This window comes from Haemaphysalis longicornis, unplaced genomic scaffold (genome assembly GCF_048455015.1).
Source record: "Haemaphysalis longicornis isolate Haplotype H1 unplaced genomic scaffold, Haemaphysalis longicornis Haplotype H1 scaffold_37, whole genome shotgun sequence".
Taxonomy (NCBI): Eukaryota; Metazoa; Arthropoda; class Arachnida; order Ixodida; family Ixodidae; genus Haemaphysalis; species Haemaphysalis longicornis.
Genome location: NW_027526355.1, coordinates 1,161,747 through 1,305,925, shown reverse-complemented (window position 1 = coordinate 1,305,925; position 144,179 = coordinate 1,161,747). Strand labels below are relative to the sequence as shown.

Sequence of the window (144,179 nt, the reverse complement as noted above, 5' to 3'; positions counted from 1 at the left end):
GTCCGAGGATTCCCCGAAGCCATAAGGATACACAAGAAAATCGAATGACTGACTGCTTTCAGGGAATCTGCGGTGAGTACGGGACTGTAAATCGAACAGCCCTACTGTTGCTATTCCCCCGGTTGAAAGGCTGATCTACATAACCCTCAAAATCAGTCGCTGTCAAAAAACATTAGGGCTAAGCGGCGACACACACGTCTAACACGAAACGGAACAGCCCTGCCCTGTTAAATACACAAGTAAAGTGCGAAACGTAGACTAGTCACTTAACTTAAATCACAGGCGGCATATCTTCGTCGAAGCAATAATCCAATGTAGTCAAAACAACCACAACAAAGCACTCGACAAGCGTGAACAACGCCCCCAACTCCACCGACTCGGCGGCCAGGAGGAGAGAAAGGCGATTGCGTGATGGCATGGAGGAAACTATAGTGAACTAGAATGATCTAGTGGCGCGAACAGTGAGGAAGGGGCGTGCTCTTCTGTGTAGAAAGCACCAGGTGGCGCTACCGCACCCTCTTCGAGAGGTACCGCCGAGGCAGTCGCTGTACTTCAGGCGATCGGCAGTGGTTATGGCTGTCGTTGTTTCAATGTTTGGCAGTAATTAACCTTTACAAAAAAAGGCTGCCCTCATCTGGCATCCCCGTACTATGCATAGGAACTTTTGTTGCAAATCCGCCCGTTTGAGGTGTAGGGAAACGGCTATAAATCGAGTTTTTTGGTGTCGTCTGCTACCTGCGCAGACGATCGATACGAGTGTACGCGTTCGATGTGCTTCCGGTGGACAACTGCCGTGTTTAATTCTTTGCGAATGGGTTTCCTTTTTTTATTTACTGTAATAAAGTCCCGGCATGAGCCTACTTGTGGCTTTGCCTCTACGGAAGCAAATTTTACCGAGCATCCACGCGTCCAGTAGCACCCGTGAGTGAAGGAATTTTTAATTTAGGCGGCCTATTCTGTTCCCTATATTTTGCACCCCAAATATTTTGGAGCCTCACTTGCAGAATGTGCATGACATTGCCAGGACGATAAGTAATACAAGAAAGGTGAGCTTTTTTTTTTGGAAGTTCAAGAAAGTTTTGGAAAATAAAAATGAAAACGCATTTTCCATAGGCGGGAGTCACGGCAATGGCTTAGCCAGGTGAAGTTATATCGCATAAAAGTGTTTAAAACAAAGCAACACACCTGCGAGTTTACGTTCTGCGTCTCAGTTTCAAGTACTTCGAAGCCTGGCGCTTTCGAGTGTTGCTGCTGTTAATGCTCTTGTGAAAAAAGCGTGTTGTTATTTTAAAAGCAGTGAGCTCGGCTGCCACATTTTTGCAGTGGTCAGGGCAGCCAAGCTGGAGCTCCCTTTTTGCCTTTACCACCTCCACAATATCAAGGCTCAGACACGTAGTGAAGGCATCTTCCAAACCAGCCACAAACTGGTATAAAGCGCAGAGGGGTATAAGAGCTAGAAAGCACTCGCAATAACTATTTTTCTGACGATTGCATATCCCTTGCTGCTCTAGGGGAGCATCACGGAAACGCAAAACACGCAGAAAATGCAAGGCCTCGACCAGAAACAGACGGACAGTCTCTCTGATCGCGCGCCGCCAACGCATCGCACATAGGCTTATCGTCTGCGCCGCTAGCAGACGGTACAGCGCAACGTTGTTATTGTTTGTAGCCGTTGCCCGATGGCTCAAACGGGTCTAATAAGCGGCAAAACGTCCCTAGAAAGGTACAGAGAGAACAAAAGCGAGTATATTTCTTACATAAAGGTTAATTACTGTGCCACACTAAAAAAACGGCAGCGGCAATACCTGGCGAGTGCCCCAAGCATGGAGGCCCCAAGCAATGGCCCGTTCAACCAACGTTGCGTTCAACGGCGGCACCGTTCGAAGAAGGCGCAGTGGCGCCCCTGGCGGCGGTAGACGCGTTTTGCTTCAGCCGAGCGCTGCGGAGCGGCCCCCGTTCGCGCCACTGGATCAAGTTATTCTAGTTCACTGGGGCCTCGTGCACTGCAGTTTCAAATAAACATGTGGCGCCACCTGAGAGCGGCGGCGGAATTTTTTCTGAAGAACAAAATAAACAAATACAGCAGTTCGCTACGCGGCTTAATTTAAACAACAAGCGTAAAATAAGTGTACAACAATTACCGCGTTTTTTTTTATTCACAATTGTTATATTAATAGAAATATTACGCTGTCGAGTTGTGCGGGAATACAAGCTGAAATAATTTAGAAAGCGCCCCTTCTCCAATAAAAGCAGACGACACTACACCGATCAGTTGCCTGCGACGCCGACGTTCACGAAGCACATAGTACCCGAAAAGAAACAAAATGAACAGATCTATAGGTGCATTTGCGTGTGTGCACGCTACTTGGCGTAAGACCGCTGAAAAAAAATGCCGTGTATCCAGTGCATATTTTTGTAGCGCCTCAATAGCCTTTGGTGTCGTATAATCCGTGCACGCATCAGAAAATACATGGAACAACCCACGGATATGCATGCTCGAATTGTACGTAGTCATACCAGCAAAATATGAAGCTTTAAAATGAAAACAGAAACGTAAATGTTTACGCTACACAGCGACACAACAGTAAACAGATGGACACACACCAGCCACAATTCTGAGACTGGCATCTACACTTTTATTGAAAGGACTCTCAAATATCTCAAACATGTGTTCCTGTACAACTTGTAGTTTGCGTTTCTGCGACAGTCGGCGAAAAACGAGTTCAAGCGGGGCTTGTTGCGCAAAATATTTTTGCTGACAAAGATAACTTGCACCAGCACAACTATTCACGCTGGCATGTAGTCATGCCAGCGTAGTCACACAAACATCACGTACAACACTGTCAGCTTTGAAACTATCGCCATTATTCGAAATGGTCTTATTTTATCAAGGCCATATGCGAGAGGAATCATTCGTGCACAATTAAAGCTCCTGTTGTACGATCTACCATATCTGTGCCCTTGTCTATGTCGAGCGATAAGCAAGGTAAATAAACGTTCAGAGGCTTTCCTGAAAGCCTCGTCTCGCGCATCTACGTCCAAAATTATTCGCATATTAAGTACGCATTTATAAACCTATGAAAGCACTTCAAAAAGCATTGCGATATTTTTATGAGCCCATCCAACGAACTAATCGTAGTTTCAGCAGTTTGAGGTAGAGTTTACTCAAGCAGTTGTCATTTTCAAATACCTGCCTCTACAAACCTGAATCTTCGGGTTCTTGAAGCCGCTTATCCTTGGTGTCGCAATATACACACAAACCTTTCGCCGCGATTTCGCGCACACAACACATCAAATCACTTCCTGACATGTACAAGGCACAGTGGAGTGTATACACGGGAGAAATTTGCTTCTGCAAGCACCATGAAGTCGCGTAGTCGGTCTTCTCCTCACAATAAGCTGTCCGCCGACTGCTTGGTTATGCCAGCAGTTCTAACCCAGCCGTTCTGATCTAAAGCTCAACAAATCAAATCCACCAAAGCGACCACACCAACCAAGGCGTTGCTGGCGTCGTTGGGAGTTCGTTATGCCGTTGATGCCGTTATTTCATGCTCTTCGGGGATCGGCGGCCGGCGGCCCCACAAAAAATTTTCCACTGGTGGAGCGATCACACCTTCTCTCACACATACATTATCGCTTCCGGGAAGCGCTGCACACACAGACGCACACTCCTGCACTCCTCTCGTCCTCTTGGTAGCATCGCGGGCTTCCGTATTTTTATTTTAATCTTTTATTTGGGCGGCGCTGCTGGTGTTCAGTGGAAGCCGTTGCGAAATGACAGCGTGACCGCGCGCTGCGCGGAGACAATCCCGCGCTGGTATAAAACTGGTTTTAGTGTGATGAATCGCTCTCCTGTCGCCTTTGCGAACCATATTCTATTTAATAAAGTACCGTTTGGCTGTTCGTATCGCATGGCAACAGAATAGCGGTCATTTCTTCTTTCTCTTCTAATAATCGTACTGCGCGGAATACTATGCTCTGGACGTCGTTTGCTCACGGACTTCAGAAGTTATGCCTCTGTTGTCCGCAAGAAGGCGCTGATCACAGCACATCAGTGGCGCCACCATACAAGCGCACGAGACCCGTAGAGTATGGTCCCTAGAAATTGTGCTAGTCTGCCGTCCGCGCGCTTTCTCTATGGGAAGGCGTGTCCGCGCCGCTGATGCACGCACAGCGCTGCGCAGAGGGCGCTGGGAGCAATCGGAGCGCCCGAGCGGCCGGAGTGAGAGCGGCCGCAGTGGCCGCAGGCCGGCCTGTGCCGCGCGCTACTGCTGCGGAGAGCGAGCGCGCATCGGGGTGAAATCGAATGGTACGAGGTACATCAGCTCCCAATCAGCTCACTATAAGACCTTTTAGTTTCACGCCCCGAGTTTTTCGCGAATTGGGCTACGGAGCCTCTTTGCGGCCGCTGAATTTCGCGAGTGCATGAGACCGAAGGATGAAACCGCAGCAAACAGCGTAGCCGTTTCACTACCACCGCTTGAACCATTATTAAAGCGGAGCTTTCTATGTATCACTGATGGCCTATGTCGCCTCGAAAAAGCACTGCAAGAGAGCCAACTGTCTCTGACGACGGTGATGTTTGTGAGTAAAGTGAGAGGGAAAAAAACCCTTCCCGTGGTCAGAATCGAAGCTGGCTCCATCGCGTTTTGAAGCCGACGTCTATCTCAATGCGCAATTCCAACATGGTCAGAGCAGTTTGGATTTGGAGAGGAGTGCAGTCAGAAAAAGTATCCACTCCTCCACTCCGCAACGATGGTTGCACACGAAGCTTTCTTTGCGTGAAATCAAACGGCAAAGGGCCGATGTCAAGTCCGGCGCGATCATAAGTCCAAAATGCGTGCGACTCAAAGTGAAAGCTCAATGAGTCAAAGTCAAAACTCATGCGACAAGAAATCGCTCACAAGAAAGCTTCACGTTCAACCATCAATGTTCATACAGTGAGATCCCGTTCAAAAAGAGCTCCCTGCGGCACCAGAAGCTGCGTTTGATCCACATCGAAACTACCGGGTCATTCCCGAACGTCGTTGACGGTGACAAGCACGCAGACGGCTGGTAGGCTGACAAAAAGAAAAGCGAAAGTTTGAGTAAAATGTGCCAGCAAAAACTTGTTCCTATATACTTTGGGCAGAGTGCGGGGGGAGGGGGGATAAAGCGAGGTATATATGGTCATGACAGTATAAATAAACCTAAATATTTTTACTCCTTGGTTTCAAACAGCCGCGATTATAATGATTGGCCATAACACAAATATTCTCCCGTTTTGCTTTCCCCGCGTGCGCCTCGCAATTCCCTCCGAGTGTGTGGGTGATCAAAAAGATCCTGTGCAATGAGGAATGTAAGCGAAGTTACTGCATTTGCAGGCGGGTGTTATTAAAAATCAGTTCCACGTACACAATGCTGGCGAATGTTTCAAATCGTGGTATTCACGAAAATTACAGGCAGGCAAAAGAGGTTTGATAGTACCCAATTTTTTGAAATTTTCGAGGTAAGCGGAGTATTGGGTTAAGCGAAATGCGAAAAATGTATGGCCAGATCACTGGAATAAGAGCTAGTGCTGGTAACAAACGCTCCACAGGGACGCGTCAGGAATACAGGCAAAATAATTTGCAGAAAAAAAAAACATTTTTTTCTAGGTATTGCGGAAAAAGAACTGCGTGATGCTCGCCTGTTCCGCCTTCGCATCTGGCCCCAAAAAAGTGTTCTCGAGCTTCTCAATGCGGCATCAACTGTTGGTCGCCAACGCTATATTCTATCTTGCTGTGAAGCAGGCAAACCATATGTTTTTCTTGTTCCTGCCGTTTTTGGCACTTCTTGAGACACGTCGTCGTCCACGTGATCAGAAGCGTCTTCCCCAGCTATATCAACAATGTAGGCGTCGGACAGCACTCCGCTAACAGGACATCGGCCGCGCACAGTGCGTACCCCGCGCAAATTTGCCGTTCGCGACGGTGTTCGGCGGGTAATGGGAGCTAAGCTTTAACCGAGAGCTTATCAGCTGCCTGCAGCGGATGTTGCATTGCGTCCTCTTTGTCAATATTTCCAGATATCCGTGATCCCCGAAAGGTCGTTTCGAGACAAAGGGTGGAAAATGTCGCCTATGGCAGGTATATGCACGGCAAAAAAAGGTTTCGACTTAACCGGTATTTCGAGATATCCGAGTTCGAGTTATGGAGAAATCACTGTATCTGATGACTGAAGGTGATAAAACTTCGTATGCATGTGCACACGTCTTGATTTTTTATTCGGCATTTACATTTAACAGATTCCCAGTTGACTGGACGTAACTGAGGGGGCCGCGAAGACGTGCGCTTAAGGGCCTCCAGATGAACGATGCAAAAGGTCAGAATTAAGGCACCGGTTCGAGCTGTTTTATTTACATACACGTACAGGGGACGTCTTGGGAAACTTGCAAAGAAAGACGGTTCCTAAGAGCCATACAAAAAAGCGGAGCACCGACAAACCACACAAACATTTTCACGGGCTGACTAATCCATCAGTTAACAACGGCGGGGGTATTCACAAAGAACGGTTGTTTTCTTGCTGAAGTCCCGCATGATGTTTCCAAGCTGGAAAACGACGCCGTGCCGGCAGTGTTCCCGAAGCCCCCGAGTATGTGTCGAAATCGAAATAGCGTAGTGACACGATTCCACGGTTTTTAGAAGGCTCGATCCTTCATAATACGCGGGTTAAAACTCTTCGTACTGGTGAGAACCAACTTATTTGGCTAATCTGGTTTGTCGACAGAAACGGATAGGGTCCGAAAAGGGGCAGTTAAAATGGGCTGAACCCGCCCAGAAATAGTGCAGAACTACGAAGGCAGCAGCGGCACGGCAGAGCGCCGTCCGCCGCTGCCCATCGCGCCGGCCGGCCACCGCGCTCCGATTGACTGCAGCGCCGCCGCTGCGTGCATCACGGAGGAGCCCCCTTCGCGGTCGGCGGACGGCAGAGTAGCACATATTTCTAGGGACCATAGTAGAGGAAACCTTTTCTTTCCTCCATGGCGTGATGGCGTGGCGATGCTGCTGGATGGAGCAGTGGAGTACTGAGGCAGGGGTTTCGGTTTCGGTTTCGGCCTTTGTTTTTTCGTAACGTAGTTCATACAAGTCGCGAAGTGAACAAATTGCGTCGAAACAAATTCTGGCTTGAACATAGACACATAAAGCAATGTAAATAGAAAGATCACGTTGCCATACCCAGCAAGAAGTTGCGTTTGTTGGGCTATCCTGTAATATTAATAATAATGTTTATTCACATTTAAAAATACAGAACATTATCCCGCCCGCATAAGCCGCATGGCTTGTGTGCGCTGCTGGGCAGTCACAGGAAGGCGCGAATTGGGACACAACGGGAATAGAAAGTTTAAGGAGCACAACAATCACAAGGAAAATATCTTGAGCAACTGCCATGACCACAAAAAAAGAAAAAAGAAACAAGAACGCCAAGGTATTTGGCGTTTGTATATGAGGAAGTTGTGGAATAAACCTCCGACATCACTTGGGGGGAAATCAGTTTTGGTTAAAAACTACAAAGAACAGGCACATTTTGCGCTTAAAGAAAAATCATGTCGTGCTGTCGGCGAAACAAGAAAAAACAGACCGACTGAGGATCGAACCCCCACCCTTTGCAACAAAAAGCGAGCGCGTTACCACCACACCACCGGCACAAACGGCAAGAGCGCCCGAACAGGCGGCATTTGTTTGGTTTCTCAAACTGAATCGCCAATGACTGCACAAATATTGTGAGTTATGTTTACTGCTTCTCGTATATAACACATTCCGCAAGTCATACCACTTCTTGGGCACGCACCGGTCTCCAAAACGAGGATCGCCTTGAGCCGTGTAGCCAGCTATCTCAACCTAAAAGAGATATCGCACATCCCCGTTCTCCCCGACGAAAGCCAACGTAGCTATGAGTGAAATGGCATGCGCGCCCGGAATGAAAATTATGTTGTGTAATTATACAGTGGTCGGATCTGTCTCAAGGCAGCTGATTACAACTAAGGCGGATCGGCGAAGCGCTAGACCCGTAGTCTGCCACGTACATTTTAAGCCATGACACGGACGGTTCTGTCCGCGGGCTCAGCACAGCGAAAATGAACACGTACTGTTTGACCCTGTCGCAGCGAAAAAAGCTGCCCATGTTTTCAACGTAAGGGTCGGCACTGCCCCCCTTACACCAAGAACGGTGAATAAAGGGCATGCAGTTCATACCAGCCCTTCAAGTTCTGGCTTAAAACCAAGAAGCGCTAATCAAAGTAGTTTTCTCTAATATGCCACGTTTTCAGCAGCACCTTGTCAAAAAGGCTGTTATTATTTTTTTCCTCGAAATTCCCAATGCCACCGCTATGTTTCTATTATTATATCAGTCCTTCGCTATCGAATGAGTTTTGGCTTGCTGCCAGCATTCGTTCGTAAAATTCTTTTCCATCTTCAATACAGCAGTCAAGCTTGCCGTCACGCCAGCATCTGCCGTCATTGTGCAGCGTGCGAGACCTTTTCAAAAAGGCAGCTTTTGTAATTTTCTCGCAACGGTCAATGCCACCGCTATGTTTCTGTTATTACAAGCGCTTCGCGGTCGTATAAATTTTGGCTTTCTGCCATCATTCATTCAGAAAATGCATTTCCACCATCAATTCAGCAGTCAAGCTTGCCGTCACGCCAACATCTGCCGCCATTGCGCCGCAAGCCTGCCAGCCTGGAGGAAGGTGCTGGAAGACGCTGGAAGGTGCTGGCAGGCATGCCAGCATGCCTGCCAGCACCTTTCAGCGTCCCCATCTAGCGGCTTCCATTACAGTTTCTTACGTACATCAAGCTTTCCGAGGCGACCATCAAACGCAATCAATCTTTCCAGCAATGAATCTTGATGGTTGGTTGATGGAATTTTCAACAGAGCATAGTGATGCTACCAAGACCATGTTGGTGATCTGGGCATTCCAAGTTATATTATATAAAATAAAACGCATAGGTATTTGCACTGAGTAAACTGTTGGTTTGGGTTGTCATTTATGTTTTACCGACACTGTAGCGAGTTTTTTTTTACGGGTTATAGTCATTAGAATGCATTTTGAACTATTTAGGGTCATTTCCCAACGTCTACATCAGTTTTCAACCACGAGAAGATACGTATCTACCAGCTGGTGATCCTAAGGTGATCGGACATAATATTAATACGCAGTCGTCCGCAAAAAAAGCGGCATCGCACAGGACATTCAATAGACAAATCATTCAAAAAATAGGAATTAGAAGCGGACCAAGCACACAACCCTACGGCCCGCCCGAGAAGACTGCTGTTAATGGCGAATGGAGTTGCCTATGTTCACAAATTCATGTGGTTTAGAATGATAGCAATCCAGCGACTGGATTATTTTTGTGTTGCGTAATATTTGGCACAGTTTCGTTTTTAGATGAACGTAAGAAATCTGATCGAAGGCCTTGCGGAAATCAAGAAAAATAACGTCAATCTGTCCGCCGTTATCGAGTGAAGTGAAGATTTTATTACTTGCTCCTTATAAGTGCTGATTGTTCCTGATAAGCATTTGCAGAAATCACCATAGTTTAGATATTATGTGTTATAAAAATGTTTTACCCACCAACCTACCGCTTTGTTGTAACTATGACTCGCGGTTTCTGTTTCCATCCTGCGTAGAAGGTGACCTTTGCTAGCTCAAAAATAGTGACCTGATGTCGGACTCCGACTCCTTCTACCACCTGTCCCTATCGTCAAACTGCATTACTAGCTCATTTTTCTTCGCGATCAGCGGAAAGCCGATGAAGCGGGTCTCTATCGCGTGTCCCGAAGCCGTATTTTTGATTACCCAAATTACTGTCGCGACAAAACCATTCCTTCTGTTTAGAATATACATCAGGTGGACTACTTTTACGGTGACCGCACTCCAACAGCTTGTCCTGAGATGTTCGTTTGGAACCGTAGAGCTCTGGCGAAAACGTGCTCCCAAGAGCCTGCTAGACATGAGCGGTATTCAGTTGTTTTCTAGTGTTTAGATAAGGTGGGCCCCTTCAGAAACGGCCTGCGGTCGAAGGTGCTGACAAAGGCAGGGCGTATAATGTACAAATTGATACGTTTCATCCTTATCGCGAGCGTGAAGTCACAAACTCTCCGCAATGCCTCTGCTGAGAACACTCCATGATTGCAGCTCTTCTTACTCTAGCTACACATGATGACGGCATATTCCCCCTTCTGTTTCCTAATTCCTTTTTCGTGACATCTTACCGCCTTTAAAATTACTAATTCTGCAGATATGCTTAAATGGACGCGAAAATCGCGCCATATCAGTTCAATACCAAGCAGATCAGCAACCTGGTTCCACTTCGTTAAGCCTCTCGGCCACCAGTTGCTACCAGCTGCATTTTCCAGTAAGAATCCGAACTCCGATGCTGTATCAGCAAAAAGATATCGTTTAAGATTAGATTTCAAAATTTCGGCCTGTCACGTGTCAGGTCGTCTTTCAGACTGGGTTGATCGCGATAGCTTGCGCCTCGGCTGGTTTTGCGACCGACTTACATTTTCACGGGAGACTATCTAGTTTCTTCTAATAAAATATTAAAATTTGCATTCCTAAAGTATCTAGTTGTTACAGTACTCGTACGTAGCAATATAGTCGCACGTTGTTTGGTAGTTTTCTGCCGCAGCTTAAATTTGGTGCAGCCGTTTGGGCTGTTCAATCTGTCACTCATAGAAATCAGATGCATCTAATAAAAGTGACCGTCACGTAGGCCGAAAGGAAAGTCGGGAGAAAATTTATCACATGCGCTATTTTGTGATGGTGCGTGTTCTTCCCGAGACCACAGCGGAGCATAAGTGGCAGTTTCTGGATCGCCTATTGGTAGTTGGATTGCTTGGCAGTTGTTTATGTTATAACGAATGATGTGGTGCTCTTTCAGGTTTCGCGAGTAGCCAGGTTGAGAACAATTGAAAAAGATGCGTTTCAGTGCTGCAAATTACTGACTTCTTCGGCGATAGATACAGTGCTCACGAAGCTCCATCCCTTTCGATACATTTTACTAAGCGAATGCTTCCTGATAAAAGTCACGCTTGGGTTTACAGCTGACTTCTCATGGTTTAGGCGTAGTTCTGGACTTTTTAAACATTTCTAGTCAAACCGAAGTAGCAGTTAGGCCTGCGTTTTAGTAATGTAATTCCTGAAAAAGATGTGTAAGATGTGTAAAGATTGATTTGTGTTATTTTGAGGTGTGGTATTTTGTGTTGGCAACTCAGTTTGGCAAGCTCAGCCCGAACAGCACTCGCCCCTTCTCTCAGACGGCCTACGACTACGCGGCCCCTTAAAACTGAATGTTGTCAGCAGAGTTTTAGGGCGCAGCGGTGCTGTTGGGGAACCTATATGCTCCATGTTGTCGGCATGACAAGTGAAGTCCACTCAGGTTTATTCGATATGAAAATGGAAACGTCGGAAGCGCGCGCAAAAAGGAACATTCCAGTTCCCAGGTTTTTTGTTCCTCCAACTCACCATACGGCGTCATGTATAGCCCAATACCCTATTCCACCCTTGTTCTATGTAAGCAAATATTGATAAACTTTCCCCAGATAAGTGCCTATTGCACATCTTTCTTTCTGTAGCTAATTATGATGATACATGTTTCTCCACTCATCTTATGTTTCTGGTTATCAGGACTCATTTTAGCAGCCTTCGACTTCGTACGCAGGTGTCGTATCGACCACATTGTTGAATATTGCGGAGCACAGGCTTCGATACAGCGTGCAATATGTGTAAAATAGCAGAATCCTTTAGTGGGCGAGTTGGTGGAACATACTGAAATAAAAAGCGCAAAAAAACAGGACGCAGGAAAACAGCACAATTGAAGGGCGCAGGGGCTCTAATCTCAAAGTTTGTTTTTGTATACACTTTAGTTATCATTGTTATATTAAAAGTACCCGTCGCGGTGACTCATTGGCTGCAGCGTTGTTCTGCTGAGCACATGAACGTGGGTTCGGTTTCCGGCCGCTGCGGCCGCTTTTCTGATGAAGGAAAAAAACAAAAACGCTGGTGGGTTCAAAATTTTGGCCCACTTTAAAGATCCCCACGGGGTCAAAATTAATCAGGAGCCCTCTACTACGGCGCGACTCATCACCCGTGTAGCATCGGCGAGTTCAGCCGTACATTCAATCAATCGATCAATCAATCAATCAGTCAACCTTAAAAGTTCTGGGTACCTTTTTGGAGTGCTGGCCGTGCCTTGACGCCCCTTGTATTAGCTACGACAAAGACATTTTTACAAAAAAAAAAACGATGTTTGTGAGCGAACACAGTAGGCGGCGTATTTTTCCTAAAAATTATTTACTTCATATAAACAAGTTCCTAATACCTAACACTTACAGATCCTTACGTCGGAACGTTGCGGCTTGGATTATTACCCTTTTCTTTCTCGTAGTCGTCATACATCCGGTGGCTGTTGCACTCTCCTTTAAGGGAAACCTCGCAGCATTGTATTGACGATTCATCTGCATCGTTTTTTGACAAATGAATGCAGAGAGGCTTGCTATTTCTTCCTGTTCCTTCTTGTTCTTCGTCACTTCCTTCAACTACATCGTCACCTTGTAGATAAAAAAAGTATAATATTGTTTCAAGTTGTAGTTTATTTGTGCATCAAAAAAACTTTCGCATGCCTAGAAAATGATGAGCTAGCGCATAGAAAAACATTACGTCTCCTGAACTAAACGTGTACAGAGCCGACGAATTCCTGTGATCTTAAGCAATGGTTTTATGTTTTTTTAGAGGTGTAATGATTTAAAATGATGCTAAATACAAAAACAGTTCATAAATGCTCGAATAAAAGGATTGTAGAAATAAATGTCATAACGAAACCTTGCATTCATATACAAGGTGTTTCACCTAAATTTTGCCAGAGTTTAAAAATAATTTGATGCACTCTAAGACAATGCAACCAAATCCATGCTGCTACCTTTTCTGGGTATTTGCTCACGCTACTTTTGTATGTTGCCTAATTAGGTAATTATCTATTTTAATTAGCCCATCTTAATTAGCCAAATTGGAAGAATCCCAATTAGAAAGTGGCAGAGCGTCATATAAAACCTAAGAATGAACACTTTTTCTCATTATATCCAGAAGCTATTAGTGTTTTTCAGCGTATAAAGGATGCCCGCGAAATACAAAAAAATACCACGTGACGTGCTGGCCCGCGCATCTTGATAACAGCGCTTCCAAACGTTGCAGGCACAAACTACCATCGGCGCGCCACAGCCGGGGCGCGCCGCCGAGGGTTCAGCAGTTCAGCGCCAACTCAGATTCGCACTTTTTTGCTTAACAGATGGCATCACGTACCGCCCCCCAAAAGCTGCGTCAGGTAGCAGAAATCTAGCATTCTAAAAACAACCAGGACACCGAAGCACGCTTTATTCGGACACCCGTGCACCCCCAAGTGTGTGATCTGCAATGGACAGCACCTGACCGGGGCAGTAGACTGCCCGCGTAGATTCCAACCCCGACGGAGACTCCCACCATCGTCGCAAGACGGAAGACAACAACAGCGACAAGAACATCAATCGAGGTCAACGCAGAAGTTCAAGTCGATCCTGAAAAACCCACAAGAATGGCCCAGCCTGCCGGAGAGAGAGAGAAGTCGCTCGAAATCTCGATCTCCATCCGGCAATAGGGCCACATCCAAGTCCCCTCCGCGGAGCCAATCGAAATCGCCGTCAGTCAACAACCGCAGGCGACAAACTTCCAAGGGGAGGGACAAGACGCCGCCGTCAGCGTCAACCGTAACCGCCGACAAACAGGTGAGCTGGGGCAGCGGGGCGTCCCACCGTTCCTCGAACACCCCTCCTCCTCAGACTACCCAAATTCCTGCAGAGTTTCGGATGGAACTAGCTAGTCTTAAAGCAGAAGTTAGATCTCTTACGCAGAGCATCGCGAAGCTGTTAAAAGATAATGAAGCCTTGCGGGACGAAAATAAAGCCCTCCGTGAACAACTGACCACCCAGGCAGACCCCTCTGGTACAGATGTTAATTCGCCCCCCACAAAGAAACGCGCTGTCGAAACCTCCCTCCCCCAAGAAGTCGAAGATAAACTTGGCGACATTGCACGCACCCTTCAAGGTATTCTAGAAATTCAAAATAGTATCCAGAAGTCTATGGTAATATTACCACATAGCCAACTGCTAACAGCCCCATCACAGCGATCCTCCGCTCCCCATGTCGAGAGAAACAGAGACAAACCGTACAGTTAAAACCTGGCAGTGGAATTGCCGCGGATTTAAACGGAAGCGGCCAGAACTACAACTACTTGTCCAGTCACTTCAATTTCCTCCCGATGTAATTGCACTGCAAGAAAGCGGAACTAACGTTAAACTACCCGGCTATAAAGCTTTTCAGGACCCCGAAAATACCCGCACAGCCATTCTGGTCAATCGCAACCTACCGGCCACCAGGCAACAATTTGACAGTATAGACGTTCATCATGATCTAATAACAATCTTTCCAAAGAAGCGCGAAGCGACTAAAATCTTCATTCTTAATGTATTAGCCCACCGCGGAACCGCGACCATAGATTTAATCTTCTTTTCGCTCTCACACGCAGGGAAGTAGGACCGCACGCGCTAGTGGTGGTAGGAGATTTTAATGCCCCACATACGGCCTGGGGCTACAGATGCAGTAACAAAAAAGGAAGGGACCTCTGGGAGCAAATACAGCTACACCACTTTAGCATTCTTGCTGACTCCGGAATAGCCACCAGGATAGGTAACAGCGTCCAAGTTGACACTGCCCCAGATCTTACCTTCGCCCTGCACACGAGATGCGAAGAGTGGAACGTTACTGGTCACACCCTCGGCAGCGATCACTTTATTATCGAGACAATAATTAAGCACACGACGAAAATAAAATACACTCCCCGTCAGGCAACACTAGTCGAGTGGGACGAATTCCGATTTCTTTGAAACAGCAATGCAGATGGCGCTCCGATATCAAATATAGACACTTGGACAGAACAACTCCTAATGGACATAAAAACCACCACGAAAAAGCTTGATCAGGACATCCCATCCCTAACCATTGATGCCAGGCTTGCCCACCTCTGGGAGGCCTACAAAAGCATCCAGAAGCGCTGGCGCAGACAAAAACGCAACCGCAAGCTTAAGTTGCGCATGGCCTCACTAGAAAGGGAAATAGCAGCACACGCCAGCGAGCTCGCACGAGACCAATGGGGCCAAATTTGCGACCAGCTTCAAGGAAATCTAGGGATGAAGAAAACATGGCAGCTTCTCAGACACCTCATCGATCCTAACCACAGCAAAGCTGAGCAGAGAAACCGTCTAACACAGGTCATGCATAATTTCCCAGGATCTGATACAGAACTCCTTGACAAAATTCATGACACATATTTGCCCCCGAGTCCTAGCCTTAAGCTCCCAAATTACACCGGCCTCCCAAATTCTGAAATGGACCGAGACATCTCGGAAGCGGAGCTCAGAGCGGCCATAGCAAAACTTCGCACCAGCTCAGCTCCTGGCCCTGATGGCGTAACTAATAAAGCACTCCGCAATCTGGATGACAAATCGATTGCATCCCTAACGCATTACATGAACGAGTGCTGGAGATCAGGCACCCTACCTCGGTCGTGGAAACATGCCAAGGTAGTTTTCATTCCCAAGCCGAACAAACCTCTCGCACTCGAAAATCTACGCCCTATTTCACTTACATCCTGCCTCGGTAAGCTCATGGAGCACATCATACACACCCGGCTGTCAAATCACCTCATAGACACAGAGCAATTCTCCCATACGATGATAGGTTTCCGAGCCGGTTTATCTACACAAGATGTGATGCTCAGACTCCATCATCACGTCATACGACGTTCGCCTGACAGGTTAGATTCATCGGCAGTGCTAGCACTAGATCTGACCAAGGCCTTCGACAACGTTGGCCACGAGGCCATTCTCAAAGGCCTGCAATCGATCAATCCTGGAGTACGCACCTATAATTACATCAAAGACTTTCTCTCAGACAGGACGGCTGTCATGCACGTGGGTGACCTCGCAACCCCCATTTTTTCGGTTGGAGGAAAGGGTACTCCTCAAGGAGCCGTTCTTTCCCCACTCTTGTTTAATCTGGCCATCCTAGAAATCCCGAAGAGACTAGAAAAAATTCCGGGTCTCCATCATAACCTGTACGCGGATGACATCACTCTGTGGGCCAACAGAGGTAGCGATGCCCAAATTGAGGAAATCATGCAGATGGGCATCGACATCGTCATAGAGGAAGCTGGCAGAGCGGGACTCTCTTGCTCCCCATCTAAATCCGAGCTGCTTTTACTTCCGTCGCCGGCTCAAAGACCACCTCAGAAACCGAACATCGAGCTCCGCATAAACGGCAAACCGATCCCAGAGGTCCCGATAATCCGAATCTTAGGACTAAGAATACAAAGCAACCGCAAAAGTGACAGCTTCATAAGCCTAATGAACCGAGCCGCAGACCAGACGGCCCGACTTGTCCGCAGGGTCACCAACCGCCATAAGGGTCTTACCGAAAGCGAAAAAGTTCGCATTCTCCAAGCCTTTGTCATAAGCCGGCTAGTTTACTCCCTCCCTTATCTCCTCCTAACTAAGGCCGACCTAGATAAAATCGACGGGCTGATTAGGCGAACCTATAAATTGGCGCTTCGACTCATTCCCGGCACTTCCACTGCCCGATTGGATGGAATGGGTCTCCACAATACAGCTCAGGAGCTGATAGAAGCCCACTTAACGATTCAGTATGAGCGACTGGCCCGAACCAGCACGGGGAGGCACATCCTTCAAGAACTGGGTATCGGTCATCATACAAACTTTGCGCAACTACATCCCATCCCCGCTTCAATACACTCCCAACTAATAATCAAACCGTTGCCCCGCAATATGCACCCTCAGCACCACGTCGCTAGGAGACTAAAGCGAGCGGAAGCACTCCACAAGATGTACGGCAACAATCCCCGAGTTGTATATGTCGACGCGGCAGAATACCGATTCCACGACGCATACACGATTGTAGCCATGAACAATGCCAAGGAACTTCTCAATTCGGCCACCGTTCGGTCCCCCCGCCCAGAGACAGCGGAAGAGGCGGCCATAGCCCTAGCCCTAACACTCGACCCCACTCCCAGCACGATCATTTCCGATTCTAAAACTGCAATTCAAAATTTTTCCACCGGTCGCATCTCAAAGCCGGCACTCAAAATTTTGACAGGAAACTCTGCCCGACCCCTAAAACAACCAGTTCTTCTGACCTGGACGCCCGCGCATTCGGGCCTCGAATGGAACGAAGCGGCCCACGAACACGCCCGAGGACTCACGATCCGGGCTGGGCCCAGCCTCTATCCCTACCACGGGGCGCGATCTGCGCGGGATCGCCTGGTCTCTTTTCACGACATCACTATGCACTACCGCCTCTCCCGCTTGACCTATCCTCCGGAGGACAAAACTTTAGACAATTGTAAGGCTCACACGTGGCGACTTCTTCAGACAGGCACCTTTCCTAATCCCGCCGTCCTGACGCACATCCACCCAGCTCTGTACCCCACTTCGGCCTGCTGCTTATGTGGCGGTCATGCCACACTATCCCACATCATCTGGGCTTGCCCGAAAAACCCCTTTCCAGAAATACCCTCCGAGGAACGGTGGGAGGCCGCGCTGTGCAGCTCGGACCCGGACCTACAGGCCCGCTTGGTCGCCAGGGCTGCCGAGATCGCTGATCAGTTCACGCTGACAGCCATCAACGCAATCTAACCACCAGCATCGTTTTAATGATGCATAATCACTGATAGTCCTCGAAATAAAGTTTATTCTCTCTCTCTCTCTCTGCCACACGAAAGAAAATATAGCTCCGATGACGTCATGCTTCAGCCGTGCTCGGACACGAGCGTTCTCAGATATGATCGAAGCGAAGATCGTAGCCAAGAATGTCAGATAACAGTACGGAATGAACACTCGCATGACCTGGCCCAGATGTTGATTTATTCTTGCCTATTCGCTTGCTGTCTTTTTTTCTTTCTGGCGAACACGAAGTCGGCGACTTTAAAAGAGAGCGAAGAGGGTGCTTTTCGCGGTCTGAATGAAAAGCTAGATTTATTTCCTGCGTCCCCCAGATGAGGCTCCTGCGTCTAAGAAGGCGAAAAAAAATGTATTTTCCTGTTTCCTAAACCTTTGGTATCACTGCACGTCCAAAGGTAAAAACACAGAAATACGACAGCGCTTATACACAATTCACTTTCGTGCCAGAATTTACAGCGGTGGTTACATGGCTGCGACAGAAGGACATTGCAGCAAGCTGCTGCAGCGGCAAAGAAGCACGAGTGAGCCTACTGGGCTACAGACATCCCTCCGAATACGTTATGAATCCTGCCGATTACGGGACGTTTACGTGATAGAAGCTTGGTTCGCTGCGCTTCTGTCGAAGCCGCACGTAAACATGTGACTTCTCAAAGAAGAATTCACTCCCACCTATGCGTGTTAATTTCCAGCAACAACGATGGCGAGTGTTACGCATCAAGATTATCGCACCAACCACAGACCGTGAACTGGAAAACACATCTGTTGCGGGCGAGCAAATGTGGAGCGTTGTGCTGGCGATAACTACAGCTGTATCAGTGCTTCTATGTGAAGTAGGGTGCTAAAGTTGTCAACCACCCCGCTTTCAATACGCAAACATACTTGTACTCTGAACAAATTTCTTGCTAAATATTTTCCACATTAGAGATAACATTTCTCGAATAGTTAGGCAGCTTCGTTGGATTTTATTACCGCTGTATTGCTTTTGAAAAGTTGTACACTGCTACATGGGATATGAATAACAAGTACCCGATTATACATTGTATCGACCAGATAACATTTCGTCATACAAAATCACCAAACAAAAATAACTGACTTTTCAGATCACACTGTTATGCATGCGGTTGGGCCGGATCAGAGCTTCCATTTTTCCCTACTTTTTCTATGTTCGTACGCATAATCACCTACGCCGCCGTTGCTTTGTACTTAGCTTTATTATGGTCATCGCTTTTTGGTTAAAAGCCCTTGAACACATTGTAATGTTTCTCATGCACTGTGCTTGCGGGCAATCTCCTATTTTCTTTTTGAGAAAATAACTCCTCATTTAGGAATTGCCCTCCCTCTCATATGTGCAGGAGCTGTTTACTATGTTTTTTTTTCTTATTGCTATCAGATTCAGACACGACGCAATGACCGCGCAGCACTCCTCGTACGACGAGCCCCTGTCTGCCTCTCCTCTGACGTTCCCGCAAGCCTCACTTGAGGTCACACGGCGTCACTACCAGACACACTATACCATTCCTCCCATATTCCTCCCAACCCCCGACCCTCAAAGAATCTCGTCCAACCCCTCCCCTTTCGCCTGCGTCGGTCACTTTTAAGAAAGTACAACCCCGTTTCTCTATCACTAATTTGCTCCCTTTAAGCACATTCTTTATGTCAGACCCTGTATCCCCTCCCTTTTTTAGACAAGTAATAAATATTTGAAGATAATGCTGTCAAGAAAAAGCTTTCCCACAATAAAAAAAATTTCAAAGCCAGCACGGATCACAGGCTTCTCGGGGGAATCGTGTGACATTGGATTGATTGATTTACTCATTGATTCATTGATTTATTGATTATGGGGTTTAACGTGCCGACGCTACTCAGGTGATGGGGTGCGCCATAGTGGAGGGCTCCGGATTAATTTTGACCACGTGGCGATCTTTAACGTGTGTCGAAATATCGAACACACGGGAATTTTTGCTTTTCGCCTCCACCAGGAAAGCGGCCGCCGTGGCCGGGAATCAAATCCGCGTCTTTGTGCTCAGTACCACAAGTGAACTTCGAAACCTTTAATTGCTTCTTTAATGAATAAAATATTGCGGCTGTCCCCGAAACCGAAAATAATGTTTGAAAAGCGGTGTAAAATTAGTCGATGGCAAGGCGCTGACCAGGCTTAGTTTCTGCTCCATTCCTAGTGGGTAGGTGGTAAACACATTTATGTGGACAATGCTGAGGCTGCCGATGGGCACTCACGTGCACGTATGTTGAGAGTCAACAACTGGCTAACGAGAAATAAATCGTGATTTCGATGATGCGTCACTAGATACAAACGCACGGAAAATTTTTAGCTTAGAGACAACCAACATAATATTTGGAACTCAAGATGGTCTCGAAATCGCAGCGCTACCAACGGTGTTGTGCCTTTGCGGTTAATTTCCGGTCAAATGTCAACGTAAATTCATACTCTACACAGGACCTCTGAGGTCTTGTCCAGAAAATATTTTTGCCTTCTTTGATCACTCTCAACTTTCGTATACAGGGTGTTTCATGGGAACTTAAGTAATTTTTAAAAAGTAGCTTTTGGGTGTAAAATTGTTTTTCTTGTGCCAAGGGATCAGGGGCCGTTGCGGCCGCTATAAAACGGGTGCCAAGTGCTATTGGGGGGAATAATTATGACTAGAATTCCCTAACTTTTTAAATATATTCTAGTCAGGTGATTCGTTATAATGAGGACATTGTAGATGATCATGAGTACAACCGGTGTCGATTATTACATTTCCGAAATTATAATTGCGTGCAGAGCCACAGCGCTCAAAACCTCAGGTCTACAGATACGCGCAGCGGTCCGGGCAGCTGTTGAGCGCTGCAAAGCCACGTCCACACGCTCATATCACTCAGAGATGTACGTACACGTCACACGCACGCCGCGCTTTATCTTTCGGCCAGAAAAGAGGCAAGCGGCGTCGGGTGCACGGTCGGGTGCATCACCCGCTGAAACCGTACGTCCCGCCGAAATGTGGCTAGTCATCCCGAGAGCGGCCACGACACGTTTATCTTGCTCCGTGGCCACGACCTGCCGCCGTTTGCGCGTGGCGGCCACGGTTCATGCGCAAATAACGTAAAAGGAAATATGTCGGTGTAATCTATACCAATCCGCCTATTAAATGCCTTTCGCCTGTTCAGGTGCGCCTTGCCTCTGTTCGGGCCGAAGATAAAGCGCGGCGCGCGTGGGATGCGTGGTACTTGCACAGCTGCGACTAACATTAGCTTGTGGGCGCGGCTTTGCGGCGCTGAGCTGCCGCCCGCAGCCTTTTGCGCGCAACCTGGGAGCTGATGTTCTGAGCGCTGTACAATCAGAATCAATTTGAAGGTGATCGATCTGGGGCAAGATAAAGCAGCAGCGCCCTGTTACGCGTTGAATTAGGATGGTATCATGAAATAGGCAACGAGAGCAAGAAGGCACTTGTATCTCCAAAGTTCTGGAAACGGCCGCGGTGTAGTTTGGAAGGCCGGCGAATCGATGCTACCATGGTCACCTTCAAATTGATCCCTACTCTACCTCTACACGCAATTAAAATATAGGAAATCTAATAATCGATACCGTATGGACTCATGAATATCTACAATTTCCTCATTATATCCAAACACCTAACTTACAATAAGTAAAAAGGTAATGAATAAAGTATGTAAATATTGCCCTAAATAGCAATTGGAACCGAATTTATCACATCCGCTATGGCCCCTGATCACTGAGTGCAAGAAAAACAATTGAACATCAAAAAACCCATTTTTAAAAATTCACTAGTCTCCCTGAAACACCCTGTATACATACACATTTATATAACCAATTTTCATTTCCTACACATACTTATATGTTGCTCTGTATGCCTTATATTCCTCATTTACGCAGTGCCTCAACCGAAAAGGCGCAGCTTTGTTGGTGAACATTTCCAAAAAATATATAAAATAGTGCGTGGTTGGACGCCTTGGTAGCCGTGAATGTAGCGGCCTTCCTCAATAAACCAAACATTACAGAAAACTGAAAAATCCATCAAAGAAGCTTTTTCACATATGTATGATAATTTATCAATATTTTTTGGCACTTTTTGCGCTGTGAAACCGGAGCTTCAATGTTAAAACGTGCAGAAAAAGTAAATATGAGAAAATACTTAAATGTGCCTTATTCGAAATTTACACGTCAAAAAAACTTTAAAAACTTAATAAAAAAGAACTTCCAGCAATGCCATCAGTAGCTACCAGAAAATAACGCACAAAACAAGACAAGAAAGTTGCGCTGATCTACACATCAGTTTAAAAGAAAACAGCGCATCAGTCGGAACCACGGAGCAAGATAAACAGGAGCGCCGACTTCGCTCTCTCCGGCGGGCTCTTAATGTCCATAACTCGCGGAGCACAATGTAGATGGCGCAGCGAAAGGGGCCTTAGCCGGCGGCGAATAAGCGGCCGGCGTTCCCCGTGCGCCGGCGGGCGAGTTGGCGGAACGCATTCCGTCGGCTCTGTCGTCTGCTACGGCGACGGTAGTTTTGGGCACGGACTGCTTTGGGCCTGCTTTGGCGCCGCTTCGCGTTCATTGCGCGCCTCCTTCGCACAGTTGATTAACTTGTTCGACAGCACCTTCCGGGTAACCCGGACCCGAAGGAATTGAGTGGCCGTACGGCAAAGATACGTTAAGGGTTGGTTTCCATGGCGGGAAAACAAAATATAGAGACCACATACAAACATATGGCTGCTATACAAACACTACCTTTTGCGCGGTGCTTGCCGAAAATGTGGCTCCGTTTTGTAAATTTGGGAATACCAATTTGGCTCTGTTTTAACAGGCTTTACAAAAGGCGAAAGGAGTAACTGGTTCTGATCACTGGCGATTATAAAAGTTCCCTCAGCTTTCTCGCAGTTCTGCAACTTGCGTCCAAAACAGAGTCGGGCCGGGCCAAACACGGGCCAAAACACGGGCCGGCACTTACACGCTCATCGGAAAAGAACAGAAATGCGATAACATCACCCGCGACTGCCCGCGACGTAGCAATCTGGTCAAGATCAAGTCCCTGACAGTGCTGTCTTTTCACAAGCCTTCATTTCGCGACAATATTTTTAGTGGATATTCATAATGTCAGACTAAACGTTCCGGGAATAAGCGATCGCCATGTATGCGGCGGCGTGCGCTTATCTGCGCCGTCTATTGCGGCCGCGCACGGGTGTTTAAATTCCGCGCGTGCACGCATGCCTCCTGCATAGTAGGACAGGCATAAGACAGACGTCGCTGCGCAAGAAAAGATGCCTCTCGGGAGAGCGAAGAAGGGAAGAGCCATGTACAGAGGCACAGCGACGAGAGGGCGAACGGAGGAGGAAGAGAGCAAAGGGAAAGCTGGGCGGCCGGCGGCGCGTGGACATTATCTGCCCGAGCAAAAGATTTTTTCTGGGCCACAGTCGGCGCTCCTCTTTATATCTTGCTCCGTGGTCGGAACCACGGAGCAAGATAAACAGGAGCGCCGACTTCGCTCTCTCCTGCGGGCTCTTAATGTCCACTACTCGCGGAGCACAATGTAGATGGCGCAGCGAATGGTCAAGCGGCCGGCGTTCCCGTGCGCCGGCGGGCGCGTTGGCGGAACGCATTCCGTCGGCTTTTGTCGTCTGCTTCGGCGACGGTAGTTTTGGGCACGGAGTGCTTTGGTCCTGCGCTGGCGCCGCTTCGCGTTTATTGCGCTCCTCCTTCACACGGCTTGATGAACTTGCTCGACAGCACCTTCTGGGTAACCCGGACCCGAAGGAATTGAGTGGTCGTACGGCACGGCAAAGATACGTTAAGGATTGGTTTGCATGGCGGGAAAACAAAATGTAGAGCGCACATATAGACATATGGCTGCTATACAAACACTACCTTTTGCGCAGTGCTTGACGGAAATGTGGCTCCGTTTTGTAAATTTGTGAACACCAATTCGGGTGTGTTTTAACAGGTTTTACAAAAGGCGAAAGGAGCAACTCGTTCTGATCCCTAGCGATTATAAAAGTTGCCTCAGCTTTCTCGCCGTTCTCCAACTTACGTCCAAAACAGAGTGTGCCTAGAACACGGACCGGCACTCCCACGCTCATCAGAAACTAACAGAAACGCGATAACATCAACCGCGGCTGCCCGCGACGTAGCAATCTGCTCAAGATCGACGCCCTGACAGTGCGGTCTTTTCACAAGCCTTCATTTCACGATATTTGAATTCGTCCGGACCCTATATCTCTATGGTGATGACTCGATAAAAGAAAAGGTTTGACGAGCCGGTTGTTTTGCTGGTCAGCCATTTAAAAAAAAAAAAAAAAACGCCGGGAACCCTCGTAGGCCAAAAATTGCAGCCATACAAATCGCAGCATTTTATTTGGAGTCCACGGCGTTATCGACGAGATAACACGACCGTAGAGCGACAGTGAACATCGGGCGGTAAGTTGCGGTATGAGTTACAATGAAGGTTGCGTTTGATATTCTTGGGTGTCTTATAAAGATGACAGTGTTTTTGTATACTTATTACAACAGGGCAGCCGTCCGATTCAGTCATTGGCACAGAAATGTTTGTCTCATTGCCGTTTGCCGATGGAGACTCTGCGCGACCCTTGTAAGCGTTGTTCGTGCGCAGAAACGGCATAAATAATTAAGCAGGCGTCCGGAGAGCGGGCCAACAACAGAGGGTAATTTTTGCGCTGCATCGGTTTGTCGTAAGCAGAATCACGCTAGACTGCATGTTGTGGCGTTTCATATTACTCTTGCTTATTCTTTGGTGCTTCTGAAGTCGTCGTCGTTCAGTTGCGTCTTACATCTGCTGGGTTAGTACAATATATTAAGGGGGTCTCCAAATGTCAGACTAAACGCCCCCTGATAGGGAATAAGCGATCGCCACGTATGCGGTGGCGTGCGATTATCTGCGCCGTCTATTCTGCGCACGGGTGTTTAAATTCCGCGCGTGCAGGCATTCCTCCTGCATAGTAGGAGAGGCATACGACAGACGTCGTTGCGAAAGAAAAGACGCCTCTGGGGAGAGCGAAGAAGCGAAGAGCCATGTACAGAGGCGCAGCGGCGAGAGGGCAAACGAAGGAGGGAGAGAGCAAAGGGAAAGCTGGGCGGCCGGCGGCGCGTGGACATTATCGGTCCGAGCAAAAGATTTTTTCTGGGCCGCAGTCGGCGCTCCTCTTTATATCTTGCTCCGTGGTCGGAACCACGGGTCGGAACACAAGAAGAACTTGACAAACACCTGCGAAAGTGTTTGTATACTTGTCTCTGATGCGCTCTTGCTTTCTTTGGAACCCTGGAAAGACCCATGCAGATGAATTGAATGTCTGCCACGAATGAAAGATTTGAAACTGACTTTGAAACTGACTTTCAACGTTCCGTTGAGAACGTGAAAGAAAAAAATGGTCCTTTTAGTGTAACAGACAATACAAACGGTATAGTCTCACGCATTGCCCAAAACCACATGACCCAGCGTTATTAAGTTTAGGTGGCTGCGAAAGGCGCTCAACGCAGCGAGCTGAGGTAGCGGCGAGATAACGCATCCGAGCCTGCTGAAGCTGTTACCATAGAGTTTCTTAGTAACTATGGCTGCGACTACTTGGCGTCTTCCGCGATGCACCATGTATATGCATGACGTCAACGCGAGCTGCACTGCGCGCTAAGTGCACTTTTAAAAAATAAACTATTGGGACCGTAACACGCTGCAGCTACACCTGGGATATAAGGCGCGCGATAGGGGGGGGGGGGGGCTGCAGAGGGATTACAACGACCTGGAGATCATTACTGTTCTGCGAAATCTCAACACGCGAGCGTTGTTGCTTCTCGCCTCCATCTGAAGAGCGGCCACCGCGACCGGGATAGCACCGGCGTCTTCGCTGCGCTTTTGTTGAAGCCACGCAGTAATGGGTATCTGGGTATATTCGTTTAGGCTGATTGGCTGTGAACGGGTAGTTGTTTCTAAGAGAATCATCACGACTTCTTGCTTTTCGTTTTTTTTATATTGCTCAAGCTTTGCATCATCGTTGTGTAGAGACTATAGTTCTGTTTTTCGCTGCCCGCAACTCTGAAAATCAAGGCGGTCTTACACTGAAAAAGGGACACGCATTTCCTGTCGGTTCTCTACGCACTTTAGCCACACTGTATTCGCAGCTCCCTGGCGTGGGGAGCTGCGAAGTATGAAGTATTTTATGAAGTATTTCCAGATACAGACAAGGCCCAGAATTTTGCTACCAAATTGATCAGGAATTTTTTAGTAGCACTCTGATGTGTTCTGGGCGCGCAACTGTCATTCGTTAGTTATATGGACTTCGTAAAATGATCCCGCAATTCTAAAAGAAAGGAGTCAAGAATGTGCAGGAAATACAATGCGTTTGTGGGTACCTCTGTGTATGTGCGTGGGTGTTCGCCTCTGTGTGTTCCCGTGCGTGCTAGTGTGTGCTTGCGTGTGTCTCTGTCTGTGAGCCCCCTACAATGTAGGCGAATTGATTAAATTCAGATGCCGGCTTCGTGAGAGCGGGAATCATGAAGTATGCCACCGGAATCCAGATGCGTCATCGTTTGCATTATTAGTTACATACTCACCCTGTCCATTAGATGTTCCCAGAATCACATTGGTGTGCTACAGCTAACTCCAGAAATGGTGCGGCTGCACTGAGCCTGTCGGGTAGCAGCCCAAATGTACTTTTTTTTTAGGGGGGGGGGGGGGGGGGAATTATCGAACTGGTCTCACGAATCTGAGTGATTATTGTCAATGAATCTCGCCGTCCCAAGTGCGTTTGAAATGCGGAGGATAAGCCACAAAAAACACACCCAAGAGCTTTGCATGGGGTGCCTACACAGAATAAGAAGCAATGTGTGGTCTCTAGAAGAGAAACAAAAACAAGCGCACACATTTTACTTGAAAGCGAAAACATCTCTCTGAAGAGGAGATGCCTGGCATCCCAAATCCCTCGGTTAACATACAGCGTAAATTACACATCCATGTATGGCACCAGAATAAGATTGAAGTACACGGGAACAGAAGGGAAACACGGATATATAATGAGCAACACCTGCAACCTTTTTCCAACTAAATACAATTTGAGGCTTCCTCTATTAGCAGTGCTAAGACTACAATGACAGTATTTGATGTAGCTGTATAAGGGCAGAAGACATGCTGAGTTAGCCCATGCCATGGCACAAACATCATGGAGGGGCCCAAATCAAACAAGTCACCGTCATGGCATATGCCGGGGGTTGGTCCGTCGTCTGTAACAAAAATACGCCGAGCATGCTCCGAATGGAATATAAATAAGTGAGAATGAACCAAGTACCGGCTAAATAGCATTTTTAACAAATACAAATCAATCAAATCTTTATTTTAACGTTAACAGCAGCAGTTCCTGATGTTACGTGGGGGAATGAAATCGCACAGCCATTGATCCGCTTGACGAGGAAAGGGCCGCGTAAACACGGCAAGTGCTGTTGTAGCGAACGGACCAGACATATAAATGCATACGGGTACAGTAGAGTAGTGGTTTGGGCGGCTTGGTACACAATGATGTGCCGATGAGCAGCACAAGACTAGGGACAAGAACACAGAAGACACACCCGCCGCGGTGGCTCAGTGGCTAAGGCGTTGCGCTGCTGAGCGCGAGGTCGCGGGTTCGATTCCCGGCCGCGGCGGCCGGGAATCGATGGAAGCGAAAAGCAAAAACGCCCGTGTGTACGAGATTTCGGCGCACGTTAAAGATCCCTAGGTGGTCAAAACTAATCCGGAGCCCTCCACTACGGCGCGCCTCATCGCCTGCGTTGCGTCGGCGCATTAAACCCTACAATCAATCAATCAACCAACACAGAAGACACACAGTGCGCTGTGTGTCTTCTGTGTTTTAGGGGCGAAGCTCCTTAAGTCATGGGTCTATCCATCCCTTGTGTCTCGTGGTACGTGACCGCCGCATGCTTTCGGAGATGTCGCAAAGTGGGCCGCGTTGCACGCGCAAGAACCGGCTGCAACCGGCAGCGCAAACTCGGCACCGGGAGCGCGAGCTTGTCTGTGTTCGCCAATGGAGGCGCGAGCGCACGTGCACTGCGAGGAGGAGATCACGCAAGAGATCACGCCACGAACTCAGGCAGTCGTTCTCGGAGATCGAACGAGACGCAAGGACCTTTGCTCGTTTCCTCTCGTCTTGTTCGGGCACAAGTTCGCCCTAAATAAAAGTTCTTTCTTTACCGTTGTGTCCCATCCTACGTGACAAATTGTGGTAGAGGTGCGGGGTAGTCCTCGATGGCGCGGGGTCTTTCACCAGGTCTGGGCCTGGGAACATTGACTCCGAAAATAAAAGTTGACTTGTACAATGTACGCACACCGTCTTACGTCTTAATGATGTAATGGGCGAACTTTCACGGGAGAGTTACGGTTACCGTTGATCTCCCCCTCTCGAGCTTCGCCCCACTTATCATCATTCATTCCGTAGATATGGCGTGATTTTTTAAATGCAGAGCATTTCAGTAGCTCACGATGTCACCCGCGTTGGCATCCGTAGTCCGCACCGTCGTTGTCCCTACTATATAAAAAAAATCACAATCCGTCGCCAGGTTTCGATCCCTCGACCCTGCGGGCGGGACGCAATGTACGTAACGCTTTACCCACTGCGCCACAAAGCCGACACATAATGGAAGGCTACGGACACGCCCTATATCCTTGACTCATTCAAATTACTGCTGACGAGCGCTCTCTCGTCAGCAGTAGCCAAAAGTGCAACAACATTACCGTAACGCAAACTACTTAATGTCGTGCGCCCCCGGAAATGCTCTGCATTTGATCGTGCCCCTCGCGAGGGGGATGTTGACGCTACCTCTTGCAAAGACCGAGTACAACCGCCGAGAACAAGGTCCCACGAGCGGCGCGCGCGCCATGGACTGGTGGCGACATCTGTCAGATGCCACGCGAACTACTTTTTTTTTAAACTTGGGTCGTTGATTTTATAATCTACGCTTTTTAGCATACCGAGTGGAAATACAGCAGGCAACTTTTTGATCTCGGGCTTCGGAATAAAACCCAAAATTAAGCACAAATCATGAAACCGGTTTCGCATCGTTCTCACTGATTTACGACAGCGACTCCGAGATTTCACCTTCGTCCGCTGCCTGCAACTCGGCTCTCTACCCGGGAAGGTTTTAGGCCCATATAGGCGCCTGAACGTGGATGCAATTTAAACACAAAGAGCTCTGAAACGAATAAAAAGAACACTGCAGCGCAAAACAGCTTTGAAGGTTGGAGAGCTGGAGTAGCGTAAACAATTTGTTAGCAGAGGTGCAATCTGCAAAACGAAGCCCACTGAAGTAGGGAAAAAATCTAGCAGACGGGGCAACAACATGGAGAGGAAGGAGAACAAGAAGGAAAGGAAAAAACCCGTAGAAAGTCAGAGGGAGGATCAAGGAAGTTGCACTGCACCGCTTCGGCAAGAGCAATGGGAACTCTAGCAAAACATCGCCGACAGCTCGCCGTGTCGCTTGTTTGTTCCCACTCACAAAGGTCGCAAGAGCGCAAGGAAAGAGGAACTAAGTAAGGACATAAAGGAGCAAGGAAGGAAGAAAGGAAGGGGAGTGAAAAAGAGAGAAATAGGACGAAATGGTTGGAAGAAGAAAAAAGGCAATAAAAAATCAGGCAGTAAAAGAAAAATCACAGCTTGAAGTGGCAAGTGGAAACGAAGGGCTAGGTTTGCGTGCCTTTCTTACGACTTGTATTCTTCATTGCGGCCCCTTGCCATTTATAACTTTCTTTCCTGCAACGGAAACAAGAAAATAAGCTTCCCAGCAATCCCATGGAGCAAAGAGGGGATGTGTTGAGGTTCAAGGAAGCAAATAATGATATTTTTGTCCCTGCTCTTATGCTGTGCTTCGGCACGTCGATACAAGTCACAATTACATACAAGTTACACTTTCGTATAAAAATTCATATTAAGCGCAGATACAAGAAAACACATTGGAACATTCTTGACTCATTTGTACACAAACTGAACAGTCCGCAAAAATATATCAAATATGTATGCGCGTGAATTGGCACAAATAAAATTAAAAAAAATAAGAGGAGAAGGCGAACACCGGTGACCGGTCATGGACGACCAATCGTTCATCCGTGCTTTAAAGGGATCAAAATGAGCGTCGAGCCCTAAACGTAATAAAAAATTGGCTCCAATCCACGCTGTTAAAGTGGTTGGAAAGCAAAGCTTTAAACGACACCCACTACAATTTCCCATGCGACGTCACTTGAATTCACACACGTGGCTCTACAAAGAGTGAAACCAGAGATTCTGCCAGCCGTTACTTGGAATTCTCGGGGGCGGTATCCCAAACGCAGCAGCGTCAGCCACAGCCGGGCTAGAGCGGTGGAAGCGGCCGTCGCAGTAGCCCGGACGTGCGTCGCCAGAAAGAAAACGGAGAGGAGCATCTTTAGAAGGGTGGGAAAGCAGAACCTAGCAATCCTGATGGGCTAGCCCGGGATTACACTACCGCGCGACACAAGCGCAAACACAGAAACAATTCGGCATGTGAGCTTAGTAGTAGTAGTAAACGTTTATTGGAGCAAAAGGGAAAAGGAAAAGGGTGGTGGTGAAGCGTCCCTAGTCCAGGATGCCTCTCGACCGGGCCGACTCAATGGCCCGAGAAACCAAGGCCCTCTGGCGGGCCGGGTCCGGGCTGGTCAGCTTAGTCTCCCACTGCTCCGGGGTAGTGATTCCGACTTATACCGATTTAAACTAGTTAGCTTAGTAAGTTTGAGAAATGCGAGACAGCTGAGGGAACTTTTATAGTCGCTATTTATCAGGACCAGTTGCTCCTGCCGTCTTTTTTGATACCTTCTTAAACACAACCGAATTGGTATTCATCAATTCAGAAAACGGAGGTCCATTCATGGCAAGCAGTATACGCAAAAGGTAGCGTTTCTCCAGCGGCCAGATGTCTGTATGTGGTCATTTTGTTTTTGCCCCTTCAAACTAATTCTTGACGTATCTTTGCCGTACAACCACTTAATTTCGTCGGGTACGGGCAACCCAGGAGGTGCTGCCGAACAAGTTAATCAAGGCGTGCGAAGGAAGCGCGCATTGGAGGCGAAGCTGCGCCAAAACAGTCCAAAAACAACCATTGCTAAAGCAGACGATAAATCCGTGCCACCGACGCACCCGCCGGCCGGCAGGCACCTCGGCATGGGGAATGCTGGGTAAATTCGCCACGCCATCTACAGTGCGCTCCGTGAGTGAACACTACCGCGCGACACTACCCCCTCCCCCCCCCCGCCACTTTCGCCCTCGCCGCGTTGGGTGTTTATTGTCCCGCGCGCCGCGAAGAAACCGCTGGCGGGTAGAGGTAGAAAACTTTTCTTTAAAACAACGGAAATAAAAACAAAGGCACTATAAGGAAAGACCGCCCAAGCAGGGATGTAAATGAAAATGGAGGATAAACAAACAGGAAAAAGTAAAAAAAATCGGATTTCCTTCTTTCAAAGACTAAGCTAAACTTCCGAGCGTGGCGTTCTTACCTCTACGCTGTATCAATGTGTCCTGCAGAACACTGTGTATTTCTTCGTCTTAGGGAATGAGAATTGGACTGTGTGAATGGGAATTGTGGCAGAAATTGTGGAACGGCACATTTAAACTTCAGGAAAATTAAGCTTCATACCGACAGTAAAAATAACTCATTGGTCTGCCCGAAGAACTTTTATTAACTTCAATATACGGAGTGTAAGATTTTTCTTTATTATCCTTAATTTCCATTAAGGTTAACATTCTAGGCGTGCGCACAATTACCTCTGTCTGCCCATTTGAGCGTATTCCGCCTGGAACGGATTCAAGTAATAAAAACGTTATATTTTATGAATACTAGAAAGGCACCCTGACATTTAGGTGGATTGCTAGGCAAAGTGAACAACACAGTGTTGTGGTACACCAGCTTCAAATAAACGCATTAGTCGGCGAGTTTACATTACACATTACTCCGCTAAGGTAGGCGTGTGCAGACGCTAGTGGCTGTGTAAGCTCAGTCTAAGACCGTTCGCACGACTGTTTAAGCTGGAGCTAAAGAAAAAACTGACCCCGTAATCTGAACAAACGGGGGCTCTTGAAATGCCCATTGCTTATGCTACATGAAGGAGAGAGAAAGAGAGAGAGAGAGAGAGAGAGAGAGAGAGAGAGAGAGGGGAGGTAAGGAGAAGGAGGAGGAGCAAGACGAGACAAAACGTTTTAATGATCAAAAAGAAAAAGAAGACGGGTGGCATCCTTATCTTAGGAAGTCGCAAGAAATTATTTAGCGACACAAGTCCCAAACCATCCCCTCCACCACTTCGCCCATTCCAACATCCACGAAAAAAAAAAATTCCTTCAAGGTGACGCCGCCATGCATTGCACGACATGCAACAGGTGCACCAGCAAGATTTGGGGCCGCGTCACTCCGGGCAGGCACTCCGTCTTCGCTAGGGCTCAGAGTTGAATAATAAATAACTAAACAGCATTACTACGGAAGAAAGCAATCGTTCGGTGAAAAAAATTCCCCGCATTTCCCCGAGGGGAAGAATGTGAAAGTGCGAATGCAGTAGTTGAATTTGCGTGGTTCGGTAATGTTCGCGAAAGAGAGATCACACACACACACACACAACTACAAAGAAAGAAAGATGCATTTATTCACAGACACCTATTTGTGTTGTCGTTGCACTTGATTGCTAGAGCGGATCTCAGCTTTGAAATTTCGTGTCAGTACTCCTTTAAGCGGGTGCATTAGCCCTTCTCACGCCCGATTCCTGGCCAATCCCCCACGTGAGTATGTGCCATGCACAGACACCTATTTGTGTTGTCGTTGTACTTGATTGCTAGAGCGGACCTCAGCTTTGAAATTTCGTGTCAGTACTCCTTTAAGCGGGTGCATTAGCCCTTCTCACGCCCGATTCCTGGCCAATCCCCCACGTGGGTATGTGTCCATGTCAGCGGCCAGGCAGCGCGCGCCCGTCTCCCCCCGTTGCCAAGGAATACGAGGAGATTCCTGGCCAATCCCCCACGTGGGTATGTGCCATGTCAGCGGCCAGGCAGCGCGCGCCCATCTCCCCCCGTTGCCAAGGAAGACGAGGAGCGCGCGCACCCGCTGCTGTTGCTATGCGGACGGCGGCGGAATGCGCACGGCGGCGAACGCTTCAGGCTCGCTTATTAAGAAGTGCATTCGCACTTAAAAGCAAAATATGCACCGCTTCGACCCGCGCCATCGGCCTAAACTTATTCCCCGTACGCCGTAAAGCGTGGAACCCGCCTCGCAAGAGATGACGCTGCAATGCATACTTGCTATCAAAGCGGCGGTGGCGTCCGCATGATTGACGGCAATCTTTTAAATGCAGAGCATTTCTTTAACTCACGATCTCACCAGGCGTTGTCGGCGTGCCTCGGCGTCCGCAACAGCCGTTCCAGGTGCGCCCTCTCCCCCATCACGCTACCCTCCTCGCTCTCAACAACAGGTCCGCACCCCTCCCCCTACATTATATAAAAAATAATACTTACCGGCGCCTGGTTTCGATCCCACGACCCTGCGGGCGGAACGCAAGGTACATGGTGCTCTACCCACTGCGCCACAAAGACGACACAGGATGGAAGGCTACGAACGCGCCTTATATCCTTGACTCATTCAAACTACGTCAAGAAGCTGCTGATACAACGCATTCACTACCACCAACTCCCCAAACACTAAACGTTAACGCAATACACCCACCCCCTATGCGACGCATTTACTCGAGTCCCCCTCGCGGGGAGATGGGCCCTTTTCACTTTCACGCGCGCACGCCGCATGAGCCCAAAAGTTCGGCGATCCGCGCAGTAACATAGCAAGACCACAGCGTGTACGCGGTCAGTGGTAGAGCCTAATAATGTTTCCTCCTGATTTCCCAACAATGGTGGGAAATTCGATTGCGGGCGCTGTCAGGCTGCGGAACTTCCAGAAAACCTAGCCCTAAAACTATGAGCATCAGAGGAATTCTACCGGCATGCATGCAATCAGAAGAGCCAGAGGGAGGGAATGTTGGGAACAGAATTTCGATATTGGGCGATTTTTTTCAATGCGGCGCGCAGAAACACAGACACCCCGAAAACCTAGGTTTTTGCTCATATTCCTTACTCGTTTGAAAAAAATCAAGGACCTAGATAAAAAATCTGTCCGTAACATTCCCCCCGTTTTTGAGAGCGGAAAAAGGTGATACTAACCGCATGAGGCTAGGCCAAATATTAGGCGCGCTATGGCTTCTGAAAGAGCCCATATATTGTCTACGGGAGGCCGGCACTGCTGAACCCTCTTAAAAGTGACACCTCAGATGACGAACCTGCTGATTCTGGCTGGACAAGAGATAACCGCTGCGTCTGCTTATCGCTATTGGCGATCTGTCGCGGCAGAAGCACATGGCTGGCGCAAATGGCACAGCCAACGCCTACGTTGCTGCCCTGCCACCTTTCAAGCAACGGCTTGCCTATGATATTTTCTGACCATATCGAACAGGCAGCGCAAGAAGGACGGAACAAAAGAAGAATTAACGACAACACAGTGTTGAACACTCAACTGAATTTTATTATAAAAACTCCCACCTCCCCTCGCGGGAACCCCTGTGTAGATGCGACACATATGCGGAGCGCCGAAGGGACCGCGCTTTATAGCGCGCATAACGTTGAGGGGACTGCGTAAGCCGGTCCCCGTCGATGACGACTTTGGCGTACTTGTAAAGCGGCGTGGACTCTAGGTGTTTGAGCCAAGCGTGGATGTTGCTTCGCTGGAGAACGGCACACCGGTTATATGCGCAGCGCGCCCGAAGGAGAGGAAACCGCGGAAGAGAGAGTACTGCACATGCGCCGGCCCCAGCGCGTCTGCCGCGGCTGACGCAACGTGCCGCGGCTATGACGCAACACAATCCAACGCAATCCACTTTAATCCAATCCAATCCAATCCAATCCCAATTCAATCCAATCCAAGCCAAGCCAAGCCAATCCAAGCCAAGCCAATCCAATCGAATCCAATCCAATGCCCCTCGCGAGAGAGTGTTCGCTATCGGAGAGGAGAGGGGGTGAGCGGCGGAGAGCGCAGCTCGCGCGGCGAGGCGAATGGCGGAGGGGTGGACAACGCCGACGACAACGACGACGACGACGCCGGAGGGACAAGGCGAGTGAATCAGATGCTCTGCATCTAAAACCACGCAAATATATAGGCACGTTGCGCTGATGCTTGCCTCGCGAGCAGCAGCGCCATTTGCTATATCCTGGTGGTTCGGGGGTCATTTCTGTTGTGAAAACGGCCACCCATATCACGGGCTCGGTTCGTAACGTCAGTGTCGGCGCTGTGTCCCAGACACCCACAGCTGGAATTATCCAGAGTCACGCACGGGCGCCCACACACAGAAGGTATCTAAGGTAACATCATGATAACAAGGCTGAGACGAACGAACAACTTAAAAGTGGCGCAGGGGAAAATACGTCAGTCGCTGCTATTGTAGTCGACCAGTCAGACTGCGGATAACACAAATAGAAGGAAGGAACCGATGCGTTCGTGACGGCGGTCTTTTTTTACACCGTTTCTCAGTGTCAACCCCATAGATCGTTGGCACGACATTCTGCAGGCAGTTGGTGATAACTGCTCCATAAATCTCCGCTCCGTTATCGGTTCCCTAGCGTGCGCTGCCGACAACTTTCGTAGGAAAAGTGCTGCACTCACAGCGGCCTCTGTGCGGTGCAACGTGCCTATACACAATTCTGAACAGCACGTCTCTTCCTATCTTCTCATCCGCGATTACACCACAAGTAAAGCGTTGACAGACTGCACATGTCAAAAGCCGCACAATGCGCACTGCACCAGACAATAATGCATACTCACTCTATCACCTTGGCAAACTAGATTACAACCGACAACATGCAAGTGCCAAGGACCACAATTATCCGCTCCGCGACCAGTCAATAACATATATTCAATTTGAGCTAACGACACTGACGCAACGCTGACGCACTTATCTCCGGGTTTTTTCTAATTTGATACGCTCCAATTATTTCTCGTACACGTTGGTCCTTGTGCTTAGCAATTATTACGGTGTCCTGAAAGACAGGGACACACCCACACTTCGCACAGCGCTGAGCAATATGTGAATATTTGTCACCTTGCAACGTGCGCTTGTGCTGCAAGAGTCCCAGGTTTAGACAGCGCCCCGTTTGCCCGATATACTTTTTGGTGGCATAAAAACGGGATCATATACACCACTGCCACGCTTCAAGGAACGAAAGGCGACACGTGTTTGACTTCGCAGCGTGTATGCTTGGCGGCTCCTGATAACTTGTTGCCAACTGCTTTGCACACTCGACTTTATAAATTTGGCGCAGAGAACACAACATTTAGTCAGCACCATCCAGCAACATTTTTTATCCATGTGACGATATGTGTACATAGGGCATGAGAGAGAAGATTTCCTTTTTGGATTCAATATGACGGCTTTCTCGCTTCAGAGACCCACATTTCACTCATTTCTGAACTTTTCCTACCGCGAGACGCATAACTTGCTTGTCATACCAGCCTTCCTGAAACTTTCCATTTGCGCACTAAAACTGTTAAGATACGTATGCGCACAGGACTCTAGAAATTTGTTGCGGAGATAGGAAACAGCTATGCCTGCCTTCACAATTTTAGAATGCCCAGAGAGAAAGTTCAGTACAGGATTTTGTGACCTAGGGTTGTACTCCAAGCATACATGGTTAGCCTGAAGAACCAGCTTAAGATCCAGGAACTGCATTTGGTTTTCTTGTGGAAGTTCAAACGTGAACTTAAGCCCATAGCCACACTCCTTGAAAACTTTCAGGACATCAGGCACCCTACTAACAACGTGGCACGGTTCCGTAACGATAAGAAAATCATCGACGTACCTAAACACCTTAGTGGCCATACCGTGTAGGTTACGTTTAAGAGTCCTGTCCACTTTCGATAGAAAAATGTCACTCAGGACTGGTGCTACCTTGCAACCTATGCTTATTCCGCTTTTCTGTGTACAATTCATTGCGCCACTCGACAAAAGTAAAATTAAGGTGAAAGGAAAGAATCTCCATGAAACTGCTTACTGGGACACCGCTAGCATTGACAAACTTAAACATCATTTTCTTCAGTGATGCATGCTTTTACGGTTGTCAGTATCTCGTTGTGTGGTATGGCATAGTATAAATTCTGCACATCAACACTAAATACTCTGCAAGTGCCAGAATTTTCCTTTTGCAAAAACCCCACTACTTCTTCAGAGCTTGACACCCCGTTCGGATCTTCCGAGCATCGTCGTCGTCGTCATCGTCACCAGCCTATCTACGTCCACTGCAGGGCAAAGGCCTCTCCCATTATTCTCCAATTACCTCGGTGCTGTGCCAACTGTGACCAATTTATCCCCGCAAACTTCATGATCTCATCTGCCCATCTAACTTTCTGCCGCCCCCTGCAACGCTTGCCTTCTCTAGGACTCTTCCGAGCATAAAGACTTTAATTGCCTCTGCAGGTACGCTGACACGCAAGTCTGCCATGCCTTGTCCCTTACACTATAGCACGGAATGGTAACGTCGGCGCGCGCCAGTATTGCGCCATGTCGCTGCGCGCCGCAGCCGCCGAGCATTTTGTTGTCACCCGTGTTTGATTCCACCGCGCAAATAGCACCGGTTCAGGGTAATCCAGGCAACGAAGAGGACGACGAAAGACCGATGTAGTGCAGCACGCTGCGCGTGCTGGGCATCTGTGCTTTTTGGGAAGTTGAAAGAACAAGACGCTTGCTAAAAAGTCATGCTCCAAAACTCGCACTCTAAAACGTCGCGTAGACAAAACGAAATGTTACAGCAGAGCGTACATTCAGATGAATTTTCTGTCTGTATTTTTAAATAATGTAAGTTTCATGTTGAAAACAGCGCATAAAAGACGAAGACAGAGAAGGGAAAACACACACAGCGCTGGTTTGTTTTTCCTTCATGTCTTTGTCTTTTATGCGCTCATGAACATTCACCAACTTGCCCAGTTCGCCGCGCTCGTTAATATAGGTTTACCTAGAACAAAATAGGGCCGAAATAGCCCGGAAGGACTACTGTCCCATTAGCCCGAGTTTTATTTGCTTGCATTAATTATTTAGCTCACAGCTAAGTAATAAACATTACAGAATTCCCGGCAGCTGCCGATCAATGGCCGTCTAAGGAGGAAATGTGGTTAGGGAGAATGGCTGTAACTGCTATTGTACAGATACTGCATCACAACAAAGCGTAGCATCAATTAGCAATGAGATGACTTTAAAGGGACACTGAAGTGATATGTACACATTGCGCGATTACTTGCGCAAATTGTAGTCTGGAGTCCCCAGGCCACTCTGGGCGCGTTTACGCGATTTTATTTAGTAGAAAAATTAATTCGGAAATGCTGTCCTCCTCTCTTTACGCTCGCCCATTTTCTGCGGCGTTTTCGTGTGACGTCGCGAGGAGCCGAGCTCGCAATTGGCTGCGCTACTGCACGTCTCCCCGGCCTTCAGACAGAGTCAGTCGGCCCAGCGTTTCGACCGCCGGCCGCCGACGGGTCGTCGCAATTCGTTCGCTCAGTTGAAACGAAGCCAGGACACGTTTGTGAATGGAAAAATTGGCCTTTCTTTACTTGGTTAGTTTGTACACTGTATCTAGCTCCAAGTCAAGGTCGCTTCACACAAGTGCTGCACAAGCGCACATGCGACGCTTCGCTGATTGGTACGCCAGTAGGAAAATATTAGGCGTCTTGAAGGCGGGAGAAGAGTCAGCGAAGTCAATATAGGTACTAAGGAAATAAAATCAACTGATATTTTTACCGTACAGCGTAAAAATAGGGTGCGGGAAGCACTTTTTTGCGCTGGGCGAACAAGCACAGCGGTCAGCAGCACGACTACGCATCTGCGAAAGCTTTTCCGTCTACGAAATGCAATTGCTAGGCGTGAGCTATTGTGGAAACTCGGGGGACGCTTACTGCACGAGCGCAATACAACAAATAGTCACCTAAGCTGCTCAAAATGCCAAAACTAAATAAAAGTGTAAACTTGTTGTAATATATGTACCTGATATTAGCAAGGCCGGCTGAGGCCGCCTTGTGGCCGGTTGGGCTGGGGCGCTAGGTTTGTCGCCGCAAGTGTTTTGCAAGTCACAAGTTCGAGTCCCCGCGGGTACGTGCTTTTTTTTTTGTAAGTTCACTTTTTCGTTTTCTGCCGATGTTTTCTACATTGAGTTCACCTTTTTTTGGGCCGCAACGTTCATGGCTCCACGAACTAGTTCACAGAACGCGCGCAGGCTGGCACTGGCGCGCTTGCGAGTTCTCGTTGGCGTGCTGTTGTCATAAGCACCGACTGCTTGCGGGCAGTGGGCACAGGGCAGAATGAACAGACCCTTGGCCTGGTGCGAACACGCTTTTTACGGTACAGGCATGAGTGAGGCAAGCTCCAAATATTGGAGAAAAGCGCATGACATTTGGGCGTCTGCGGGTACGCGGAGGGCGTCCATGCACTGCGTAGGCCTCGGGTAGTTAATGCTACGATTCCAAGCCGTCCTGGGAGGCTTATCTTTACGCATTTTTACAGCTGACAACATGGCAGAAGCGCGGTGCGTTGATTACTGAGTTATTGAGAATGCCCATCCAACAACACCACCGGTTGTGTTTTACAGAACCGAAACCGAAACCGAAACTTGTTTGGTTGCTCACCTTGGGCATCGTCCAATCACGGTGCCGCCTCCTCCCAACGTCACAGCTTTAGTTGGTGCGGCCGCCGCAAACCACGCATGGTAGTTTTTCTTCTTTCGCGCTTTGTAAAATAATTACCGATTTGTCAACCGGATAAACGATGAAAAGTGTGCTAATTTGAGCCAGCCTACGCAGTGCAAGCAAAAACGGGAGCTTGACAAATTCACTTCAGTGTCCTTTAACATTACGCCGCCTTTCAATTATTTTGTGTAATTACGCACCTTACCGTGAGGTTAAAAAAACGCGGTATTCCCATGTGTAGTCTACGGATACGCTTCTATTGGAGGAAAACCGACAGCACCATCTTCGCCCATACGAACAAGTTTCAAGTCCCCCAAGTTTCCTTGAGCTAATTAATTCCGGAGTAACCTTTTCACAAATCACAAAAACGGTTTTTATGAAATTCTTTGGCTGATCCCAGTTTCATTGGTCATGCTTCTTCACAGGGTGAACCGGCACATAACTCCGCAAATTTTTAAAATTGAAGTTTCTTTACTGCAGCGTTAAGGAGATCTTTCGTACGTCTGTTTACTTTATTATGGACAGGCTGAAGCACTACCGACTAGTCTTGTTTAAGGGGATGTGAATTAGCTTCGCATGTTGCGTTTGTAAAACGTTCAGAGTTTTTTGCCGGCACAATTTCAGCCTCAAAACTTCTGACGTTGTGTATTTTGTATTTATTCTGATTTTTGAATTTATTTTGGAATAGCACGCTCTTACTTCGTGCTAATTTGCAAATACGTAAATGCAGCCACTTGTGAGAGATCACTTTTTTGGGCTACTGAAATGTTCTCAACTATCTGCTTTCAAGTAAAAAATGTGCAAATGCCCTGCCGGCTGACTGATGCATTCTATTTAAACACCCTTCTTCCAGAATTGGTAGTTTGCTCAATTTATTTCATCATACCATTTCTGTATATTAAACACGACGACACTTACCTAAAAGGCTGTGCCTGTGCAACGTAAGTCATGTCAATTTACTGGATTTCTGTTTCTGCAGGGAACTGAACGTGCAACACAAGTCATCCAGCGCGTTTCTTTGCTTGGCACTCTTCTCTTGAATACACTTCATATGTTTTGGTTGGGCGGCACTTATCATAGAAAGTCTTGTTGCACCTGGGAGATTCTGTCCCAATAGCTTCATCTCTTACCCACACACCACATAGGAGTGTGTCTGTGTCCAACCTTTCAGCAACCACTCCTTTACCTTTAGTCAGCGCTGGAAATGTAAACAGCAATGATTTGTTATACACAATTGAAGAAACATCAGTGCATCATGCATGTAGAACGGCTATCACCTACATCGCTTCCTAGTATATACTGTTTGGGTGAATTTTACGTTGTACCTAGCAACACTTTCTTAGAACACAAGACATATTGTTGTTTTAGGTACGTTACAGTCGCTTGTGTGCTTTTATTTATAAATACACATTTATCAAAAACACGATTTCCAAGCAGAACATGATCTTTGCGGGTGTAAAGGTACAGACCCCGCGAGCTCAACACACGATTCATAAAAACCAAAGTTAGTAGCATCGATACGACATCAAACGCTTTGCTCAGAAGCTATCATGCCGCTTCAGCTTTCATGTTACAAACGTAATTCCCCGAAGTGCATTTGAAAGTTTCTTTAACTGTGTAGGGCAATTAGTCTGGTGGGAGGTCTGCATTAGAAATTCTACTTGCAGCGACGCTCTGGAATAAAGCCAACGCGCCGATTTTTGTTAGTGATGTATGCTTTCCCCTTCCTAAATCAAACACAGCATTGCGGAATATATAGTTAACAGCATTAGTGTAATTCTTCCGTAAAACGCCATTCGTGCGATATAGTGTCAGTTCCTGCATTAAATTTCTGCAGAAAACCTGAAATAATATCTGTATCTTGAAGAAACCATCACCCTCGGTGTATTATAAACATATAAGGCGACAAGCAATCTACCACTGCATACTATGGCGCAAAGAAAGCAGTAAGCTCTTCATCATTTTTTTCCGGTGAGCATTTTCAAAGCTACGTAGATTGAGCTAAACCTTAGGTGCAAGTGATGTACAAAATCTCCGATTGTTCAGGCATTAGCTCTTAACCCGCAAGCTGGACTTCGAATGATTCCGGAACATAATAGTGGACACATACATTACAATAAATGTGCACAAGAAGTGACCACTACTGGGGTTCCTATGGAGCAAAAGTTTTACACGAAACGTTTACCTAGGAACATTTTATTTCCTAGATTTTTATTTCAATGGATTTATTGTGCAGCGTTACCGAGAAATTCACTGACGAATATATATACCTTGATGCATTCACCGACGAATAAAATACCTTGATGCAACGGTTCAGTGCTCCTACATACATTTTTTGCAATACCTTGACGCAAACAATTCGAGTGACACAACGTTACCGTACAGATACAAATTGCCCTAAATTTATAATACAAATAATTATATATTATTTGTTATGAGGACGTACAGTTATTTTTGTGTATCACGGTTTGTAATATCATGAACACGGTCGGCCCCGTCCCTGGCGCAAGCAGTGTTTTCCACCATGTCCCAAGCAGCGACGTGTGCCGCGGCTGCCTGGGTAACTGCCAGAGGCCTTTTAGATTAATTAGTAGTGCACTGTATACCACTCGCCACAAGCACACCCCAACTAAGCGAACAAATAAAGGTGCGCTAATCCGGCGCCATTACCCACCCCTGACCTCCGCTCATTCAGTTGCCTCTTCTGAGGGTCGCTAATCGCCTCCTCAACTTTCCTTATATTTGCTTGCATTGTATTTTTCCTCGCTTTTCTCCTCACACTTTCTTCGCTACCTCCGTCATTCGGCATGTGCTGCACTTCGCGCTAGCTTTCTTATTCTGAAGTAGCAAGGACAGCCGGGCAAGTTCGGTGAGATGCCATTTTGAGCATTGCTATCGAGACAGGGACGCAGGAAGGAGGGCGGCAAGGCGATGACTGTCAATAAAAGTTTAACTCTAAAGAAACGTAAAAGCCTATTCGGCATTTCGTTTAGTCTCAGCTGCTTAAATGGAGTGTTGTTTATTAATCTGCGAAGTCTGGTGGTTGGGAGTCATTGCAAAGCACCGTTTCGCGATTACTAGCGCTTGCTGCTTGAGAACCACAACGTGTACTGCATTTTCAAATCCAGGAGCTCGGTTGCCCGTACCAGATCTTTCCAGGCTCACCATTTTGTTTGTGGCGCTTTGCTGGAGCCTTTGGCTGGCAAAGATGCCTAATTTTGCTCCTTGCTGATATTGCCGACATGATGTGTTCTGAATAATATCTCAATAACGTAGGTATCACCCGGCAACGCAGGTTTTAATGTGCATCATTCACAGTTATACTGAACAAGAATGAACGTGCATCGTTCGATACAACTGCTCTAAAAATTCGTTTCTCAAACCACTGTAGCCGACGTCAGTCTTCTGTATTCTAATCTGGCGCTTCGTTCCCATTCTGCAAGCTCCCGAGCATAAAATAGTCTAGCAAAAACCAAACATTTAAACAGCCTACTTGTTTCGATGGTAAGCTCTTTTGCACAACGACACAAAGCATGTTTTCTTTTGGCACTGTCATCATATTCTCCAGTTACACAAAGCTGTTTTAGTGACAGGCACGGGAAAAACAACAACCACGAACTCTGTTCACAATAGGACATCATGAATGCATCCCCAAAAAGAAGCTATGCAATCAGCACGCAACTGTTGCGAGGGGTTGACGGATTGGCTTGCATGCGCAAGAAACCACGCAGAATAATAAACGCTGTATCGGTGAAAAAAAAAGACCGGTGGCTTAGATCAGCTAACTCTGGATATGCAAAGAGAAAGGTTGGTTAAGCCTGCACCGCTTATGGTGTTATGCGAGCCGAACAGCTCGCTCCTTCTCAATACCCGACGCCTGCATCGAGAACGCGCATTTCCGCACCCTCTCCATGTGAAGCATCTTGCCAGGCGATATCCGCGGTGTGTGCGGACGCCGCTTAAAGACCGCGGCTTAAAGCCTCCCGCTCCCGTGCAGCACTCAGATACAACAGCCCAGCCTCATTTTTATCCATGGCCAAGCTCTCACTGACTGAACGCTCCTCTTAGTCATGCGCGCCGCGAGTCACGTGGTCAGGCGGCTACCCAGCTGCGGAGACGCCATGTGCCCGGCCAGCGGCGGCGGCTAGCGCACGCGGCGGAGGCGCAGCTTGGCGCTGCGAAAGCTGTGCTGCGTCGCCAAGGATACGGCGCAGCTGCGGTCAGATGAAGGTCAAAATGCTGGGGACGCGGAATCGCGGCTCGGCTGTGTGAGTAATCCAAATGGGTGCTATTTTGGGCTAGTTGGTGATGAGATGTAACGGAAGCAACAGCGTATATTTTGACGAAGGACGGTTACAAACACACACCACAAGCGCTGACTGTCAACTCATCACTTTGTTACAAGTTGTGCAACATACGTAGCCCTTAATGGAAAGAAAAACAAGCGCGTACAGAAGAAAGAAGATTGCCTAATCTATCAACCCTTTGTGGCATCACGGGATTTATCGCCACATCAGCTTCTCCCTGGCCTCCAAGAATGCGATTTGCTTTTGGTGACTGCTATGGAAGGCCCGCTGACATCATCATCACCAGCTCTGCAACCCGTGCAGCTTCAACCAGCCCCCTCGTGGTTTTGTTTTTTCTCTTAAAGATTACTGTTGTCCTTACAAACTTGGGAACACGACCAGCACAGAGCATAACACCACACGACTAGCACAAGACCACCAAAGGACAGCACGGCCAGCAGACGACTGCACATACCTGAATGCACGCTCTGTGCAGGTCGTATTCCCGAGTTTCAAACACGACACTAATCTGTAAGAGCAACAACCACACCACGAGGAAACTTCTTTAAGCTGCAAGGATTCCGAGAGCTGGTGATAACTGTGTCAGCGTGCTTTCGATAGCTATCACGCAAAAGGAAATCGCATACTTGGAGGTGAGGGAAAAGCGGATGTCGCGATAAATTCAGTGATGTAATGTGTACAGAGTTCAAGCAATCTTCTCTCTTCTGTACGCGCTCGTTGTACTTTCCATTAGGTGCTATTTATTTTTTGTAACTTGTAATAAACTGATCAGCTAACAGTGAGCATTGCGGTGTGTGTTTCTATCCATCCTTTGTCAAAAATGTGCGCTCTTCTTTCCATCATAGGTGAGAAAAGCTTTGCTTTAATACGCCATCGCAAAGCGTATAATCACGCACGCACAAAACCAACTTTCAGACTTCCGAAGCAAAACAGCTTTTTTTTTCTCCTCAGGCAACACCCTACATCTGAACGGTACAATTTGCCGCTATCAGTGGGTTTCTATTGCAAACGGCGCCACCCTCACCCGTTGCTCAGCCTTCGTGCTCGTCACACTAGCCAGCATTTTAGGCAGCATACCACTCGAGCGCTGCCTGTAGGGTCGTCAATGAAATCCCCCTTGCGGCCCATTTTGAAAGCTGCCGCGGGACGCTCAGGCCCGCTTCCCACTCTCACCGCTGATTTTCCTGCACTTTCACGACGGAGATTTACCGTTTCATTGCGTTCAAAATACATAATAATGTGTAGCCGTCACTCTTTTCGTAAATGCGGTACATTTAAGAGAACGAAAATGTTTCTGACGAGATCTTAGTGTGGTACATTCGGTTTGCATGAGCGCCAGGTGCGTCTCACAGACAGGCATCGTGAAGCCGGCATAGGCATGGAGCTGATTGCAATTCCACATCCCTGAAATTTACTGACAGTGTCTCCGTAAGCAGCATTTCCTCAGATGGTCCTGCTACTGCTATACACTTTGATGTAAATCAGGTTTGTAGGCTTATATAAACTAGGGGAGTCCTCATGCCTGACACCCCCCGTTACACTTGCCAATATCATACCTCGGATAATGATCACTACCCTGGAGAAGTCAATGTGGCAGAAATTCCCCCAGAAATTCTACGAAAGAATTACGGTAGATATTATATCCGGGGATGACCACACCACAAAGCATTCAATGCTGAATCGTGAACGGCTACAAACATGCGAGAGTCTGCAAACATTTATCATCTGCTATACATCCTCGGCGAGGGCGGCGACATGATTAGAGAGTTAGCCGCGTCAGCGGCTAAACGCGTCTCGGAAACATCACCATAAGACACAGGAAGCCTGCAGAAACTATAGGAACCCTGCCACAGTGGCTCAGCAAGGTGAAAACGTCGGCGAGTTGGTGATGCATGTTGAAAAACAACGCAAACCACAAGACAGGACGATAGCAAGAGGAGACACGAAGCGCTGTATGCCCTCTTGCTATCGTCCTGTGTCGTGTCGTTTGCACCGTGGTTCAACGTGGTTCAGTGGCTAAGGCGTTGTGCTGGCGCGGGTTTGATTCCGGGCCACGGCGGCCGCTTTTCAGATGCAGGCGAAAAGTAAAAACGCCCGTGTGTTCGAGATTTCAGAGCACGTTAAACATCCCCACATGGTAAAAATTATTCCGGGGTCCTCCAACGCGGTCCGCCTCATCGCCTGCGTCCCGCCAGCCTGTTGAACCTACAATCAATCAATCAATCAATCAATCAATCAATCAATCAATCAATCAATCAATCAATCAATCAATCAATCAATCAATCAATCAATCAATCAATCAATCAATCAATCAATCAATCAATCAATCAATCAATCAGTCAATCAATCAATCAATCAATCAATCAATCAATCAATCAATCAGTCAGTCAATCAATCAATCAATCAATCAATCAATCAATAAATCAATCAATCAATCAATCAATAATTGAGTCATTTGAGTTTGCAGACCACAGATTCTTGCTCAGTGAATCTGCAGAGCTCAAAAAAATAATTGAAGAACTACAATGAGGGAGTTTTCCTCTGGGATTGAAGGTAAATATGAATAAAACTAAAGTGATTTCAAATAAACCAGTTGAATGCGCCTTTTCCAGCATAGATGACAATATACTGGAACAGGTAGAACAATGGAACTACCGAGGCCAGATGGCAAATGCAGATCAGAACCACGAGAAAGAAATCCGGCACCGAATGGGAAACGTTTGGGGTGCATTTGGCAAGCACTACCAACTAATGAAAAGTAAGCTACCTCAATGCGTAACAAGAAAGGTTTTCAACCAATGCATGCATCCTGTGATGACATACAGAGCGGGAACTTTGCGCCGTACGAAACAACTAGACGGAAAGGTTAGGTCCGCGAAACGTGGCATAGAGCGCATAATGTTAGGTGTAACACTTGAGGACAGAAAAGCAGCGGCCTGGATAAGGGAGCAAGCTCGAATAGAAGATATTATAGTTCCAGTTAAGAAAAATAAATGGACTTCGGCTGGGCATATAGTGCAACGAACTGACCACCGGGGAATCACAAGGGCAAGAGAATGGACACCGAGGGACGGGACCAGAAGAAGAGGAAGGCAATTAAACCGTTGGACAGAAAAAAAGAGAAAAATTTGGAGGCAAAGAATAGACTCGCACAGCACAGGACAGGAGCGGGTGGATTTCAATCGGGGAGGTCTTCGTCCTGCAGTTAACCGAAATAGTCTGTTGTTGTTGATGATGATAGTTTATCAATGTATGTGTGTTTTTCTCGCATACCGATTCAAACCCTTCTCCTCCTACGATTATTATCTTATTGTGAAAACGAACATGTTCACATCGAATATTTAGTTTTGAGCAGACCAGTTTTTTTAAAATACTTTTACATACAGTGCATGTATCGATGAAGACTATCAAAATATGCAAGAAATTGAGAAGTGTAACATGCGACTATACAAATAACACTCAGCCACGTAAGAAAAGCTGACTTAATCGGAAAGGAAACCTTGCTTTTAAAGAACTGCTATTTTCTTCTATTGTTGCACTCGCACATCGTTGGCTATAGTTTCTAAACACTGGGTTTAGTAATGAGCAAGCTAACCTCTAAATCTCACGCATACTGCGGTGACATTAGGTAAATGGGCATGGACGCCCACCGGCACCACCAGAGCAACCAGCTAAAAACGTACGAAAAAAAGACTACAGAGAAAAAGAAGGCCGGGTTTTAAAAAGAAAGCGAAAACGGGAAAAAAGGGGCACAATAATACACAGTGTATGAAGAGTTTGTGAAAAGCATAAAACGCGGATCGGGAAGGGAGGGGTGCGGAAGGAGGAATAGAAGGAAGGAAGAACCTACTACCGCGAAGCCAACAGAACCAGGGAGGGACAGGACAAAATGCGCCATTTATTAACATCTCCAGTTAGAACTGTGCCACTTAATGTTCAACTCAGTCGATTACATTAAAACCTAATGCACTTTACTGCGGGGACGTGGGCACCAAGAATGAGTTTTCTATAGAGATAAGAAGAAATTGTTAGTATAGTTTAGGGAGATCACAGATGTAAATTGTTGCCACACAGCTCCTGTGGGAGATACAATAACAACCACTTACGCTTTAATAATAAAAATTATTCACTGCAATATTAGGAGCGCGTAGGCTCAAAAACGCAAACACATCAATAAAACATCACGGTCTCCGTTACCTGGTTTACTGTAGAGAAGGTTTACTAGTTGTAAGACAGTGCAGTTATCATCGGTGTAAAGGAAACGGTACGCCGCTTTCGGACTTCCTGCAAAGAATTACAGCGCATATTCACACGGCAAGCCGTAAACAAATGGTAAACCCTCTTTACCGGACTAAATCCAGGAAGTAAATGTGGGAATAAAATATACACTGTGATATGAAATTGCAGTGGCGTTCAGGTGAGAATTAGGTTGGTTTGGCTACTTACTACTTAGACATATGCGGAAGTGCTTACGTTGGCTGCTATTTCTGGCTTGCTAAATTCGATCCTTACGTTAACATGCTACGGTCAGCCCAGAGTTTCTGGGTTTAGCAGTGCGGTTATCCTGCCGGTAGAGATTACAGTTTGCACTGCATAACATAGCGTTGAGAAATCCAACGCGTCACAAATGTACCTGTTTTTTTCGGTGAGATCAAACAAAAAACGACCAAGGTGAACAATGCAAATTTGTTATTTCGCCGAGTCATGTATATTATGACACTGGCGCACTGCGCCTGGAAGGCTCGGTGCCTCTACAGTTCAGTGAAATGAAAATGCATCGTCGGCTGCATTGGTATTGCGTCGCGCACCCTGTGTCGTTAAGGGTCCTGTAAAGTGTGTCTACGCATGTGGGCCCATTCGTTGTCAACGCCAGCCGCCATCGAAATGTAGTTACATTTTCTCTAGAATGGAAATAGCTGTGCTCCATTAGTAAATTGACGCATCTGTAGCCTGCAAAGCGTCTTTAAACGGGTAGTGAGTGTGCCAGGGCTTTCAAAGTTTCTTTAAAGCTTTCTTTTGCAGAGCCAAAAACACTTCTGCAATAAGAGTGATTCAAAGTGTTGATTTCGCTTTTTAATTTATTTAATATTACGTAAATGTTTTACAGCTGTAACGAGAGTAAAACCACTTTTTTCTGTTTGTTTCTAAACTGGGACACGCAAAGTAATTAGAATGTTCAAGAGTCCGATCCTTAAATTCGAGCGTGATGCGTCCGCGCCCTAAATGTGTGGCAGCTGTGAGGAAATAATTGGCACTCGCTGTACTCGTGATCCGGCAAAACGCATTTTTGCATAAAACATTATCGTATCGTATAAAGGAATCATCGGCATGACGCAGTTGTAATGAGAAAACTTGTCGCTAAGTTGCACCTCAAAAGGGGGCTGGGAAGATGTTTGAGGTACCACTTAATGATCTTTTTAGGTACCCCGAATAGCCTTGGTCCCTACCTCTTAAATAAAAATTCGGCACTGATGCGACTCCTTGAAAAACTGGCAACAAAACTTGAGACACACCAGTAAACCAAGCGCCAATAAATTCTTACGAGTGTAAACTTTCATAGTTAGGCCGTGTCCTTATTTGCATACGTAAACTGTTCCCCATCTCAAGAATTTGTTTTCGCATGCATGTTCAAAAGACTGCCGTTAGGGTAATGACGGCAGGTCCACTAAAAGTATATGCAACCTGCCATCGATCTTCGTCAGTTGCCCTCACATACTTAACTACCTGCCATTTACATTACGCTCAATATTGAGCACCTCTGTGCATGCATACCACTTCCGGCAGTCTTGTTCATAAAATTGTATCTTGAATGTCCTCGTCTGGTCTCTTCATAAAACTGAAATGTCCAGTTAAAAGACATCCTAGAAAGAAAACGACGCAAAATATTAGCAATGCACTAAATTCCTCAAGCAAACTCAGTATATACAAGTAATGGGCGCTGCTACCAGGAAAACCAAAATTGCCTAGTAATTGAAATACCCACGCTTGATAAATATAACGCTTAATTGCATAGTTGTTTCGCAGTGTAAAAATTTAATTCTATCTTCGCCAAGGTTCCCAGCTATCAAAAGTAATATTTTTACGTTAGCAGCTATCAGATGTACCCAAATAAAAAACCTTTATTTCAAATTATTTTATTCAAAATACGGTAAGAAAACAATGAATAATATGAGGCAACATACCACGTCTTCGATGTACGATTAAAATACTTCATTGCTTCCGTCACCTGGTGGGTCTCGTTGTTTTTGACGATTGTAGTAGCGCTAAGGCAGGGAGTAATCCTTTCGCTGATATCGTAGTTCCGAATTATCTGCCGAATAGTGTTTCCAGCCTGCAAAAACTACAAAATGGAAGTCTTTATATGTTAGCCGTATGTGAAGGGTGTAGTTAGGCAAAACAGGGGTGTTTTATATTACGTGTACAATGGAGGAGAATGAAGTTCAAAGCATTGGTACAAAAACCGAAGGGCATTTTGGGTTGTGTACAAACGAAATAACCCCGTCTTTGTGGAAACACCATTGCCACATGTAGATTTGGTGTAAGACTGCAAATCAAAATACACGTGGCATCTTTGCAGAAACCACTGGATCCTTCCTATATATATGAACGAAAAAACCTGGTACCCGTTACACCAAGACCATTCTGACGTGATCAAAAAATTCTGGATATTTGTTGTGCCATTGTACATTAAGGTAATCATCGGCGAATATGTTCGTGTAAATTTGTGTACTACAACCACGTAGAACCAACGGAAATACACAATGTTTTTTTTTTAATTTGAAATTTTTGCGCTAAAAAGAGCTCTAATAACAGGAAATCGTTCGTTTCTTCCAATAACAATTGAAAATCGCCATGCACACTCCCGGAATATTTGTGACCCTCAAGAGAAAAACAACCGCGTACGTTAGTTCTAAATCAGGTTTAATATTTACTTTACTGTTACATAACACGCATTTCCGGAAGTCTCACCTTCGGTTTTTATTTAGCGTTGTTAGAGGCAGCATTATTAATACACACACATATTTCACCAACACTCATACAACAAAATTCGAGCATGTCTGTACTACGTTTACCGGCAAATTTGTTTTACCTGCTTCTACGAAAATGACCTGTACTGTTCTGAAACGTACTCTCAGGATATTGCTAGCGGTGAAATATGTCGGCCTGCAGCTAAATGCTCTTTCGAAGACTGAATGTGTTCCACTAAGGGCCACAGCCTTTAAACAGCAGAGCTCTTTAAGCTTTCGCTTCCGTCGTGGTGCGCTACCAGAAAAATCAACACATCCGAGCGCACGTGAGCTTGCGCCTCATGAGGAGCTTCCAGCGTAATCCAGGCTTGCGTGGGAGCTTGTACCACGTGAGGAGCTCGAAGAAAAATACCAAGAAAAAATACCGAGTGCACGTGAGCCCGCGCCCTGTGAGAACCACCCCGCGTGGGCGAGCTCGGCCTTCGAGAACACTCTGCACTGTGTTCATGGTGGGATCTGTCGCATTCTGTTCTCTTCACCAGTTTCCGTGCATTCGCGCCTAAAGTGGCGAGCACGGTCGCCGAGTCCGCGCTACTGACGCCGAGTTCGCGAATCCGGTTGCTGTAGATTCTAGCGCGTTCTAACGCGGTCCACCTTCGGAGAGATGTGAAAACCAACACACTAAAATTTCTTACACCCTTTTTGGCCGAAAAGGGTGTAGAAATCTTGGGCCATAGCGCACACCTTTAAAAGGTTTTTTGGCTAAAAAAGGTACAAAGATTAAAAAAGGGTGCTCATGTGAACAACCCTAAAATGGGGCAAGGTTGCTTAACACCTTAAAATAGGGGGTTGGCAGTGCAGCTATGCGTGCGAATGTGGATCGGCGGAGCGCACAGCATGACATACAGATATATTCAACACGAACGAAACACCATTCAAAACACGAATTATTGAGCAAGAAAACCAACGGGAAGCACGGATACAGCAAGTGCATACTTACTATGAAATACATGCAGAGATGCGTCGCTCAGGAGCGATCCGGTTTTTTCGCGGCGCTCATTTTGAAAAGCGGGTGAGCCGTGGCTCAGTAAAAGTGAGCAGCGGTTCTTTTGGAGAGAGGGATCACCTTCTCGATTGCTCAGTGACCCATGTCGAACGGGGCGAGCCAGAGCACAACCCACCATGTAGGAAGCAAAGCCAACTGAACCGAAAAGCCGGGTCAAATAAGCCGGCTCTTTGGAGTTTCGCGCCATCTATTATCGACGCGAGAAAGCAATTGCCCTGCTTGGCTAGTTGGGCCTAATTTTCCAAATTAAGCCCAACGTTATAGCAGACAATCCGAGTCAGGAGACCCGGATCATTTGAACGTTATTCGGCTCTACCGCTTAGTATCTTAGCGGAAGAGCCGAACAGCCGGGTCACGTGAGCCGGGTCTTTTGGGCAAATTTCGCGAAATCTATTATGGGCGCGAGAAAGCAACTGCCCTGCCGGGCCAGGTGGGACTAATTTTTGAAATTCCTCCAGCGCCTCCTGTCGTGTGAGCACACAGACCGAATGACGAGAGCCGGATCTTTTGAGCCGTTCTTCGGATCTCCTGACCCGCTCTTTTCGAGAGCCGCTTTTCTCGTAGCCGGATCTTCTGAGCCACTCTTTGGGAACAGTCGTTGAGAGACCGCAGCGGCGGCGGCGGTAAATGGCAGATTTGGAGGCCACAATAACAGCAGTTAAAGAACCGTGTCTGCATTTTGAAAGTAATAAAAAATTTTGCAGTGGCTTAGCTCGGCTATGCCAGGGTATACGTAGCGTGAGCTAAGGTTCAGCACCCGTACTTCAACTGGATTGGATTGCAATCCAACACAATTCAATTTAATCCAATCCAATGCAATCAAAATCAAATGCAATCTACGCCAATCCAATCCAAGCCAAATCAGATCCGATCCGATCCGATCCAAACCAATCCAATGCTTCTCGCGCTTGCGCAGAACGGCCCTTCACGGCACACGCGAAACCGCTCAACCTCCGCCAGTGTAGCTTACGCTACAAAAATGGACTCCTGTGACCTATATGACTCACCACAGTTACATTTGAGCACTCAGCTATAGTCCGAGTCAGGAACCAACCGGATCTTCTGAGCCGCTCAGTTGTGCGGTGGTTTTCGGCTAGCGGCAGATCTTTGGCAGAGCGGCTCTCCCAAAGAACCGCTGCTCAACGGCTTCTCGCTCGATCAGGGAACCGTTCCGAATCAGGTGGCTGTGGACGAATCGTGCCGGCACGTTCTGGTGGAATTACTAGAGGCGTATCGGCCGACCCATCCCTGGTCTTGTGTGCTACTTTCGCGTCATCTATTATCGGCGCCAAAAAAGCGGACCCGTCTCGCTTTGACTGAACTGAGGTAAGGGTTGTCCACAAACCACAATTTGTCTTTCATATATTACGATTAGATTCTTCTGTCGTGTTTTCACAAGTTCACAAAAAAGTCATTTTAAAGACGATAGTCTTTCTTGGGCTACTTAAACCCAGAAATTTTGGTCTGTGTGTATGTCGGTCTGTCTGCCTGCCTGCAACCCGATTCAGCCACCCTGCCAAAGTAACACTACGCCTGCGCAATAGTCTTGTATAGTCACAGCTAAATCTACCCGTCTAAGTCCGGTTTAATGTTCACACTTGTCAACATTATTGAAGAATAACAAGACATTACGCAAATATAAGACAACAAATTAATACAGAAGTGATATTTGCAATGTTTCTTTATAAAAAGCCATACATGCTTGTTTTTTGCGAAATAAATACTTCATCAACTGCAGGAAAAAAATTCACTCCACCGTCACCTGCTGTCGCCCGCGCCACTATAGCTTCTTCCGCCATTTTAAGAAATCAACTGGCAACAGTTACTAGAGGTTCCTCTAGATAGGTCCCACGTTCTGTTTCCAACGCCTTTGGAATAGGGAAACGCGGTTCTATAAACGTTGAAGTAGGGCGCGTCAATTCACACGCGTCTTCACCGTACGGCAGCGTTGGCATCGAGACAAGCGGCCTGGAGCAGTGGAACGCGTCAAATTTAAAATGATTTAAGCAAACCTTTGGCGCCTCTACCTAGGGAGGAGCGCGACGCAAGAGGAACAACATAAGAGGTGAGCGGGAAAGCGCAGTAAGGTTTTTACTTGGCAAAAGTCGATAAAACTATCGTCTTTTGTCGACATTTGCAACAAAAGGAGCAGGTACGCGGCCATTTTTTTCTTTATATAACGTCCCAGAATGTTCTTGAAATAACGCACACAAAAACTTTGTAATGATGGTGAAGATCATTTTTTCTGTAAAAGTACACCAGATTCTGTGACAAAAGAAGGGTTCCATAACAAGAAAACCGCTCCCGCCCTTCAATTAGACAATCATTTAGATTACGCTTAACACAAGTTAATTAACACAGTAATGAATGAATGGCTAAATCAATGAAACACGATAGCGCTTTATGCCGGGATACACCAAGATTTTACTGACGTCATAGCCGCCGCGGAATTCACGCCAGTACACCTTTGCTGAAGCGACCCGCCAGCAGGACGTCGCTTTCTAAGCACACCCACAAGACAGCCGCCGACCGGCAAATCATGATCAGCTGCAGATTTCGCAGCACATTTCGCTTTCGTGTTTTACCATTCCTTTGACACAGGAATTAACCACATTTTTTTTACAACTGAACACCTATTTCACACCCTTTCAACACCGTAGAGAAAGCCAAGCGTGTTGGAGTTGGTCGACACCCTTTTCGCCACAGAAATATAGTCTTTTTAACTTTAACAGTTGAAATTGATGTTTCACGTGTCAGAGCTAAACTTGGGCAATGAGGCTCACCGTATATGGTACGAGCGATAATTGCCCGCGAACAATGTTTCTTTGCTTTTGACCATTTTTTACAGGGTGGAGAGGAGGGTATGAGCGGAGCTCTGGATCTTCACAGTGCAATTATACATGCATGCATGGCGTTAACCATTCAAAAGTTGAACACTTTTTCTACACTCTTTCAACACCCCACGAAAACCAAGGGTGTTCAAGTTAGTCAGCACCCTTTATTCAACACAAAAAAGGTGTACAGCTATGAAAAGGGTCTTTAGCTTCAAGAAAAAGAGTTTCATGGCCTCCCAACGCCATTTTTCTAGTTATATAACACCCCTTTTGGTCAAAACGGGTGTAAAAAGTTTAGTGTATACGGACAGCGCGGTCCGGGCCTGACAGTCATAGAGGAGTCTCAGCGGCAAGTTCGGAAGTTCATGTGTGGTGCAAAAGCCAGGTCTCCGACGGAGGGACAGGGGCTGCCAGCTCTGCTATTTTGCCAGCCTTGCACCATAAGTAAACCCTGCGCCAAAGTGTTTAAGTGTGTACTTAAACGGAAACGGACTGCAAGACAGTAGCTTCCTTGCATACTGAAAATGTAGGACCATGTAAGCAAATTGATGCAACATTCCTTGTCGAGCAATTATTTTGGGGGAAAGTATAAAAAAGAGGGCGAATCGGCAAAAAGCAATCTTCTTGTGGGTTTTAAAATTTTGGGTTTGAAGAAACCGGCGGGTCGACACTTCGCTTTTTAAAGACTCCTACATTCGGTCGCAGGAATAATCAGTGTTTCATCTCTAACATACCAAACAGTGCAAATTAAAACAGGGGCAAAACGGCTGCTTTATTTCCTCCATATACGTTAAAATGTATACTCACAGGGACAATAAACGCACCCACTACCAATAGTGAAAGAGACACCGAAATTTAACCGGTTCGCCTACCGGCTCTAAGATAGCAAAACTATTTCCGAAGTACTTCGGAAGTTGCTATAGTCGAACCTTAACTGTCCGGAACAAAATGAGTTCTCCTAAACCTGAACCGCAACTGAACCGATAGTTTTACGGTTGTGCGCACTGCACGTATTTCAAGTTTTCAGAGAGCCTCCGTTAGGAAATATACAATATTAAGCTTTCAATGCCTTTGCTCAGCACTAGTTTCTTAGTGGGCCCATTTCCTAAAATAGTCCTGGTACTACTTGTGGAGTACGCCTTTCTTTGTAGGAGGATTGCAGGCACAACATTTCAGGATTGCAGGAGGATTGCAGGATTGGAAGATTTGATAGGGATTGCAGGCACGCCTTCGCGGCATTATCGATATTGCCGTGTGAGCTGTACTCTGCAAGAATTCGTGCCCAGCCTTGACCCACTACCCTAGCCTCGAGGGGGCAGATGTTGATCGGACTATGGGCAAAGAAGAACGGTTAGGAGAAATACCCACGTAAAATTCTTAGCTCATTAACTACACCCTCCATCGTAGCCACGAGATTGCACGTGCGTGCATACTGAGCATCACGTACACGTATGGGGCACGGCGCAGCCACCTCGTGCCATTCAACATCACGGTCACGTGCGCCGCGTTTTTTGACCAGACGAACATTGTTAGATGCCGTCGCTTATCGGCGAGTCACCATGAGAAAGTCCCGAAGAGGGCGTGTAATTTATAGTCTACGTATGGTGTCCCACTTACTCGTGCTCTGAAAATAACTCCGTCTCATTCATTTAGCGTGCCTTGGTTGACCCATGTTTACATACTTTGTATTAGAACTGATTAGAACTTTGTATTAGAACTTTGTATTAGAACTACCTACAAATTGACACATTCAGAGCACCGGTAAGATAACGCTTGCCGTGTCTGCCTTACATTGTTCCTTCTTTAATGGTCATAAGTCGCGAAGCAAACACCGCATCCTGAAGGTCTGTAAGCTCCAAGTCTAGTATGACTTAGACCATTGCATGTTCTAGCGTCAGCCATAAGAATGAGAGTTCCTTGTATACACATGCACTTATGTTAAAATATGGACTGTGCCCAGTTTCTGCAGAGTTATGGACATTTTCATCTCCGAATAAACGTTACGAACATAACGGAAGCCAAGCCACTATGGTTGATGCTACTACAATATTGTTATTGTGGTTCGTGTGGCCGTACACATCAGCTTCAAGTTTTAGCAGCCTTTTTTTGTTGATTCACACCTACAAAGACTAAACGTTGCTGTACACAATTTTCTACGGCTCTGAATAGACAAAAACTTTACGTTTACGAACGCTTCAAGCTACCAACGCTTAGGGTAAGAATAAATCAACTGAAATTCTTTTTCGCTCAATCAAAGAGCAAGATCCTTCTGAGACGTGAATGTTCAGTCACCTACCTTCCAACCATTAGGCACTTCATGGCAAGGCTTGCGAAGTCTCAGAATTATGACCAGACCAATTCCCAGCAAAATGGCCGACAACGCAGCCATAGTGTTACATAGAAGGCTGCAGAACGCTTATGTTGAGGCAAAAACACTCGAAGTGGGCAAGACAATAACGTGACTACGGAGACGTAGGTTCCACTTTCCGAGTGTGTCTGCCAGCGTGTAATATGTATGTGTCATTGTTCATTGAAGGCATTGAGTGTGAAATGTTCTTGCGTATTGTAACAAAAATAGAATATGACACCATACAATTTAAACGGCTGTAACGGGCCGAATTTTTCTTTTTCTTGAACCGAAATAGTTCTCGGTTCTCCTTTAAAGAAGAAAATTTTGTTTATAGTTTGTGTAGTTGATGTTGTTTATTACTTTTGAAAGGCATACTTCCCCTGCTTGAAAAAATGGAAATAGCTCCACGCTTGTGCCTGACATTGTTCTCTCTAAATTTCTCCATGGGAACAGACTTTTTTATTTTCCTTAAATTTTCTTTAATATTTTTTTCTTGAGAGTGTTTGCAGAGAATAACAAATGTCTATTAAATTCTTATGTCTGGAGTGTAGCATAGTTGCACTAACGAGTACCCTAAGATGCATTTATCATAATTGTTGCCGAAGGTATTTCGTTACACCCATGCATACAAAAAGCAATTGTGCGGGATTTATGATTGATGGCAGTCGTGGGTGTATCAAACTTATCTGTCTGTTTGAAAATAACCTAATATCAGGATAACAAAAAGTCCCGGGGGAAATCCCCTGGGAGTTTTGCAAATTACCTTTCTGTTTTTACATAATATACTAACATGATAAAAAAGTCCCGAAGAAACTCTTCTGCGAGTTTTCTACACAACGCGGAAGTATCTGCTCTGGGTGTGCAAGAATGTTTCTGAAGTGAAGTGAACGTCTCGACTGGGAATGTCCCATTCCCTACGGCCCACGATCCTCAACTGTATGTCGTGCCTCATTTGAGGTAAATACTTGAAGAAGATCTAAGGAGAGTCGGTTCATCTTGCTGGAAAAGCACTCAAACCCACAAACGAAGAAAAAAGCTGATAACACGGGGCCTATTTACAGATTGTAATGATATGCGTAAGCCCTCAAAAGCCAAAGCAAAGCAACTAATAAAAAGTGAGGGAGGCGTTTAGGGGCGCAAGAGCAAACAAAATGGGTGTGCATTAAAAAGTCCACGAAAACAAAAACGCAAAAAATACTTGTACTGCGTGTGACTCGAATATTGAGGGAGCGCTAACGCACCCTTAGCTGCTCTTTGTAATTTGTAAGTCGTCTATGAATTTCCCAGTCATTTGAAGTAACAAATGCTTGATGTGGCGAGTTGGTACATTATGCTAAAACGTTTAGCGCCCAGTAATTTTTTTACCTCAGTCATTAGTTTTCGAGGTCTTCACAAAATGGGCCTATACCAAAACAAAGTGGTAAACGGTCACACGTGAAGGAGTGCTGAAATGTAATTCAACTTTCCGTTCTGCTGCAGACCTGATTTGCTCGGCGATTTCGATCAATAAAGGGGTGGGGGGCACGGGGGTGGGGGTGCGCAGGACACCGTGGGTAATGAAACCAGTTGCTGTGAGAGAGGCGAGAAATTGCGCTACCCCCCGGGGAGCCTTTAGACATTGACTATAATCGAAAGTATGTGTCACTGCTTGATCTACCTCTTCTGGGGGGTTTAACTGTGATTTTGCGAAGTCGGATCCAAACAACAATATGTCGCAAGGCTTCCACAATGCTCCACATTCGTCTTCCAAAATCGTGTGCCCAACGTACAAATCGCGAGAATACTCTCACTGCTGTTTCTGATTACGGGCGTCAACGCGCTTGTAAGGACGCAATTCTGCGTCCTTTTCCTCTTTTACCTAAACTTGTTCCTCACAACTAGCTTTTTTAGTGATGATTGCTGTTCCGGGTTTGTAGACTCTCTTCTAAGTCATCGTTCAACTTTGTACCTTGTTGGAAATCGCCCTCAGTACCATGCCTCTGTACTTGTCTGACATATCCTGCCTCATTACTTTCCCTGCCCTACAGCGCCATCGTAGCGTTTCATCAGAACAACACCTCTTCTTTCCGCTTACTCTGTTAGTCTTGGTAGCACAAGCATCTCTTTCTACCTCCAGCAGTTGTTTCGTTCCAAGCCGGTACGCTCTCTTTCCTCCAATGGTAATAATGCCTCTTTGCTCTTAGTCAGTAAGGGAATACGGTGTAGAACAACGAGACGCAGTGGCTCTTTTTCACCCCGTGCTGGCAACTTACAATTCTGGGCACTAGTGCCGCGAGGAACAGAACGGATAAGACGAGTGCGCCCTGCTTCGGCCGGGCTGGCCGCAATAATGGGACGCCCTCGGAAAACACGGGTTATCTTAATGGGTTAGTATCTTCGGACTTTAGGAAACACTGGTTCTGCAATAGCATTCAGGAGTACCACAGTAGAGCTATAGAACCCCCTAGATAGGTTTGTGTTATTAATACTTTACTAAAACGAACAGTTAGTGCAGTGGTCAAGAATCCTGCATACGAACAGTGTTGCCGTAGTAAACACGGTAACATATTCACCCGCAGTGAAATGTTTGAGTTTGTACTCTTTTCGGTAATGTTTATAATTTTCCGTTTTCTCACGCGCCCGAGACGTGATCTCTTAATCACTACACACAAAGCGATGGGTATTCTGGTTTTTTTTTAAATGCAGAGCATTTCTTAAACTCACGATGTCACCCGGCGTTGTCGGCGTTGGCGTGCCTCGGCGTCCGCAAAAGCCGTTCCAGGTGCACCCTTTCCCCCACTCCTCCTCGCCTGCTCTCCGCTGCTCCTCGCGTGTTCTCTTGCGCTCGTCGGCGGTCGCAGTTGATAAGCAATGGAAGCAAGACCTTCAACTAGTACCTCGACGCAATTCAACATCAGCGCCGAAGCACCAGTTCAAGACGTCGTACCATCGTCTTCGTCGACGGCGGCAGAAGACAAGGCGGCGAGGCGGCGGGCTGCCGACGCCGAGTGCAAACGTCGTAAGCGCGCTGCCAACGCCGAACTTCGTGCACGCGAAACCGCGGCCAGGCGTCAACGTCGACAAGCGGATCCCGAGCAGCGTGCACGAGAAGCAGCGGCCAGGCCTCAGCGTCGAGAAGCGGACCCTTCGAGTCGAGAGCAAGACACACCTTCGAAACGTCAGCGTCGGGCCGCGGACCAGGCCGTACGGCAACGAGAGGCGGCGGCGAGCAAGCGTCGTCGTCTGGAGGCCACCGCCGTCCCGGAACCCGCCCTCGCGAAAGCTGTCGGGCAACGTCAACGGGACTTTGGGGGTGCCGACGCGCGCTTCAACCCCACTATGCTCTGCATTTACACGTGTCCCTCGCGCGGGGGCATGCGACGGAGGATTTTCATTTTTTTTCTCTCGCGCTCTCTCTCCCTGTTTCGCTCTCTCCGGCGTGGATACACTTCGTGCGGAAATCCATACGTTCAGTATGAGGAATGAGACAATGAGATTGGTTTGAACAGGGGCCAAATCTGCTTTTGCAAATTTATTTATTTATTTATCTAATACCCACAGCGCCAGGGGCATTACAGTGGGGAGAGAAGATTACAACAAAATAACACAGCAAAATTACAACTATCCTTTCTGTAGGTAGAAAACAGTTTGCAAAAATTCCCCCGCATTTCCCCGAGGGGGAGAATGTGAAAGTGCGAATGCACGGTTGTCGGACCGCTTGCGGAGCTTGCGCTCGGCCCCCGCAGCGCACCGCCTCGCCGCCTTCTCTTCCATCGGGTTTGTAGTATCACGTGTACACCACGCAGTTATCAAGCCGCTATAACGCCGCTGAGTCGCCAACGCACGCCGCTGACGACGTAGTTTGAATGCGTTAAAGATATAAGGCGCGTCACTAACACTGATATCACCGTCGCGTCCGTGGCTTGGTCGGTAGAGCGTCGCGCTGCGGCCGCAAAGTCCTCGGATCGAAACCTGGCGCCGGATGCTGTTTCTTTTTTAAATATAGAGGAGCACTGCGGACGCCGCCGCCGCCGCCGCCGGCGGTGGATGGTTTGGGGTCGCTTATGAAGTGCATTCGCACTTAAAAAGCTTATTTGTTCTCATTTCATAAAGAAAGAAGGTGTATGGTGTATAAGCGTGAACTTAGCAGATTTCAAGGATTTTAAATTTATATTGTTAATCGCTCCACAAATTATTAATTACATAAGTGTGGTGTCGCAGTTTGAAGGCTTGTTATTGTTGGTCACGACATTTGAGGCGTTTTTTTTAAATGAGCCAAATTCACAAACACAAACTAAGTGACATAAAACTGCAGTGACAAGGAAAACTCACCAACTTTCCCCTAAAAAAGAGGTGGCGAGAAAATGCGTGAAACATGTGCCTGCAAATGTGTGCCCAGAGTGTTCTTCGTAACAAAAACGAGCGAGGTCCTGTCGTTATCCGGATCAAAATGAGGCAAATTCTTTTGCCGGTAATTCTTCGCTTTTTGCTTTACTGTTCGGACTGTTTCGTTGATGTTTTGAGAAGTTCTTATTTACTTTTAGACCTGGCTTATCAACAAATGAGACGCCAATTAGGAGATCGGCGAAAGAGCTATCGCCACACGTCGACGACAAACTGAACGGAAGAAGTGAATGCAATAAAACTTAGAGATGTGAAACTAATGTTTCGTTTCGTCTACCCCGTCGATACGGAGTAACACTAACTATATGTATTTTTTACTGCCGTATTTACCATTATTGTACTTGACTAAATAGCATCCGTTTACAAGCCGTGGCAACTCTCCCCCCCCCTCTTGAGGGCTTTGGTTAAGACGTTATGAGCAGCCTTCGTGTGAAGCGTTTTGGAAATTCATGGCAAGGCAATGAAGAGCTTGCATGCTTCGAGAGTGCCTTCAGGCGTGCCGAAGAAAACTATTTTACCAAAGAATTTGAAACGCGCTGCTAGTGGCGCCAAGAAGACTCGCCTTCTCTTCATGTATAGTTATGCCTGTCTTGAAGCCGTGTTGCATAAGATTAATGTTTTTTCGCCAAAAGCCTGTTTAACCATTCTTGAAAGAAAATTTTAATAAAGGGTTCATAAGAATGCCCCGTTAACTTGCGTGTTTCAATTCAATATGAGCCAAACCCAAACTTAGGACCTCAATGTTGCTGAAATTCACCGCATAATTGTTAAATACTTGCTGCCATAAACTTCCCCTAGCTGACACGTGAAACGTCTCATATTACGGCCTTGACAGGGTTGCATTTATGTCCTGTAACGACCCTCCGTCTTTTCTTAAATGCGCTTTACGCGGATTTGGCTCGTTTCGAAAAAAAAAAAAACACGCCTCATTTGTGCATGCGCCAATTTGTTCGTGTTCGTGTTTATCATTTTTTTTAAGTGGGAAGGGGGGAGGAATGGGGTGGTATTTATTAAAGATGATAACCGGGACAAATCGGCATTGTTGATAAAACCATTTAGAAATGTGAGGTTTTCGTGTTTAGGCTAAAGAAGTAAAAATTAATACTCCAAGTTTTATTAATCGGAGGTATTGCGAGCCCTTTAACATTAACACGCTAAAGATGGTGTTTCTTTCAGTTTGGTGATCGGTGCGACAACAAGGTTTTCTATCAAGTACTCTCCAAACTTTGGTTTTTGTTTGAAATGAATCAGTAATGATGGCAATAATGAGCATTCATAACTTCCAAGGAATGTATCACATTCACAGAAAGCTGGTCATCAATTTTTTTCACAGCCTTGTTTTCGCACATTATAGTCTGCATGCGCAATAGGTCCGTCACTTTTACAGTCCTGTCTGGTGGTTGAACATATCTCAGGCGAGAGAGCGATCTCTCTAAATCATAGCTTCCATTAGTTAGGCAGAAAAATCTCACTGCCGCATTTGCCAGCATGCAGTAGCGAGCGCTATAGTCATGCAAATAGTCAATTAGGTCGAAAGCTGTGTTTGTGGGGCTTGCTTCCAGGAAGTACTGATTGATAACGGCGGACCGTTAACGCCTGATCGGTACTTTGAAAAGGTCCGTTTTCGCTACTTGCACACGTAAGGAATATTGTCTGCTGCAAAGTCACAAAGCATTTTTAAATTGTGGTACACCTGCATACCCTATTCTTGGTTCTAAGAAAGGTCGTTTTTATGTCTATCTTAATGCTTTTGTAAATAATACTTAGACGTAGAAACCACACACTCAACAAAGAATTAGAGCAGTTTCATTATGAATTCACGAGCAGCTGCGTAGGGGCAATTTATCTTTTCACACGTTTGCCTCCCTTTTCAGGAAAATAATTTTTATGTTTCGCAGAAAGGTCAGGAAAGCAGGTTCTTTCCACGGCAACATTAGCAGCGTAAAGGCAAAAAAACCATTTCTAGTTCAGCCGGCATTGGATTTCTCATTTTAATTCGGTATTTCACCAACGCGCCATAATAACTGCATCACTTCGGTTTTCTGCGTATTTGGTAAAGTTGGTCTGTCTATTTAGAAAAAGATCTATTGGGCACCACTGCCAGTTGGCTCACCAAGTTTAATAAAAATTGTCCAAATAGGGCAGTTTAAGAAACCTTCACTGTCCAGACATTGAAATGCATGAACGTGGGTGCAATTTGTGAATCGGTTCTGCTTTAATTTTACAGACAAACCTGTAGTCAGCTCTACAAGCATGAAATGAAGTACACAGCAGTCGCAGCTTGTTGTCACCCTCCAGTGTACTCTTCACGCTGTGCCTCACGCGCTTCTGTACTGGAGCAAGGACGGAAACCCTTTGAATACCACTGGGAAAAACCACGAAGTCACCCATACCCGCCGAGAATATGGCGAAGCAAGCGCAAGCCTGATTGTGCGAAATGTAGGCATGGAGAACGTGGGTGTCTACCGCTGCCACGCGGGAAACAGTGTCGGAAGACGAAGTGCTCGATTCGTCATCAGCAAAGACATCATAAACGCAGGTAAATACCGCGTGAATTGTTCCCACTCACCCAGCTTCCCCCATCACAAATGACAAGGACTGGTAAATGATCAATTATAATGGTTTGGTACAAGCGTTGAGCTGGATGATTCAGGTTTTCTCATATACTCGTGTAAATCAATATTGTGCAAAATTGCACAATCGAATGAAAAGTTATCTCGAGGCTTCAAAACGAAATAATGCTTGTAATATTCGCTGCCGTCATGAACACCTTTTATCGCTTTAGAAGTGAAGCTCATGAAAGCCTGGCGGAATTGTAGCATGCACAGTCGGATGATGCTACCATGTGACCGTTCTTAGTGTGTAAACATCGTTTGTAATTTCTATTTTATCTGCGAAGACAGAGAGGCAGGATTTGTAGCTCATTTGCTATGGTGGAGCAGCAGTGGTTTGCGTTACAGGAATAAACAATGATGTGATGATAACATCCGATATATTACTTCATCCAACCCACAGCATTGAAGTTCACAACTATCTTTCACCCAAACGTATTGATCACAATGGAAAAACACGAGTCCCTTTTTGCGATACATGTGCGTTTTCCGACGTGACGGTACTATCGCCACCATTCAGCCGTACCTTTATGGATTAATTTTTTTCTGATAGGAACCTTCCTTGTGTTTCCTCTCAGAAACAGTTAGAAGCAGAACTTTTCGATTTCGATTGAACAATTGCACTAAGACAAATGCTTTAGGGTGGGGCTCATGCTGTCATCTTCATGTCTCCTAACAACCCATAGCGCTGTTGCCACACACAATATGTGGAAGCAAATGAACAGGCTAGTGGAAAGCACATCTCGTTATTGAATATACGGCACTTGAAATCCGTTCTTGATCGTAAGCACAATTGCTTGCCCATGGCCAGGCAATTTTGTTTTGTATGCGGAAAGCTGTACAGAGCACTGAGTGATGTTCAGTTGGACAATAACGTCTTCCATTCACACCTGAGAATTGGTGCTTAGGTGTCGTCATAACTTTTTTAAATAAACAGAACCTTTTTTTCGCTTGTGCGGACCTCTCAATTTCATTTGATAAAGTTCCTTTGCAAAATAAAACAACTCCATTAAATACTTTGTCGCGACTCTGTGCAGTTGTTATTGAGCCGGCTGAAGAAGGCGGGCCAACCAAGATGCCAGACACAAAGAGAAATGTAGGCACGCAAACGGAAGGTGCCCACCCTGCGTCACCTCCAAAAGATACACCTTTGGTTTGCTCCTGTGACTACGAATGTGACCACAAATTAACAATATATTTATAATGTGACCCCATACGCGTTCCCCGTACGAAGACCTAGCTTTTCAGTCTGAAAAGCTTCCGTCTACAAGAACCGTTTCCCGTTATAATTAACGCTTCTTTGGTGGGTTCATTTCTTTCATGGATCTGTAAAGAATTGTGGGCAAGTAATCGAAACTCCATGGTCTCGGAAGTGTTTCGCTAGAGATACACATCAAGCGAAATTGGTCGTCTTGTTCGAATGTACTAGTGCTAGGCATTACACAGTATAAACCTCTATCCTCTCTCTGAAATAATCAAAATATCTATTTCCGAATTTTTTCTCAGGCTTCACAGCTTTACACAATTGCATCCCTAACAAAATGCTTATAGTCCGCAGATAATCCCGTTTATGGTGTCGATAGCCTGTCCATACTAGCCTTACTGGATTCAGTTAGTACGCGTAAACACGAGAGAAGCCGGGAAACGATCTGCATTCTTTCTTTATTGGCTGACAACTGATAGCGCGTTCGCGCTGCGAGGAGGAGATCGTCTTCCTTCCCGCCAGCCAAAATAGCGGTAGGATTGTTTGTGACGCGCTTTTTTGAAGCAGTCCTCGGGCAGTTAAACGAGTTTTGTTGAACTCCGGATCACCTCCTTGTTGCTTCGCCTCAGAACACCCACTCTGGTCACACCTTCACGACCCCAATACATCTTCTCGATTCTGCACATTTCCCAGAATGACCGTGGTCCGGTGCATCTTACAATAACGACATCACCTTCTTCCAACGGTTTGCCGGTGGTTGCCTTTGTGCCTGATGTTGTTCCGACTTCTTTCATGCACTCTCGATGCCATCTTCCCCACCAAGCCCTTGTGATCTGACACCGGCTTGTCCAGGTCTTTTCGATATCACCGAGGATGACATGTTTTTCATCATTGAACTGCAGTCTTCTTCCTATTATGTCCGCAGGCGTAATTGGCATGTGCTATCCCGACTCGCTGTAGCCGCAGGTTGAGGGACGGTTATTTAACGCTCCTTCCAACTCTGTCGCTATGGTTCCCAGCTCTTCTACTGTCGATGTCAGCCTAGCGATGGTTTTCCGCATGGAGGTCTTATTGCTTCCTATAATACGTTCATAAAATCCTCCCCAAATCTCAAACACATTTTTTTTCTTGTTGTAAAAGTTCATGGATTGACAGATTATGGCCGCTTCCAGTATAATGTCGTCGACACAAATTGCCCTCTGTAGATTTATATTCGTCTTCAAAATTCAGAATGTTTCTTTCAGATGATGTTTGTTAGTTAACACCAGTAAAAATGTACTGGAGGCTGTTCCGGATGCTATCCTTGTCGTTCTCCCTGCTTGTATTTGGTCGGTCAGTCTTCCCTGCTCGTCGTGTTTCCACCACAGCAATTTCAGAGTATCGGTCTTCCTCGCTGATGCTTAGCTGCAAAATGCTTTTTCCACAACTCTGGTTAGCGCTACCTCTTTCTTCCGAAGTTTATAAGCATGGAAAATATGCCTTCGGAGAAGTTCGGTCCTGCTTCTAAGTTGTCGTTGAGCGATCTGTTTTTTGTCGAGCTTGATGGCGGGTCAAAATCTACACTAACGTTTGCTGTTTCTCCGTCCTCCCGGATTACTGCGAGTTGAGGCATATGGCAGGAAAGAAAATTCGTTTGTTCTGTTTTTTCTTTAACTGTTTCGGCGACACCAGAGGTGAAATATTCCGATAATGCCTCGTCATATCTCCTCAGTGAATAATTCTTGTGGTTAACTGTAGCAGCCTGGTTGTTAACTGTAGTAGCCTTTTCGTTCCAATTTCTTTGTTGGTGTCTCGGTTTACGTCTTCTTAACGTGGAAGACATACCGAGTAGCGACCGTTCTTCGCTGTTGTTTGCTCCATGAAGCGATCCAGGATTTGGTCTTCGTAACATGGATGACCATGTTTTGTTGCGGTGTCGATTGACTCCACACAGCAAAATTTTAGATGCGACGCATCACTTGCTCTCGGGCTTTGGCTGCCAAAGCCGCGGCTGCCGCTGCCGCTGTATTCTTTGGCTGCCGCTGTAAATTAAGAGTCGGACACAGTTGCCTGAGGAGTCTCCTTCTTTCGAAGCTACCGCAGTTTGTAGGATCGCGCAGTGCTTTTGCGTCCGTTCAATCGCATGCATGCTGTACGTTGTCGATTGTTGTGGTTGACACGTAGCGACATGTTGTCCGGCTTTCGCTTCTCGTTTCGTTTTACACACTGATGTCACGTGTTTTTTTAATCGTTTTCATTGCACGTTAGCTCTACAAATACCTGCCGTGTTGCATGCCAGCGTACACCTGGAGCATGCCCTGATGTCTGCGAGCGCAGCCCTTCGCTCTTCCATCTGCATGCTGTGATGACAAATTGCTGTCGCATGGCTGTTTTGTTTGCAAAAGATACACACTCCTTCAGATGAGCTGTAAAACCTTGGTGTTGTAGGAAACTGTCTTGTGCTTTCTCTTCTCTGTTTCTCAGTCCCTGATATTTGCTCCTTTTCTGTCTCCTCTCTCAAAGAAGGGCTTGCGTTCGGGCTAGTTGGTGTTCCATAACTACTTCTTAAGCGCCAAAACCTACAGGGACATAGAATGAGACAGGGTCACGCGCTTCTTCCAAGGTTATAAGAAGCGCGTGTCCCTGTCTTATTGTATGTCCCTGTAGTTTTTGTCGCTTAAGAAGTAGTTCCTCCCTCAACTTTATGTTATTCCGAAGAAATTCAAACAGTTGTGTTAGGGATTCCGAACTTGATGTTTCCTTCTGACTCGCCTTGCTCTCGTTCTTGTCTTTCTGTGCCCAGCCTATTCTGATCCATCTCCTTCAATTTGAGCTCTACTGATAACGCCGCTAGAACAACTCTCTTCAACGCTGGCATCAGCATTGGTGCATAAATCTCGGGTCTCACATTCAGTAAATCGAGGGCGAGGATGCTCACTTGTACGGCTGGGAATAGCTTTCTTAGCTCTTCGGTATCCCTCGCTCATTTTCCCTTTGCAAGGTTTAGAAGGTCCCTAATGTGCAGATCCACATATCTTTTATGCATTGCGAACGTGTCCTTCGATAACTGTATTGCGCTGTCATAGTTCTTCTCAGCGAAGAACTGTAATCCTTTCATTGCAAGTTAATGACGCCATCAAGTAGTTGAATGTCTGGCTTTAGTTATGCTAGGCCTGCCGTGAACTGATGATTTGTATTGAGTCCAAAATCTGTTCCACTTCAGCTCATTTCCATCGAAGGTTTTAAGATCCACCTTCGGTAACTTCACCAGCTGAATGTCTACTGGACTGGCGTTGTGCTGAGTGCTTGGCGCTAACGTCGGGAGGTTAGCCTGGGCATTTACGCTACTTGGGATGGACTGCGCAATGCTTATCTCAAGCTTTGATAGGATAGCCAATGTCTTCATGTCGTATTTGATTATTCTCTCAAATTGACTGCCTACAGCTACGTCTGGTAAATATTGCTCCATGTGGTTGTTTTCTTCTTTTAATCACGCTTCCAGCCCCTTTATCTGTGCTGCGTTAAGCAAACCGCCATGATTTCGGCTCCTTCTCCTATTCGCTGCGCGGATGCGTTGATGATCTGTGTTTTTACGACCGTAAAGCCTTCCTCTTTTTCGTAATAATGTCTTTGGTCATCTTGCAAAATTGTTTTGTGAAGCTCTCTTACGTTTCAGTCAGCTCGTCGGATCCCGTAGCTTTCCAAGATGGCCTCCTGGTTGTCTGGACCAGGTCAATCAGCTGCTGCGACGTCCTCGTCTTTTCTGCTCCTGGTTGCTGGCGCTTGTTGTTTGGAGGTAGAAATTCTGGTTACGGCACCACTTGTAAACATGATAGAGGTCGGGGAACCGTCTGCTTTTTTTCATCAATAGCTGACAACTGATCCCGCGCTCACGCTGCAAGACGAAGATCTTCCTCTTCAGGCTAGGTGATAGGGATATTTAACAATGCCATAATTAGATAATGAACTGCTGGCTGAACATCTGAGCGCTTTATATTACCGAAAGCAAGGTTGTGTTTTTGATATTACATTAGTTCCCCCTTGTTTACAGAAAAAGAAAATATATTTCCAGGTTGTCTACACTATATTATACACAATTGTCTCGCTCTATAAAGGATTAATTGATTGACTGACTTATCGAATCCTACCTTTAATCCATCCTTTGATAGGCAATGATTTTGATCATACCATTCATATTATGTAAGACATATTCTTGAAATCAACAGAACTAATATTCTAAACGCCAGTTAATGCGTTTTGAAGTTTTCACACGACGCGGTAGCCCAGATGCTAATACATTGTGCTTCTGAGTTCAAGGAAGCGGGTTCAATTGCGGCGGTGGTGGCTGATTTTCAAATAGAGGCAGAAAGCAAAAACGCTCGTCTTTTGACATTTCGGCTCACGTAAATTTTCCCGGATGATCAAAATTCATCCGGAACCGTCCACTGCGGCGAGTCTAATCACCCCGGTGTAGTTTCGTTGAGTTAAGCCCCTCGATCTGCATCTCACCTGATATCGTATTGCAGTTTCTCGATACCCAAAAAGCGCAGAGGGAAGTGGGCCTGATAGTGACTTTGAAGGTAACATTGTGGCAGTTCAATTCCCTTTTATGAACCTAAAAACCCTCCTGCGTCCAAAACTGCTTTTCGGGGAGAAGCCTACCTTCTCTGGATATAAGAAAATTATACTCGTCAAGTTACATTAAATCTCTTTGGAATATTTCCCCTCTGTTAGCTGCATCAAAAGTTGGGAGTTCTGGTTAATGCATATATTCTCTCGAGAACAAATATTTAATACTGTTCGCCAAAAATCGCGCAGTTTTCGCCGATTTTTTTAATGTGAGCGAATCGTTTACGATAGCAGGCGTGATAGCTGTGTGTTCCGCTGAAAACAGTTTGGTGGGCTGGAAAAGCTGTGCGATGAAAATATCAAGCATGCTCTTTATTGTCCGTACTACTACTAAGGCATATCTATATTGCTGAACTGGTAGAAGGTAGTCAATAATACATTCTGCTTTAAAGTCTAGGAACAGCGAGACAAGACGATAGTGTAGATGCGATTGGAATTTTTAAAAACGAAATAACCGGAAATTTTATTATTTGAAAGCGCAGATCCTGAGGCTGTGACGACATCACCAAACCTGGAAGCTGGCCCTTCATTTATTACTCCTGTCAACAATATCACTGCGAGGCTTGGGCAGATTGTATCGTTGAATTTCTTAGTTAAAATTCTAGAACCTTACCAAGTAAGTTGCTTTCTTTTGTCTATTTTTGGGCTGATTAGAATTATAACATTGTTTTTCTCGTTCCAAAGAAGGCGCATGTTCATGCTTCGTTTGTTGATTCGAAGAGCACGAGCCTTAAAATTCCTAAAAATATCTCTCATCGTTTCTAGATGGCAATATTATCAAGTGAAAAAACAAAAGGCTTCAAAGGTAATAAACGTCGAATTAAAAATGAAACTTCTGAAGCCCTTGAGTACTACCTATTATGTAGTGAACGCAGAAGCATTAGGCTTGAACATCCTAACGGGCAGTAGGGTGTTATTTATGCCGCATAATTGTAATGGGGAGGGCACCGTGATATGCTTGATTTAGTGTATGGTGCTGATTGCTAGCTACCTTTTGGGGTTATACCGTACTATCGCAGCTTTTTCCCAGGTAGTGGTGAGGTAGACACCTTATAGTCGATCTCAGTAGCGAGTTCTTTGCTATAGTGGGTACTGTTTTCTGTTTCGAATGTCTCTGATTTACCAAGGTGTAGGTGGCAATTTCACGCATGCACCAGCCGAGGAATTTCGAAGAAGTGGTGTCACGTGGAAGGTAGTGCTAATTTTATTTATAGTCAGAGTGGTGCCTACAGTGGCGTACCTTATTCTAACAGCTTGGGTGTGGTGGTGCCACGGTGGCCTCTTATATTACCTTCTACTTTTCTCTCTGCGTATTATGATTTCTTTCATTTTTGGCTTGGGCTTTAAGGTTCACCGAATCACTCTTGCTTGGGATCTGCTGCTCATCTAGCTTCTCGTTCTGCAATTACCACGCATAAATTTATTTATTGGAGGGCCGAGTACATGTGTCTAATACACGTTTATGTTAGCCGATGGCCATACCTCATTCGTTGTAGCCACCTTTACCCAGATATAAACGTCGAGCTTTGGAAGCACGTCGGTTCTCTGCTTGTATCACAATCCTATGTGCGCGGGATTTTCAACCTCCATCGTTAACCTATGCTTTCGCATTATTACAGAGCTAGGTATGCCTACAACAAAAGGCCCTGAAAGCACCGAGAAAATCTTCCTTCCCCGTTGTAATCACGGCACGATAAAAATGGACCAACGGACGTCTTCGTTCCGTTCTTCAAATCGGCGTGATATTTGATTCTCGTTCACGCTGTCTATTTGTACCACAAAAAAACAACACCCAAAAGCGTTACTCGTCCCACTCATAATCCTCTCAAGAACGTAGGAAAGATCTCAATATTTATCCTCGCTCTAGAACAAGTCTTGCAATAATTAAAATAAATGCCTCTGGCATTGTATGCCACTTGGCTAAAGCCACACGTCACTGTGCAGACAGGAATTAACATAATAAGCTCGCTTGTGACAAAGACGTTAAGGGACAAAAAAAAATAATTTATATTTTAAACAGAGTCACTGTAGAACATAGTTTACATAAGTGCAATGCTCCGCATTGTATTTCTGGCTGAGAGCAAGTAAAAGTTTCCATAGAAAATGTTTTCAAGAACCTTTACTTTAATTGTAAGTGCAACGTCCGTAATAACGACTAAACAACAAGATATCTCCTGCTACCAGTGCTTGTACTCAAGCGGTATGTGTAGACCATAGCACTATAATCTACCAATGTTACCCAAGTGTAATTATATTTTATTCGCGCCCCCTACACGAGGCGACGCTAGTAGACTCAGGTCGCATCGGGACGTAGTCCTTATACGCACCGTATTCAAACTAATATTCCACACGGATGGGCTGAGACGGATAACATAATAGGATTGGGGTGCCACAGCTAAATTCTTGCGGCGCAGCCGGAATCACACCGCTGGCGAGTAGACGCCAACAAATCTTTTTTTAACAACTGGATACGGCAGAAAAGCGAAGTACCTTCCTCTGCGCAGTGCTGAGAAATTGACATATCAACTACAGTAACACAAAAAAGCCGTACCTGAACAAGAATGTTTATTACATCGCAACGAACCTTCATAAGAAAACATGTAAGACACGGTACACTAGTTCAAATCACATGAAAAGTTCATTTCTACGCCGGTTTTTTTGTAAAACCTAAAACACTTCGCATGCTTTTCTGGAACCGTGCGCTTGTGTGTTTTATGGTCTTGGCACCCTAAAGTACAGACACTCCAATGTCCCTGAACCTGGTAATTGGTTTTAGCAACCCGCATGGGCCAACAGTATTGGAAATAAATAAATAAATAATCAATAAATGAGTAAATAAATAAATAAATAAATAAATAAATAAACAAAAAAACAAATAAATAAATAAATAAATAAATAAATAAATAAATAAATAAATAAATAAATAAATAAAAAGTGAAGCACTGCAAAAAATTGCCTCTATGGCCCTGGCCATGTTAACCACAAGACGACGTATACTTTCTAGTGCAGTAGCTGCACGTTTTCTCCTGGTACGTTGCACTTCTGTTTAACCCAATCAGTTCTTTAAGCACAAACATTCGTCAGAGTCGGTATAATGTTCACCTCTGGTTTGGGTGTCTTGTTTCTTCCAGATCTTGTGGAGACGATTTAAAGGACAGCAAGTGATTTCGGTCGGCTCTAATATAATTTCCCGTTCCCAACGGTACTCAGTTATCCATGATGATGAAGGCACTCACAAGCTTGTCATCAAGGACGTGCGATACGATGACAGCGATATCTATTCTTGTCTGATCACTTCACATCCTATGCCTCAGCTGGATATATTCCTTGACGTCGTTAGCATGCAGGTGACAAGTGCTGCCTACGTTTCCTAGGAGTTATTATGCAAGGTAATGTTAGCGAATTTCGCCCTCCTGTTGATGACGGACGGATAACCTAAAAAGGATCCTGAAACTACGTTTCTGGAATGGCATTGTACTGGGATGAAAATGAAGTAGTGGAACCCCAGCAACGCTTAACAATTTAGAACTCGCCCCCGGACGTACTTCGAAATAAAAAAAAATGTCGTTCCCGCTGAATTGTCGGTATGTGCCCGGCCGCTCAATAGAAACAAGGCACGACCAGCCGAATGCGCTTCTCCGTCGGTGACGGCGCTAGTTTCCTTCTCCGTCACAGCGTCGGCCCTGGCGGTGGTCATCAGTGGGAAATTCCCCCGCATTTCCCCGAGGGGGAGAATGTGAAAGTGCGAATGCACGGTTGTCGGCCCGCTTGCGGCGCTTGCGCTCGGCCCCCGGAGCCCACCGCCTCGCCGCCTTCTCTTCCATCTCTTCCATCGGGTTTGTAGTATCACGTGTACACCATGGTTATCAAGCCGCTATAACGCCGCTGAGTCGCCAACGCACGCCGCTGACGATGTAGTTTGAATGCGTTAAAGATGTAAGGCGCGTTACTGACAATATCAGCGTCGCGTCCGTAGCTTATTCGGTAGAGCGTCGGGCTGCGGCCTGCAAAGTCCTCGGATCGAAACCTGGCGCCGGACGCTGTTTCTTCTTTTAAAGAGCGCTGCGGACGCCGCCGCCGCCGACGCCGGCGGTGGATGGTTTGGGGTCGCTTATAAAGTGTATTACTTAAAAACCGCAGCGGCGGCCTTCCAGGAAAGGTGCTTCGAAGCGCCGCTACCCGCGTAGACGAACCGTCGTGATCGTTTACTTCGTAATTTTTTTTTCAAATTATGCGGTGAGTCGTGAGCGTTGCAAAATGATCGATATTTCAAAAGTAGGGACTGAGTCAGGTTTTAATTGCTATCGGTCAGAGCGCTTCAATTCTTTTCCTTGCAGCGCGACTGAGCAGAATGTGGCATATTGAAGACGTCCTGTCCCGCTCGGGGCGGCTCATTTCTTCAGCATTTTTCAAGGATTGCAAATGTGATGTTTCGCGCGTCAGGGTGTTGTTTTGATGAGAACTGTGTTGAACCATTCCTGTGTTGATATTTGACACACTGCGTGATCATCAAAAAAACGAACAGGGAGGACAACAGCCTCTTTGTTACTTGCGATGTATTAAAACAGAAAAATGTTGGATTCTGTGAGTGCCGGCAACTTTTTACAGCGCGTTGTGCAATTGTGACCACATTTTTGTCCTTCTTCCTTAGTTCGCGTTTTTAAAAGTTTCGCTAATAGCGCTTGAGATTTTTTTTTGCGATTTCATTTCTCCGGTTGATTATCAGAAATTAAGAAGCAAGATGTTTTATTGGCTTTAACGTGCGGCAAATTATTAGGTGGGAAAAATTTGGCAACATTTAGAAGGAACTCCGTGCTTGCTATATTTTTCGATACGGCAATACCTCTTAAACCACTTCCGGATCCATTCAGACGGAATATTTATCGTGTGCCGCATTGTCTTTACACCTAGCGCACTTGTAAAAAAGTAGTCAGCCGTCCAATGAAAGTTGTAGTGTAGCACAGATTTCAAGCTCTTCGCCAGAGGGTTCACGACTGGATCTTAGAAGCAGTAGAGCTTTGTGGGGCAGCATAGGAGGAGGCACCGGAGGAGGTAGAGGGTAAGGGGAGGATATGGAAAAACTTTACTTAGCAGGTGAGTTGGTCGGGAAGGCGTTCTGGTTATATCACCAGTCCAGTTGCATCAGCAGTCCTTAGGAACACCTATCCTACTCTAAGGCTGGGTTGTGTTGGTTCCTGCTTCTGGCACACTACTTAAGCTTTCCGTCTTCCAGGCGTAAACATACGGCGTCACAAAAAAGCCTGCAAATTTTCTCTCGCTGTTGTATATGTGCGGATTCTGGAAATTTATCCACAGACATGCGTTCTAGTTCGCACAGCCCGACAGCTAGCGCATGTGGCTAGCTCCGCCTGCCTTTGTGAAGTACAGAGAAACTGACACCACCCGTCGTTGTATATATATATATATATATAAATATATATATATATAAATATGTATATATATATATATATATATATATATATATATATATATATATATATATATATATATATATATTCTTTTAACCGCCTCTTGCGGTGTGCATCACCACCAATTTTTGATAAAAAAGTACGTTTCTCAACTGGATATCCGTGCTGCTAGTCATCATCACCCGTAACAGTAACTGGTTCAAATATTAAACTGGCTAATCGGTGTTTACGAAAAGCGAAGCAGTCGCGAGTGCGCCGACAAATAATAGACGCATTTAGGGACCTTCAGCGACAGCTTAATACCCCTGAAGAACACGTGATCAATTACACCACCAGGTTCAGGAAAGCACGGCACGCTTAACTGCACTGGTTTTGCGGACACGGAGCAATTTGGCTCCTTTGAATACTGCTGCTCTGTGATCAACACGCTCGTTTCGGCCATTCAATACAGAAAGCCGCCGAAGGCTAACTCCGTCGTACCTCCGCTGAGCTCTCATTAATTCAAAAATTCATAAATAAAAGTCTATGAGGAACAGCAACTTCTGTATTTCGAGTGATTGTGACGTTTAACGTGCCGATACTACACAGGCGATGAGCCGTGCCGTAGTTGAATGGTGGCAGCTAAGATGCACTTGCTGTACCTTTGTCATGCATAAAATGAAACCTGACGACGAACGCTGGTATCAAGCAGTGAGGAGTGGCATGTCACATATCCTGTTTCACCCAGAAGAAATGCAATGGGAAAATTTGATTACAACCCAAGAGGTTGTAAACAGCCTCTGCAAACAGCAGTTACCTGTGAATAACATGACAAGACTGGAAGAATTATTTGGAAGAAGGACTGCGGAAGAAGACTGGAAGAAGAACTGCGAAATGGTAGTGATATCCAGAAATGCATTGTTGAGTTGTCTATCATTTATAATTTTTTCGGTCATCTGAAAAAAATATACTACCATCAGTTGCACATTGTAAGTGAGGTAATCATTTGTACTCACTTGCTCATGTTTTGTTGGTCTTTTCGACTACAGAGGGTAGATTGCTGAAGTAAAAGTCCATGTCAGGCTCAAATAATTTCTTTTAAATGCGTATTTACAGGGTTAAATGGCGAGGAGTAATACGAATCGTCAATGCCTCACTTCCAAATGTCGAAACGCTGTGGGTTTCCTTGCTACCAGCCTTAGCTTTTGTAAAAATACTACCTTCCCGAGGCCCTGGAATATGACATGGAACACCCGAAAGGTAACGGCACGCTCTCATGAAACAGAATTTACAGAATGTTCACTGCCATGGGGATGGGCAGTGTCACTTTGTCATGTTTGTGGTGCAATGTCTGGTGCATCTATGTTGTTTTCATATTTATCATGAAGAAATTACTGCACACCGTACTCAGTGACTGCGAATAACTGCTAACAGAGCCAGAAATATTTGTTTCGAAATACGTGGCTGCGTGCCTTTGAGTGCTCAAGTGGACTTGAAAGATGGGGCCATGGTTTTAAAGGTTTACTCCTGTGACTGGCGTTCGTATGCATGTTTGTGGTTGTGTAACTACTTGGAGTGGCTTCCAGATTTTGTCCAGCTGATTATGCAGGAAATAAAAATAAATGAAACAAAACACATTCTTTCTTCTTCTTCAATTTTTCACGTAGCACATATTATTCCTGCTGACTAATACTCACGGTGTACCGATGTCAAACGGTTTGCAATTGGCGGTGGCAGCCCTGAGTGTCGGAGTGTTTCTGCTGGTTATGGAATTGTGTGGGCAAATACTGGCCACAGCCACAAACTCATACATTTATGCGAAATTTCGGAGCACTTTAGCGATGGTGGGGTGTCACGTCGCCGCCAAATGAAAACTGGTGAATTAGACGGGCAGGACCATCACTGGTGAACCCACGTGTTGGGCTTGGGAACAAGTAAGAGCACGGTGAGGCCAACATCAAATTTACAGCGATGCATACCAGTCAGCTATTATTTAATGCAGAGCCAGCCATGCTCCCACAACATTGACGTAAGTGACAAAGAAAGGAGGCTGTTGCAGCCAATTGGAATGTTGATGAAGAGTTAGCAGCTACACTCAGCCAACGCGAATTCTGTTGCCTGGTTTGGAAGCCAATTGAAATTCTGCTGACAGGCCCAGTTGCGGTGTTTTGGATACGGTAATTGTTTTGGCAAGTGACCCAAGAAGTATGCGAGTGACAACACATTAAAAATGGAAAGGGGTGGCTTAACCACCAATCTGAGAACGGCTCGATATATTGGCGTTTGGCAAAGTTTGCTGATGCAATGTACTTTACGATGTCAGTGACCACATTACTTGCAAAATGTTCAGTGACCAATTGTTTTTAAACTTTACGACCAGCGCTAACTGTGCAGGTGTTTAGACAGCGTTACGTTTTTCATCCGTCCAAGTGCTGACACGCCTTTACGCTGTAAATAGGCAACTCAGCCAGTGAAGTACGACTGCTATCCTAAGGTATGAAACCTGCGCCACGTAGTATAGCGAGATACGCCCGAAAGCCATCTGCTCATCAAAGATATTGGAATAGGAAGGCGTGGCGATTGAGCGCAAGATTCATGGTTCTGCAGCGCGAGCTTCCCCTATACGCTTTCCGAGTTGCGGGTCACCGAAACTTCTTGGGGCCTGCCTAACTCAGCGCGATCCAAATGGGATTTCACTTCGCGCCGTAGTGCCGTGTGCTGCCCTAACGGTATAGCGAGCCTGCGCTGTGTGAGCACGCTACACGTGCGCGTTGTGCTGCCCAGTTTTCGGCTAAAGAAGAGTTTAAATATCAGTGCCTGCCCTCAAAACTGCAGCGCTGACAAAATTAACGGCGTTTCTGGGCGGCTCAGAGTTCGACGGTACCGTCCAAGCTAGAATATATTAAGTGGGTCCGAGTCCTCCCGTGAATGCATTGGCTTTTGCATAGAATCAAATGAAACGTAGACAAGGATACGCCAATATTCCTGCATGATTGGTGATTGCGGTTCACCGCACTCAAACAAAGAGCTCATGCGAAGAAACGAACTGTAGCAAATGCGTATGCGTCACGCCGAAACCGAAACCGAAACTAGTTTATTGAGAACTATTTTGGCGCAGTAACACAAAGCAGCCCCCCCCCCCGCGTAGCTTTGTGTCCATTGCCACAGAAAGTTGTCCCCGAGTATAGAAGAATCCTAATACGAAATAAAACCGACTATATACGTATGATTAGAGGAATGTTTGAAATAGTTTTCGAATTTCCCGCAGTCTGGCACCTCCTCCCGATATGCCTGACGAACGATGAACGGCGCCATGTGGCCAAGCTAAATATTCAAACCAATTGTCAGCTGATTTGAACCTAGAGAACAGTCATGTCACATGAAAAACGTAAGGGAGATGTTTATGGGAACTGGAGATCTCAACTCTGCATGATCCCAGCATGATTCCATTTCCCGTGCCAAATCGATATCTTTACGCAGACGAGTCGCAAATCTGCGTAGGATACCCACCAACACATATATCTACGCATTACAAGTGGGTGAAGGTGCTTAGCAGGAAACAACCTGCGCTAACTTGACACTGTTCTAATTGCGGGAAAACACCACCGAGTTCTATGAATCAGGGTAAAGATAACGGGTATGGTGATGGGGCAACTGAAGCATTATATATCATACCCCTACGATGTCGTAGGAGGCAGCTCTGACCAGCCCGTGACCTCGAGGTAACTCTCAGCTAATTGAGAGAGCAAAAAACAAGGGGTGCTGCCATCGGTATCTGTAACTTGAGGTTCTACCGTTGAGCTCACTACAATCTGTTTGCCCTCTCAGCCCAAAGTCTATTTATTTGGTAAATCAATAAAGTTTTCTCTCAATTCTTTAAGTTTCTCTCAGCGAAAAAACCAAACCGTTCAGTCCGGCCACAACGGTAAAAATCAAGCAATTTGAAACAGCCACAGTCTTGCCTTGTCGCACGAACTGACCAACAACCCGTAGCCGCAGTATTTCACGTAACATTCACCTAACTAGCAGCAAGATTTCACGCGTAAATTTTCAACGCCTCAAGTGTAGATGGCCTCTGTCTCTCCTGTACCAGGCTGACCGAAAATTGTTTCGGCTAGTGTCGCTCTCTTCACTCAGCTTCAGTGTTTGGAAAGAAAGAAATAGTAACTTCAGCGACTCTGTTCCGAAACGCTCCCTCGACGTCCCAGTAACTCTGTCCCGTCGTACATCTCTTACAGACCTGCACATAGCACGAGTACGCGGGTTCGATTCCCGGCCGCGGTGGCTGCTTTTCTGATGGAGGTGAATAAGCAACAACGTGCGTGTGTACGAGATTTCGGCGCACGTTTAAGGATCCCCAGGTGGTCAGAATTAATCCGGAGCCCTCCACTACCGCGCGCCTCATCGCCTGCGTTGCGTCGGCACGTTAAATCCTACAACAAATCAATCAAGACCTGCACACAGCTGCTATGTAACATTTTTTGGGATCTGGTCGATGCGCACTTAGAGGTGGATGTAATGCCTCAAGCACTGTCTTTTGATTTGTTTGCCTATGCTTTGTTACCGGCGCCTGGCCGCGTATGCCTAGATTATCTTGCGGTTTAAGCGAAGCCAGCACTCAGGACTTTTTTTGTACGCCGCAAGGGCGATCTTGCTTAGAGACATTTTCTACCATTGATTGTGGGGCTTAACGCGCCGACGTTACATAGGTGATGCGTCGTGCCTTAGTGGTGGGCTCTGGATTATTTTGACCATCTGGAGATCTCTAACGAGCGCCAAAATCTCCAACACACGGGCGTTTTTGGATTTCGCTTCCATCAAGAGCGCTTTGACGGAGACAGGTGTTGGCTTTGCGGTCACTTTCCTAGGCTTGTGGTCACTTTCGTAGTTATAGTCCACAATATTCCAGACTGAAGCAAAACAGCGCGAAAAAACGAAGGACGAGGGAGAACACACACACGAGCGCTCGCGTGTGTGTTCTCCCTCGTCCTTCGTTTTTTCGCGCTGTTTTGCTTCAGTTCATAATGAACCAACTGGCCCCACTTCAGACATTAATATTCCAGAACCACATCGATGCTTCCAACGAAGAGCACAACAGATAAAGGCGTCAAAAGCAAACACCGCAGAAGATTCATAAGTGTCTCGTCAAACGAGTACCAGAAAGTACGTACGGCCAAACATTATGAACGCTCAAGTTCTGGAGTCACCGATTGTATTTTTTCGATCTTTTTTTGGTGCAGACGGTGCTGCAACGCCAGCCACTCCCGAGCGTGACGTTCACGAGGCTAGGGATGAGACATTCGTGGCCACAGAAGTTCTGCCGACTACCACCGTTTTAGCGGGCCGCACGGCTTCGTTACAGTGTAATCTCGAACCATTTAATGGGTACGAGGTAAGTAGGTTTCATATAATCTTTATTCGTTGGGTTATCACGTAGTGATATTGAAGTTTTTCGGACTTGTAGCATGGTTTTTCTTTAAACAATTTTTTTCCACCGGCTCCATAGTCAGTAAAATATTGAGAGGATTTTTATTTTTGACAAACTTACCGACGGAATTGTACAATGACATGTTATGAAAATAACTGATTAAATTTTAACAATGTATCTCCCAAATGTATTTCAACATCATAGTACCAAGCGAGTATTTGTTATTACAATACATGGTACCATTTAATGGGTACGAGGTAAGTAGGTTTCATATAATCTTTATTCGTTGGGCCATCACGTAGTGATATTGTAGTTTTTCGGACTTGTAGCATGGTTTATCTTTAAACGATTTTTTTCCACCGGCTCCATAATCAGTAAAATATTGAGAAGATTTCTATTTTTGACAAACTTACACACGGAATTGTACAATGACATGTTATGAAAATAACTGATTCAATTTTAACAATGTATCTCCCAAATTTATTTCAACATCATAGTACCAAGCGAGTATTTGTTATTACAACACATGATACAGTAATGTATATATGTGCAGACCATCAAGCAAAAAACCAAGTATTAGCAATTGAACGAGTCAGGGCCGCAACATACCTATACACGTTAAGCAATTCAACCAAGTATTGTAGATTTCTCGTATTTTTATGTAGGTGAGAAATTAGGGTGGACAACACAAGTCCTATATCTAAAGTCCTAAACACATTTTACCATGGTTGGAGTTGAAACTATGCAAGTTGTTTGAAAGCAAACAGGCGAATTGTGTTTCTCTAGGCATAGTTACGTGACTGTAAATAGCGGTCAATATCTCCGTAGTGCATACAAAAGCTACATTTTGGAACAAATATAAGCAAATACCCTGGCGTCGTTTTAGGTTTGAAAAGTTATGACATTTTTCATCAAACGCTCGTAATAATTATTGTACGCGCTTCATTATTCCATTCGTTCAAAAAACCGTTGGATATCTTGCTGTATTTATAAGTTCTGGGGTCAAGTAAGCATGTTTCCTGAAGTAAAATCATAGCTTACCTAAAGGAAGCTGTTGCGGAAATCGCGCTACCGGCTGATAGATGTGAAAGGAAACACAACTAATTTCCCAGTTTAATGCAAGAGGCACACTGCGACTTCCCTGAAACCGCAGTGTGCCGCAGTTAGGACCTCCTTCTCCAAACGCCAAACGACATTTATCAAGTATTGAGCGCTTTCCTGGTTACTCTATAGTTTATTCGAGCATGCGCGTAGAAAGGAAGCGCAAGGCTACGTGTTCGCCGATTGACATTTTATTCGGCATCGCGGTAAGGAAGAGTGTCATTAAAATTTAAATGCAAATTAATTACCAGCTGCACTCCAGAAAGAGAACGAAGTTGAAGAAAAACACGGGGAAGTCACAACAATGAACAGCCAACTAAGCCAGGGCGGCTTATTTTGATGACATGGCCTACCGCCGCACAACGCCTGAAATGCCTCTTACTCTTACTTATTACTCTTACCAGCCGGAGCAGAGCTGATCATAACCTCCTCTAAGCCCTTCAACCGTTGTTACATTCAAAAGTACAAATTAGGGTGTGAACTGTACTCATGTGCAGGGGTACACACAAATACATACATATATACATACATACATACATACATACATACATACATACATACATACATACATACATACATACATACATACATACATACATACACACATACATACATACATACATACATACATACGTAGGTGCGCACAGTGCGGTCTTCCGTTAAACGCTACAAGCGAAGTCATTTGCAGCGCAAGTAAAATGCCTTTACTGCACCCCGTTGATGGCGTTTCTTGTCGTAAAATACCTCATTCAGTTCCTTCGGCTATACTGAGGACTGCGTTTTGGATCCTTGCTCTTTGATTTTCTGTACACGTGCCCGTAGCCTTAGCAGACGTAGTGAAGTAGGCTGTCTTGCTCTTTAACAGTTGGCCGTACAATAGACGCACACAAGATGTATGTATGTACAGGATGAAAGATAGTGCTTGTGCAGAGTCCACCTCCGCATTGATTCACTCTGGATTAACCTTACGCACTCCTGGCGAAACGCAAAAACGCCCGTGTGACAAGATGTCGGCGCACGTATAAGATACCGAAGTGGTCAACATTGTTCCGGAGCCATCCACTACGGCGCGCCTCATAACCAGTGCAGTTTCGGCGCGTTAAATCCAGCAATCAATGAAACATACAATCAATGTGACTCAATCCTCTCAGGAAGCATCAGAGCTGGAGTTTGTGATCAGCCGAAAGCAACCCCTTTGCTACCACACACGCCAACTTTAAAAATTATATAACACATTTTTCAATTGCTTTATTTTAATGGTTTCAATAGCGTCCCCTAATAGAAATAATATTGTTGCAGCTGGGGCTCTTTTCTCGCACTTAGCTCTTGTTTTTTCCTTCAGAGGCAATGCTTAATCATCCGCTCATTTCTGAAGAAATTCCGGTATGGTCGGTTTCGCTGACTGTCAGGAATGCATGCATCACGTGGTTGCACCTCATTTGTTGAAATTAAAAGAGAAAGCTTCTTGGCGTATGACATCGGTGGTTGTTGTATATTGCTGCAAATAGATGTAATTTCCTTTTGCGTTCGCTTTTTTTACTGTTTTGCGACTTGTAACTGCCACACAATTACTTAGGAGTGTTGAATTAACCTCTTTTCTTCCCCTTTAAATTTCCGCTTTTCTTTCTTTTTCGTTGTTTTTTGTCGAATGCTTTGTATTGCCTACTATGTATCTGGTTAAGTTTTTGGGTTTTTTGGCTACTGCTGTTTGCTATTTCTGTTAGATTTTTTATGTTCACTAACATACGAGGTCCCGATTCAGTCTTTGACTATAAGACCTTCTTATATATATACAAATTTTTTTAATTTATCTCTTGTCTAATAAAATCCTTTCTGACTCTTACTCTGACTTGTCATAGATTTTTAACATTGTTGTTACTTCAAAATTGACAAAGATATTATTTTCGCTCATTCACTTTGATATTTATTGGATATTATGTTTCTTTTTTCTCTGCTGCTGTATTTGACCTTATGTTGTCAGTGTGTTACATTGCAGGAATTCTGCCCCACCTGCTTGGACCCCTTGTGGGGTCTGCAGTATGTCATAAATAACTAAAACGAAATTGGAGTTGAAGTCATACAATAACGTGTAGTAATCGAACGAAACATTTGAATCTTCTAGTTTTCTTGGCTACTCGCAACAGATGTTAAACTTTTGAAAAATATCCTAAAGCACTGATAGGTTGCTTACCTGTGGGCATTTTTCAGATTTCATGGGTGAATGAAGACACCGGGAAGGTTTTATCAGTGGGAGCAATTCTGATTACAAGCGAGTCTAGAGTGTCTGTAAGACAGCAGGCAAACGAGTCGACCAGGCTGCTCATCAAAAACGTGCGACTGCAAGACAGCGGTGCCTATGCCTGCCATCTCCACAGCGATCCCATGAAAACATTGCACTTTATGCTTCGAGTCATCGGTAAGTGCCTTGTTAGTGAAGTTATTGTATGATGTATGTTGAACTGCGTAGTTCATGTGTTTTTTTGGATGTTGCTGTTTGATTCTTAGTTTTTCGGTTGACATGCATAATGTGCTGTAGTAAGAACACTAGCGCTTAAGACCAGCATGACGTACGCTCTACACGCAATATCTGAACGGCCTGACCTAAGTAAACAGAAAAGCGTTCGCAAACCAGTCTTTCGGAGCATCTCGCAATCGCATGTTTTCCGTTTAGGCGCTTTTCATTCGACGCGGCAAAGGAAGCACCGAAAATATGACGTCACCCAGATGTACCGAGAAACGCAGAAGTTTCCGAAATATTATTCATGATTGTATTTAGAGGCGAAGTAATTACGTAAGGAAAGCTGGTGCACTTTCTTCAATTGCTCACTTCCTGCAGGTAAGTATAGCACGCTGAAGCGAAGTAGTCTTGCTGTCAATTTCCGCACAACGCTTCCCACATTCACCAAATAGTAACTGTGTTTGGACGTTCTAATATAATCAAGTATATACTGCGAGTATTTGAAAATAATAAAACCGCAACAACCCGTCCACACCTAGTACTTCCCGCTGGCATACGCGGTGGATAGACCCTCTTTCCAACTGTCCTAATTCCTAGTAATTCTGTGTCACTTTTGTTTTACAGAAACATTTTGAAATTTGATAACCGGTTTCAAAATGCCCCGTTAGTGCAATTTCTTGTGTATTGCATACATTTAAGGTTCTGAAAGCCAAGCATTCATTTTAAAAAACTGGCGTCTTTCACGCGGTTCCAAGCAAAAGACATATGCATAAAGATGCAAGCAGGAGATACGTATACCTACACGGTTATAGTGTATATACCACACAATTCTGGACAAAAAACTATAATTCATTGCAGCCTGTGAAGGTGGATAACCAGCGAAGCTGAGGTGACAATTTTTATTTTTTAAGTTTGAAATCTGCAGGCTCAGGGAACCGGCATATATTTTTATCATGCTACAGCTGCTGCAGGCGTTCACGGGCTATGCAGACAAAACAAAAGTTTGGTTCATTCGAAATATTGCCTTTTTAGAATCATACTTACACCACCTTTAACGTAAACTTTGCTCAAATAAGCTACACCATTAGGAAAAGAGGGAATGGCCATGCGAGTCTCTAGTCAATTGCCGTAATAGAATATATGACGTAATATGTACAGCCGTGCGATTTGAGAGGACCACCAAAAGAACCCATCTTAAGCAGCGCATATAAGCTTGAAGACCGAGCTATTTTCGCTTAAGTGTAGTGCATATTCATTTTTATCACAGTATGAATGGCGAGGGAAATACAAGAAGTTACGAAAGTAGACGTAAACATAAAGTACTAGTGAGTACTACTGTTAGTACTTCGCGCACTAAGCTTGTTATACCTGCACAGCCGTTCGCTGCTAAGTGGTTGTCCAAGACGACAGTCCCCGATTAACGTAAGCCACATCGGCTTACGTTACCTTATCTGTCCAAAATACCCCATGTTTCTCGAAACGTTTACTACCTACCTCAAGAAAAACAAGCCAGGTTCAAATATGGTTAAAAAATGGGCGCGGTTTAGATAAGCTAACCTTGGATATGCAAAGCAAAAGTTTGCCTTAGTCTGGTTGATTCTTAGTTTCGCTTAGTTAACATTTAATGTAGCTGTATTGCGGACCAGGGCTCAAAGTCGTTCGGTCCCGGGCAACGCTCACAGAAAGAGGCGTTGCCTCACTTTCATTCTCGGCGAAGCCGTCGTTCCTCTATCAGGGCGAACGTGGCGCAAGTTGAGTCACATAGCCGGAGATGACCAAGCGACGCATGCGTTAGAGGCGGCGGGTTTGGTCGGCTGCTGATCAGCTGAGCGGCCGCTGCAGTCGCAGCCGCCACTCATACGTGAGCACAAGGACTAAAAATGGGGCCTGCCGAAGCACGCGATGCGCTTCGAGGGGAGTGTCGCCGAGGGGTGTCTCCGGTCAAAAGGTTAACTTGCTCATCCTCCGCGAAACCGCTGGACGAAACTAGTAAAGCTTTGCTTTAAAACAAAGCAGCGGCGAATAGCGGTGCGGAGCATGGTGATGGTGATGGTTGAATGTAAATGGCGCAAGGCCAACTGGGGCAAAAAGCGTTAAAACGCTGCTTATATATGATAGGGGAAAACGTAAACACTAAAATCAGTCAGAAAGAACAAAAGTAAAATCACAAAACGACCATGAGGATGGCTGGTGTATAAGGCCAGGGAGTGATCATGCGTGGTGTGAAATTAAATCTTAAAATTTAACGACTTCTAAATACTTGAAAATGTGCTTGAGAGAAAACATGGGATTGTCAGGCAGAAAATCGCTGGGTGTAGTGGGATGTGCAGTCTCTACAGTTGGGGAAGTGTTTGCATCGTGTTGTGTCAAGTGCCTTGCATTGAACGAGTATGTGAACTACAAATAAGGCCTCTCCACAGCTGCTGCATAGAGGTCTTAAGACCCTGTGAGTAAATACAAGTGTATGACGTGTGTGCCCTATCCGTAGCCTAGCAAGGGCACCTTCGGTGTATCTGTTGCCTGTGTCAGTAGTGTATGGACCCACGTGTGGAGCCGTGCGGAGCAGTATACTGGCTTCATCTAGGAGGGCTGGTGGTAAACAAAGTTGCGCTGTATGAACACAGCGCGCTTCCGTTCTAGCGCTACCTTGACGCAGTCCGCTGCAGGCTGAACAACGCACTTAAAGTTTGTGTGAAGACACATGCATGGGAAATTATGGGCAGACGCCGCGAAACGCACGAATAATATTTTTTACTTAAATTGAATAATTTCTCGGTGAATAAATTATCAATTGTTGCCAGAAAACCGCTGGGGGCACTGTAAAACAGAAAATCTTTCGAATAAAATTAACTTGTATTTTGTTTGTGTGGCCCCTCTACACAACCGTGGCCCAAGGGTGTAACGGAGGCCATATCGCTGAGAAAAACAGCGGCTACGACAACGCTAATATTGCGGTGCCGCTGACGTGTGCACGGCTGGTTGAGTCAAGTTTCTGCACAGGCGGACCGCCCTTACGGCAGCCAGCCGGAAGTCAAGGGAAGTGAGCACGCAAAAAAACTCCCACCTCCCCCGGCGGGAACCCCTGTGTAGACGCGACGCATAGGCTGAGCGGCGAAGGGACCGCGTTTTACAGCGCGCTTAACGTTGAGGGGACTGCGTAAGCCGGTCCCAGTCGATGCCGACGTTGGCGTACTTGTAAAGCTGTGTGGACTCTAGGTGTTTGAGCCAAGCGTGGATGTTGCTTCGCCGGAGAACGGCACACCGGTTATATGCGCAGCGCGCCCGAAGAAGAGGAAACCGCGGAAGAGAGAGTACTGCACATGCGCCGGCCCCAACGCGTCTGCCGCGGCTATGACGCAACCTGCCGCGGCTATGACGCAACACAATCCAACACAATCCACTTTATTCCAATCCAATCCAAATCCAAGCCAAGCCAAGCCAAGCCAATCCAATCCAATCGAATCCAATGCCCCTCGCGAGAGAGTGTTCGCTATCGGAAAAGAGAGGGGGTGACGGCGGAGAGCGCAGCTGGCGCGGCGAGGAGAATGTGGGAGGGGTGGACAACGCCGACGACAACGACGACGACGCCGGAGGGACAAGGCGAGTGAATCAGATGCTCTGCATCTAAAATACAAAAGCTGAGAACGAACGCCTGGCGCTGAAGAATACCTCTGGCTTCGAAGACCACAAGAGCCTGAAACGTGTGCTCCAGCGTTGATGAGTAACGCCACCTTTAGAGGGCGGATAAAATCAGGCACGCAGGTGTTTCGAGCGTGAAGACAGACAGGACGCGCCGTGTTTCTGTTGAAGCAGAACAAAACTGTAGGAAAGCTTCGCGGTCAAAATATCGGCCGTAAAACACTGCGGACGGAACGGAAGCGAATACATACGTATTTTTTGCACATTTGAAGCCTGACATTTTTTTATAGCGTAATAGTAGAGGACATGGGCTTTTCCTGAAAACGCTTTTAAAACAGGAGCTGGCCAACGCCCGGCCGTATAGCGGAGTCTTGGACTGACGTCCTTCACCACAAATGTGCTGTATTCAACTGTGAATAAAGTTTTATATGCAGAGCATTTCTTCAACTCACGATGTCACCCGGCGTTGTCGGCGTTGGCATGCCTCGGCGTCCGCAATAGCCGTTCCAGCTGCACCCTCTCCCCCACTCCTCCTCGCCTGCTCTCCGCTGCTCCTCGCGTGTTCTCTTGCGCTCGTCGGCGGTCGCAGTTGATAAGCAATGGAAGCAAGACCTTCAACTAGTACCTCGACGCAATTCAACATCAGCGTCGAAGCACCAGTTCAAGACGTCGTACCATCGTCTTCGTCGACGGCGGCAGAAGACAAGGCGGCGAGGCGGCGGGCTGCCGACGCCGAGTGCAAACGTCGTAAGCGCGCTGCCGACGCCGAACTTCGTGCACGCGAAACCGCGGCCAGGCGTCAACGTCGACAAGCGGATCCCGAGCAGCGTGCACGAGAAGCAGCGGCCAGGCCTCAGCGTCGAGAAGCGGACCCTTCGAGTCGAGAGCAAGACACACCTTCGAAACGTCAGCGTCGGGCCGCGGACCAGGCCGTACGGCAACGAGAGGCGGCGGCGAGCAAGCGTCGTCGTCTGGAGGCCACCGCCGTCCCGGAACCCGCTCTCGCGGAAGCCGTCGGGCAACGTCAAAAGGGACTTTGGGGGTGCCGACGCGCGCTTCAACCCCACTTTGCTCTGCATTTACACGTGTCCCTCGCGCGGGGGCATGCGACGGAGGATTTTCATTTTTTTCTCTCTCGCTCTCTCTCCCTGTTTCGCTCTCTCCGGCGTGGATACACTTCGTGCGGAAATCCATACGTTCAGTATGAGGAATGAGACAATGAGATTGGTTTGAACAGGGGCCAGATCTGCTTTTGCAAATTTATGTATTTATTTATTTAATACCCACAGCGCCAGGGGCATTACAGTGGGGAGGGGGGGGGGAACATTACAACAAAATAACACAGCAAAATTACAACCATCCTTTCTGTAGGTAGAAAACAGTTTGCAAAAAAGCTTATTTGTTCTCATTTCATAAAGAAAGAAGGTGTATGGTGTATAAGCGTGAACTTAGCAGATTTCAAGGATTTTAAATTTATATTGTTAATCGCTCCACAAATTATTAATTACATAAGTGTGGTGTCGCCGTTTGAGGGCTTGTTATTGTTGGTCACGACATTTGAGGCGTTTTTTTTTAATGAGCCAAATTCACAAACAGAAACTAAGTGACATAAAACTGCAGTGACAAGGAAAACTCGCCAACTTTCCCCTAAAAAAGACGTGGCGAGAAAATGCGTGAGACAAGTGCCTGCAAATGTGTACCCAGAGTGTTCTTCGTATCAAAAACGAGCGACGTCCTGTCGTTATCCGGATCAAAATGAGGCAAATTCTTTTGCCGGTAATTCTTCGCTTTTTGCCTTACTGTTCGGACTGTTTCGTTGATGTTTTGAGAAGTTCTTATTTACTTTTAGACCTGGCTTATCAACAAATGAGACGCCAATTAGGAGATCGGCGAAAGATCTATCGCCAGACGTCGACGACAAACTGAACGGAAGAAGTGAATGCAATAAAACTTAGAGATGTGAAACTAATGTTTCGTTTCGTCTACCCAGTCGATACGGAGTAACTCTAACTATAAGTATTTTTTTACTGCCGTATTTACCGTTATTGTACTTGACTAAATAGCATCCGTTTACAAGCCGTGGCAACTCTCCCCCCCCCCCCTCTTGAGGGCTTTGGTTAAGACGTTATGAGCAGCCTTCGTGTGAAGCGTTTTGGAAATTCATGGCAAGGCAATGAAGAGCTTGCATGCTTCGAGAGTGCCTTCAGGCGTGCCCAAGAAAATTATTTTAGCAAAGAATTTGAAACGCGCTGCTAGTGGCGCCAAGAAGACTCGTTTTCTCTTCATGTATAGTTATGCCTGTGTTGAAGCCGTGTTGCATAAGATTAATGTTTTTTCGCCAAAAGCCTGTTTAACCATTCTTGAAAGAAAATTTTAATAAAGGGTTCATAAGAATGCCCCGTTAACTTGCGTGTTTCAATTCAATATGAGCCAAACCCAAACTTAGGACCTCAATGTTGCTGGAATTCACCGCATAATTGTTAAATACTTGCTGCCATAAACTTCCCCTAGCTGACATGTGAGACGTCTCATATTACGGCCTTGACAGGGTTGCATTTATGTCCTGTAACGACCCTCCGTCTTTTCTTAAATGCGCTTTACGCGGATTTGGCTCGTTTCGAAAAAAAACACGCCTCATTTGTGCATGCGCCAATTAGTTCGTGTTTGTGTTTTATCATTTTTTTAAAACTGAGAGGGGGGAGGAATGGGGTGGTATTTATTAAAGATGACAACCGGGAGAAATCGGCATTGTTGATAAAACCATTTAGAAATGTGAGGTTTTCGTGTTTAGGCTAAAGAAGTAAAAATTAATACTCCAAGTTTTATTTATCAGAAGGTATTGCGAGATTGTTAACATTAACACGCTAAAGTTGGTGTTTCTTTCAATTTGGTGATCGGTGCGACAACAAGGTTTTCTATCAAGTACTCTCCAAACTTTGGTTTTTGTTTGAAATGAATCAGTAATGATGGCAATAATGAGCATTCATAACTTCCAAGGAATGTATCACATTCACAGAAAGCTGGTCATCAATTTTTTTCACAGCCTTGTTTTCGCACATTATAGTCTGCATGCGCAATAGGTCGGTCTCTTTTACAGTCCTGTCTGGTGGTTGAACGTATCTCAGGCGACAGAGCGATCTCTCTAAATCACAGCTTCCATTAGTTAGGCAGAAAAATGTCACTGCCGCATTTGCCAGCCTGCAGTAGCGAGCGCTATACTCATGCAAATAGTCAATTAGGTCGAAAGCTGTGTTTGTGGGGCTTGCTTCCAGGAAGTACTGATTGATAACGGCGGACCGTTAACGCCTGATCGGTACTTTGAAAAGGTCCGTTCGGGGAGAAGGCGGGTTTAACCCGAAAATGGATATCCCTGTGCATAGCGACTCAGCATGAGGTGTTTTTTTTGTGCAACGTGGGTATACAATGCACTCAGTTAAAATATGTGGGCAATACAAAAAAAAAAAAAACGTTTGATCAGCAGATTTAACGCTCAATATGACTGCGTTCCGGGAAGGTTATATTTCAGTTAGAATGACATTGTCGATTGTGCATTACTTCGTTGAAGGCTCATTTTGGGTTTTCGCTACTTGCACACCGTAAGGAATATTGCCTGCTGCAAAGTCCCAAAGCATTTTTAAATTGTGGTACACCTGCATACCCTATTCTTGGTGCTAAGAAAGGTCGTTTTTTATGTCTATCTTAATGCTTTTGTAAATAATACTAAGACGTAGAAACCACACACTCAACAAAGAATTAGAGCAGTTTCATTATGAATTCACGAGCAGCTGCCTAGGGGCAATTTATCTTTTCACACGTTTGCCTCCCTCTTCAGGAAAATATTTTTTATGTTTTGCAGAAAGGTCTGCAAGGCAGGTTCTTTCCACGGTAACATTACGAGCGTAAAGGCAAAAAAAAACATTTCTAATTCAGCCGGCATTGGATTTCTCATTTTAATTCGGTATTTCACCAACGCGCCATAATAACTGCATCACTTCGGTTTTCTGCGTATTTGGTAACGTTGGTCTGTCTATTTAGAAAAAGATCTATTGGGCACCACTGCCAATTGGCTCACCAAGTTTAATAAAAATTGTCCAAATAGGGCAGTTTAAGAAAACTTCACTGTTCAGACATTGAAATGCATGAACGTTGGTGCACTTTGTGAATCGGTTCTGCTTTAATTTTACAGACAAACCTGTAGTCAGCTCTACAAGCATGAAATTAAGTAACCAGCAGTCGCAGCTTGTTGTCACCCTCCAGTGTACTCTTCACGCTGTGCCTCACGCGCTTCTGTACTGGAGCAAGGACGGAAACCCTTTCAATACCACTGGGAAAAACCACGAAGTCACCCATACCCTCCGAGAATATGGCGAAGCAAGCACAAGCCTGATTGTGCGAAATGTAGGAACGGACAACGTGGGTGTCTACCGCTGCCACGCGGGAAACAGTGTCGGAAGACGAAGTGCTCGGTTCGTCATCAGTAAAGACATCATAAACGCAGGTAAATACAGCGTGAATTGCTCCCACTCATCCAGCTTCACCCATCACAAATGACAAGGACTGGTAAATGCTCAAATATAATGGTTTGGTACAAGCGTTGAGCTGGATGATTCAGGTTTCCTCATATGCTCGTGTAAATCAATATTTTATAAAATTGCAAAATCGAATGAGAAGTTATCTAGAGGATTCAAAATGAAATAATGCTTGTAATATTTGCTGACGTCATGAACATCTTTTATCGCTCTTGAAGTGAAATTTATGAAAGCCTGGCCGAATTGTAGCATGCACAGTCGCATGATGCTACCATGTAACCGTTCTTAATGTGTAAACATCGCTTGTAATTTCTATTTTATCTGAGAAGACTTAGAGGCAGGATTTGTAGCTCATTCGCTATGGTGGAGCAGCAGCGGTTTGCGTTGCAGGAATAAACAAAGATGTGATGATAACATCCGAAATATTACTTCATCCAACACACAGCATTGGAGTGCACAACTATCTTTAACCCAAACGTATTGATCACAACGGAAAAACACGAGTCCCTTTTTGCGATACATGTACGTTTTGTGACGTGAGGGCACTATCGCCACCATCCAGCCGTACCTTTATAGATTAGTTTTTTTTTCGAAACTTCCTTGTGTTTCCTATCAGAAACAGTTAGAAACAGAACTTTTCGATTTCGATTGAACAATTGCACTAAGACAAATGTTTTAGGGTGGGGCTCATGCTGTCATCTTGATGTTTCCTAACAACCCATAGCGCTGTTCCCACACATGATATGTGGAAGCAAATGAACGGGCTAGTGGAAACCACATCTCAATATTGAATATACGGCACTTGAGATCCGTTCTTGATCGCAAGTACAATTGCTTGCCCATGGCCAGGCAATTTTCTTTTGTATACGGAAAACTGCACGGAGCTCTGAGCGATGTTCAGTTGGACCATAACGTCTTCCATTCACACCTTAGGTTGCTTAGGTGTCGTCATAACTTTTTTAAATAAAAAGAACCTTCTTTTCGCTTGTGCGGACCTATGAATTTCATTTGATTAAGTTCCTTTGGAAAATAAAATAACTCCATTGAATACTTTGCCTCCACTCTGTGCAGTTGTTATTGAGCCGGCTGAAGAAGGCGGGCCAACCGAGATGCCAGACACAAAGAGAAATGTAGGCACGCAAACGGAAGGTGCCCACCCTGCGTCACCTCCAAAAGATACAGGTTTGGTTTGATCCTGTGACTACGAATGTGACCACAAATTAACAATATATTTATAATGGGACCCCATACTCGTTCCCTGTACGAAGACCTAGCGGCTTGAAACTTTCAGTCTGAAAAGCTTCCCTCTACAAGAAAAGTTTCCCGTTATAACAAACGCTTCTTCGGTGGGTTCATTTCTTTCATGGATCTGTAAAGAATTGTAGGCAAGTAATCGAAACTCCCTGGTCTCAGAAGTGTTTCCCTAGAGATACACATCAAGCGAAATTGGTCGTCTTGTTCGAATGTACTAGTGCTAGGCATTACACAGTATAAACCTCTATCCTCTCTCTGAATTAACCAAAATATCTATTTCTAAATTTTTCCTCAGGCTTCACAGCTTTATACGATTGCATCCCTAACAAAATGCTTATAGTCCGCAGATAATCCCGTTTATGGTGTCGATAGCCTGTCCATACTAGCCTTAATGGATTCAGTTAGTACGCGTAAACACGAGAGAAGCCGGGAAACGATCTGCATTCTTTCTTTAATGGCTGACAACTTATAGCGCGTTCGCGCTGCGAGGAGCAGACCTTCTTCATTCCCGCCAGCCAAAATAGTGGTAGGATTGTTTGTGACGCGCCTATTTGAAGCAGTCCTCGGGCGGGTTAACGTGTTTTGTTGAATGCCGGATCATCTCCTTGTTGCTTCGCCTCAGAACACCCACTCTGGACACACCTTCACGACCCCATGCTTCCTATAATACGTTCATAAAATCCTCCCCAAATCTCAAACGCATTTTTTTTCTTGTTATACAAGTTGATGGATTGACAGATTATCGCCGCTTCCAGTATAATGTCGTCGACACAAATTGCCCTCTGTATATTTCTATTGGTATTCAAAATTCGGAATTATTTTCTTTGATATGATGTTTGATAGTTGACACCAGTAAAAATGTAGTGGATGCTGCTGAGGATGCCATCCTTGTCATTCTCCCTGCTTGTATTTCGTCGGTCAGCCTTCCCAGAACGTCGTGTTTCCACCCCAGCAATTTCAAACAGTATCGGTCTTCCTCGTTAAAGCTTATCTGCAAAATGCTTTTTTCACAACTCTGGTTAGCGCTACGTTTTTCTTCGGAAGTTTATAAGCATGGTAAATATGCCTTCGTTGAAGTTCGGTCCTGCTTCGAAGTTGTCGTTGAGCGATCTGTTTTTTGTCGAGCTTGACGACGCGTCAAAATCTACACTAACTTTTGCTGTTTCTCCGTCCTCCCGAATTACGGCGAGTTGAGGCATATGGTAAGAAAGAATATACGTTTGTTCTGTTTGCTCTTTAACTGCTTCGGCGACACCAGAGGAGAAATATCCGGATATTGCCTCGTCATATCTTCTGAGGGAATCATTCTTGTTGTTAACTGGAGTAGCCTTTTCGTTGTAATTTCTTTGTTGGTGTCCCGGTTTACGTCTTCTTAACGTGGAAGACATACCGAGTAGCGACCGTTCTTCATTGTTATTTGCTCCATGAAGCGCTCCAGGATTTCGTCTTCGAAACATGGATGACCATGTTTTGTTGCGGTGTCTCCTGCGTCGTCGCGGCGTCCGTCCGCATCCCTCCTCCGTTCTTCTCTCCCATAGCTGTGTGCAGCACTCTCAATCCGGCTCATTAGCATACCACAGCTGGCGCGCTTGTTTGGCGCGCGCTTCGCTGCGTTAAAAACTGCTCCGGTGCGTACAAGTGCGCGCATGCGCGACTATCCTCCGTTGTCTCCTCTTCTTCAATCGCTGTGAATATAAAGCGGGTATGGCGCCGCGGCGGTTCAGTCAAGGGCTCGCTCTCGCACTGACGTGACCTTCCTTTGACTACTCGTTGAACCCCCCGATGCGTCACAGCTCGCGCGCTTGTTTGGCGCGCGCTTCGCTGCGTTAACAACTGCTCCGGTGCACGCACGTGCGCGCATGCGCGACTCTCCTCCGTTGTCTCCTCTCCTTCAATCGCTGTGTATATAAAGCGGGTATCGCGCCGCGGCGGTTCAGTCAAGCGCTCGCTCTCGCACTGATGTGACCTTGCTTTGACTACTTCGTTGAACCCCCCGATGCGTCGCATCACACCAGGGTTCCCTCGCGGGAAGATGGGCGTAATTTTCGCCAGTCATTCTGAATGCCTCTGTTAGTAGCTTCAACTTGAAGTACCATGACTGCCTGGCATTTTGTTGTGTTCATCTTGCTTTGCTGGCATGGTCCTTAAACTATCCATTCAAGAGTTGTCTCTAAACCATTAGCTTCTGACGTAGTCGTTTTATTTGTCCCATGAAAAACTCCTAATAGTAATCAGAGCCAATTAGCAACCCTATCGATCGTGGCGTTCTTGTTCTCTGTGTCTCGTCGCAATCGCCAAATGTAGCTTCCTCATCTTTGTGCTTATTTCTCTATTTGGTCCTGGCAGACCATTGCAGGATATTGTGTCCACTTTCAGTACTTCAATGACGGTGGCTTGGGATTCGGTTCGATGCCCTAGAGTCATTCGTACCACGTCCAAGATCACCGTTTTATTACTGCCGAATGAGCCAATCGTCAACTTTTCTTGTTTGATTACCTTTGCTCCTTTTGATTCCGCTAATCCGCCTTGAATGAATGATCTTTGGCTGCCGCTGTAAATTAAGTGTCGGACGCAGTTGCCTGAGGAGTCTCCTTCTTTCCAAGCTACCGCAGTTTGTAGGAGCGCGCATTGCTTTTCCATCCGTTGAATGGCATGCATGCTATACGTTGTCGATTGTTGTGGTTGAACCGCGGCGATATGTTGTCCGGCTTTCGCTTCTCGTTTCGTTGTACACACTGATGTCGCGTGTTTTTATTTGCATTGTTTTCATTGCACGTTAGCTCTACAAATACGTGCCGTGTGGTATGCCAGCGTACACCTGGAGCATGCCCTGATGTTTGCGAGCGCAGCCCTTCTCTCTTCCATCAGCATGCTGTGACGACAAATTGCGGTCGCATGGCTGTTTTGTTTGCAAAAGATGCACACTCCTTCAGATGAGCTATAAAGCCTTGGTGTGGCAGGAAACTGTCTCGTGCGTTCTCTTCTCTGTTTCTGAGCCCCTGATATTTGCTCCTTTTCTGTCTCCTCTCTCAACTTTATATTATTCCGAAGAAATTCAAACAGTTGTGTTAGGGATTCCGAACTTGATGTTTTCTTATGACTCGCTTTGCTTTTGTTCTTGTCTTTCTGTACCCAGCCTATTCTGATCCAACTCCTTCAGTTTGAGCTCTATTGATAACGCCGCTAGAACAACTCTCTTCAACAGTGGCATCAGCATTGGGGCATAAATCTCGGGTCTCACATTCAGTAAATCCAGGGCGAGGATGCTCATTTGTACGGCTTGGAATAGCTTTCTTAGCTCTTCGGTATCCCTCGCTCATTTTACCTTTGCAAGGTTTAGCAGTTCGCTAATGTGCAGATCCACATATCTTTCATGCCTTCCGAACGTGTCCTTAATAACTGTATTGCGCTGTCATAGTTCTTCTGTAATCTTGTACAGTAATCCTGTACTGTACCGTACTGTAAGAACTGTAATCCTTCCATTGTAGCAGCTGCCTTGCCAGTTAATGACGCCATCAAGCAGTTGAACGTCTGGCTTTAGTTATGTTAGGCCTGCGGTGAACTGATTTGTATTGAGTCCAAAATCTGTTCCACTGCAGCTCATTTCCATCGCACTTTGTAAGCCCCACCTTCGGTAACTTCGCCAGCTCAATGCCTACTCAACTGGCGTGTGCTGAGTGCTCGGCGCTAACGTCGGGAGGTTAGCCTGGGCATTTACGCTGCTTGGGATAGACTCCGCAATGCTTATCTCAAGCTTTGATAGGATAGCCAATATCTTCATGTCGTATTTGATTATTCTCTCAAATTGACTGCCTACAACTACGTCTGGTAAATATTGCTCCATTTGGTTGTTTTCTTCTTTTAATCACGCTTCCAGCCCTTTATCTGTGCGTGCGTTAAGCAAACTGCCATGCTTTCGCCTCCTTCTCCTATTCGCTGCGGGGCTGCGTTGATGATGTGTGGTTTTTTACGACCGTGAAGCCTTCGTCTTTTTCGTTACAATGTCTTCGCACATCTTGCAAAATGGTTTAGTGAAGCTCTCTTACGTTTCAGTCAGCTCGTCGGATCCCGTAGCTTTCCAAGATGGCCTTCTCGTTGTCTGGACCAGTTCAATCAGCTGCTTCGACGCCTTCGCCGTTCCTGCTCCTGGTTGCTGCCGCTTGTTGCCTGGAGGTAGAAATCCCGGTCACGGCAACACTTGTAAACACGGGAGAGGCCGCAGAACCGTCTGCATTTCTTCATTAATAGCTGACAACTGATCTCGCGCTCCCGCTGCAAGACGAAGATCTTCCTCTTCAGAGTAGATGATAGGGATATTTAACAATACCATAATTGGATAATGAACTGCTGGCTGAACATCTGCGCGCTTTATATTACCGAAATCAAGGTTGTGTTTTTGATATTACATTAGTTACCCTTTGTTTGCAGAAAAATTTAAGATATTTCCAGGTTGTCTACACTATATTATACACAATTGTCTCGCTCTATAAAGGATTAATTGACTGACTGACTGATCGAATCCCACCTTTAATCCCTCCTTTGGTAGGACAATGATTTTGATCATACCATTCATATTATGTAAGCCATATTCTAGAAATCAACAGAACTAATATTTTAAACGCCAGTAAATGAGTTTTGAAGTTTTCACACGCCGCGGTAGCTCAGAGGCTAATACATTGTGCTTCTGAGTCCAAGGACGCGGGTTTGATTGCGGCTGTGGTGGCTTATTTTCAAACAGAGGCAGAAAGCAAAAACGCTCGTCTTTTGACATTTCGGCTTATGTAAATTTTTCCGGGTGATCAAAATTAATCCGGAACCGTCCACTGCGGCGACCCTAATCACCCCGGTGTAGTTTCGCTGAGTTAAAGGAGCCATGAAGAGAAAACACAAGTTTGGTTCATTCAAAAGATTGTCTCGTTAGAATCATACTGACACCACTTTTAACGTAAACTTCGCTCAAATAAGCTACATAATTAGGAAAAACGGGAATGGTCATGCGACCCACCAGCTCATTTCCCGCAACAGAACCTATGTCGTCACATGACCTAAGCTCTGCCATTGGCGGAGGCTGGCAGAAGCAGACAAAAATTAGGTAGAACTTACAAACTAGACGAACGAGCGATTTGCGCTTCAATTTAGGGCACATTTTTTACAAAGCAATAGGAATGATGGGACAAACAGTGTAAGTTACGAAAGCACATGTAAACATAGAAGTACTGATGCGTTCTGCTGTTCGTACTGCGCACAGCATGCTTGGTTTAGCTGCGCAGGTCTACGGGGCTTGGGGTTGTCTCAGACGACACTGGCCGATTGACGCAAGCAACGGTGTCTTCCGTGACCCCATTTGTCGAGCGAGCACTGTTTCAGGGAACGAATATTTTCTCCCAGAACAAAAACAAGCCAGGTTTAAATGCGGGCAAAAACAAACAAAACGCTTGCCACGGTATGGTGGCGCCATCTCGGTTACGGAACGTAAAGAAACGCGGGAACAAACCAACACCGCTTTACAGGGTGGAGACAACCTTTGAACGGTCCCGTGCCGCCGCAATTGGGCCAACGGGCTCAACGCGTTATTCTTTTCGTTTCCCACGAGACCTAGCAACGCGAAACAGACAATATGATTCAAACTTCTTCAGTAAACCGCGTTGCGGCGATAATTTTAGCGCGGTTTTGACACAATGACTTGCTTCGGCGGCGAGCGAGCAACCGAAAATGGCGGCGCCAGCGTATACGTGTCTCTACCCTGTACGGCGGATGCGTCAATGAAGGTACTGTAGGCTGCAAAGCGGTCGGTTCCAGTGATGTCACTTGGGACCACGAAAACGCACGATTGAGCGGGAAAATCAAAATTTTAACCTAAATTGTTTAATTTCTCAGTGAATAAAGCACCGTTTGTATCCGGACAAGCGCTGGGGGCACTATAAAACACGAAATCTTTCCAACAAAACCAACTTGTATTTTCTGTTCATGGCTCCTTTAAGCCCCACATTCTGCATCTCACCTGAAATCGTATTGCAGTTTCCCGATACCCAAAATGCGCAGAGCGAGGTGGGCCTGATAGTGGCTTTTAAGGTAACATTGTGACAGTTCAATTGCCTTTTATAAACCTAAAAATGCTCCTGCGCCCAAAACTGTTTTTCGGGGAGAAGCCTACATTCTCTGGATTTAAGAAAATTATACACGTCAAGTTACATTATATCTCTTTGGAATATTTCCCCTCTGTTAGCTGCATCAAAAGTTGGGAGTTCTGGTAAATACATATAATCTCTCGAGAACAAATATTTAATATTGTTAGCAAACAAGCGCGCAGTTTTCGCCGATTTTTAATGTGAGCGAATCGTTTACGATAGCAGGCGTGCAGGCTGTGTGTTCCGATGAAAACAGTTTGGTGGGCTGCAAAACCTGTGCGATGAAAATATCGATGCTCTTTATTGCCCGTACTACTTCTAAGGCATATCTATATAGCTGCACTGGTAGAAGGTAGTTAATAATATATTCTCCTCTAAAGACTAGGAAAAGCGAGACAAGACGACAGTGTAGATGCGATTAGAATTTTTTTTTTAAATAACCGGAAATTTTAATACTTGAAAGTGCAGATCCTGAGGCTGTGACGACATCACCAAACGTGGAAGCTGGCCCTTCATTTATTACTCCTGTCAAGAATATCACTGCGACACTGGGGCAGACTGTATCGTTGAATTTCTCAGTTAAAATTTTTGAACGTTATCAAATATGCTGCTTTCTTTTGTCTATTTTTGGGCTGATTACAATTATAACGTTGTTTTTCTCGTTTCAAAGAAGGCGCATGTTCATGCTTCGTTTGTTGACTCGAAGAGCACGAACCTTAAAATTCACAAGAATATCCCTCATAGTTTCTAGATGGCAATGATATGAATTGAAAAAACAAAAGCCTTCAAAAGTGGTAAACGTCGCTTTAAATATGAAACTTCTGAAGCCCTTGAGTACTACCTATTATGTAGTGATCGGAGAAGAATTAGGCTTGAACAGCCTAACGGGCAGTACGGTGTTATTTATGCCGCATAATTGTATTGGGGAGGGCACCGTGATAGGCTTGATTTATTGTATGGTACGGCTTGATAGCTGCTTTTTTCGCAGGTACCTGTTAGGTAGACGCCTCATAGTCGATCTCAGTAGCTATTTCTTTGCTATAGTGGGTAATGTTGTCTACTTCTAATGTTTCTGATTCTCCAAGGAGTAGGGGGCGATTTCACGTATGCACCAGCCGAGGAATTTCGAAGAACTGGCGTCACGTGGAAGGCAGCGCTAATTTTATACACAGAGTGGTGCCTACAGTGGCGCACCTTTTTGTATGCGCTTGTGGTTTCTGGTGCCACGGTGTCCTCTTAATGTTACCTTGTACTTTTCGCTCTGCGTATTATTTTTTTTTTCATGTTTAGTTTCGGCTTGAAGGTTCGCCGAATCCCTCTCGCTTGGTATCTGCTACTCATCTAGTTTCTCGTTCGGCAATTACCACGCATAAATTTAATTATTGTAGGGCCGAGTAGATGTCTCTAATACGCGTTTATATTAGTCGATGGCCATACCTCATTCGCTATAGCCACCTTTCACAGATATAATCTTCGAGCTTTGGAAGTACGTCGGTTCTCTTCTTGTATTGTATCGCATTCCCAAGTTCTCAGGATTTTCAACCTCCGCCGTTAACCTATGCTTTCGCATTATTACAGAGCTAGGTATGCCTACAACAAAAGGCCCGCAATGCACCGAGAAAATTTTCCTTTCCCGTTGTAATCACAGCAGGCTAAAAATGGATCAACGGATGTCTTCGTTCCGCGTTTCAAATCGGGGTGATATTTGATTCTTGTTCACGCTGTCTATTTATTCCATAAGAAAACAACACCCAAAAACGTCACTCGCCCCACTTATAATCCTCTCAAGAATGTAGGAAAGATCTCAATATTTATGCTCGCTCTTGAACAAGTTTTGCAATAATTAAAATAAATGCCTCTGGCATTGTATGCCACTTTATAAAGCCACAAGTCACTGTGCAGACAGGAATTAACATAATAAGCTCGCTTGTGACAAAGACATTAAAGGGAGAAAAAAAACTAATTTATATTTTAAACAGAGTCACTGTAAAACATATTTTACATAAGTGCAATGCTCCGCATTGTATTTCTGGCTGAGGGCAAGTAAAAGTTTCCATATAAATTGTTTTCAAGAAACTTTACTTTCATTGGAAGTGCAACGTCCATATTAACGACTAAACAACAAGATATCTCCTGCTACCAGTGCTTGTACTCAAGCGGTATGTGTAGACCGTAGCACTATAATCTACCAATGTTACCCAAGTGTAATGATATTTTATCCGCGCCCCTACACGAGGCGACGCAAGTAGATTCAGGTCGCGTCGAAACGTAGTTCGCATGCGCACCCTATTCAAACTAATATTCCACACCGATGGGCTTAGACGGATAACACAGTAGGATTGAGGAGCCACAGCTACGTTCTTGCGGCACAGCCGGAATCACACTGCTGGCGAGTGGACGCTAACAAATCTTTTTTTTAACAGCGGGATACGGCAGAAATTTGAAGTACCTTACTCTACGCCATGCTGAGAAATTGACATATCACATACAGTAACAGAAAGAAGCCGTTACTCAAAAAGTATGTTTATTACATCGCAACCAACCATCATAAGTAGACATGTAAGGCACCATAAAATAGTTCGAATGCCACGAGACGTTCATTTTTATGGCGATTTGTCATAAAACTCAAAGTATTTCGCTCGCTTTTCTGGAACCGTGTGCTTGTGGTTTTATGGTCGTGGCACCCTAAAGTACAGACACTGCAGTGTCCCTCAACTTGGTTATTGGTTTTAGCGATGAAGCCCTGAAAAAAATTGCCTCTATGACCCTGGCCATGTTAAGCACATGACGGCGTATACTATCCAGTCCAGTAGCTGCACGTTTTTCTCCTTGTGCATTGCACTCCTGTTTAACCAACTTAGTTCTTTAAGCACAAACATACTTCATAGTCAGCATAATGTTCACCTCTGGTTTGGGTGTCTTGTTTCTTCCAGATCTTGTGGAGACGATTTAAAGGACAGCGGGTGCTCTATTTTAATTATCCCTTCCCAGCGGTACTCAGTTGTCCATGATGATGAAGGCCCTCACAAGCTTGTCGTCAAGGACGTGCGATACGATGACAGCGATACCTATTCTTGTCTGATCACTTCAAATCATATGCCTCAGGTTGATGTATTCCTTCACGTCGTTAGCATGTAGGTGACAAGTGCTGCCTGCTTTCCCTAGGAGTTATTATGCAAAGTATTGTTAGCGAATTTCGCCCTCCTGTTGATGACGGACGCATAAAAAAAAGATCCTAGAACTACCTTTCTGGAATGGCATTGTACAGAGATGAAAATTAAGTCGTGGCACCCCAGCAACGCTTACCTGCAACGCTCACCCCCGGACGTACTTCGAAATAAAAAAAAATGCCGTTCCCTCTGTATTGTCAGTATGTGGACGGCCGCTCGATAGAAACAAGGCACGACCAACCGAATGCGCTGCTCTGTCGCTGACGGCGATAGTTTCGTTTCCCGCCACAGCGTCGGCCCCGGGCGGTGGTCATCGGTGGAAAAACCTCAGCGGCGGCCGCCCGCGGAAGCTGCTTCCAAGCGCCGCTACCCCCGTAGACGAACCGTCGTAATTTGATTGCATCGTAATTTTTTTAATTATGCGGTGAGTCGTGAGCGTTGCAAAATGATCGATATTTCAAAAGTAGTCACTGAGTCAGTTTTTAAGTGTTATCGGCCAGAGCGCTTCAATTCTTTTCCTCGCCGCGCGACTGAGCAGAATGCGGCATATTGAAGACGTCCTGTCTCGCTCGGGGCGGCTCATTTCTTCAGCATTTTTCAAGGATTGCAAATGTGATGTTTGGCGCGTCATGGTGTCGTTTTGATGAGAACTGTGTTGAACCATTCCTGTGTTGATATTTGACACACTGCGTGATCATCAAAAAAACGAACAGGGAGGACAACAGCCTCTTTGTTACTTGCGATGTAGTAAAACAGAAAAATGTTGGATTCTGTGACGTGCCGGCAACTTTTTACAGCGCGTTGTACAATTGTGACCACATTTTTCTCCTTCTTCCTTTGTTCGCTTTTTTTAAAGTTTCGCTAATAGCCCTTGAGATTTTTTTTTGTTATTTCATTTCTCCGGTTGTGCAACAGAAATTACGAAGCAAGTTGTTTTATTGGCGTTAACGTGCGGCACATTATTAAGGGGTAAACATTTGGCAACATTTAGAAGGAACTCCATGCTTGCTATATTTTCGATACGGTAATACCTCTTACACCACTTCCGGATCCATGCAAACGGAATATTTATTGTGTGCCGCATTGTCTTTATACCTAGCGCACTTGTAAAAAAGTAGTCAACCGTCCAGTGAAAATTTTAGTGTAGCACAGTTAAAAAGCTCTTCCCTAGGGGGCTCCCGACTGGATCTTACAGGCAGTAGAGCTTTTTGGGGCAGCATAGGAGGAGGCAGATGTGAATGTAGAGGAAAGAGAAGGCGGTGGAAAAACTTTACTTAACAGATGAGTTGGTGGGGAAGGCGTTCTGGTTACATCACCGGTCCAGTTCATCACCAGTCCTTAGGAACACTTTACATAATTTAAGGCTGGGTTGTGTTGGTTCCTGCTTCTTCCAGGCGGAAACAGACGGCGTCACAAAAAAGATTGCGCATTTTATCTCGCTGTTGTATAGGCGGGTATTCTGGAAATTATCCACAGATATGCGTACTAGTTTGCACAGCCCGACAGCTAGCGCATGTGGCTAGCTTAGCCTGCGTTTGTGAAGTACACAGAAACTGACACTACCCGCAGTTGTACATATATATATATACATATATATATATATATATATATATATATATATATATATATATATTGAATTGAATTGAAAATAAGTTTTATTAAACAAACATGATATGGGTACACAGTATATACAGGAGGAGGTACCATGGTTATAAAAACCGCAAGCGGGACCTCCTATGCAAATTAACAAAATGACTATAAAATTACAATGACAACACTAGTAAACATAATAGAAAAGAGTTCTGAACAAATATTCAAAAAATCAGCTTTGACAATAGGAAGAAAACTACAATAAGACGCGTCACATCACTGTAATGAAGACAATAGGTAGAGTTTCAGTTTTTTTTTTAAGGGTATGACAGAATGAGAAGATTTAATGTCCTGGTTTAAGGTATTCCACAAGTGCAAGCAAGAGAACAGAATAGTTTGTTTGCCGAAGTTAGTTCTTACTTTCGGAAGTAGAAAGTTGTTGCGAGAGGAGAACCGAGTAGAGTTTGGGTTAGAGATAGTGCTAGGAGGGAAAATAGATATCAGGAGTCCACAACGCAATACTTTGAAGAACAAAGTGCCAATATTTAGTTGGTAAAGACATGGAAGGGGCAAAATCGCAAGTTCAATGAACAGAGGAGTAGAAGAAGATAGACGGGAGGAAAAAGTAATGATTCTTAAAGCTTGTTTTTGGAGTTTTTGAAGAGGCCAGAGATGATTACAATATGCGCTGCCCCAAGACGATATGCAATAATTCAAATGGCTATGTATAAAGGCATAATACAAAGTTACTAATGTTTTTATATCAAAGTAGGATCGAGCCCTGAGCAGGGCACGTATTCCATATGAAACCTTTGTACAAATTGAATTTATATGGTAATGAAATTTGAGATGGCTATCCACAATAACACCAAGAAAACACACGCGATCAGTAGACGGAATACAATCTGCGTTGATGTATAAATTAGGGACGGGAAATAGGTGTTTTTGAGGGGAGTGAAACGGAACAAAAACAGTTTTCTTAACATTAATAACGAGCCGGTTACAAAAGCACCATTGTTGGATGGCTAACAGGTCATTCTGCAAATTGCACATCAAAGTATGCTGATTACGATGGGATGACACAATAGTGGTATCATCTGCATAGAGAAAGCAACTGGAGTGATGAAGGCAAGAAGGGAGATCATTAATAAAAACTAAGAATAACAAGGGGCCTAAGATGGAGCCTTGGGGTACACCTTTATTAACAATAAAAGGGTCAGAATTCGAGTCATTGACATATACGACTTGGGATCTATTACTCAAGAAACTCTTTAGGAGTGATAAAGGGGGTCCCGAAATACCATAAGATTCTAATTTCAAGAACAAAATGTTATGATCAATGGTGTCGAAGGCTTTGCTAAAGTCGATGAAAACAGCCCCAGCTATGTCCCCGCGGTCGACCACAGACTTTACCATATCAGTGAAGCAAGCGATGGCAATGTCAGTAGACAGTCCTTGCCTGAAGCCAAATTACTAAATACTAAATTTGTTAAAATAATTAGTCAGTCGAACTTCAATTATTTTTCTAAAATTTTATCAAAAAACGGTAGAATTGCAATGGGTCTGTAATTTTCGGGGAGTGAAGGGTCACCTTTTTTAAATATAGGGATAACCTTAGTAATCTTTAATTGCGAAGGAAAAATGGAAGTTTTAAAGACCAGGTTGAAAATATGACTGAGGACTGGTGACAAAATAGCGCTAACCAACTTAATGTGCTTGCAATAAATGCCATCAAGGCCAGGACCTGTAGTTTTTAACGAGGAAATGATCGATTCGATTTCTCTGGCGCAGGTTGGACGAAGAAAGAATGATTGTGCGCATCTCTCATAACGTGGGATATCATGAGATGGATCAGAGTTGCAGGAAATTTTTGAAAAATGGTCACTAAATGCATTCGAGATGTCAGCAGAGTCTGTAATACCAGAGTTGTTATAATACAAGGACAATACGTTATTTGGACGGTTCCCCGCGTTCAGAAAATCATTGAGCAGCTGCCACTTTTTTTTCGTGTTGTTGTTAGCCTGTTGAAGTTGTTTTTCAAAATAAATGCGTTTTGCTTTTTTTAGTACTGAAGAAAGTATATTAGAATATATTCTGTATCGATTTTTTAGTGTTTCATTGAAAGGTTGGCGTTTAGATATATATATATAGGTCGGCAGTCTACAACGCCAAAGGAGGCATAGGGGTGTGGTTAGGCTCTATTTCTTACTACGGTTAATGAAGTTAATATTTTTTTTAATATAACGAAGAAAGAAAGAAATAAAAACACGCGCCCAGAGTGGGCGCCGAACCCACGCCTTTCGATTAGATCTCGAATGCCTTACCAATTCGGCAAAAAAAATCTTAACTTCATTAACCGTAGTAAAAAATAGAGCCTAACCACACCCCTATGCCTCCTTTGGCGTTGTAGACTGCCGACCTATGTTTCTGTATTTCCTCAACGAGCGCCTCATTTCCTTACTATATTATTCTGCGATAGCCTAGCGAGGGTCTCGGTTATGGCAGCCTTGATGCCTAGGTAGCATAAGAGGGCTTCCCGCCAGTTACCCACTATGATAGGCTGTAGACGTTTGAGTCACGCCCCGGGGGTTTAAAAGAAGGTCCCCTACCCCCGTGTAGTCAGAGTGGCGCTGGCTACCACCCTCAAGCGTCAGATACACTTCTAGGAAATATAAATAGCCCAGAAAGTGAAGGAGTACACAGTCGCCCAGATAGCCGAATTGATAAGGCATTGATGACGACGACGTCTTCAGTCACGTGCCGACGTCGGGTGAAGAGCGTCCGTCGTGGACGCTGGTTGCTCCTCGCTGTCCGGGCGGCATGGTCGTCGCTCGTGGCCGCCCGCGTCTGCAGCTGCTCTCACGTGTCCCCCGGTGCGCACTCTCCCGGCGCTCCTGTGAGAGCCGCTTTTACGCCACTCCATTGGTTGTGCGCATGTTCCGGGTTGTATGCGCACTATACTTATTTGTCCCGTCTCACTGTTCATCACACACGCCCGCACGGGCTCATGACGCACTGACGCCACTATCGCTGTTCGACGCGCGCACTTCACAGTAATCACCCTGCGCGGGCGCTCGTAGGGGCTGCGTCCCTACACTCCACCTCCCCCAAGACTGGTCAACTCCCGAGTTGTCCGAGAAGCGCTGGGGCTGTCGTAGAGGAAGACTTCTCCAGTGGGTTTGAGATGAATGCGGGTTTAGGAGGGTCTCCCCGCTCGAACTATGTTGCTGTATCGTTCAGTGGGTAGGGCATCCTGGAAGAATATGAACATCGTTCAGTGGGTAGGGCATCCTGGAAGAATATGAACAAGATTATATTTCTTCTTTCGAGTGACGTTCGTAATATCTCTTAAGGTCGTCAATGTGTACGGGACCCGTATCCCGTCCTCCGTTTAGGTTGCGAAGGCGATAAGTCAGTCGAGGTTGGTGCTTTGTTACCTCATAAGGACCTTCCCATCGTTCAGCCAGGGAAGCAGCAAACCCTTTCGCTGCATCGCTCAACGGATGTGTACGCCGCAGTACCAGGTCCCCGACAGAAAACTCAACCTGGCGCCGTCCCTTGTCGTTCTGCTAGCTGTGTTCGAGTCGCGCCAAATCCAGGTGTTGCCTGGCCTCCTGGATGGTCTCGTTCAGGCTGCTGCAAAGCTCCTGCACATATGTAAAATAAGTGCGAGGCCGCACATCGACCTGTTCACTGAATGAATGTTCAACAGGAAAACACAAGTCGCGGCCAAACAGCAGTGCGGCCGGTGTAAAGCTGGTCGAGCGATTTACTGTAGTCCTAGTAGCAAACGCCCTTTCCGCGAGGCGAGCATCCCAGTCTTTGTGGCGCTAGTGAAGGCCACCAGCATCATCTTTAAGTTCCTCTTTACACGTTCCGTAATGTTGGCTTGTGGTTGGTACGGAGTTGTCTTCTTATGTACTACGCCCTGAACCGAACAAGTGTCCACGAAGTTCTTGCTGGTGAAGTACGTCGAATTGTCCTTTATGAGTTGTTCCGGAAATCCAAAGCGGGTGAACGTATCCAACAACTTGTTCCAGATCAACTTTGAATCAAGTTTACGTAACGCGTAAAGCTCGACCCACTTGGAGAAATGATCTGTGACCACAAGGAGGTAGCGATTGCCCTTTACCGATCTTGAGTATGAACCCATCACGTCGCAAGCCGTGATCTGCCAAGGGAAGCGGCTCTCGACTGACTTCCTTAGGCCAAGTGGTTTACCTCCTCTTGGCTTTACAGACTGGCAAACTGGGCAAGTCTGGGCGTACTTCATTACCTCCTTTCTTATGCAAGGCCATGTGACAACGCGGCAGAGCTTTTTGTATGTTTTCTTTCGGTCACTATGACCTGCGAGGGTGGTGTCGTGGTAATATTCCAGAAAAGACCGCCTTAGGCGCTTTAGTACGAATACCCGAAAGGGATACAGTAAAAGCGCGCTAATTCGTCTCTCGTTAATTCGGAAAATTGGTTAATTCGGACACGTCATCTGGTCCCAGTAAATATACGCATCACTCTATGAGACAGGGCGCTCGTTATTTCGGGCAGATTTGACCGCAAATCGGATAATTCGGCGACTTTCAGGCCGCTGGCGAGGCTCAAAAACGAAAAAAGAACAATGCGGAACAAAAATGAAGCTCAAACGCAGCATCGCCATGGATATCAATATCGACTTGGCTTGACTTGAGACTGGTTGAACGTCTTTTCTTCGCGTGTAAGTTTGGCGGTGCCATCGGTGCCATTTTGTGGCTTTGTTCCCGTTGCTGAGCACCTTGAAGGGCTCAGAAAAATTGTGTCCTCGCGAATTTCTGCTCGAAAGCAGACAAGCATACGCGATTACTTCGTAAAATAGAGGTATGTAGAAAAAAAACTTGCATTTATTGTGTTTATTTCGACCATTCGATAATACGGGCATTCGGTTAATTCGGACATTTTTTCCGGTCCTTAGAATTCCGAATTAACGAGTCCGTATCCGCACTTGGGATGCACAGCAGTAGCAAGCCGTCCTGGCTTTGGACGTAGCAGTCATAGTCCGGGGCCCGTGCCGCCGTAGTATCGTCGTGCTCCACGGCCGTATTGGACTCCCGAATGCGCTTGCACTGTTCGTGGGCCTGCTGCGCTTCAAGCGTCTTCTGGCGACTTACCAGGGTTCCCCAGGCTTCTGCAGGCGTTGTAACCGCGAAGACCTGGGGTTCTGGTTGCTGTTGTGCTGGTAGGGGTGCGCGAGACAAGGCGTCCGGGGCTTTGTTGCTGGTGCCCTTCTTGTATTCCACTTTGTAGTGATACCTCTGCAGATTTGGCGCCCAGCGTGCGAGGCAACCGGCAGGGTTCTAAAGCGGCGACAACCATGACAGTGCTTGGTGGTCAGTCTGTATCGTGAAATCTGCGCCATCCCAGTACATGTTAAACTTTTTGAGGGCGAATACTATGGCAAGACACTCTTTTTCTGCCACTAAATAGTTCTGTCAGGCCGCCGAGATAGTGTGGCTGGCGAATGCCAAAGGGTAAAGTTCGCCGCTATGCTCCTGTAGCAAAACAGCCCCTATGCCGTACTCACTTGAATCGGTTTGGACAACAAAGGGGCGCTTGAGATCTGGCAACCGCAGACTTGTGGTTTCGGCGATGGCTGCTGATACTGCCTGAAACGCCTGCTCCTCCGAAGCCGTCAATGACCACCTGGCGCCCTTCCTTAGCAGCTGATAGAGGGGCCGTGCCAAGACCGCACAGTTTGGAATGAAGTGCCCGTAGAAGCCGACCATACCCAGGAAGCGCTGCAGACTTTTGACGTTCTCTGGTTTCGGGAACTGCAAGATCGCCTTGAGCTTCTCCTCGTTTGGCCGGACTGAACCTTGGTCCACAACGAAGCCCAGGAGCTCGATCCTGCTGGCAGCCAGTTGTACTTTGCGGGGGTTTACTGTAAGGTCTGCGTTCTGCATGCGCCCCAACACAGTCTCCAAATGAACAACATGATCCTCAAGGTTGTCTGAAAATACAACCACATCATCTATGTACGCCATCGCGTAGTTGAACTTCGCGTCACCCAGCACGATGTGCATCACGCGCTGGAAAGTTGCTGGTGAATTTGACAAATAGAAAGGCAGCCTCACGAATTCAAACAACCCTCTGGTACAAGTGAACGCTGTTTTCTCAAGATCCTTTTCCGCTACAGGGATCTGTAGGAAACCTCTACTACAGTCAAGTGTGGTAAAAAGCTTTGCTGAACCTAGCGCATACATAACCGCATCGATGGATGGAAAGGGATACGAATCTCTTGTGGTTATCGCGTTTAGGCGTCTGTAGTCTACGCACATGCGGACACTACCATCTTTTTTATACGCCAACACAATTGGAAATGCCTAAGGGCTTTTTGATGCCCTCACCGCTCCTGTATTTACCATCTCCTGCAGGGATCCGCGCAGCTGTGGTTGCTTGTGGACGCTCAAGAGCCTGGGGTTGAACCGCAGTGACGCGCATCTCCCGTCTCGATGTGGTATTCTAAGATGTTCACCGTACCAGGGCCTTCCGTGGACATGGCTGCAAAGGGATGTAGTACTGCTGCGAGCCGTGATTGTTCCTCCGCTGGTCCTGCGAACGACAGCAAGATTGTTTGCAAACCAGTTTCAACCTTTCCCGCAGTGGTCTCCGCTGTCAGCAACGCTGACAGCGATTCTGATGGTCCTGCCGCAAAGCTGTTTAGCGGCGTTCCAGGCCCATAGTGGTAGTTTCCGGACTTCACGTCAAGCACTAGCCCTGCTCTGGCCATAAAATCACGGCCCAGATTGGCTGGACAGGAAAGACCGGGAAGGTACAAAAACCGATGCCTGTGTTTGCGGCCATCAACGATTACCGTCAGTCTCGCTGCCGCTGTAATCGGCACAACCTGGTCTGAAGCTGTTCTGATACTGGTGCTTACGTTCCGGAATTTGATCTTGCTCGGAGAGCACCATTCTCCGACAAGGTCTCCGAACACAGAAACCGTTGCTCCAGTGTCCAGCAGGGCAGGTATGCTCAGGCCGGCTACCTTGACGGTAATAAAAGGTGCATTGTCCATGCTTGCCACCTATTCTCGGGCAGCCAATGGCCAACAGCTCATCATGCGCTCATCGTTGCTCGCAAGAGGTCCTTCTGCCCCATGCTCCCACCTATCATCTTGTCTATGTTGGGTACGGCGTGCTAGAAGGCTGTTGATGTGGAATCTTGGCTCGGCTCCTGCATTCCTCGTCTTTGCCGAGCTTTCCGCGGGCGTTTTGAGCGCTGTGGTGACAATTGGTCTGTACACTGGTCCGCCTGCGGGTTTGTGCACTGCTGCCGACCAGGATGCGACGAGTCTCGCCGCCCTTTCTACTGGCGTTTCTTGATTGGTTGCGTCAGGGACGGAGCAGAGGGGGCCCCTGGGTGGTAGGATGACCAGAATATCAGTGCGTTGTCGTTTACCTCTGTTGGCTGCACTGGGGCAGGTCGAGGTGGCACCTTCGGGCTCGCCGAGCTTGAGTACTCGGGCTGGTAGAAAGCCACTTGCCCATTTTCCTTGTTGCTCGACTCGGGTGATGCGGACACGAATTCCTTGCTTATGTGTGCACAGATGGACTTGCGATGGTAAGGAAATGTCTGTCCTCTTTGAGGTACTTGCCTCTGGTCATTCCGGCCCAACGGGAACTCCCGCGATTGCGCCGCACTGCTGGGGTGAGTTAGCGCTGCAAAAGCTTCCCACAGTGGCACCACCCCGCTGGGGTGAGTCAGCGCTGCACCAGCTTCCCACGGTGGTGCAGCAACGCTACGGCGAGTCAGCGCTGCAAGAACTTCCCAAGGTGGCGCCGCACCGCTGGGGTGAGTTGGTGCTACAACAGCTTCCCACGGTGGCACCGCACCGCTGGGGTGAGTTGGCGCTGCAACCATCTCCCACGGTGGCGCCGCACCACTGGGGCGAGTTGGCGCTGCAACCATCTCCCACGGTGGCGCCGCACCGCTGGGGTGAGTTGGCACTGCAATCATCTCCCATGGTGGCGCCGCACCGCTGGGGTGAGTTGGCACTGCAACCATCTCCCACGGTGGCGCCGCGCCGCTGGGGTGAGTCAGCGCTGCAACAGCTTCCCACGGTGGTGCAGCAACGCTACGGCGAGTCAGCGCTGCAAGAACTTCCCAAGGTGGCGCCGCACCGCTGGGGTGAGTTGGTGCTACAACAGCTTCCCACGGTGGCATCGCACCGCTGGGGTGAGTTGGCGCTGCAACCATCTCCCACGGTGGCGCCGCACCACTGGGGCGAGTTGGCGCTGCAACCATCTCCCACGGTGGCGCCGCACCGCTGGGGTGAGTTGGCACTGCAATCATCTCCCATGGTGGCGCCGCACCGCTGGGGTGAGTTGGCACTGCAACCATCTCCCACGGTGGCGCCGCGCCGCTGGGGTGAGTCAGCGCTGCAACTGCTTCCCACGGTGGCGCCGCACCGCTAGGGTGAATCAGCGCTGCAACAGCTTCCCATGGTGGCGCCGCACCGCTGGGGTGAGTTGGCGTTGCAACCATCTCTCACGATGGCGCCGCACCGCTGCGGTGAGTTGGCGCTGCAACCGTCTCCCACGGTGTGCGCCGCACCGCTGGGGTGAGTTGGCGCTGCAACCATTTCCCACTGTGGCGCTGCACCGCTGGGGTGAGTTGGCGCTGCAACTATCTTTGCCATGAACGATCGCTGCTCACTTGCGGTATTTCTCCTGCCATTGCCGGTTGTTTGTCCCTGCGCCTATGAACAGCGCCGCCTTCCTTCCTCGCTGCGTTGTTCGCTTGGCTCGGGGCCTCCGCTAGTCCAGCCCTGGTGGAGTGCGGTAGGTGTACGCACACGAAGCCTCGAAGCATGCCTCTTTAGGCGGTGGCGGTTGGTAGGATTCCGTGTCCATCAGCGAAGCTTGTATGGCTGTGGCCTCCTTGGCGAGGTCTTCACAGTGAGAACCGCCGGGACCGCAAGTACGGCTGGAACCTCGGGCGGACTGTCGGATGACCCGGAAAACCTTTTCCGCCTCGGGTGCCGCTGGTTCAGCCCACTTGTACAAGTCCTGCATAGAACGCACATATCCCCGAATACTTTCACCCTCTCCCTGTGTCCGCGTGCAAAGTTCGTCTTTGATTCGGTACGCATACCCAGGTGGCAAAAACTCCACCTTAAAGCGTTCCCGGAAGTCCCTCATGTCCTCGAATGGCTTCTGGTGACGTCTTCAAACGCCGGCTGCCGCCCGCAAACCAACTGGCAAGATCCTGCTAATCAGCACGCTATCTGGAATTGCCATGGCTTCTTGGTAGTCCGACAATTCATAAAGAAAGTCGAAAACAGACTTCTTGTCGGTGGAACCTGTATACGTTGGCACGGCCACGTTTAGCTGCAACGACGCGCTGCACAGACAGGTGCATTGACGAGCTTGCGGCGGCCGATCCTTCAATAACGCCTCAGTGCTAAGCTTGCTAGTCTGAAGCGCCAACACTTGCTTTTCAAACTCGGCCTTCGATTTTATCAGTTGGGCCATCAAGTCAAGAATTGGCTTTTTGTTGTCAGATAGCGGATCAGTCTGCGCAATACTATCCGAGAACCGTACGGAGGCATTTTCGCTTAACGTAGGAACAGCATTCTCGGCCGTCGACATAGTTGTAGTTGCAAAACCCTGTCAACACTGCCTGGAATACAGCCGTTCTGACCGGCGCAGAAAGAACAAAATGCTCCTAAGTGGGCACGCACGGTAAATCAGCGGTTACACTTCGATAAGCTCACATTCTGTGGCGAGTCACTCACAGGATTTGTTGCGCAGCTTTCGGCTGTTCCTTTCAACGCCAGCTTTGTCGTTGAGCATTGGCTTGTGGTAGACGATTGTAAGCACCCTCCGCTGGCCAAGTGTTGCTCGCAAAGTAAGCACGGCGGGCTTTTGGGGCGCTTAATCCACCGGTCACCGCTGCGTGAAAAAAGATTAGCGATCCGAACAAAGCATACACACTTCGGAAGCGTTCTGCAAGCATTGCCACATGCAGGCGGCAGTGTAGCTCGCGGGGCGAGTCAAGGCTCGAAGACAATAACAGGAAAAAAAAAGAAAAATCACATTCGGCGCCAGTGAAGGATCCCCCTTCGAGCGAAAAGGGTTCGCGAGCCGGAACCCGCCCGACGAAGCAACGCCGATCCGCATGAGAACAAATCACCGGCTTATTCCGGGAAAACCAAGGTAGGAAAAAACAAACAAAGCAAGTTGGGAGCAATATAAATAATCCAAGTTTCATTTTCTATGCGCGGCGAAACGTCCGACCGAAGGAAGGAAGTAATCGTGCGCCGACCGCATGCGCACACCGAAAAGAACGTTCCCGAAACCCCCCTCGAGAACTCAAATTACCCCAGAATTCTTTCTTGGGCCACCTTTTCATGCCGGCGGTACTGTGCACGAGGAGGTGGGGCTGTTTTTATCCAGCCGAGAGAGGCGACCGCAGCCACGTCCGTTATCGGCGCGGTCCCTCCTGGCGACCTTGACTACTTTAGCTGATAGCAAGGACGCGCTCAACTCGTCCTTCTGCGCTCTCTCACACAGCGGCCGCTACGTGGCCCACCGGGCGCGCCGCCGTAAACTGCACACCACGCGCAAACAAGCTGCATTTTAGTAGCGAAAAAGAGACGCGGACGAAGTAGTACACAGGACACTCCCCTAGCGAGTGTCCTGTGTACTTCTTGACCGCGTCTGTTTAGCGCTACTAAAATGCAGTCCGATAACCAACTAGCCCAATTTCCTGCCTTAAGTCCAAACAAGTCTTCGAAAATCGCCATTAAATCGGCCTTCGAAAGTCGAGTAATTCGAAACCCACAACTGGGAGTTCTCTGCGCACTCTCACAAATGTTCAGATCTCACGTTAAGTGCAAACCTCGGTTACCACTCCTGGAGAGGTTCGTAGTGAGGCTAGTACTGAGAGTACTCAATGGCAAGCATAGACAACACGTCCACGAAAAGAAGTGAAGGAAGACACGCTGGTGGCCTTGGGAAAGCGTCGCGGGAGATGGCCTAGAGAGCGTGGCCCAGCATCGGTGCGTCTTGAGAAATAGAACGGAGAACGGGGTCAACAGCGTCGACGTACCTTTTACACGGTTCGAGGAATGCGCAAACGATGCACGGCTTTGGTTTGTCGTCCTCGCGCTGTGGAATCGGATGCTTCTCAAGAACAAGGACGGCCGAGAATGAGCCAAAGAAAGAAAGCGAGGAGCCCTGAGAGACAAGCGCACGCGTGCTTCTCTGTTATTTGAAAATACGCGCGCTGCCTCAGCAAAGCATACGTGTCGACGTACACTGCCGAAAGGTGGCGTAACGCAAGCTCTGGTGCTCCGAGAAAAACCGACCGCGGTAGTGACGCGCAAAAGATTCCATTACGCTCGTACATTTACACATTAACCCGCCTCGGTGTATAAGTGGCTAAGGCGTTATGCTGCTGAGCGCGAGGACGCGGGTTCGATTCCCGGCCGCGGCGGCCGCTTTTCTGATGGAGGCGAAAAGCAAAAATAAATGATGTCACGTGACCTCGCAATTAGGAGTCGTTGTTAATTACAACAATTAGCAACAACAAATGCAAATGTCGTTTCAAATCGCGCGCCATCAGCCGCAAAGGGTTCGCACAACATCCGACAGATGGCGACGAGTGTACTGGCCAGTAGGAAGACGCATTGAAACATCCCCCTTGCGAGGGGCACGATCAAAAGCACAGCATTTCCGGGGGGCGCACGACGTTACGTAGTTTGCGTTACGTTAATGTTGTTGCACTTGTGGCAACTGCTGACGAGAGAGCGCTCGTCAGCAGTAATTTAAATGAGTCAACGATATAAGGCGTGTTCATACCATCCAAATCTGTGTCGGCTTTGTGGCGCAGTGGTTAGAGCACTATGTATATTGCGTTCCGCCCGCAGAGTCGAGGGATCGAAACCTGGCGCCGGATAGTATTTCTTTCTTTATGCGGTGCGGACTACGGACGCCAACGCGGGTGACATCGTGAGTTACTGAAATGCTCTGCATTTAAAAGAGTACAGCAAGCAAGCACTGAAAGCGCGTAAAGAAAACATATCGGCGGTTGACGTCCTGCTTGTCCAGAAAAGTTACAGCCTGGTGCTGTACACTCACGGCGACGTTTTCAGTCACTTGTGCGGACGTCAGATGAAGAGCGTCCGTCACGGACGCTGGTTGCTCCTCGCTGTCCGGGAGGCATGGTCGTCGCTCGCGGCCGCCCGCGGGGGCAGCTGCTCTCGCGTGTCCCCCGGTGCGCACTCTCCCGGCGCTCGTAGGGGCTGCGTCCCTACAATATACAATACAATATGTATATATTGTATATATGTATATATATATATATATATATATATATATATATATATAAGGGTTGGCAGTCAAGAAAGCCTCGGAAAGCAAAGGGGAGGTTCTGGTGGGTCATAGAAAGAGATGAAGAATTTTTTGAGTCGAAAAGAAAGTGGTGAAAAAATGCCCGCCGGGTGGGATGCGAACCCACGACCTACAGAATACCGGTCTGGTGCGATAACCACTACGCTACCGGTGGGGCTGTTTCCCCAGCACTTTCTCTTGTATTTATGTTAAAGTATTTTTGTTTCCTGCACTTGGGGGTGGTAGCCAGCGCCACTCGGACTTTTTTTCACAACTTTCTTTTCGACTCAAAAAAATCTTTATCTCTTTCTATGACCCACCACAACCTCCCCTTTGCTTTCCGAGGTTTTCTTAACTGCCAACCCTTATTTTCTGTCTTATTTCATGGAGCCCCTCATTTCCTTTATATATATATATACAGGGTGTCCCAGCTATCATGCACCAAGATTTAAAAAAAGAGAAATCGCGTAACTCGAAGAAAACCTAGTGCATAATGTTTGCTGTACTGTGAAGAAGCGGAGAGTAATTTTTTCGTTAATGAGACTTAATTAATTAATTGTAATTAATTATCTAACTCGAGAAATACTGTCCTAATCACTAAAGTGTCAATGAGGCATTTGTAGGTAACCACGAGGGGCATCTAACTGCCCTATTTTCAGCGGCGAACTAATTGCGTACTCCTTTATTCTGACTGATAAAGGAAACCCGTGAAATATGAAAAATACCACGTGACGACGCTTACGCGCGCATTGTAAAGCAGCGTCCCCAAACAAAGCTGATTGAAAGCAACTGCTTCGCGTGTTACCCGCCCGAAGAGACAGCGCATCACCTTGATAATAGCAGGCATGGAAGGAGCAGCAGCAGCAAGATTCGCGGGACGCGTGTGCAGATAAGGAACAAACTCGGTCGCGATTTCTTCTTTCTTTCTTTTGTCTATTTCATTCTGGCTAACTCAGAGGCAGCCTGTTTGAGGGCGTTGCTTTACTGTGCGCGCGGAGGCGCCGTCACGTGGTATTTTTCATATTTCGCGGGTTTCCTTTATCAGTCAGAATAAATGTGTACGCAATTAGTTCATCGCTGAAAATACCGCAGTTAGATTCCCCTCGTGGTTACCTACAAGTGCCTCATTGACACTTTAGTGATTAGGACAGTATTTCTCGAGTTAGATAATTAATTACAATTAGTTAATTAAGTCTCATTAACGAAAAAATTACTCTCCGCTTCTGTACAGTACTGCACACATTATGCACTAGGTTTTCTTCGAGTTACGCCTTTACTCTTTTTTTAAATCTTGGTGCATGATAGCTGGGACACCCTGTATATATATATATATATATATATATATATATATATATATATATATATATATATATATATATATATATATATATATATACATACTTTCAACCACCTCTCGCATTCGGTGCACATCACCGCCAATTTTCGGTAGAAGAATACGTTTCTCAACTCAATATCGTTGCGTCTAGTCATCATCATCAGTCACAGTAATTGGTTCACATATTAAACTGGCTAATCGGCGTCGACGAAAAGCGAAGCAGTCGCGAGTGCGTCGACAAATATTATACGCATTTAGGGACCTTCAGCGATAGCTCAATACCCCTGTAGAACACGCGGTCAATTACACCACCAGGTTGAGGAAGTCACGGCATGCTTAACTGCACTGGTTTTGCGAACACGGAGCAATTTGGCTCCTTTGAATACTGCTGCTATGTGATCAACACGCTCGTTTCGGCCATTGAATACCGAAAGCCGCTTAAGGCTAACTCCGTCGTACCTCCACTGACAAGTCTCAATATTTTAAATATTCACAAATAAATGTCTATGAGGAACAGCAAATTCCGTATTTCGATTGATTGGGACGTTTAACGTGCCGAAACTACACAGGCGATGAGGCGCGCCGTAATGGAAGGCTCCCGTTTTATTTTGACCACCCGGCGAACTGTGAAGTGTGCCGAAATTTCGAACACAGGCACTTTCGCTTTTCGCCTCCAACAGAAAAACGCCGCCGCAGCCGAGAATCGAACTCGCGTCCTTGGGCTCAGGAGCGCAACGCCATACCTCTTAAGCCACCGCAGCGCGTTATCCTGTTTAACTTTGGTATTTCAGTTGTGTTTGCGTGGGGGGTGGGGCGGTGTAACTGTATATGTGAGCAAATGAAATACTATCTGGAAATTATTACTCGACTGACTTTACCGAAAATGTATGTGTGGTATAGTGACCGTCTTTGTTATTGTCATGAGGATTATTTCGTGGGTCCAATTTTGCCCTGGTTTTTGTGTTTCATATCTTCAATCCAACGTCGAATCACGCAATCCTCTAGTCATCACTTTAAACAAAACACAGTGCGTAATTTTTTACCGCGCTCTGTTTTTCCACCCAGTCAGGAAGGTTGTGCTAAACACAATTGTTGAGCCTTAATATTTGGATTTCTGAGCCATATTAACTTGCATGGCGAGACCGCTGAAGCCGCTAGACGCCTTCACCGATGAGGGGCGCCATCGCCGAAAGTAGCGGCCTCAACTGGAAACTCCGCAATCACTCACCCATTGCCGACGCGCGAATCGGCAGGCCCGACCTTCTTACCATCGAGCGCCCGCAGTATGTGTATCACATGCAAATCCAAAGAGAATATTTACAGCTGCTGCCTAAGGTAATTCCGTAGCGTCCACGCACCACATTATCCCGTACAGAGATGGCGTGTGAACGCTCACCAAGATAAGGCCTCGACTCTGCATGAACAAGAAAAGCGTGTTTATACCCAACTCATACTTCCTTGATGCAAAAACATGGCAACAATTTGAGAACACTATGAATGAAACACTTCCGACTGCTGGTGATTCCACAAATTTGACAATAGAACAGCTTACCGTCTTTCCACACCCAAGGAAGCGGACATACCCAGATTAACAGCAAGCAAAAGGGCACCGGAGCACGCCGCTGATCAGCCCCCATTTCGCTAACACCTTCATAAATACTTTGTAGTTGATGTTGGTTAAAGTGATGGGTCGGTAACCTGTCATTTTGCTTAACTTTTCTGCCTCTTCACTTTTCGGGATAAGTACCGTGTATCCGTTGCTGAAAGACGGTGGCAGACATCCTTTCACGTAACTTTCAGCGTAAACCATGTGCAACAAAGTAGTTACTTCTGACTTAAGCATTTTGAAAACAGCGGCATTTAGTCCGTCAGGTTCAGGTGATTTTCCAGAGTCGAGTTTATCAATTGCTTCTTCAATTTCTTGTCTACTAATTGGGTATTCCACACTCTGTGTTTCGTCATTGTCAAGAGCTGGCAGCAGTTTTAGAAACTCCGTTTCATATCCGTTTCTTGTCGGCATTTTACGCCCGAAAAGCGTTGTGTAATATTCTGTGAAGGCCTTTTTTAAATCGCTTTGTGCCATCTTCATCATCCCAGCATACTCTATCTGCCTTATCTCGTGCTTGCGCGCGTAACTTTTTTCGTCAGCCAGTGCCCTCTTAGTTGGCTGCTCCCCAACGAGCAGCCTCTCGACACGAGCCCTGATAGCATCTCTTTTGTATTTTCAACTTCAAGCTTTTCGATCTTGGCTTTTATGTTCCGAATATCTTCACTAAAATACCCTGGTGTTATTGTTTCCTCTTTAGTTAGTTCCAATAATAGGCTGCGTAAATCTTTTTCCTCTTTTTTTTCTAGATAGTGAAGCTTACCGGCCGGTTCAATCAACATGATCTTTACGTCCTGTTTGAACCGTTCCCATGCTTCGCCGGCACTCTGGCAATTTCTGTCGTAGTTTTCGTACAGCCTTTTTAAGTGCGAATGCACTTGATAAGCGACCCTGAATCACTCGTCCGCCGTCCGCGCTCCCCCTCTCCCCTAGCAACGGCGCGGAGGAGGAGAGAGAGCGTGCGTAGCAACGGTCTCGGCGTAGCAACGGTCTCCTGCTCGGCGTAGCTGTGGGCGGCGCGCCGCTCCCTGAATCACTCGTCCGCCGTCCGCGCTCCCTCTCTCTCCTAGCAACGGCGCGGGGGAGGAGAGAGAGCGTGCGTAGCAACGGTCTCGGCGTAGCAACGGTCTCCTGCTCGGCGTAGCTGCGGGCGGCGCGCCGCTGCGCCGGTTCGCTTCGCATTCCGTCCGCGTGAGGGCTCTCGCTCGTCGGCTCCGAATTCCGACGCTAGAGGGCGCTCGCGCGACGGCGCGCCCCTCCGGATCAAATCGGGTAACTTCGGGTAACTTCGGGCAAACTCGGGCATTCGCACTTTGCCATCTTCCCTCTCACTTGGGAAATGCTTGTCTTTTCTAACACTTTCCACAAAAATACTATCCTCCAAAAGTTTTGGGTTAATTTTCCACAAATCCCAGTTGAATTTAGCTTTTCTCTTGACTTTTGCCCCCAGAGATATGGAAACCAGACAGTGGTCACTGAAAGCCTGTGGCTCTACTTGGTAATTGTAAGACTCTGAAGCCAGTTCTGAGGACACGTAGATACGGTCCAAACGAGCGTGGCTAAATCCTTGGAAGTGGGTGAACTTAACATAATCTTGAGCAGTCACAAAAGTGGTTACGTCATGTAAACTGTTTTCCGATATCTTGGTTTCCAAGAAATGTGCAGTAGGGTCCGCAGGGGCATTCTTATTAGATCGGTCATAATTACTGAAGACACAGTTGAAATCACCCATGAAAATTAGGCTCCTATCGTAGACAAAGAACTTCGTTAGTTCTTCAAAAAACTTCATACGTGGCTTAGGTTTCGTTGGCGCGTACACACAGACAGTTCTAAATCTTTTTTTTCCAAACATGTAATCCGCGACAACGCAGCGCCCAGAAACACATGAAACAACACTTTGCACTTCAATGCCTACTGAATTCCTCAGAAACAGACAACATGCTGCTGAATTTCCCACTGCGTGACTCACGCACACGAAGTAACGATCACGGAAGGGTTCAACCATGCTGTCAGTCTCACTTTCTCGCTATCAATTTTAGTCTCCTGGACTGCAAGTAAATCAAGGTCGCTTTCTAGCAAAAGCCTTCCGACTTGGTACTGCCGGCGTCTTGACGCCATTCCTCTAATATTTACAGTGGCCGCGCGTAGTCGTGTAGAAAGCAAAGCCTTTGTCTGCATTTAGTAGGATGAGCATGGTTCATACCGATATCAAAACAATATCCCAAATCATTCCGTATGCAGCACTTACTTCGGCGGTTTGCTGCCGCGTACTGGCGACGACGAAGAGGAGCGCCGTTCTTGAGTCAGGACACGCCCCCCACGTCCCACCACCAATCACTTCTTTTCTGCCTCCAGAAGTTTTCGTTCAATGTCCGCCTCCGACATCGACGGTCCGTCGTTGCGGCGTCGCTATGGCGGCGCCTCTGTTGATTCCTTGGGTGGGGCACTGTCTGCCGGAGTGCCGTTCTCAGCGCTCTTTTCTTCGTCGTGTTTAAAAGGTTGCGGGTCATCGCCTTGGTGCGTCACCGTCGACTCCACTGCGGCCTTCGCTGTCGGAAGTGTTTCCTTATTTGATTCCACGCTGGGATCACCCTGGTTTCCACCTTGCACCCGAGACGCCTCGTAGTCGCTCGTTGGTGCTGTCTTCGTCGCCTCCTCTGCGTCCATGTATTCTTCTGTGCTTTCTTCAGCATTAGCGGCCTTCACCGCCATGCTGGCGTAGCTCCTCACGCAGTCCTGACGCAGGTGCCCGAAAGCATGGCACTGCAGGCATCGCGGCGTCCGGCAATCCCGCCGTATGTGGCCGCTCCGCCGGCACCTGAGACACACTGGTGCCCGTCCAGGCACAACCACCAGCACGGGCTCTACCTCCGCTTTGAACAGATGAGGAAGTGCTTCCGGCGTGGTGTTTTTTCTCAGCGTCACCCGGACTACGCGAGTCGTTGAAAGCGCCTTGCCGAAGCCGGTTGATGAACTCCAGCCTTCCTGCCGTACTTCCTGAATGTCGCCGAATTCACTGAACGCCCGACGAAGGGCCTCGTGTGGCATGAAGAACGGTACCCAATGGACTTTGAAGGTAACTTCTTGCTTCGTCGTGTTTACGACGGCGCCGAAACGCCCCTTCACTTGTAGGCTTCCTTTGGCGAGCAGTCGTTCCTTGTCTTCCTCCGTCCGTACACTGACAAGCCAAACGTGGCCTATCTCATAAGAGCCGATACCGGTGACATCGTTCAACAGCCCCAACGCTTCAAGCGGGTTCCGAAAATCTTCGACGCGGTACGGCCGGGCGGCTAGGTCGCAGTGCAGAACCACGCAAAGTTTCCTTCCTTCGCCGGAAGGACAGGCCGGCAACAAAAAACGATACCCGGGAGGGGGTGCTGATAACGACTCAACCCGGCAAGCATCGGCAGTTACGTCACCTAGCTGAGAGCTAGCCATCCTGCGACCACTCCGCTCGGAAGCCGGAAGCCGAATGTCTTGAAAAAGAAATTGTTAGTTTGAAAGTGGAAATCAGAACTTCCCCCCACAATTGTTGCAGCTATTAAACTGCAATCTTTCGAAAGGAAGCGCATACCATGATGTAGCCTTAAGTGGGCCGAAAGAATCGCGGCTTTTCTAGTTATTTGGGACTCGAAAAAGGAGGCACCGTGCGACAGAAGCAAGAGTCGCTAGTACGAGTCCTGATTTACAGAGCTTACATTCACTGCACCGGGACCACAACGACCGGGTATCTCTTCCACAACACGCCATTCCAGTGCTCGAACGGCATCCTAGTTCTGGAACCTGCATATTGAAAGGTGTTTATTAGGAGGGGATAGGAGCGTCTCTCAAGACTGCAGTCGTGTAGACACCGAGCGCCACAGCCGCAGCGATTGTCGAGGTGCAGCTGGCTGTCGGAGGTTGTACCGCGTTCTCAGTGTGGTCAGCATTGTATATTCGTCGGCTTCCAAATCTGTGTAAGCTAGATACACACTATGTGCATGTGTTCTTCTAGCAACTGCGCATACCCGCTCGGGGTGTAGCACGTCCTTCGCAGTGCGTAGCACCATATTCTAAATTGGCGATCTGTTGCCGTAGAACATATGCGGCACTTTTTCCAGGTAGTATGGACACTAAGAAATTGTTCTTCAAAACTGTCTCTAAAATAAGTTCATTATACAAGTCGTGAGCAATGTAGAGTAGAAATTGCGACAACATGTTTCGGGACAACGAAGTGCCTCCTCAGCCCTTGCTCCTACAGCAGTGCGTAGCAAATGAACCTTTACCCGTTCCCCTTGGTACCCACTTCGTTGCTTCGTCGCCACGGCTGTCCCCACACAAAACGCTACGATCACTGAGCAACACTACACAGTGTGCGCAACAAGCTCTATGTTGCGTGCACCGGCTGATAAATGTTGTAAAGAAACAAACCTGGTTAAACCGCCCACTTTAAAATAAAATAAAGCAAGAGGAAGGGTTGCATTTGTGTTCCAATATGAGTTCGTTACGTGAGATCAGTAAAAAAAAATTCTCTCCATCTTCCCGCGAGGGGAACCCCGGGGTGATGCAAGGCATCTCACGGGGTTCAATTCGCGTTTTCGTTATGTCGGTTACCCAAATGCGGTTGAAGTGTAGCGAACCTTAAATGATGCTCAATCACACGTAGATTCACTGGCTTCGCTGGTGCTAGAATTTCTGTTATCACATTGGCTGCAGCAGGCTACGGTTGCGTCCGCCAACGTGGTAGCAGGCATGTTAGTGCCCATTTAAACTCATCGGAGTAGCAGGTGGAGCAGCAGTCGGAGCAGTAGCAGCGAGAGCGACTGACGGAGCGAGTAAGGTGCGCTCCGCAGATACCGCGGTTATATAGCCGCTCCGCGAGAGAGAGTGATGAGAGAGAGACGGGCATGCGCGCTAACGCACGTCTGGCATGGCGAGGAGAGCGAGAGAGAGTGTGGCATACGCGCGCTAACGGCGCGCTGACACACAGCTGGCACGGCGAGGAGAACACGCTAACGCAGCCGGCAGGCGAGGGGAATGGAGGAGGGTTGCGGACGCATGCACGCCGGATGGAAGGACAGGCCGAGTGTAAGAAATGCCTTGCATCTAAAAGGGCACGAAGGTGTAACTTAGAAATGGTCAAATACTTGACAGTTAAGTAATGGCGCTGCCGACGCGCATCATCTTATCTTGAATTCTTCGTTATCAGTTGGAGGAAATAGCAATAAATTTTTAAAGTAGATTTATTTTCAAATACAGTTGACATATGATCTGGTTTCTTAAGACGCTCCCTTTGGATAGGCGAACATCTATGCTCTTGAATTCAAGCATTCACACAAACGAAGTGTTAAGCAAATTGAGCTTAATTAAAGGCAGCTAACTGTAACAAGAATGCTCGCGGAGGCTAAAGTGGTTTACGTTTACAAGGAAAAACTAGTGTACGTTTTGGTATACACACAACTTTTACATAATGAGATCGCCAACGGCCCCACAATTCACACTAGTAGGTTCCTTGACGAAGACGTGGCGCAGCGAATCCTAAACAGGCGCAGAACTTTGCTGTAAACATTTCTAAGAATCTTACTCGTTTAAGTAGTACAGCACCTATGCAAGGATCAGGATTACTTTTGAATGCCCTAACTTTTTAAAAAAAAACGGTGCCGTCACAACGGTGATGGCGATAACTTTGTTCCGCTTTCTTTTGACACTAAAGCTCCACGATGCACTGACGTTTTCTCTGAGATTACGAATAGCTTGGAGTTTGCAAAAAATACAAGATTTCTGCGGAAGTTTACAACGAAATGTGACGTGTTTAGGATATTGTTACGGTTTTAAGCCACCGAAAAGGAGTAGGGCATGACGTTGGTGTCGTGGCATTGAGATGACATGCATTGAGACCTAATTTAAGTGGTGCTTATAACGGGTGGCTAGATCGTTGACAACGACTTAAACAGAAAACGTGAATTACCCCCATAGGCGTCCACAGCAAACTTGACAGGCGAGGTTTAACACTATTTCGCTGGAATTACAAAAAGCAAAACTTCGAAACAAAACTCAAGGAAGGTAGGTGCCTGATGGTGATATTGCGGTATTTTGCCACTTCATAGAACTGTTTTTTTATTACACTTAGGTTTTTTTGCTTCATTTTAAATTCGTTTTTTTATATTTATAAATATATCTCATTCGGTCCATAACAAAGAATGCCATCTGTGCTACACCTCTGTGTCTTACAAATAAGTATCCCATACTCTACAACCTCCTCGTCAGCGCGTTTCCCATAGTATGTACTTGTGTGGACCCGTTTCTCAAATTTAAATTTGTTATACAGAAATCTTTTCTCAGAAAAGTGTATTTTTCTGCAGAAATAACAGCTCATGCTTTTGCAAAATGAAGGTGTAAAAAATCATTGGTTTCTGGGTGAGGCTTTTGAAACCTACAAACTCACCTCTGGTTGCCACACTAAGAAGGGTAAACGAAGCTGTCACATGAATGTTTTCATAGCACTATGAACAACGGTTCTTTCAAAAACTAACAGGACAAACGGAAAGGGAGGCAGGCGTCGCTCAGGATAGGCCTCCGGCACTGTTTTGGCTCAATCGGTGACCTTTTTCTAGAAGTCAAACTCTGGGCTACGGATGTCAGGGTATAAGTGTTTAACGAAAACTGAGTGAGACGGCTGTACACAAATATTGAAAGACGAGAGTGTGTTGGACGCAGCCGTGCCGGATCAGGTGGAGTTGGGCTACTGTCGGACACAAACTGCGAACCCAGGACGGACGCGTAGCTGTGTGGATGAGGGGGTGCTGTAGAAGAAGAAAATAAGTAAGGTAGAAATCCAAGTTAGTTGGTGAACATACATTGTTGAAATTTAGGCAAGTAGTTAATCAGAAACTTGACTGAAGGAATGTTAAGGGCACGCACCGGTGAGTCTGTGTAAATGTAGGCTCTACCGGTGTCTGGCACAGACTTTCAAGAGTGCTCTTTAGAACGCACCATTACCGTGTCTCCACATCGGCAGTTGCGCTGAGGTGAAGTTCTATACCTGCTTTAATCAAGAGAGTACGGTTTCAGTATACAACGGTAACTCCCGTCCCATCTTGATGGCTGGAGTTCATGTAGTAGAGTTCTATTTGCATATCAATCTCCCTCACGGTGGCGTTAATATCGGGGTTCCTCTTTCATTGTAAAAGTCTGGATGCATGCTAAGGGATAGTAAAGCTAGGCAGATTTTACCGGCTTAAGTTGCTCATCCGTGCTTCTCTGCTTGGCTGGTGTCGTATCCTAGGTTGTGAAGGTTGCTTATGTCCGGTGTCATGTTTCGCACTCGTTGGATTTGGCTGATTTTGTACGCGTCAAACTGTCCTCCAAAGAATTTGTGATGCAGATGTCATACAGTGCCTTGTTTAGGTTTAGGTTGAGTGCTGCCTGAGTGCGATTTCACGGGCCGTTCTTAAGAGACCCGTATGGTATTCCGCTGGCATGGCGCTTCATTGGCATTGAGCTGGCATTGAGCATCGTGCTCCCTTGTTATCCCTGTTTTTGTCCGTGCCTAAATTTCAACAAAGTAGATAAAAAGTAGCATAAAACAAGAAAACAGTCAAGAACGTACGAACAGAATCCCTGAGGCACACGGAGAAAGGCAGGTGCTGCCCGAAAGATTTCGCAACCAGAAAAGTCAAAAGGCTATGCGAAAACGCCAGCCAAAGAATAACACAAAAATCACACGAATAATCATAATTTGGCTACCCGACTTAAGGGGTTGAGATGTACTCAGTACTAAGCCTTTTAAAGAGCTCCTGAAAATTCTTGCAGTGCTCTCGGCATGTACCGGATGACCTATTTCGGCCGTAAATGCAGTTCCCATTTAAATAAATATAAAAAAAGATAACTTCATTTCTACGAGGAAGACTGAGACTGGAGCTCACGGTATAGTCGACATAGCAATTTTTCCGCGTTAGATCAGTGCTATTTGCGCTCCGGCAGTCGACCCAGCCGGCCTCCTTTACCACGAAGTGGTGTATATAAAAATGTGTTATGTTTGGGATTGCTGCACGTCCAAATTGTGGGATAAATGTTGGAGTAGTCCCGGAAGTTTCCATAATCGTTGTCCTAGGGGTAAAGTTGGTAGCATATTATTCCGAATCTGCTTTAGTACAGCGAATTGCCGGTGCGTGAATGGTTTGTTTGGTGTTAGTTCTTGCCAGTTTGACAGGCCGTCAGTAGCAGATCTGTGGTATCCAGTTGTCCTTGATTTCTGGGCCGCGACCCAGTATGCCCTTGAGTGTGGAACTGTGCTCTCAGGTAGCCTGTGGTTTAACACTTTGTGCTCCCGTATTGCCTTGAGTGTCCTTGTGGCGAGGTACCCAGGTCTCCTTCTAGCAAGTTTGACTTCTATCGAGAACCTTGTTAAGTGGGTTCTTGCAGTAGCTCTGTGTAGTCGGCTGCGGTCAAGTTGGTGGCATAAGGCGGTGAGTCTGTGCAAATGTAAACTGTAATGGTGTCTGCATCATAACTGCAAGAATGCTCGGTAGTACGCTCAATTGGCCTCCACATCGGCACGTGCGTTGAGGTCAAGTTCTGTACCTTCTGTGATGGTGGTATGGCTCAAAGGGCCCATGAAGACAAACTGCAACTTTGCTTCATTCAAACGATTGCCTCGTGCTGACACCACTTTAAAGCAAAACGCTTGCAAACCATATAGGGAACACCACACACCGGAAGGACCAAGGTGCAAACCCAAAACAACTCGTAAAAAACTAGCTGTCATGCGCCACATGGACAACATGGTACGCAAAGCTGAAAAATTTGCGGCCCGTTAAGGTGTGGGAGTTTTTTTTTTTTTTGCTAAGAACAAAAAAGACGGGCTTTGTTCTTTGATGAACAACAAAAAGAAACGTCTACGTAGTGCCAGCCATAGCACATGCAGTTTCAAACACAAGCAGGGTTGTTGTGCCTTGCAAAATGTGCATTGTCTACCGCATTTCATTCTCCTCTAAAAGATTGTACGTAGGGCAGATGGAGCCCTGTCTAAAAATAAGACTAGGTGAGCACGGAGGCACCATAGAAATCTGCGGCATGCCAATTTGCCTGTACATTGCAAAAAGCGTGGGTGCGACACAGTTTCGGTGATACCAAGGTGTTTTTTGAACACAGAAATCACAAGGCTCGGTAGGACGAAGAACCCGTTTATATTAACCTTACCCGTTTATATTAACCTTTATCAAGATAACTGCGTCAGCCAAACCTCGATCACGCTATAGAAAAAGAAGCCCTGATAGGCGGCCGGATGCTCACATGAGTCGCATCAGCCCTCTCTGGTCCCTATGCGCACGTGCACACTTGTCTGTCTATGTTCTGTGGGTATATAATAAACACGAGTTGTGTATCAGCGCTCGTGTTGTGCCTCTCAATGTCGTCCAGTTCTTTTGTATGCTGTGTTTGTCTTCCCACGGATGTATACAAGGTGTTTCGGCTAACTTTAGCCAGAGTTTAAAAATTTGCCAGTGCACTATAAGACGATGCGACCAGATGCATGTTGCTCACTTTTGTATGGGGTGTGCATTGCTATTTTTGCATTTTGCTTAATCAGTAAACTCGTTAAGATTGATTCGCCAACTTCCCAATCAAGGAAGATAGGAAAAGAATTCCAATTAGAAAGCTGCTCAGTGGTTTGGAACACGTCTGATTAAACTGTTTCTGCCTTTTATCGATCAGGTGTTAGTGTTTTTCAGCTTACTGATGATACCCGCGAAATATATAAAAACGCCACGTGATGAGCCTGCTTGCACGTCGTGAATGCAGTGTTCTCGAACCTCCCCCGAGCAATTAATCAAAGCCGCGCTGGCTGTCAATCATAGGCACGGTTATGCAAACAAAATAGAAGTTTGTTTTATTCGAAAGATTTAATGTTGTATACTGCCATCAGCGCTTGTCCGGCAACAAACGATTTTTTATTCACTGAGAAGTGAAAAATTTTAGGCCGAAATTCCAATGCTCCCACAAAATCGTGTGTTTTTCTGACTCGACAATCACATGTCCAGAGCAGAGACTTGAAACTAATGATAGCCTTCCAGGGCAGCCACCATCTCACAGAGAAGTTACCTTGTTTGTCGCCGTGTTTGATAGATGACACTGCAATACCGTTTAAGTGCAACGGTAGTTTGCTTCTGGCCAGACTTATATACTCGCCGTATTTTTATCGGGGTTCAAACTAATCGTTTCCTAAAAGGTAAGCTATGACTCGCCGCTTATGTCAGTTGGTCAGGGTTGTGTGAGACAAGTACAATGCGTCCGACGGCTGTGTTAGGCAGTGTCAGCCGACAAATTGCCGTACTTACTTCGGCGGTGTTTTCGTGTTCGTTTGCAACTTTAATTGTTCGCCTTACAGTTGTTACTGCTAGAAAAAAGGAATGTTCCATAAATTTACCCGCAGATAGCTGGTTCGGCAAGCTGATCAGCCATCCCTACTTTGTGTTTTAGATGCGACCGCATCTCATTCACTCGCCTTGTCCCTCCATACGGCGTTGTTGTCCGTCCACACCCCTCCCCCTACAATATAAAAAAAAATAATAGTTAGCGGCGCCCGGTTTCAAACCCACGACCCTGTGGGCGGAACGCGAGGTACATGGTGCTCTTCCCACTGCGCCACAAAACCGAGACCGAATCAAATGCTACGAACGCGCCTTATATCCTTGACTAATTCAAACTACGTCAAGATGCTACTGACACAACGCATGATGGGGCAATGATGAGCACTTGCAATAAAGGAAAAGAAGCTCCCACTTACAGCAACAATGATGGAGTAAAGGTCGTTGCGACAGCGAAGCCCCAAGCGTACCACTTAGAGAGATTGACCAAGATTGGCCAATAAAACATAATAATAATCATAAAACATAATAATCATACGCGTTCCCGACACGTTTCTCGCGATTTCAGAATCAATCCAACGGAAACACCAAGTGAACCCCACGATGCGTCGCATCTACACCGGGTTCCCCTCTCGGGGAGGTGGGCGCAATTTTTTTTGTTACCTCAATGGCACAACTGGGCAAATAAAATCATAGGTTATGCTACAGGAAAGGAGCTAGTGGGTCGCATGGTCATTCCCCTTTTCATAATTGTATAGCTTATTTGATTGAAGTTTACGTTAAAAGGGGTGTCAGTATGACTCTAAGGAGGCAGGCTCTCAAAAAAACCAAACTGGGCATTTTGTCTGCATGGCCCTACTCAAAGGCAAAAGGGCGACCACGCGAGCATTGGCTGCGTCTGCATATCGCAAGTAACGAACTGTAGCGAGGGGGGCACGTTGATGCTGTAAAGGGCACAGGTAAACGATTGCGTATCTACACTGTCGCTTTTGATGTGCCTGCGCGCCTATGATTGTTTGTGGTCGGAATGTCTCGCGGGAATCATCAGTAGGTTGAAAAACACTAGTACTTAATAGAAAGACAGAAGCTGTTTATTTGAACGTTCAACAAAAGGCTGTTTGGATACTTTCTAATTCGATGTTTTTTCCTGGCTTCGTTGCTTCAGAAGGTGGCTGATAATTCTTGACTAATTATTTATTTAGGCAAAATATTAAAAGCGTGACACATTAGATGGAAAATTCAGGAACATGCTTTTGGTGCAGTAGTTATAGAGTGCATCGGCATATTTTAAACTCCGGGTAACGATCGCTGAAACACCCTTCGTATAAATCGTACTGAATGTGATGAGCCCGAGGCAGTTGCAGTTCAAGAAGATTGTGCAGAAAGAAGGCAACAGAAGGAAAAGCTAAACATCCGCATATGGGTATGCGCCTCTAGAAAGAGTGAGCATGCAAGAGGAGAACAAGAACACGATGAAGCACTTCGCTGGTAGAAGCTTGGGGTGCTGTTGCAGAGAACAGCGAGTTCTCCCACTGGCGGTGCCTCAGCTACCGGGCCCGCATGTCACCAGCTACCACCTTATCACTGCGGCTCACGCTGTAGTTCCGGCGAACTGTATCTGCCGCTGCACTGGGCATCCACGCTGGGATATTGTGGCTGCGGTTCCAGTTGCACTTGGCGAGATACCCGTGCTCTTGTGCCAGGCCACCTACATTCCAGTCAAGTTGGGGATCAGCAACGTAACTAGAGGTCGAGACATAACGGACTATTGGCTACAAGATACAATGGACTGTTGTACCTTGGGGCCGGTAGTACGTCTTTTGTCTTGACCTCGGGGACACCGCTTGTCCTCCCATTGACTGGAACGGTAGGTGGCCCAGCATGGTATCTGGGGCATTGTCGGTGGTTGAATTCGCTGTTCTGTGCAAACTCTCGCGAAGCTTCAAACAGTTAAATAGCCCCATTGCGTTGCCTCGATTCTCTTGCATGCGTTTTTTACATGCCAACCCATGTTCAACTTTCTCTAAAATGCACACAAAATACACCGTTCTCCTGTGCCTACTTTGCGTTGGCCTCTTGGACAGAAGGGTAAAATTGGTTTCAGTGTGTGGATGTTTAGTTTGTACAGACTTTGACGTAATAGGCTAATGCATTTCTTACACAACTGGTGCGCCCTTCTATGCCCGCTAAGGCAAATTTCCTCGTATTATATTTTTAGCACTCCTGTAACAATGCTCCTGCTTAACAAGCAGATTTCATATCCGCTAAGAAATTGCATCACAACAGGTAGTGTGCTTCGAGCAACTGCATATTAAGCAGGATTATATTAGGCGCATTCCAAACATAAGTTTCTTTCCTCATAATAGAACACAACGCTTATGAATTGAGTTTATAGGAGGAAAATGGCTAGTCTTGAAAACCTGCACGACATACAGTCCTGCACTGTAAGTGGTTACATTATAGGTGGTGTACACTGTACCACAAAGAACAGGATAGCATTTGTAATCTTTGCAGGGTGCTGCCATGGGAACAAGCCCGCTGTTGCTTTAGCATAACTTTCTGCTGTCTGTCTCGGGTTGACATACCGGCCTCCTTAACTATCGAACGAGATGTCACATAACAAAGATAGGCGTAAACCATGATAAGGATGGATGAAACGAAATGTATATGATGAGTAATATCACATCTTCAATGCCCATTTACAGCCGCTAGTTTGTGGCATGTCTGTACAACCTGCTAAATGCTCGTCATTTTCACAGGCGTGACCAATGTCGCATTGATATCAGAGCAAAATTCCACTAAAATCCCATGTGGCATCTTGGATACAACCGCTACGTTTTAGTTTTCGTATATTTTGGTGGTTCACACGATCTGCATAATTTGCCATTCTCAACCCACTGGTTGATAATGGCAAATGTTGAAGCATGATCCCATTACAGCAGCGTGTAAACACAAGGGGGCCACACCATTGTTATTCCATTTTGAGGACCGAAATCACAATTGAGGAGATGTGTGACTAAGGTTTGGCAGGAGGTATGTTTGCTGGTCTTAGATTAGGACGAGGACGTGCTGCTGGGTTATTCAAAACTGAGTAAAAAGGACGTGGCCTGGTGTTTCTATCAGGTATTCGGGCTTTAAAATCTGAAGACATTTTCAAGTACAGATCAGCATGTTTAGAACAGCACATTATCGAGAGTCTGTGCTCTGTATTACTGGAAATAAAATAATGGATAAAATTTTGAGCTGAAAGCATTGACCTGGCACAAATAAGGAGTGAAAGTTTGCTGTCCTGTCGAAGATGTATGGGCTCGGGAAGGTGGAAGTGCACTTCAGTTCAGGTGTGGAATTCCAGCGCTTTTTGAAAATTGGCAGCACTTGTGCAGCTGTACAGAAATATTTTTAAAGGTGATGCACGATGGGCAAGGGCGATGTTGTATAGCGGACGATAAATATTTTGTTTCATGCGTCACAATCATGGCTTACCTTCGCACGTGGTGCGTCATTCAAGAATCCCACCGGCTGCTGTGTTAATCTAGCTCTTAGAGAGCAATGAACCCTAAATAGGCAAATTCAGCACACTATTCGCAACGTTTCTAAAGCGTACCACATCATTAAGAAGCAAAGTGGGTGCTTTAGCCAGCCACTGTAAAACTATTTAGATGAGATTTTTTGGGGCATAGGCTAGGTTTTTCGATAACAACATGTCTTTAGTTGAATAAAAAAAAGCTAATATACAGCACCTATTTGCCTTTTCATTGGCTCTGTCCTTGTGGGTTTTTACCGCAATACACCACTTTGCCAAAATTACTACGTTACTGAATAAATAAAATATGTTTTAAGTTAAATGCGCTGGTTTTTAGGCATATCATCAGTCGCCCTTGGCGGCTTATTTATTCCTTATGAGCTGTTTTAAGAGGGACCCATCACGAACCTTGAAAATCATTACAAACTGCTGCAAGCAGGTACGTCGTGAAGAAGACGTGCGGTTATTTTGGCATGCACTCTCACCGAGAGGCACTATTAATAAAACACCAACTGGCAGGGTGCTGTCGCCATGAAAACAGACCTAGTACAGTATATATGCGGATAGATGCTTCGTGCTTACGATGCCTAGATAGCTTGTGCAGGGCATCGAATGATCGGTTGTATATTGGTGGCTCCTAATTTGTGACATTAAGGGGATGCATCACAGAATGGCATAGCACCAGACGCACAAGGCCTGGCTTCTGACCATTTATTTATCTAAAGCAGCAACTAAATTTAGGTTCAAGATTCGCTATACAGGCTTTGACAATATACAAAGCTAGGCAGATTTATTCTAAAAAATAATTCTTCAGTGAGTGTTTTAATGGAAGTCCTTTATTCCTCCCTTGTTTGTAATCAAGTGCTGTTTTGTCACTCTGCACTGAAACTGTTTCAACTCGACAGGATTTGCGCCTAATCAAGTAGTGGCTCCAACCTGTGCCTGAGTACCAGCGGCAGTTACTAAGGCATTGTGTACCCAAGCCCGAGGACTTTTTTTATTTTTAGTGAAGCCTGAATCAAAAAGGCCCGTGTGCTCATGTTCCCGCTTAAGATTTTCAAATGTCAAGATGAAGATGAAACCAGAACTGCTCCACGATTCGTAGCCCTAGGGTTGCTTGGGTGCTTTAAACTCGCAAAATTGATTTTTTCATCTTTCCCTTAGCAGCACTGCTATGATCACCAGGGCTCAGCCTAGTGATCTCCTCATACACCTCCTGATTGATAAGTCGACCCATTTGTTTTACAAGGTGCCGTATGGTCATTGCGTGACAAGTGTTCCATTGGATACTCTGTCCGCAAACTGCTTATGCTAGTGCGCAAGACAGTGCAGTTTGTGACTTTGTGAGATGGAAGGAATCTAGCGAAGCACTACGAATCCACGAGTTTCAGCTATCATTTGGCTTCGTACAGGTTTTCAAGAGAGTAAAAAATAAGTTCGCCTTAAGTGTTGACGGAACCATCTTACGACATAAAACCACAACAGTTAAGGATCCCCGACGTCTCGTAAAAGTGTTTTTTAAAGAGTGCAGTCAAAATCTCTTCAAAAATCATTGGTATTTGTTTCCACGTCACTACATTAGCTGTAGATTCGAGCCAGCCCATGTAGTTCAGAAGGAGGCTAAAATTCTTTTCGTGTGTCTGATAATGTAGCCACATATATGATGAAATAAACAATTAAGCTTGAATTTACATGTATTTGACTTCTTCTGTAGCGTGGCTCCAAGAAGAAACATGTAATTTGTGCTTTTGGTTTTGCGGGTGCTGACAGAGAAGTTGGGGAAAAGTTTGAACCAAGGTGTTCCTGGCATAAAGCGCGATGGGGAGGTGAAAGTTTGTACTTACATTGGAGGCTCTAAAGCATTAAATAAAGAAGTTTCAAGCTTTGGAACTATATTTCATGTTATGCATGCCATACTTTGCAACAGTAGTCTGCAATGGGCTATATCTATTTAATTATTTATTTAATCGTGCATTGCTGAAAGTTTTGTCTTGAGCAATTTAATTGAAATATCCCAAACATACTTGGTAAAGACTCATGAAGCCTAATATTATAGGTTCCAGTTCTTCAGTAAACTTGAGAACCTGTACTTGCTGTAAATTTCAGTGCTTTATTGAGAACATGCTTTAAAGCCGCACTCAAGCTTTAAGAATACTCGATAAAAACCCTTGTCTGTAGCTTGTTTTGGCAAAAACCTAATTATAAATGCTTGTAGCACGCACTCTGTGGACCGACAAGTACGCACCGTAAAATTATTTTTCTTGACAAGAGTGGAAGCAGTGGTATTTGCAGTAGCATGATACACTGGAAAGTTGCGAGATCATCGTAACCGCTTTTCAACACGGAATGATCTCTGCACTGCGGCCTCTAGTGTTGAAGCATCCATTTCACCGAGGTGGTAACTGCCTGCCACAACTTATTGATATTTATGTTTATACAACAGCCCGCTGTGTATGCATGGTCCTTATAGAGAAGTCGTGACGATAATAAGCTTGCAGCGGTACACTGTATTATGCTTCAGTAACATCACTGTTCGCACCTTTGGCAAGACAAATTTGAATACGGTGTGGAGTTGTAAGTCCACAGACCGCATGGTGGAAGCATTTGTGAGGGTTGTGCTAAAACAAGCAACAGAAGGGGCTTTTGTATCAAGTATTCTTAAACCTGGAGTACTGCTTCAAGGTAAGTTGTCAATAAAGCACTGAGGGTTACAGCGAGTACAGGTTCTCACTGTTTGGAAAACTTCAGGATTAGAAACGGACGTTCTGCGGACATCCAATATTCGCATTTTGTTATCCCCTATATATCCCCTGTATATTTAGGTTTAAAACTGTCTCCTTTTCACCATCAAACGAATGTCGGAAAAACCTTCTGGGACGTCTCTTTGACGTTCGTAGGATGAGGAATTAGTTTTCATCGGACCATCTCATGGACTTCTTTAAAACGTCAGCCGGCTTTCTGGGGATGTCTGAGAGACGTCCAAATGTCCGATGCCGGATATCCTACGGATGTTTGATGGACATCTGTTTACCAATGGGCAGTCTTCTGCTGCTCATTGCCATATTGGCGGCAATAAACTCACACTCTAGACAAGCAGCGAAAGGATGTTTGTTTAAAACTTTTAAAGGCGGTAGATTTTTTTGGTCCGCTTAAACGCAGTTGTTTTGGTCTATCTCGATGTCTGTCCGTCTATAACTCGATTCAACCACCCTGCCAAAGTGAAACAGAAGCGTCTCAATAGTTTTGTATTCCTACACCGAAACCTAAACATCCAAGTATGCATGTTCATACTTGTCAGCATTGTTGAACACGAACAAAACATTATGCATATGTCGGGAATCGATACATAGTTGAAATGTTTTGTGTTCATTTATTAAAATTTTAGGGATGCTTGGTTTTTGCCGTAACAAATAAAATACTACATCATCTGCAGAAAACCGTCGCCTGCTGTGGCCCGTGCTTCTAAAGCTCTTGGATGCACTGTAAGAAATCTAGCGCAACAACAACCAAAGGTTCCACTGGATAGGTGTCGCGTTCTGCTTGGAACGCACCTGGAGTAGGCCAACCTGGTTTACAAACGTCGGTGTAGGTTTTCCCAGTTTACACGCGTCTGAGCCATGCGGCATCTCTAGCATCGAGGCACCCAAGCTAGAAAAATGGAACGCGGGAATTTTAAATTGACTTGAGCAAACCCCTAACTTATTATCATGGGAGGAGTCTCACGGGTTAGAAGCAGCATAAGAGGTGAGTTGGAAAGAGAGGGTAGGCATTTACTTGTAATGGGCGCAAGTCGACTATCATCTTTCGTCGACTTTTGCAACAAAAGCAGGAGATACGCCGCATTCGTTGTTTTTTAAATCTAGCAACAGTGGGTTTTTAGTGCCATGGTACACTATATTATGTTCATCACGTTGCAGATAGATACTTCTTTGCTTTCGGAGCTTGTTTTGCGCAAGAAAGCCAACAAAGCACTCTTTCCTCAGAGATTCCAGACGCTAAATTGTCACGCAGCCAATGACGACGCAGCTGTTTTGAAAGAAAAAAAAGTATATTGGAGCTAACTTGTGCTTCTCTACCAACCTAAAGAACACACAAGCGCCGAAGCCGATCAACAAAGTGACGTGCGGGGACGACTGTTTGTAAATCGAATGACGGCGTGGCTGCTCTGGCAGTATATATCTTTCGGCGAGACGGTTTCCCAAAACATAGGCTTGCAGGAAGTACACTGGAGATCAAAAAGTATTATTTTAGCGTAGAGACGCGAGGGCCAAATACTCTCCCTGTCAAAATAAGATAGCCCGTACGGTATTCAAAAGAAATGATATGGACTTTCTGTAAAACACTGCTGAGACAAACGGACTCAAAAATAAAACAGAAGTATACAAACAAAATGCATGGTTGGCGGCATTATCTCCCCCTATGAGAGTGCAACGACCTGATGCTAAAGTAAAAAGAAAGTCCAAGCAAACACAAAGAGTCCGTCATCTTTCGTAGTAAGTCTTGACGCGAACCACGTGGACGAATTCGGGCCGCATGCGTCGACGTGATGGGTTGAAATCACTGTCGGGGGAAACCTCCTCGATAAGATGGCCGACGAGACGTTGGATTCTGTAGAGGCAGAAAACTGTCATGGGAGCTTTCCACTAAGTCCACGTCGTCGAATGGGTGTCCAAACCCAAACAATGTCTGCTGGGCAATACTCGGCGTCTCGACGTCGGAGGTTGTAGTGTCTGGCATCCACCCGCCGCTGGTCCGTAGTACGTACGCCAGCAAGCTTGCGGGCCTCCTCCGAACACTGTAGGCATCCTTGGACGTCCGCGTTTCGGTCGTCATCGTCTACATATGGCAGCATGGTGTCGAGCATCGTCGTCGGCTGTCGACGACAGACAAGCTCGAATGGAGTCATCCGCGCAGTTTCCTGTACAGCTGTATTTCACGCGAAAGTGACATCAGCATGAAACATTGGACATGTTTATGGTCAACGTCCACGTACACTGAAAACCAATCGGCAAGGGTATTGTTCAGCCATTGAGTTAGTTCATTCGTCTGAAGGCGATACGTCGTGGTCTTCCGCTGATTCGTGTTGGTGGAACGTAGGACGGCTTGCCCGAGCTGCGGATTGAATAACGTTCAACGGCCCGTGATTAGTGCTCCAGGAACTCCATGTCGCAGCACAACTTGATGGATGAAGAAATTTGCGACTTCTTGTGCAAAAACCTTCGCAAGAGCGGCAGCCTCTGCGTAGCGCGTCCTGTAATCGGTCGCTACGACAATCCACTCACCGACCCATAAGGTCCATTCTTTGCGAAAGGCCTCGATTGGACGGCGATCCGCTGCAGAAGTCCGGCGTGTCTTGTCCGCGGCATTTCTAATTGCTATTAGTCACGGTAGCTCTAGACGTAGTGGTGGACAGAGGGTGTAGGGTGGGACCAGTATTAATTCGCCTCGATGTTTTCTGCAGTGCGTGCTGTGCAGAGATGTCCGGAAGCCAGGTCAGCACACATGCTTCCAACATTTCGGCCCCAAGGTCTACCGGATGACAAGAAAGTATTTTTTTCGTTCTTGGGTTGACATTTTTCTCACGAGGCCGGAGTTTTCCGGGATGAATACAGGTAATTTGCGTTTGAAGTACCTTACCACGCTGACGTTCGCCTTTTGACGTTGTCGATCGTGACACGTAGCTCGGGGTCGGCACGCTACTGGGCGGCTAGGTCGCTGTTCGTCAAGACTCCGAAGAATGCGGCGTCTTTTTCGGAGTCTTGTGGTGGTGGGTCCACGGGGCCACGAGACAGGCAGTCGGTGTCAGAGCGTTTCTTGCGATATGTATAAACTATTATAACGTCAAATTTGTGCAGGCGCAAGCTCCACCTAACGAGACGGCCAGAGGTGACCTTTAAATTGGCGAGCCAACAAAGTGCGTGGTGGTCAATTACAGCCTTGAACGGTCTGCCATACAAGTATGAAGAGATTTTGAAAAGACCCACATAATATAACTTCGGGGTGCTTCATCCTGATAGGCTGAGTATTTTTTGTCTTCCTGCGACAGACCGCAGCTGGGCAAGATGATTACGTTTTCGCAATCGCTTTGCGTTTGCAGGAGGGCGGCATCCTATCCTATAGCATTGGCGTTCGTATGCATTTCCTTTCGGCATTTTCGTCGAAATGAGCGAGCACGGACAGTCTCTGGAGGCGTTGTTGCAGCTGCAGAATGCTTCCTCTTGGGCGTTCCCCAGGTGAAGGGGGTGCTATCTTTGTCAAGCGTGTGAGTCCAGCAGGCCCCGCCATACTTCTGAGGGATGCCGCGAACAAGGAGGCACACTTATCCGGCTTTCTGTCGAGCAGATCGGAGCCACTGATCTGCTGACCCAAAATCTGATATTTTTAAACGCAGAATACTAGGTGCCCAATGATAGGAGCAGCATTCCAACTCAACAGCTTGCCATCGTTGGCACTTCAATCCAGCGGTGGTCCCAAGCGTTCGCGACAGGAACATCAGCCTTCTTGGAAAGCGGGTGAGGTCCACACACTCAGACGATTTCTGGCAATCCGTAAGTGCGTGCTGGAGGCACCTTGCTTGACGTGACAGATCCCTATGGACTGGAAATACCGTCAATACTGTTGTGCACATCGTACGTAATGACGTAGGGAGTCCGAGCAGTCCGCTGTTTAGTTTGGTCCATCGCAGCCAAGAATTCAGCAATTGTGAACGGTGCCTAGATTCCAAAAATGGCTTCATATGTTGGCGGTAAGCCCACGCCTTTTGGCACTAAGGAAAGGCAACGTCTTTTTCCGTAGCTTATCCTCAAAGGTAGGAAACAAGGCCCGGGCAATTTCCAAGAAGAATCAGGCCGGATCTTTGTACGATGTGATGAAAGCGCTTGCTGCTGCTTCAGGTGGGCGATTGGCAGATTTTATGGCACGAAAAGTGCGCATTACAGATGCCGTTGAAGATGAAGCACCAGGAGAGCCGCACCAGTCAAACCAGTGCTGCCTGGACCGTATTTTCTTGTTGCGTCTGTCAGCAGCGGGGAGGCGCCTATAAGTTCTCAACATTTTTACATCTCATCTTTTAGCATGCATCATGAAAACCTAGCTCTTTACACCAGTCATCTTCATTACCTTGTGTTTTACATTGTTTATGTTTACTGAAATGATTCACTTTTACATTCATGTCACCTAAATGAACCAACCATTCTTTGGCGCTCTTTCCCCTCAGTCGGCCTTGCGCCACAAAAATCCAAGCATCATCATATCAGTTATTGACAAATGGTCACTGGTGACAATTACTTCAGCTTGCGGACATTTGACCCAGAGCTGCAGGATCTAGAGGTCGCACCTTTTAGTGAATTTTAGGTTAGTATTTTACGTTGTGGGAGGAAGTTTAGAAAAACACATCTCTAGAGAGGGGATCTCACCCATGCCTCCCGACTGCAAAAGGCATGCTCAGCTAAAGAGGCAACCACATGGAGCGTTTTTCTCGCTTCCGGCGCCCGTCGGCGTTTCCTACGTCGACGTTAAGCGGACGTTCGAGAGGACCAAATCCAAGAAAAGACAGAGTCAGCTTGACAAATCAGGCGGTTTTGCGCTAACAATCCTATGTGGCATACGGTGGTGGGATAAATTGCGCTGTCCAACGTTTTTCTCCTCACCGCAAGGAGACGCCGACGGCATCCAGACGCGAGCAAAACGCTCCATGTTGTTGCCGCTTCATTCGGCTGTCTGCACAACTCAACTCTCCGTCCGTGTCTGCGTATTTTATTTAGTACAACTATATCCGAATCTTGATGGTGGTAGCAAGCACCGCCCTGATGTCTCCGGGTGAAGGCTTTCTTTTTATTTCTGTGCCGGGCCTGGGGCGTCTACAGCCTGTCAAGGGCAGTCGACCGGCGTGAGAATTCGGTGGGAAAGAGTACCTTTATGTATGTTGTAGAGTCCTTCTCATGCTCGCCGATTACGTGTGCGGAATGTTTTATTGCTTGTTTACTTCTGTTAACTTGTTGTAACGCCACTGCACCCGCTGGCGCTGCATTTATTCTCCATTTCAGCTGTATAAGCTTTTGCTCGGGCTGCCATTGTTGTTATTTCGTGTTTTTTCTAGTCCATTGGCTTCATTTTTTCCCGATTTACACTTGAGACGCGGCACACCTTTTGTAGGATAAAAGGTGTGCTCAAACAAACGTTTTTACGCAGAACTCTACGTGGCTCTGCTGGCGAAAGCCCGCAGCAGGGCGGCGTCCACCGAACTCTCACCCGCCCGGATATCGTCCACAAAAGACTGACCACAGTAGCTTACCCTTTTCTAACGAGTTCCATGACATTCCACGCGTGTGATAGCGAGCACACTTTTGAAAGAATAAAACAAAAATAAATATTCACCGCGTTTTCTTCTACAGCAGGCCGCAAAAAATAAAAAGGAACAGGCAATTTGCGTGAACTGTTTCATATAGCGCCTCAAAATAAAACAGACAAGCAGGGAGAAGAACACGGCGCGCGGTTAATTACCGCTGGCTTACTACGTAATGCACGAGTAAACCGACAACAACAAAAAAACGGCGTGTGTCTGAAATCTCCCACGCAGCCTTGTCATTCAGCTTATGAGGCAGTGTAGCACCAGCATGAATAGTTAGTCTTGAAAAAGTAGCCTCAGTCAGTGTAATTCCAAGGTTTATGTTATAACAAGGTCGAGAACTGGGCTAGTTGGTATATGTTCATTATGATGGGACAGCGGAACCTTAGCGGGGTGAGAGGAGGACCTATAGTCCCGTTACATTAGCACTGTTCCATCGTTATGATTGCAGATTATCATCGACTCAGGCTATAGGCTTGCTGAAAAAGCTACTCAAAACAAAATCGTTCGCGAAAGTATGTGCTAAAGATGCTGCAGCCTTGTTGCATCGTACTTTCAGTCAAGAAATCGTACACGATGGCATTGGTTGCGTACAGTTAAGCAAGACGGCAGGTGCAGCGCAAAGGCAATTTGTTTTCAGAAGGTTCCGATCACTTCGGTGCCAGCGCAGTGGCTCAAGGAGATACCCCGAAGATAACTGGTTCTCACCGCAAGCATTGACTTAAGACGGCTACCATGTTTAACTTTGCCATTTGGGGGGTTTGTAAGTCACCCCAACGAAGCTTTTACAAATGTGGCGCTCCAGTTATAGTGAAAACGCCGCAGCGCCGCTGAAAATCTTGGAGTCTATTAGTGCCCTCTTTGCTGAAAAACATGTTTTAACGCGATACCTACGGCGCTTCCCGGGAAGAAATCACGCTGTTTGGGTGTTTATACAAACTACAGCCTAACCTGTGATCTTTTGCCCGTGCGTAGGCGAGCTTCGCGCCGGCAGAAAGCTCCTCGATGTAAAGCAAAGTCGACAAAGTTTGCGTATGTTTAAATACAGACAAAAATGTTTGAGAATAAATAACGCTTGTTGAGCAGGCGCATAGGATAGCACTGTGGTTTTCTTGCATACTTTGGCGTTTGCATAGCTACGAACAGGACTGGACTTTGCCGTGAATTCTTGATGCTGGCCTTTATTATCAGTGAGTGGTGATCAGTGGTGATCGATTGGTACGACCACTGGATCATGCGAGCAGTCACAGGCCCCATTCAGAGCGAAGTGAAGCAAAAGAGTTTGGCGATTAAACTCACCCCCTCTTGATAGAGCACGCTACACGACAATTTTTGGCATGCTGGCTGCCATATTTGCCGGCAGCGGTGGGAAGGTCGTTATCTGTAAAGTCATTTGTGGTTATAAGCCGCAACATCATCTGGTGGCATGTGCACACTTTGCAGCAACATACTGCGGTTTAAGTCACGTATGTGCACGTTTAACACAATACCACCTTTGCTCAAGACGCGTGCATGCATATGCGCATCCCACCATTCTTTTTTTAGACAAATTATTGTGTTCGATGCATTATCATGCTTGGTGTCTATTTTAACTTTTAGGTGCCCCAGAATATGTCGGTTCTTGTTTACCACACCTGCGGATGAAGCGCAAGGTTCACACTAGGTCTTTTGTGTATTACATATTTTGTATGCATTCCGTCTCTCAACTTGTTACAAATTAGTATACATTCCCACAAGCAGCCGCATGCCTCAAGTTTATTGACTCAGTGGAATATTTAAGAAGTCCTTTTGGGTGATTTTCCTAAAAATAATATCGTCTTGTACACACAGATCTCGATGTCGAAAAGACCAAGCAAAGACTGGCGGCATTAGGATTAAACGGATTTGGCATGAAATGGGTCAAAGATTTGGCGTTCGGTACTTCTCAACCATGCTGTGATTTTATGTTCACGAATGAATGTCAAGCAACCCGAACCTACAAGGAATACCGACAGACTGAGTGCACAAAGAACGAAGAAGTTCTCATGCTGACTAAACGTGCCTTTCAAGAA

At 46.3% G+C, this 144,179-nt stretch overlaps 1 protein-coding gene and 1 long non-coding RNA gene across 2 annotated transcripts; one reads left to right on the top strand and one right to left on the bottom strand.

Moving 5' to 3' along the window:
- Nucleotides 1-40,563: 40,563 nt before the first annotated feature.
- On the bottom strand, nt 40,564-57,174 carry LOC144177989 (uncharacterized). The gene is made up of 5 exons (XR_013323904.1): nt 57,037-57,174; nt 50,055-50,212; nt 49,645-49,733; nt 48,070-48,156; nt 40,564-40,763 (listed from the first exon to the last, which is right to left on the bottom strand). It is a non-coding gene; the product is annotated as an uncharacterized LOC144177989 (long non-coding RNA).
- Nucleotides 57,175-84,048: 26,874 nt separating this feature from the next.
- Nucleotides 84,049-93,936, top strand: LOC144177988 (titin-like). Its single transcript, XM_077705539.1, has 3 exons — nt 84,049-84,250; nt 92,118-92,429; nt 93,532-93,936. The coding sequence occupies exons 1-3, from the start codon at nt 84,217-84,219 to the stop codon at nt 93,651-93,653; spliced, it is 468 nt and encodes a 155-aa protein (XP_077561665.1). The 5' UTR covers nt 84,049-84,216; the 3' UTR covers nt 93,654-93,936.
- Nucleotides 93,937-144,179: the final 50,243 nt, after the last annotated feature.

Coding starts and splice junctions, on each gene's coding strand:
- LOC144177988 (XM_077705539.1), top strand. CDS start 84,217: ATGAAAACATTGCACTTTATGCTTCGAGTCATCG. Junction 84,251..92,117: donor CTTTATGCTTCGAGTCATCG/GTAAGTGCCTTG, acceptor TTAATTTTACAG/ACAAACCTGTAGTCAGCTCT. Junction 92,430..93,531: donor TAAAGACATCATAAACGCAG/GTAAATACAGCG, acceptor CACTCTGTGCAG/TTGTTATTGAGCCGGCTGAA.